The sequence below is a fragment of the Elgaria multicarinata genome, chromosome 1 (assembly GCF_023053635.1).
Source record: "Elgaria multicarinata webbii isolate HBS135686 ecotype San Diego chromosome 1, rElgMul1.1.pri, whole genome shotgun sequence".
NCBI lineage: Eukaryota > Metazoa > Chordata > Lepidosauria > Squamata > Anguidae > Elgaria > Elgaria multicarinata.
In genome coordinates, this window is record NC_086171.1 from 125,329,061 (window position 1) to 125,473,239 (window position 144,179).

Sequence of the window (144,179 nt, forward strand, 5' to 3'; positions counted from 1 at the left end):
GTGAGGGGGCGGTGAGTGAGCGAGCGGGGGGGGCGGCTTCAGAACACGCCTGCCTAGGGCGCAATATAGTCTGGTGCCGGCCCTGGAGAGACCTTATAGTTGCAAAGACACCTATACGTCAAGCTTGGAAAGGAAAACACCGACCACCTCTCATCTGGTAGAGTGAAGATCTTGCTGCTTTGCTACATTTGAAAGTATCTCCTACATCTGTCAATTTCATATAAATGGCTATTTAGATATATGGCCTGCTTATATTAACATATACGTATGTGAAATCTTAAATCTTTCACCCCTCTTTTTCTTTTCCTCCTTCCCCACTTTTTTTTGCTTGTTGTTGTTATTGTTGTGTTTGCATTTTTTTAAGTGTCCTACTTTAAAGAGGACAGAGGGCAGTCTTCTGTTTGAAAGTCTGTCCAATCCAAGCCTGGCTTAAAGACAAAGAAGCTGAAGAAGAGAGAGCAGCAGAGGCCTGGAATTTGCCCATCCACAGTGAGCATCTGGACAGAAGATGGAGCTGGCAAACAGACTATCTCATCAGTCTTCTCTACTACGGTGAGAGGTATTTCAATTTATAGTAATTATTTCCAGGTTTGCATCTGTGCAGGTAAATTCGGACATGCAAATGTTATATAAATGTGTATCTTCCTTTATATCATTTTTTGGGGGGGGGGGGTGCGCCTTTCCTCTGTTTTAGCATTGGGTAAGTGTCCACCCCAGACTGAGATAAAGTAGAGGCTCCCAGGCCGTTTCTGCACCTGCCTTTTTCCCTTTTTATTGCCAGTACAGCTAATCAAAAAACCAACTTGCAATCAGCATTTATTGTACTCCATTTAATCAAAAACTTGCTGGTCTAGTTGTTTTTAGCCCAAAGGTGAAAGAATTTATATCTTGTCCATAATAAAAGATATTATTATTATTATTATTATTATTATTATTATTATTATTATTATTATTATTATTCCAGAAACAAAGAGGCAGGAAAATTAAAGTATGGTACCATTACATTCCTACCCATTTTAATTTACTACATATTTTTTAAACTAGAAATATGAGTAGTTTGATTTTGGTTTTTTGTTCCTCTTGCAAAAAGCTAACATCACAACAGATGTTATTTTGTCTTTCGTTCATGTGTGTGTATACATGTATCTCCTCCCCTCCCTTTCCCTATATATATCAGAATAAAGTGACTCAAGAAACTGTTTAGGTAAGAGGAAACTGAGTGAAATTATTGCAGCTTTCTGAGATCAATATGGTGACTTTAAAAAAATCTATAGATTTTTAAATTGTAGCTACAATCCATATTTGCTTAGGCTTGTTTGATGGCTTTTCTTGTTTAATAAATTGTGCTTTGTTAAAAGTATTTTGTATTTTATCCCCTGAGAGCTGAATTCTCTTGAAAACAGGAACAATCTGGGCTTTCAGAGATGATACATTTTACTTTCTTTATTTTGTTCAGTTTACTTTGAAAGAATACATGAGCTAAAAATTCAGCAATCCTTCAAAATTCATGCTTCTCCAAAGTGTGAAGTGGTGTTCTCAAATTTAAAAAAGGCGTACAAAAATATCAATATTAGGGGAACGTGCGCACAAAAATGCACCTATTAGCAAAACAACTTTCAGAAATGCCTGATATTAGGAAAATTGCTTACAAAAATGTGTTTATTTGGCAAAATTGTATACAAAAAGTATGTATTAGGGAAAATGTGTACAACGATGCATACACATTCTCATGAGAACTTTTGACAAAAATAAAATTTCAGAGTCTGAGATGAACTGAACTTGGTTGGAAAAATGAGAAATTGAGAGAAACCGAAACTGACAGATTTGTCCATCATTAGTCTTTGCTCTGCACAGGTTTGTAGGCTACATGTGAGCACGAAACGAATATTGAGTTCTGATCCAATTGTATATGGTTATTATAGTTATAGTATATTTTTAGAGCACCGTTTCCGTTTCCTGAAGAATAAGGGCATAAAGTAAGAGAGCAAGATTCATGGCAATCCTCTAAACGGTTTGGAACCTCTTTCAGCTCAATGGCTGGACTCAATTTTGGGGAAACTCTCAGGGCCTGCAGGCCAGCGGTGCCAACTATACACAAAAAATACCAGTATATTTTAGCTTAAACCTCTTACTGACCACAACTATGGCCGTAGCTAGACGGGACTTTATGCCGGGGCAATCCCTGGGATCATCCCTGTGCATCCACAGGATGCACAGGGGATCCCGGGATCAGGGAGGGATGATCCCTCCCTTGCCCTGGGATCTTGCCCTCCATTTTAGGCCTGGTTTTCCGCAGAGAACATGGAACATGTGGCCAGGCGTCGTGGTTTATCCCAACTCCTTGCGGTTCCTCACGAGGAGCCGGGACCCGCGCATGGGGCACAGAGCTCCTCAGGAGCACTGCGCCCATCAGGGTGGGGTGGGGGGAGCGGGGAAAATATATTTTTTAAAAAAAGGACTTACCTTTTGAGCACGACCGCTCTGCGCTCCTGTCTGTTTAAAAAACAAAACAAAATGGCGGGCGCAACACCTCTCCCTCTGAGGTTGGCGCACACCGCGTGTGAACAGAGGGGGAGGTCTCACAATAACAATATCGCAGGATCTTCATCCCTCCGTGCTGCTAGACCTGGTAGGTCTAGCTAAGGCCTAAGCCTTAGGAAAGATATTTCATTCCTTTAGAATGGGGGGGGGGATTGTGCAAAAGCCAGGAAACCACCAAATGATCAGCAATAGAGGGAAGGGGGTCAGGCCAGGAGAAACAGGTGTGGGCCATCTGGGCAACCCCGGAGGGCTGAATTTGGCATCTAGGCCTCAGGCTGCCCACCCCTGATCTAAGGACTATTGTTCATTATATTATGGATTAAACTGAAAGCAATAAAACATCGTATTTATTTTTATACAAAAAACATATTCATATTTACATTCTTATAGCTTATCACCCAACCCTAGCAGGGGCCCCTATGCAACACACATTTATGATAAATGTTTTATAATAAAACATTTATAAATCTATCTAAGATAGTATCTATCTTAGTATAAATCTATTTATCTATATCTATCTATCTATTATTTGTTTATTTATGCATGTGTGATATTCTTTATGCCACCCTATAATAAAAAAAGGTTCTCAGGGCAGCTCACACAATAGTATAGGAAATAGAAATGACCATCACAACAACAATAACGTAACATGGACCTCACTGATACATATCCCCCACTTTAAACATATGATAGGAATCCATAATTTCTTAGGGCAGTGTCCAATGATGTCATTCTGCTAATATACATTATTTTGGCAGTGACCTCTAGCACGATGTCAATAGTGTTAGCTTGTGCTGTGGGTTTTTGGAGGAATCCCATCACAAAAGCTATCGCTACTGACATTGTGCTAGAAGTCCCTTATGCTAACGCAATGTAATCAGCATTCATGGAATGACATTGTTGGATACTGCAGCAGGGTGAGAGGGAACAGCACCAATGGAAGTTGAAGAGAAAGGAGAGACAAGCTCTGGTGCTGTGGTTGATATACAAAGAACATTTTATTGTTTCCAAATTTAAAATGCCTCTGCCCTTAGTTTCCAAATGATATAATATCAGTATTCTTCACACTCATATTCAGCTTAGATACAACAGAAGTGCTCGCTCCCTGGACTCTGAAATGAGAACTACAGCTTTGCAGAACGTGAAAGACCTCAGGATGTTTTATTCTTTGCTGGCTTCCATGCCCTGTTTTTGCTTTCAGAGAAATGTCTTCTTGGGCTGCAATCCTATGCTCATTTAGACAGAAAAATGTTCCGCAGTTCCCAGGATTCCTCAGCCACGCATGCTGGGTAGGGAATACTGGGAGTTGTAGGACGTTTTTTCTGTCTAAACATGCATAGGATTGCAGCCTAAACTTTTTTTTAACCACCATTGGCCTAATATCTGTAACTATGTAGATAGACATAATGCTGGACTTCTCTTGCTTTTCAAGGGTTACATGGGAGCACCTGAATGTACGTGACTAGAGTTTCAATGTTTAGGAAAGCACTGCTGGTTGGTTAGTATTTATTTAGCCAAGTGACATTCTGAATTTCTTCATGTGAAATCTGACTTCTTTGGGTCTGTCCTCATTATCTCCCAGGCCTCCTCCTTCTGCACCCAAGGCTGCTAATGGCTTTCCTAAAAATAGCAGGCTGTCCTTTGGAAAGTACCACCCTATCAGCACTGCTTCCGCAAGCAAACAAGCAAAGCTTGAACAACATCAGCAGTATCACATCACTAAGTATTGCATTGCTTTCCAGTCTTAGTGACGTGATTTGTTGTTCCGGGGGAGTGCCAGCAGGCGCCATTTTGTGTGGTTCATGAAAAGCCGACCCGGGAGACGGAGGCAGCCCCAAAGAGCTGCCAGTGTCGCTGGTTGGTGAGGAAGGCGCCAGTGGGGGGAATATATAAATGAACTAAAGATGTGGGATCAAGGTGGGCAACCTTGGCAACAGTGGCCTTCGATTCAACAGCAATGAATGCAGTCATTTCGGCACCAGCAAGATCCAAGCCAAATTGACTGGGGTGCATTAGCTCAAGCATGGATTGCGGAATGAGAAGCATCAGGGCAGCAGAGTGTGGTGGAACAGCAAGGGTTGATGCCAAATGGCCAGGAGATGACTGGAATGGACCCTGGTCCAAACAACCATGGTAACTTCCAGGGCGATCCAAATTTCAACAGAATGTGGCAACCAGAATGGAGCATGCCACACCAGCCCCCTCATCCGCCTCCAGATCAGCCATGGATTCCTCCAGCTCCAGGCCCAATGGATATTGTTCCTCCATCTGAAGACAGTAACAGTCAGGACAGTGGGGAATTTGCCCCTGACAACAGGCATATATTTAACTTTGGGGGACCACGACCTGATAATTTTTCAGTGGGGCCAGTGAACCAGTTTGACTATCAGCATTGCTTTCCAAAACAATCATTTAAAAAGTGACCTTTCAGGCCCTCAATTAAAACAAATGCTTGCAGATCTTCAACAAGTGATCCCAGCCATATACTATTTTTATTTCTTACATTTCTATCACGCCTCTGATTACATTGTTTTTTCCACCGCCAGTGCCACGCATACATACCCATATCTTTATCTGCGCGAGCTAGATTGGGCTGAAAGTTGCCCTCTGTGCTTCATGTCTGAGAAGGGATTTGAACCTGGGTTTTCTCAGTCCTAGTCAAACTCTAACCACTACACACCACTACCTGCCTCACTACCAAATCACCAGTAAATGAGAGCCAGTACAATGACCTATCATCAGTAAGCTGGTGATAGGCTAAAAAGAGGGCCATAAAGACCCACTTCAACAAGCTTGTAGCAATTCCTTTCTCTCTCTCTTTCTCTTGCCAATAAAAATGAAGATATGATACAATTTGCTCCATAGGTGACAGCTGAAGTTCTTTCTGAAGATTCCATCTGTTAGTGCTTCTCATTTAATTGCATTCAATTAATCTAGAATCACCCTGTCTGTGTTTTTAATGTTTACTATTTTTAATGTTGTAAACCGCCCAGAGAGCTTCGGCTGTGGGGCGGAATATAAGTGTAATAAAATAAATAAATAAATAAATAATTTACACTAACTACCCACGTTGTCATTAGAGTTCTCTAATAAGATCCTTTTCTTCCTGCTTATCATATCAAGGGGATCAACAAATTGGAGGAAAATCACCTAATGCATTCCATTAACCATTTTGTGGTTAAGCAACATGATTTAGTGTGTTGTCTGAACGAGGCTTTTGTTGGATACAGGCGACATCGGAGGTGGGCGTGCTTTTTCTCCCACCTTCAGCTGGTTCACTGACCAAGGCAGACCTTGCCACAATCATTCAAGCCCCAGTGACCTCGAGATTAGGCTACTGTAACACACTCTGCATGGGACTGCCCTTGAAAAGTGTCTGGAAACTTCAAGTGTTGCAAAATGCTACAGCCAGACTGCTGACTGGCACAAATGCCTTGAAGACATCCCACCAATTCTGTTCGAGCGACATTGCTTGCCAGTGCGTTTCCAAGCTTAATTCAAGCTTCCGGTTTTAATATTTAAAGCCTTCAATGGTTTGGGACCTGGATACCTTAAGAAACGCCACCTTTTGTATATTCCTCCATTCATGCTCTGGCCAACAACTGAGGCCCTATTACAAATTCCTCAGCCATTAGTGGCCAGGGTGTACTATCAGGACTAGACCCTTTTCAGAAGTGGCACCCACCCTGTGGAATGGCCTTCCAACTGGGATCCACCATGACACTGTATTCCTTCAGGCATACGACTAAAACCTGGCTATTTAAAAAGGTCTTTGAATGTTTTCAGCCTACATGTTTAATGGTTTTATCAGTCTTCACCAAACTGGTGCCCTCCAGATGTTTAGGGTGACCATATGGAAAGGAGTATCTGTATCTTTAATAGTTGCACAGAAAAGGGAATTTCAGCAGGTGCCATTTGTATATACTCAGCCCCTGGTGAAATTCCCTCTTCATCACAACAGTTAAAGCTGCAGGTGCCCTGCCGTCTTTTAAATCTGGTCGCTCTAGTATAGCTCCTGCAGCTTTAACTGTTGTGATGAAGAGGAAATTTCACCAGGTTCTCCATATATACAAATGACACCTGCTGAAATTCCCTTTTCTATGCAACTGTTAAAGATACAGGAGCCCTGTCCTCCTTTCCATGTGGTCAGTTTATCTAATTGCTTGTTAAATATTTGATATTTTATGTCGTTTATATTCAGCGCCTGCTGTAAGCAGCACTGCACTACACAATGGCAAGAAGAGGGGTAGAGAAGATGGCGGCCATATTGAATAGATCAATTTGTACTCATACTGAAACAACAGTGCTGTGAATATTTGCTAGATGGAAAAAGTGATCTACATTTCTGCATCTCCACTAAGTGGCTTTGTTTTTTATCTCCCTTTTCTTTCTTGCTTCATCTCTTCCTCCATGGCAGACTCTTGTCTTTCATCTTGATTTACTGAATGGGCTTGGATAATTCGGGGAACACATACTATCACACCTGCATTCAGCATAGCACTTTGAAGGACTTTGAACATCTATATTGCTGGAAAATAAATAATCTGCAAAGCTCCCTGCTGGTACAACTGTGAAAAATGATAGAAAAGGAGGTTCAAAGCATTCACTGTAAAGCACATTGAAATGAAAAAGAAACTGCAAATAACCACGCAATTTGCAGTTGAAAAATAGTGACATTATCCCCATCCTTTAATAGATATTGCTAAAACGAAGATTTGTAAAAGCTGAAGAGACACAAGCCCAGCTGCTGCCTCTGTATGCCTTATGCATTTCATAATTGCAAATATGCCAGAGAATACATATAAGGGCATCTGTATGGATCTACACCCAGCTGGTATCCCCATATGCCTTGTCACAATTTCGCATTTCAAAGACAACGAATGGAGGAGAGCACCAGAGCTGACCTTTTTTGAACCTCTTAGGAAACAGTAGTTTTCAAACAGTGTTTCTTGGACCTTTTCCAGCATTCTTTGATGAGAAGACCAAGCATAGTGGAGAAAGGTCCTTTGTAATATGTTTGCGCACCATTACTGATTGCCCCTTCTTTATCCAATTCTATTTTATTATCCAATAGTTTCAGGACAGTCTTCAGCAAAGCTATCTGGGCGGCATACAACGAAGATAAAAAAAAGTATAAAATCACAGATAAAGAAGCAACAGAGCAGAGCAACAAGATGAACATTTGGCATAAACATTCAGCAAAACAGATGAAAAACCCACATAGTGAATTGATACTGCCTGGGAAAATGCCCAGGCAAACACAAACGTCTTTGCCTGATGCTCAGTGGCCAGTTTGTGCCAGGCAGGTCACTGAAGTGGAGGGTATTTCATAACTGGGTTCCATGACTGAAAAGTTGGATACCATGAGAAGCCACCTAGATTCAGATGTTGGGATGACAACACAGTGTTCAGGCAGGCTTGTGTGTTAGAAGATGGTTCTTCAGGTACCTTCAAGCAGTCTTAGGGCTTCATAAGGAAGCACCAGCACTTTGAATGAAGTCCTGCAATGTTCAGCCACAGTGTTTGGTGTGTTCGAAGGCACAATCTCAGTTTGCATGGGTCAATGTCAAGGCCAGACAGGCCCTGCAGATGTTCAACATAAACTGAATGTGCACCTCAGAATCCTTTGAAGCACTGAGGGATTCCATGGTGGGCAGGCATGTGTGCCCCAGCAGACAGATACAGAAAAATCTCCCGAAGGGTCGGAAGGCTAAAATACACTTGTGAAACACACACATTAAATAGTTTCAGAGGGTCTTGCTCATCCAGGCCCATTAGAAAATCACATTTTTTAATCTATCTTGAGGGTCTTGTAGGAACTACTATGGCATGAATGCTGTTGTAGACATTTCTCATTGAACCATGATTACTATTCATTATAGTCTAGCCTAAGCCTCCAACCCACAATGACTAACCATAAAGCTGGAGTAGGGGCAGGCAGCCTTTGTGGGCCCACAGACACAATTAGAAATTGCAGAAACTCTCCTGGGCACCACCACATAATGGCTGCCATGGGAGGCGTGGCTAGTCACAAAGGGTAGACACTGTGTAGCCCAAAGGCATTCATAGGAAATGAAGGTGGCAGATGCTTGAGGGGGGGGGCACCTCAATTTGCTTTGCAGTGATCCCAGCTGCTGGTAAGTGTGTGTGTGTGTGTGTGTGTGTGTGGGTGTGGGTGTGTGTGTGTTTGAAAGTGGGACAGGGAGAACACCTTGGTGAACACCAAGCAAGGTGTCCAGGGGCCATGCTGCCTACTCCTTGGCTAGACTAACAATAACATATAATAAAATGTATATAGTAGTATATAATAATAATAGTAGATGAACTTACAAAATCTTTATGAAAATTGGTTAGGTGTTAAGGATAAGGATGCTGTCAAAACTCAAAATTAGGCAGATCATTGGTTGAATCTATTACAATATCTGTATTGAGCTTGAATGGCTATCAAATGAACTTTAGTATTTTTGTTATTCAAACCACGATTGATTATGAGTAGTCTGCATGACTAAAGCATCTAAATTCCACCATTTTTATGCATGTCCTCATCTTAATCAGCTTAACCCTTTACTTTCTGAGGGAAATGTAGATGTTCCATTTGCAATGCTTATGGAATGATGTTATTTAACCCTTTATTGTTTTCGAAACCAATCAGTGTGAAAGTTTGGATTTGAAATCTGAAGGAACAAGCTATGTAGGTGAGTATCCATCCCATTCAATGTTTCATTTTCACTCATGACTGTGGGCTCATCTACACCAAGCAGGATATTCCACTATGAAAGTGGTATAAAAGTGGTATATAAAACGCAAGTGCCACACTACTGATTAATTAGCTGTATTGAAATGCACTACAGGATCTACACTACTGCATTATAGTGGTACTAAAGTGCACTGACAACTCTTGAGGCCCATGACACATCCTAAAGCTTTTAAAACCTGATGTTGTTTGGACTCTATACTGTTAGTTTTACCCTACCCTGTGCCTGTTTGCTTCCTCTTCCCTTCCTTATTGCTTTACTATGATTTTATTAGAATGTAAGCCTATGCGGCAGGGTCTTGCTATTTACTGTTTTACTCTGTACAGCACCATTTACATTGATGGTGCTATATAAATAAATAATAATATAAATAAATAATATAAATAAAAAATATAAATAAATAATAATAATAATCTACACCAAGCAGAATATAACACTATGAAAGTGGTATGAAAGCGGTATATGGTCTGTGTCAATGGACCCCAACAGTTGTCAGTGCACTTCAATACCGCTATGAAGCAGTAGTGTGGCTCCTGCCTTTTATATACCGCTTTCATAGTGGAATATCCTGCTTGGTGTAGATGAATCCTGTGTTTCCTTTTTTTTATCCAGCTAGTCAACTGAGGTCATTTCTCTCTAGTATTGAACTTTTTTTTTCTTGTTTGGTAAGTAAAAGTTTACTTTAGACCTGGATGCTTGTAAGTGGTACTGGGGGGGGGGGGGGGATACTGGAAAGGGAATCCAAAGACAAGGAGGCTGGGAGGGGAGCAGTGAAACCTGAGGCAGTTGGCAAGGAGATCTGGACTTCCACAGATGGAAGTACCTCCCCTGCAGCTACTTGTGCCGAAGTTGCTCATACCAACTCCAGCCCTGCTGTAGGGTAGGGTAAACTGTAAGGAACAACAACAACAACAACAACAACAACAACAACAACAACAGCCATTCGGATAGAAAAACACAACGTAGTGACGCATGGCAGGATTGCATACTACAGTTCCCAAGATGCAGTTTGTTGATGTTGTGCACACACAAATCGTTGGCATGTGCGCAAAATCTTCAAATAATCCGAGGTTGAATGTTAGAATTCTTTACTTGATTAGCAATTTAAGATTTCTGCTGGGGTAAGTTTACCCATCACTAATTACAGGTAAGGTCATAAGAAATATATCTTCCATAAACTAGGAGAATTATACAGCGCCTTATATACCATCCATTCTCTTTCAATTATTATTATTATTATTTATTTATTTATATAGCACCATCAATGTACATGGTGCTGTACAGAGTAAAACAGTAAATAGCGAGACCCTGCCGCATAGGCTTACATTCTAATAAAACCATAATAAAACAATAAGGAGGGGAAGAGAATGCAAACAGGCACAGGGTAGGGTAAACAGGCACTGGGTAGGGTAAAACTAACAGTATAAAGTCAGAACAAAATCAAGTTTTAAAAGCTTTAGGAAAAAGAAAAGTTTTTAGCTGAGCTTTAAAAGCTGCGGTTGAACTTGTAGTTCTCAAATGTTCTCACATTGACACCAATGGGTGGGAAAATCACAATGTTCCTGGGCTGGTGGGGTTTTTTTTAATCCTCTTTAGGGGTGGGGTGAAGGAACCATGGGGCTTTGGATCTCCAATCTGCCCCAGCACTCTGCTTCCCCCCTACTGCTGGCAAAACAGATGGTGGTTCATCTACAGAAGTGGAAATTTCCACTAGTGTACCAGGGACTCCTCTGGGGGTGTTGAATTATGATGACATATACTGAAGTGTAGCAGCACTGGAAAGGCAGACTTTTCACTGCAGGGAAATGACTGAGAGAAGGAATGATTTAATAATTGAGAAAGAAAAGGGTATTAAAATTATGAACAAACAGAATTTGAAGCCACCCCATCCCCATCCCAACACAGAATCTCTGACTTCCTACATGCTTGCTACAGAATATGGATGCTAAGGCCTTAGCTAGACCTGAGGTTTATCCCAGGATTGTCCCGGGTCATCCCTGTTCATGTAAATGACACACAGGATATCCCGGGAGCAGGCAGGGATGATCCCGGGATAAACCTTAGGTCTAGCTAAGGCCATTGAGACAGTTTGTAACTCACAATCCTTCCCACAAACCACAGTAATTGGAAAGCCCCTAGTAAAAGGTGCCCTCTGATTAGAAAGTGGACCCATCATTCACTCAGCCATATTCCCCCACCATCAGCGTTAACATAGAAACAAAATCAAAAGACACTATTTTTGGAGACAGACTGTCAGCACTGCCGAAGCCCAAATTGTGCAGGAAACCTTGTGAGGGGTCCAACTTCAGTTCTGGTTGCTTCATCGCGGAAGCAACAGAAATGTTCTGAAGGGGGCCATTTTGGCTTGGGCTCCGGCCAAATCCAATGTACATCCCTAATATATGGCAGTCCATCGTGAACTGGATAAACCTTCTCTTCCTTGCCATAACAGACTATGGAATTGGTTTCCCAGGATAAATGCCAACATAGACGTGCTTATTCATCACATTTTATATACACACAGCCTGACAACTCACCGAGTCCCTTAATGGTTTCTCTGGAAGAAAAATACTTGTAACAGATGCTTGAAAAAAATTATTTTATTTACTTTAAAAATACAGTACACAGCAGTGTCTTCCCCACCCTGTTACTGCTGATTCACAAAGATAACATGATCAATTTAACCCAAATACTAGGCTCTTATAAATCCTGAGAGACAGACTCAGTTACATGCTGATAAGACAATATGCTGAAAAAGAATAGTCTTTCTTTTAACATAAAAGAGTCTCTTCCTGAACTTATGAATCAGATATAAAATCTGCAGAATTGCTGTACTGCAATGACCAACCAAGGATTTCCCTGAAATCCTCACTGTGAACAATTTTACGTAAAGTGGGTCCTAAACAGCTAGACCACGAAACGTAAACATACCAAGTGCGGTGAGCATATGGGATATGCTATGATTTATCAAACATAATTGCTACTCTAACAAATGGTGCCTATAACACACATTGCACTATCATAGTTAAGAGCACAATTCTTTTATTTTCATGAGCGCTTTGGGAATGTGATCCCCTCTCACCATAAACAATCCACAGGTATCGCATCATCTTTGGGAAATACCCAGGTTTCCGCTGCCTCTGCTCCAAGCAGGGCATGATAGTGCACTACTGGAAGGAAATGTATCGTCCCTAGAGAAGAGATGTCCGCACCCTCAAGACGTCCCTGCGGGAGATTGGGGATTTCAAATGCAAGGTTGTGTGGGCGAAATGCAAAAGTGCGTTCCATCCCTGAAAGAAATATCATGCAGAGCTGCATTTTGAGCCAAGCTCCAAGGTGAGAAGAATTGCATGGCATAGCTCTTGCTGGACTTCCATAACTTTAGACTGCAAGTGGGAGATTATATATATATATATATTTAAAAATACTGCCAGCATGTCAAAGATTGTGTTACAACGCTTCTTTGTGACAAGCAGGTTTGCCAAATGAGGGAGATTTTATTTCTTAACAAGGGAGTACAAATGACCACCCCCACACCCAATGCACATTCTGAAGTACTAAAATCCCTAAAGGCCTGCACCATGCAATTCTGTAGCTTGGATTCTCTGTTGATCAGGGCAGCAATTAGCTGAATGATCTGGTCACACAGCACCACAACCCAGAGTATGGGTTTAGTATGGGCTGTTGATGAATTGTGGGTTATTGAATTGTGGGTTGTTATGTTGTGTGAACCCAGCTATGCTAACAAACCAGTTTGTTAACTATGAACAACCCAGGGTTCACAACCCAACAACAAACCATGGGTTCTCTTTGAGGGTTGCTCATGGTTAAAAAACGATGGCTTATTAGTGTGGCTGGGTTCACACAACACAATAACACATGATTCAACATCAACCCACAATTCAACACCCACCCACAATTCCAACATCAAGCCACACTCAACCCATTCTCTGGGTTGTCATGTTGTGTGAATGACTTCATTGTGTTGAAGATAATAAAAGACCCAAGGGAATAATTGTGGGTGATACAAAACATTGTATTAACTCAATGAAAAAATGGCAAATATACATGAGTCACATAGAATTTGTCGCAGTTTTTTCTCCTTTTGCCAAACAGGGTGAATCATAGACTATATCAGTAAAGCATAGATAGCTCTGCATGGATTGTTCTGTGGAAATCTTTCTTCGCCTTTTACTGTGTACACCTGTTCTATTGCTGTAAAAATGTAATTTTAATAGTAGTGAAGAGCTGGATTGTCTTTTTATGAGGATCAGTTCAGTACGTTTCTTGAAGTAATTAACAGAAAGAGCTGAGAACTGATCCAGTAAACGTTCAGCATTTTAGGTCCCATTGGTTTTAATGGGAGAAAATTAAGCCCATGACTTTCTTATTGAAATAAAGGGGATCTGAAAATGTTAAAGTTCGGCTGGATTGTGCCCAAAGTATGTGATAGAAAGGCCTAGTTCATTCTTACACACTGGGGGGAAATGGTGTCATGTGAATATGAGTCTCCCTTGCTTTAGGCTGCCAAAGTGGATTTGGTCTCAGATTACTGAGTTCTTTTTATATTATTATTATTATTATTATTATTATTATTATTATTATTATTATTATTTTGCTTTGACTGTGAATATGTCTTGGATTTTTATGTTCCCTTGTGGTTTAAAAAACAAGAATATGTACAAAATTGTTCACTAGGCCTCTTTTCCACCTTTTCTTTTGTATCCACTTATTCTTTTGTCACATACTTCTGGCATTTCCCAAAAAAATTCCTGAGATATATAATAAATAACTCAAAGGATAGTACTTTGGTTAAACTTACCATTTTCAAGACCACTTTTCATGAGTCCTTTTAAAAACATATACCAACCACCACCACCTGTAGTATGCCAGGCTAAATAAATTAAAAAGTGGAGCCTTCTGGCATATACAGTGTCAGGCTGTTCTGTGGCCTGGCTTGACTTTGCCTGCTGTGGGTTTTGAAAGGTAAAGTCAGCTTAAGTCCCATTTACAAGAGCAGCTTAAGCAGCTGGGAGCCAAGCCCTGACACTGTGAAAGTTAAAGCCAAGAGCAGAACTAGCTTTGGGAGAAAGGATGTTCGATGAATCCATAAGGAGGATGGCTTTTGGACTAAAAGGTGGGTCTTGACCTGACAAACATCCACATCTAATAGGCCCTCTCAGTAAAACTGGTAATTAAAGCTCCAGAATACCAATCTTTGACTGCTGTATTATAACTTACAACCGCGCCACAACCTGGGTTTAAGGTGGGTGATGGCAGTGGAGCATCCATGTTTTGAAGAGAAAAGGGAAGAGGAGATGGAAGGAAGACAGATTGAGGGAGGAAGAGCACAGGTTAGTGCTGTGCTGAAAACTTTGACCATTCCATTTTCGGCATTTCATGGGGGAGGGGAACAAAAACATGGGTGAAAGAAGCTGGGCGAGAATTTCGGAGAATGTTTCTCCTTGGGGAGAGGGACAGGGTTTTCACATACCTTTTTAAATGTAGCCAGTTATTGAGGGACGTCATCTTTCTTTCTATTTTTTTTTAAGAAGAACAGCTCTGGCATTTTCAGGAGCCCAGGAGTTCTTCCTTAATGCTTATTGGAGAAGGTAAGGTCACATCGTCTCCAATAGGCATTCACTAAGAACTGCTGGGCTCCTCCAAATGCCAAGGGAAGGAGAGTGTTTTTCTAAAAACACACAAAAAACCCACTAAAAAATAGGAAGAAGCCCCCTCAACAATTGGATACACTTAAAAAAGGTATGTGGAAACTCTGTCCCTTCCCCAAGGAGAAAATTCTCCGAATCCCCCCTCCCCCCATGAAAGAGACAGAAAAAACAATGCTTCTTCTGCAGGGAGAGAAAAGCTTCCTGAAAATAGGGGGCCATATTCGGCTTAGCACTAGTCCAGGTTCCAAGAGATTGTAAACCACCTACTATAGAACCTGGTTTCATTAGATTATCAAAAGCCCTACTGAATCCTGACAAACCACACACTGATTTTTATACTGTTAAAGTCAACAGGATTCTATATCCCTGTAGATTATCCATGACTCATTTTTGATCCTATACAGCTGTTCAAGAGCAGAGACTATCACAGCATCCTGTGTGAGGCAAGCTAAGAAGAGCTTTATAGAGCGTTCATCTCTAGTGGTGAAGGAAGAATTTTAGTGACTTGCTGGTTCAGTGCAATGGAGAGGGGCAAAACTCAACAACAAAGGGAAGGGATGTAAAGTCCCCCTACTATAGTCTACGTACTGCTCCCTTTGCAAAAGAGGATAGAAACAAAGGTTTTGGAAATGGGTCTTTGGCTGTGTCCCATTAACCTTCAAGTACTATCAATGAACAGTAGTCAGTTTACTTTTATGCTATGAAAATTACTATGATGGGCCTAAGAAAGAAGCTATTACCCTTCAATAAGAGATGTTAATCACTAAAATAATAGGATATCCCAATGCCTTAATGTTCTCATTTCTAATCCTAACTACAGGGTACACTGAAGACATTCAAGAACTACAAAATCAACTATTCAACCACATGGAATCAGGAAAATATCCAAATAAATAATGTTTTAAAATTATGATACAATACTTATTACAGTATAAATTGGCATTTTTTCTTCAAAAGCAGAAGCACCAGTCTTAAGATATAAATGTGGTATGTGAAATACATCATAATATGAAGTGCAAACAGCATTTTAGTACTGGATGGAATTCTTAAAAAAGAAAAAAGTGTACACGCTGAAATCTGTTTGAATGGGAACAAGTTGTCATGCTGAGTTTTAATAAATTAATGAGAAGTCCAATTTGGTCAGACGTAATGGTATACCATCAGATTCTTTGACATGTCGAAGTAAGAAAAACAAAACAAAACAATAAGTATCCCCAGATAGGGGAAATGGCATATTTATGTGATGTGCTCAGGTTCACTCTTTCCCAGTATTTCCCCCCACCCTTAATCCCTAAATGGTGTGATGCTATTTGTTGGACAATACTCTTAACTTTTGACATTTCAGGCATATTCTTCATAGGCTGTTGTAAATTTTAACGCTGCTAAATCAGCTCATAAAACCAGATAAAGTTTTATTTTATTTTTCTTATATTCAAAATGTTTCAGTTATTATGAGTGATCTGTGAAAAGAGATGACGTCCAATGTAGCGAATAGACATCAGTTTCGACATCATGTGACTTCTGCAAAGGCCGTGATGTGGTTCTATAAGGATTTAAAAAGAAGAAAAGAGAACAGTCAGAAGTCTATAATTGCCAAAATGATGGTATGGGTGGTGGTTGTTTTCTACGTACCCTACCACTTTGGGGACGTTTCCACACTTCTGGAGTTTAAATGCATCATGATGGTGCAGGAAATCTAAAAACGCTTCAAAAAAAGACTCCACACATTTTAGGGTAGAACTCCATTTGCTGAGGTAATGTGAAAGTCAGGGCAAAGGGGACACTTTGAGGCAGAATCAGTGGCGGGAAGGGTACTTATCCCTCCTGTATTCACCAATTTTCCCCTTCAACTGCCTCAACCCTATTTCCTAAGGTTGTTTTCCATCTTCCTTAAATGAGGCAGAAAAGGCACTAGCCAGTTTTGAAAGCTGTCTGATGGGTGGGGGAATTTATTTAAAACCAGCAGGGCAGAATCAACCTGTGTAAAGTAAAGGGTAGTAATTTTTACTCTCCTACCCACCCATACTTTCTTGGTAATATGTTGCTACCCCTGATTTTTTCTTAAAGGGAACATTTTGAGAACCCCATGTTTTCCTTGAAACATTTAGAGCATCATCAGACAAGCATTATATTGCACGCTCGCTACTGCCCACTTACAGATGTTCACGCGTCCTTTAGACCACAACGACGTCCACCTCCCACATGCCTCCCGCTCCTTCTGCTCATTTTTCTGTCACAAAATAGAACCCTTTTAATCCATCTTATTTTTTTTTAAAAAAAAAAACGAAATTTGCCGCCATTTCCTGCTATGTGCAGGAAAAGTGGTGCGATAAAAATGGCCCCTGAATGGACCACATAGTTGTTGCTGCTTCCTCTTTCTCTCCCCATGGAAAGAGCCCATCGCTTTGGTGGGAGAGAAGCAAAAGGTCATAGCGACAGAAGGGAGACGCAAAAATCCACCCATCTGATGACACTCTTAGTTCCACCCTCAACCTTTAGGTTGCAATCCTATCCACAATTACCTCTGAGAAAGTCAGTGAAACCAACGGGACTTACTTCTGAGTAACCTATTGAAGGATTGAACTGTTAATATATTTCCCATTATATAATAATCTAAGGCCACAGCTAGACCTAAGGTTTTCCTGGGATCATCCAGGGTTCACCCCTGCCTGAGCACTGGATCCCCTGTGTGTCACCTAGATGAACAGGTTTGACCCCTGGACGATCCAGGGATAAACTATGGCCTTAGTATCTAGTGTAGGTGTAATTCCATAACCATGTTGCAATAATTAATTCCTAAATTCCAGCAAACAAATAACACAGTCTATGTGTAGATCATGTTGAATTTCACTATTAATACCATTTTAATTCTGTATTTCTTCCTTCATATTTTTTTTTAAGAGAAGATTAATTACTCCCGGAGAGCCATATGGCACAGAATGAAGTAGCAAAATGTTAAATGAAAATGACATTTGTTAGTTGATAGTACATATTAAAAGCACTCTCTTTACCCCCCAACCATTGACACATCTCCTTTATTTGCTTTACTCTTTCCTCTGATTCTTTCAACAGGATGGTTCTACATCTCTGCTGTTTGAGCACATTTGCAAAAGAATGTGTGTGTGTGTATATAAAATTCAATCCATGATCATTTGAAAAATGGCATCTTAAATCTGACTGTAGCTGTCAAATTAGCTGAGGCCCTTAGTCACTGATGGGCACAGTGATGTGTTGTTGTTTTTATAATCCAGTACACAATGGCAACTGTAACATTCAAAATTACCATGCTATTTGGTTTCATAGCAAGAAAAGGCTGGTGGCAAAAAGCATGATCTAGAGGAATATAAGGTATGCTTTCACAAGGTGCTTAAGTCCCATTGCAATGAATACACTAAGGGCACAATCCTATAGACTGCGCCCTTGCTGCTCGGAGGCTGCCAAGATTCCTTTGTCCTGCTTGGTTAAAGCTGGCAGGGCAGGAGGAGTGGTGGAGGCAATCTTTGCCTCCCTGTCCTCCAATCTCATATATTCTCGCTGGATGGCCTGGCATTTTGGAGGGGGAATGAAGGCGGCTGGAGGTGGCTCAGGTTAATTTATATTCTGGCCTCTCTGGTCTCCTCCCCTCCTCAGCCACTGGAACACCCCCTTTCCCTCTATCCAAGGTTGATTTTCCAGCATCGGAGAAGCAGCTGGCATGGTTCTCTCAATGCCAGCTGCGAGGAGGCAGGGGGCAGATTTCTGATTCCCCCTTTTGAGGTGGAAGTCTCTAACCTCAGTTTCCTGAGCCATCTTATGGTCCCTCAGATGCTTGCCCAGGGACCATAAGATTGCTCTCTAAGTTAGTTTTGGGTCATTTATGTCCCATTAATTTCAATTGCTGAATATCCTTGTTGAACGGCTCTTACCATTACTCATGTTCAACAACAATCTTCCGCCACCACCTGTAATTTGTGCAAAATTGCAGCCATAAACAGCACAATTTGTACAAAATTGCAGGTCTAAATGGTCCTTTACGCCTCCAATTTTACCCAAATGGCTGAGATTTGGTGCAAATCCCGATTTCACTCAATATTCCCAGTTGCAATTTTGTGCAAATTGCACACGCACACACACACACAAGATGCAAGCTCTCGCCAGGCACCTGCAGACTGTCTGATGACTTGTCTGACAAGCAAGCCAGAGTTGGGCAGCTGGGGGGAACTTTGGCGAGCAGAGAAGACCAGGGCGAGGGGAGTTCGTCCATCCCTATTTTTAACACAGCCTTTGTCTTTCTTCTGAATTGAGTTGCCACACTGCAACCTGAACACATGTTGGGATGTTGGAGAAATCCACAATGGATTCAAACGAGTTTGGATTTCTATGAATTTGACTTGCAGATTCCACAGCAGACCGGCTTTTTCCGAGTTACGTGGATTCCGTGGACTTGGTTTTCACTTTTGTGGGATGATTTGTGCCAATTTGCATTTGCGCAAGTGTTGCATTAGAATTAATGCAAATTTGCACAATTTGGTCAATGAGCGACTGTTGGAACAAAGGTCCCCTGGCAATCCACGAAACACAGAGGGAATGGATTTAACATAACCTGTACACTGCTGGATGCATATATTTAAGACTTCAGATACTGGAGGAAGGGAACAAGCCGCCTGCCGTTATCAGCTACTGTGGCAAGCAGAACTCCAGGTACCTACAAAGCAGTTGACAAAAGTGGGCAGGCAATAGGATCATGGAAAGAATGGTGGAAAAAGCTCTGGCAGACTTGTCTCCACTGCATCAAGGAAATGTCGAAGGATATGCATCTGTTCTCTGAGCTACAAAGGTGGCAACCCCTAATGGGTAATTTTTTTCTGCTAGAGTTTTCTGCCCATGAAATCTTTAGCAACTCCTTGTGACTCATTCACACAGACACAGCAGACAGCTTGTAACACCATGCAAGGAAACAGCAGGTATTCCTAAAGTCCACAAAGAACATTTCTACCTCTCTGTGCTCACAATTAATTCACATTAGCTTTTGGTTTGGCTTTGTCCAAAGAAATGCATGAATGTGTGTTGTTCTAATAGTCAGAGACAGTTACTGGGAACAACAAAAGAAAACAGCATGCAAAGGAATGATTACTTCCAACCAATGTATCATTGGAGGTGATCCAGTGACACTAGCGGCACATGAAAGCCAAAACTGGGCCACACCAGTAAAAACAGGTAGTGAAAGGGGGGGGGGGAGGAGAAAGTTACCACTGAACCTTAAGTGCAGGCTTCTGGTTTGTAAAAGAAAAGCTTCATTTTTAGCATTTTGCTAAATGTTTATTATTTTTAATATTTTAAATAATATTTTAAGGGGAATCACCACGGTCATATAAAGTTCATTTTGAGAAAAATAAGTAAAGAATCCATATTAAACATTTATAAATTGTTTAAGGTTGAGCTTTTATATTGTATTTTATATTATGGTTTTATACTGTTGTTTTATACTTTGAATGTTTTTAATTTTTGTGAACCGCCCAGAGAGCTCCGGCTATTGGGCGGTATAGAAATGTAATAAATAAATACATAATTGCATAAATTGCATAAAAGTATGAATATGGACTCCTATGTTATATTGTAATTCTCAATTCAGAGCATGATATGTTTCCTCAGCTGCATATTAAACAGGTTAGTGCTGGACTGCAAATCCTTAAAATACGCATCTTCTAAACAAATGATTTTTCTTCCTCATTATATTTATTTCTTTTTCTTCCTCATTATAGAGAAAGTGAACTAAGCACGCAATACAAAAGCAGCTTCACAAAGATGTGTTCTTTAGAATGTCCTTCGCCTGCACTTTAGGTTAACAGGTATGCCTTAAAAACCCACACTTAAAAACACAGCAGTGCGCTTTTTTGCGCACATACGTTCATTGCCTTATATGAAGATGTTCAAACTGGTCCATTCCTGTTATCCAGGAGAAAACCCTAAAGAGGCGTGCTTTAAAGGAGTTTTGCTGTAGCGGCTCTTCTTGACCATGATCAGTACCTCGATTCTGCAACATGTACAATAGTTATATTCACCAAATCATGTTGGGCACATTCTTCCACATCTCATTGTTTCAGCTAACCAGCACGGCAGGTTAAGCACATAACATAAAGGGAGGTTACTTGATTTTTAACTGAAATAAAACCAGTACAGGCAAATAGTGAAATATGTGATGGGAAAAGAGGTCAAGATGCTTGATACGTCTTAAAACTGCACTGGGAGTTTCCCTAGGGTGCAAATATATTGGTGTGGAGTCAAGAACAACTGGAATGTTTTACAGGGAAACTAGGGTGGCCATATGAAAAAGAGGACAGGGCTCCGGTATCTTTAACAGATGTATTGAAAAGGGAATTTCAGCAGGTGTCTTTTGTATGCATGCAGCACCTGGTGAAATTCCTTCTTCATCACAACAGTTAAAGCTGCAAGAGGCCTGCCCTCTTGACCAGATACAAAAGAGGGCAGGTGCCCTGCAGCTTTAACTGTTGTGATGGAGAGGGAATTTCACCAGGTGCTGCATGCATACAAATGACACCTGCTGAAATCCCCTTTTCTGTGCAACTGTTAAAGATACAGGAGTCCTCCTTTTCATATGGCCACCCTAGTTTCCCTGTAAAACATTCCAGTTGTTCTTGACTCCACACCAATATATTTGCAAGAACACACACAAACAAGTATCAAGGATTGGATCCACATCTCAGCTGTGTTGGCAGAAGTGGACCTGCCCACCCTCTTCTTCCCACTGCAGCCCCTCCAAGACCCCTGAAAATACTATGCAGAGAGTCACAAGACCCTGCAGAATGGGGTGAACTGTGGTGTGTTTGGGGAGGAATCCCCCATAATCAGGCAGAGGGACCTTCTGCAAATAGAGCCCTTCCTCTTACATTAGGTCCTTTCTTTTTTGGGAGGCGGATCCTGGATCCATCCCCCTCTCTGTAGAATATGTTCCACCCTTCAATTGTGGCTGGATCCAAATCCAGCTGAGAATCACTCCCTCCACAAGTTAGTAACTTGTACGATAATAAACAAAGTCTGTAAATCCATATAGTGAGTTGGATCTAGGGTTGATCTTCCATTGACGGAAGGGCTCTGCTCACAGAAGATGCCTTCACCTGATTTTGGGGGATCCTCCATTTGCCCCCCACCAGACACACCCCACAGCTCACCCCATTCAGCAGGATTCCCGACCCTCTGTGTAGCATTTTCAGGGAGTTGCTGGAGCTGCCATGGGGAGGACACGTCCACCAGCCCAGTCTAAATCTGGGTCCAACCCACTATATTATACCCACCCGCACGTATGTACATAATACTATAAGCCTATGAACTCATTTTATTTCAGTTATTCCTCAAGTTAACATATATGTTAAGGCATAACATGAAATCACACAGCATGCAAAGATAACCACAGTAAATTGAGATAATAATAAGAACACCGTCATGGGATGCGAGAACAATCCCAGGCCAATCCAAAGACATAAAAATTTGCATCCAAATTTGACTTGAAATCTCAAGTCGTATCTTTTCCAATTCTTTGGGAGTAACAGCACAATTCTATGCACGAAATGAATTCCACAATGTTCAATGGGATTTACAAATGGGCATAGGATGGCAGCCTTAGTTCAACCATCAATGAATAGCTTCATTAGTAATATTTAGCTACAACTCTGGGATTGGCTAGAATACAAACAGTCAGCATTTCTGATGAGAATACTGTATTTCTTCAATTCTAAGACACACTTTTTCCCCATATAAACATCTCTAAAAACGGGGTGTGTCTTAGAATCGCAGGTCCGTTTCTTATTTCTTAGAATCAAAGCTTTTTTCTGTTGGTGGTACTGAAATTAGTGTGTGTCTTACAATCAATGGCATCTTAGAATTGAAGAAATACGGTATGTGGAAACAGATACAGTGGGGCTGTTTGGACGTAACACAGCTTTCAGTGGCAATTTATGGGTTAATTAACTGCAGAATGCTGGGAATTAACCCACCTTTTTCTCCTGTCTAAACGTTCAAAGAATTGCTCTGTTAACATACTGGTGGCAAAGAAAATGCTGGTCTCTCTTCTGTTCCATGGCCCCTCAAAGCAGTAACTATGTTAAATGGTAAATGCTTTCTTAGATATTATGGAGTATTTCCAGATAGACTGCTCCTAGTGCTACAATCAAAAGGCGTTGTGCAGCAATTCCACGTTTTCCTCCTTAATGGATTTTTTATGGAAAGAAAAAAGATGGAAGAACCAGTGGGAAAACACAGGACGGAGACAAGTGGAAGAAGGCATCATCTGGAACCCTCGTAAAATTCCATGAATGATGCAGTCCGATTGCACAAGAAAAGCCTCATCTGAAAGCACTCTCAGAAAAACTCCGACAGTGGTATCGAAAATAGGTGATATATCTTCCAACTGTGAGGCAGCTGCATTGTTCAGAAGTATACTCTGCATGCAGCCATGAGGCATCACTGGGGTTCTTGTCCGTTGGACCTGCAGAGTGGTCTGGCACCCCTCAATGAACCCAAGAGCCCTAAATCCAAGGGCATGTCTAGACCTAGGGAGTGGAGGAGGAGGATCTCAAGATATGGTGATCGCGAGATCCTCCCCCTCAATCCACAAGCGGTGCGTGACGTCTTGGGAGGAAGAGGACGTTGCGCCCGCCATTTTGGTTTTTTATTATTATTATTGAAGATGGGCGCATGAGCACTCCATCAAAAAGGTAAGTGTTTGTTTGTTTTTTAAAAAAGATCCCCCTCCCACCCTCGTTGGGTACGGAGCTCCTGAAGAGCTCCATGCCCCATGCCCGGCTCATCATGTTTACTCAGACGTTTACTTGGGACAGCTACCCACACATCCTGCTGTCTCAGGACGATCCCGAGACCGCAGGAAAAGTCAGGATTAAAGCCATCCCGGTTAAAGCCTCCCTGCCCCCAGGATCCCCTGTGCGTCACTTGGAAGCACAGGGATGATCCCGGGGCGATTCCCAGGATAACCCCTCATCTAGACATGCCCCAAGAGTCCTTTGTCAGTAACTGCAGAGAGTAGTATTAGAGCCAGGACATCACAAAATGCTCCGAGTTAGCAACAAGCCTAGAGACGGCATCTCCACAACAACCTGTGTGCACTGGGGAAGTGGGTGGGGAGAAAGCCTTCAACCACTCAGGCACCTAGAGAATGGCTGGTGCCAGTACCCATATGCTCTAGGCCAACCTATGTTTGACTACAACTCCCATCATTCCTAGCCAGCATATGCTGGCTGGGGATGTTGGAACTGTAGTCCAACAAATCTGAAGGGCACCAGTTGGGGAAGGTTGGCTTAGAGCATATGTATATGTGTCAGGATGGAGGAGTAGGAAGTCACATTTTCGTTTTCCTTCCTGATTTTCTCAGAGAATTTGGGAGACCAGGGCTCCTGTCCCGCATACTGTTTTACATCTCTTCTACATGAAACCCCTGGGTAAGGTTATCCAGAGATTTCAACTGTGGTAGAGAATGCCCAGCTCTATCTCTCATTTTGATTTGATGCTAGGGAGGTAGAGGAATTCTTGAATTGTTTGTCAGCGGTGAAGATCTGTGAAGGGGATAAAAAGCTGAAACTTAATCCTTACAAGCTGGAGGTATGGTTGGTGGATGGACCATCCAACTCTGGGCTGGGTGTTTAACCTGCCTTGGATAGGGTTGCACTACCCCCAAAGGAAAAGGTTCATAGTTTGGAAACGATCCCTGAACTGACAGTTCTGGCTTGGTTCAGACAACACGCTAAACCATGTTGCTTAACCACAAAATGGTTGACGGAATGCATTAACCTTAATGCATTCCATTAACCACTTTGTGGTTAGGCAGCATGGTTTAGCGTGTTGTCTGAACCAGGCCTTTGTTGGATACACAGACGACTCTGGAGGTGGGCGTGCTTTTTCTCCCACCTTCAGCTGGTTCACTCACCAAGGCGGACCTTGCCACAATTATCCAAGCCTCAGTGACCTCGAGATTAGGCTACTGTAACACACTCTGCATGGGACTGCCCTTGAAAAGTGTCTGGAAACTTCAACTGTTGCAAAATGCTACAGCCAGACTGCTGACTGGCACAAATGCCTTGAAGACATCCCACCAATTCTGTTCGAGCGACATTGCTTGCCAGAGTGTTTCCAGGCTTAATTCAAGCTTCCGGTTTTAATATTTAAAGCCTTCAATGGTTTGGGACCTGGATACCTTAAGAAACGCCACCTTTTGTATATTCCTCTGTTCATGCTCTGGCCAACAACTGAGGCCCTATTACAAATTCCTCAGCCATTAGAGCCAAGGTGTGTACTATCAGGATTAGACCCTTTTTGGAAGTGGCACCCACCCTGTGGAATGGCCTTCCAACTGGGATGCACTATGACACTGTATTCCTTCAGGCGTATGACTAAAACCTGGCTATTTAAAAAAGTCTTTGAATGTTTTCAGCCTACATGTTTAATGATATTCTGTTTTACCAGTCTTCACCAAACTGGTGCCCTCCAGATGTTTTGCACTACAAAACCCAGAATTCCTGACCACTGGCCATATTGGCTGATGCTGATGAGAGAAATCTAAAACATCTGGAGTAAAAGACATGGATTCTTAAAGGAAATGAAGGAAAAATAAGTTTGGAAGGTATCATCTCGCTCTGAATGCTGCACTTGCAAATAGTATTTTCAGCTGTCGGAATCTTTTAAGGAGCAGAAAACTAGGCTCAACTATTTATACTGAGTATATTATTATTATTATTATTATTATTATTATTATTATTATTACTCTTACCCGCCTCTCCCTTTGGATCGAGGCGGGGAACAACATTAGAACAGGAATCAATACATCTTAAAAAATCATGATTTAACATTGATCTGGATAGGCCTGCCGGAAAAGGCTAGTCTTTAAAGCTGCCTTAAAATCACACATAGTGTTAATTTTACGAATCTCCTCCGGCAGGCCATTCCACAATCTGGGGGCGACAGAAGAAAAGGTCCTCTGTATACAGGTTCACAGCCAAACGGAAGAGATAACCATGCATAGCAATAACGTTTGACCTTTCCATATTTTGAATATAGCCAAGGATGCAGTTAAGCACAGTCTATTTCTATGTCACAAAGATTTTCAAACCTAATATCAGGAACAGGACAGGGCCTATGGGCAGCTATGTCAAATCAAGACCTTCCCGCTCAGGTTCCTTGAGGTCAGTGTCTCCGCTGGAAGCTGGAGAAACTGAAGCTTGAAATGCAGCAAATGGAAGCAACTGCTCTGTGGACCAGGCAAAAGCAACAGGACAGGCTTCAAACATTTACACCAGGCCTGGCCAGTTCCTGATTTTCCAGTGCTCAAAGGGTGATCTTGCATGACAGGCAAGCAGACAAGAAATGCCAACAGTGATTTAAACCAAGGCATCACTTTGCTTAACTACTGATTCACAGTGTCATTCCTTACCCAGTTGCATATTTCCCTAATGTCTTGAAACTTATCTCCCTGCTGATCTTCTTCAGGATTATTGTGGGGTCCCACTGCACTGGCCATGATCTGGGGGGGGCACTGAACCCCAGTGCTTTTGGCCCAATCCAGTCAGACTCCTTTAGCTCCTTCCACTCCACAGATGTTAGAACTGGGAGGGAAGAGTTCACCTCCTCACCCCTCTGGGTATGTGGTTCCTGTCTCACTCTCAGTGGGGCAGAGGAAGTGATTTCAAAAGGGACTTCAGAGCTGGGCTAGGAGCTCACTGCCTCCCCTTGCAGGCTTGCTGGCTCACAGGGTGTCCTCTCTCCTCCTTCCTCTTTTTTGGCACAATTTTGCATTTCAATTTCATTCATCTTGCACAATTTCCTTGTTTACACAAAACAAACAGAGATCGAAAATGCTTCTGGAAATCAAGGAGAGGCAAATCATGTTCGTGTTCAGAGAATCTGGGTGAATGCAAACATCCTGCAGCCACCATACATCAAACTAACTAGCGTTCCCTTGAGTTTGCACCTAATGGTGAACTCTAGTTTATTATCCATAAGAACAAATTTTATATCTTATAACATATTCTCAGTTACTGTTTTTCCATGTATTTTCTCATTTTTACTGGCATCAACACTAGCAGCATTTTAAAATTTCTTTTATTTCAAAATTTCTAGACAGACCTTCATCCACCAAAAGTAGATCCTAGGACAGTGAACAAAGATAAAATAACATAGCAAAAATAAAACACAATAAGATACCAATCCATAAAATATAGGGGGATAAAACAAGTCATCAACAACTAAAAAAACCCTGTAAACATATCAAAATGCCCAGGCATATATAAAAACACTGGAACGTGGTGCCTAAAAAAATACAACATTGATGTCAGTCGATTTGCCCTCAGAGGGCAACCACAAAAAAGGCCTTCACTTTCATGCCTTCATAACCTCTCCTTACATTTTCGGCAGAAAAAGAGAGTATAAATATGAATATATATGAATAATGCTTTTCTCTTACTGAAGGCACCCCAAGAAGAGCCTCATCCGATGATCGTAATGCAGAGGCAGGTTGGTATGAGAGGGATATTTGGGTATTTATAATTACAGCGACATCAATGTACATAATACTTGTCTTCCTCAACCTGGTCTCCTGCAGATCTTTTGGACTACAACTCTCATCAGCCCCATCCAGCAGGCCAATGGTTAGGAATTCTGGGACTTGTAGGGCAAAACATCTGGAGGGCACCAGGTTTGGGAAGGCTGTTTTACAATGGCACACTAAGCCATGGTGGTTAAGCATTTTGAGCTAAACATTCTGGCTTAGCGTGTCATGCAAATCATGGCTTAGCATGTTGTGTGAACTTGATTTAAATCATTTTCTGCAAAAGGGTTAGCAGCCTAACCATGGCTTGGCATGTTGTCTGAACAGGCCCAACGTAAGCAATAAAATGCAGGATTCTGTCACAAGGCGGTTTCAAGTAACACCCATCAGTACAGAGAGAACAGAAAGAGAGGAATCATGGGAGAGGCAAGGCTAACAAGAGTTTAATACATAATATGGCATTCAATTGTTGGGAATGAAGCCTGAGGGTGGAAAGTGTTTAAGCAAAGCATGGAAAAAGGGGTTCTGCCCAATCCTTACCGACACATTCCACTGCTATTTTTTTTAAAGAAGAATATAGGGGGTGCATACAACCCCCCTCATTCATTCACCTAATGTGTAAGGGGATGGCGGTGCCGCACCTGCTGGTCTGGCACCCCCACTGACATGCTCACTGGTCATGCGCCATTGGCTGCGCATTCTGAGAGTGTGTGAAGCTGCCTTGTGCGCCTAGAGTGCTTCTCTGCAAAGGGGAATCCTGAGCCAGTCAGGACAACCTCTTGCGCAGGGATGCTCTACATGGGTACATCAGTACATACATAAGATGTATGCCCTGATACATACACTTGCTGAACAGGCAGTCAGCTGAGAGTGGGAAGAGCCTGTGCAGCACTAGAAGCCCCTCCTCTGAAACCTCAGTTGTGTAGTCATTATCAGCTGTAACTTGATTTTTCCCTTTGAGTCGTTTCGTCCACGGTACGGCAGGGGTGTCGAAACTCTTTCAGCCTGAGGGCTGAATTCAATTCGGGAGAAACTCTTGGGGGCCGCATTCTAGAGATGAGCAGAACCGAAGGCAAAGCGGGCAGGGGCTGAAGGCAAAAAGGTGAGATCAAAAATACCAGCATAAGGCTCTTAAACCCATTAACTGAGCCTTGGGAGAGGCATTTCAACCTTTAAGAATGGGATGGGGGAAACCACGCAATAACTGAGGAACCACCAAACAACTGGAGATTAGGGGAAAGAGGCCTAGGTCCAGGGGAACACAGGACCATATGGCGAACCCTGGAGGGCCAGGTTTGACCCACGGGCCTAGGGTTCAGCACCCCAAATGTCTGAATTAAGCTTCCAACAAGTATTGTCATCATCTACAATAATGGCCAGGCAAACACAAGCAGAAAGAGGCATTTCCTTGATACTGAAAATGGCAAGGGGTTTGGCTACTTTTGGAAACATTCATTCCATTCCAGGTGGTGCTGGGCTTGATGACTTGCCCATATTCGCACCCCAATACATAGCTTTCTTTCCATCTGAGAAAGACCAGTCTGTATATAAGTCATAACTTCACGATGGATTTACCTATAGGAGTGGGGTACTGATTTTTTTAAAAGGAGTGCCCAGATGAAAGAAATGGAAGGGTTTTTCCCCCTCCTTGCTCCCATGTTCCTGTGCCCTCTAACACTTTTCTCCCCGCTTGGCTCTAATCTGGAAGTGATCTTGGCTCAGAGAACAGTGCCTGAAGTGATGAAGAGCGAGAGGATAAGGCAGGGGAGGGTTCAGCTCCCCTCCCCGACGCCCCTTTGCCAGGGCAGCCAGTATCTTCCTTTAGTTTGACATCTCACAAAGCGCTAAGAGAATGGATTACACTGAAGATACACATTCATCAAACCAAATGCCTGCTCAAGCAAATGAGATGGTGACCTCCTTGTGACAAAGTGTCAGAAAGGCTTATTTAGACATCCTTGCTTGAAAAGGCATGTTGGAGGATTCCAAAAAGAAATCTGTTTATTCTCTGATGGAACTGAATGAAACACACAAAGGCTCTTGCAACTGTCCACACTCAGCTGTGTAATTCCCACAGGTTTTAGTTGGCTCAAGGGTGTTTATCCCTAATGAAAGCAAGTAAACAACACAAAAAAAACTCTGCCTCTGAGCCGCCTCATGCATTGATGTCCAATCCTGCAATGTTTATGCACACAGATGCACATCCTGACACATGTTCCTTTCCTATTGCTGCAAACGGGTGGGGACGTGGCGTCTGCATTTGGGGCACCCACTTGTTTTGTGCATCTGCTTTTAAACTAACTAGGTTTCACCACTCAGTCCAAACTCAAGGTAACTCTAGTTAGTTTGAACTATGGTTTAGTGTGGCGCAGAGCGGTAAAGCAGCAGTTTCTGCAGCTGAAACTCTCCCCACGGCCTGAGTTCGATCCCAGCGGAAGCTGGTTTCAGGCAGCCAGCTCGGGTCGACTCAGCCTTCCATCCTTGCAAGGTCGGTAAAATGAGTACCCAGTTAGCTGGGGGAAAGGTAATCATGGCCGGGGAAGGCAACGGCAAACCACCCCGCTATAAGGCCTGCCAAGAAAACATCAGCGAAAGCTGGCGTCCCTCCAAGAGTCAGTAATGACTCAGTGCTTGCACGAGAGGTTCCCTTCCTTTCTTTCCTTATTAACAAACCAGGTTCATATAGCACGGTTTGATTCTGGCTCACTTGACCAAACAATGGGCTATTTTAAACTAACTTCCCTCAAGTTCAGACCTAACGAAGAATTCTAGGTAGCTTTAAAGTGGAGGCAGATGCCTCTCATTTCTTCCTCGTGACCGTGCCAAAGGAGGAAAAAGAAGTGCGTGAACCCAAGCCTCACTCTCAGTCATGCTCAAACATTTACCATTATGCACAAACAATGGTTTAGCATCATGTGCAAAATTAGCCTCGGGCTTCCAAGGCCACAGTGCATTTTCTTCATGATATTCCACAGTCTTTGAAAACGTCGAAGGGAAGTCCTAGCATTCAAATCCTGGTAGTTTGTGACTAACGATTTAGAAGATTCATGTGCCGTGTCCCAACAATTAAGCAAGGCAGTCATTACATTGCAGGTTCAACAAGAAAACCCTTCATGCCAGGCAGATGTTACCTTTTCTAAAGGACTTTCTACCCGGGGGATGCTGATCATAGGCATTTGAGCCAGATTGTCCATGTGCGAATGTTCATTTTCTGGTTGTCTACCTCTAAAATTATTTACCACACACACAACCTAGAAAGAGACAGGAGAAATAAAATAAGATGAAAGAATTGTATAGATTTCATCCTCAGCTTCTACATTCATGGTACAACATGCTCAGGTATAAATACTAATTAGTACGTCGCAATTCCAAACTGAATGAGAATTCAAAAATATTTCCACCGACACAAGGTTGTAACTGAATGCAGTTCTGCTGGATTTATTTTAAGCATAGGACAGTGTTTACGATGACATGGGTAGGTTGCCTTTCCATACGGTCGCTATCCATGGTACTGAAAACAACCTTTTAAGTGCTTTGGGGGTATTTTCAACCTCATTTTCAACACAAGCCAAAATGCACAAGGTCTGGGGGAAGTTCAGAGTTGAAGAGACTGCAACCCTAACATTTATCCAGCTTCTTAATGTTCCAATAGAACAGGAGTGGGCCCATGAGCCATGTGTGACCCCCCCATAGCCAATTCTGTGACCCCTGCTGTGACCCCTTGCTGCTGTGGCTGCCAAAATTGTGCCAGTGAAACCACAATGCAAACAGAAAGTAGCATCAGCAGCCAAAATCATAGTGATTTTGCAAGGAAACAAGGCATGCGAGGAGTGCATGCCTTGTTTGCAAGTAGTACCACACACTTGGAAGCACAATTCTGCTTGGAAACAAGGTACGCGGTCTCCTGCAAGACAGCTGCAATTTTGGCCAATGCCACCACTGTGGCAGGTCAGTGGTGCTCTCAGAATAGCGCTCCGCAGGCTTGACCCCATCTGGAAATGAGCATTTCTGCTCGTTTTGGCGGTTATTTTTAGAAGTGTGAAAGCCTCATTGCACAAGTGGTCACTACCATGAGCACAACAGAACCAGCGGAGGCAGAACAGTCCTGCTGGATCCTACAAAACTCCCTTAACAGAAGTTTCCCCATTCAGTATGGAACAATTCCACTCCACAAAGTGAATGGGAGATCTCTCATAGGAAGGTGCTCTGTGTGTGCACTGAAGTACATGATGGTTTAGCATAAGTATGTATTTGTATCTATTTATGAGCGGCTGTCGTTCAGCAAAATTTTATGAATTAATGACGTGAGGGACTCTTTCACAGCCAATCCCACATAGGGGTGGGCAAACTCACCTGCACCCACCTTGATGGCCGCCACTGACACATGGGGGGGGAAGTGTGCAATTTCGGTGGGAGGGCGGGTGGCTGGCAAGTGCTCTATGGGCCTCACGGACACTTGAGCAAGGTCGATGTTCATGCCCGGAGTGCCCAGCTGGGTCCATGGGGGCGGACTTGGGGGGGGGGTTCCACCGGATTCCCAGACCCAGTCAGGAGCTTGAGACAACCCTAGTCCCACATGCAACAGAAAGGTTCACATGCAGCTGTACTTACCAAAAACACTGCTATAGATACACCCACTAGAAATCCTGCTATCACGTCCGACCAATGGTTTCGATATTCTGCCACTCTGTTGAGACCAGTAAGAAATGCCATACACATTAAGCTCAAGCAAAGGACTGGTTTCGCCAGCCTCGTTCCCCTGGCTTTTATCGTGTTGGTGATATACATCTAGGGGGAAAAGATCAGGAAAAATTTTTAAAGCAGCATCAGCTTTCATCCAATTCATAAGGAAAGAAAAGCATGATTATTCAGACTGAAACACACAGCACTTGTTTTTCCCTTTTTGGAGAGAGTAATGATTACAAGAATCCAATGTAGAAAGTAGACATTTAAGCCATGGTCAAAGTAGTCCTTTTTTTATTAAGTAGATTTATACCCCACATAGCCTGGAGTCCCAGAGGCTTATAAAATACATCAGAAACATTACAAATCATGCACTTGAAACCAAACAAAATAGCCCAGCTGAATAAGTAGATGCCTGTTGTTCTCTTTGCTTGCCTTCCACCCTCCTGTTCCTTCCTATTGGGAAGTTGATGGTAGATGGTTCTTTAGTGGAGAATGGGAGAGCCCAACCACAGTAGTATCAGATTCCTAGGTGAGAAATTTGTTATATCAAATTTTCCTTTATGTGAATTTAGCAAATTCACACCTCCCAAACTAATATGCAAGCTGAGACCGAGCTGAGTCCTCAAACCTGCACTTCTCTGACCTTGGTGATGCAGCCAGTTGCCGGGGGGCGGGGGGACGGACGAGCATTTAAAGATGTACATATTAGAAGAAAGTGCAAACAAAACTGCACGACAGCAATGGAAAGTACTTGAAAAAATAGGCACATTTAAAAATGTGTATATTAGCAAAAATTAGTACAAAAAGGTATCAATTTCCATGTAGTGGTGGTGGTTGTCTTCTTCTTCTTCTTCTTCTTCTTCTTCTTCTTCTTCTTCTTCTTCTTCTTCTTCTTCTTAGCCACCGGCTTGGATGGCTTTAATGGGGTTTAAACAAATTCATGGACGATAAGGCTATTAATGTCTTCTAGTTCTGATGGCTGTTACACTGCCTCCAGTGTTGGAGGCATTATGCCTCTGTGTACAGTTTGCTGGGCAATAGGAGCAGAGGGTGCTATTACGTTCATGTCCTACTTGTGGGTTTGCCACAGGCAGCTGGTTGGCCATGGGATGGTCAAATGCTTAACTAGATAGAGCCTTGGTTTGATGCAGCATAGCTGTCCTTATGTTCTTTTAAATATCGCAAATTTATGTGGAAATGGGACTGAACAACCGAGAGCTCAAAAATTCAACCATCTCAGCAAGAATAAGACTGACAGATCTGTCCATCCCTAGTTATCCGGAATCCTTTCCACTGTGAAGTTGGTGGTAGATGGCCTTATGGTGGAGAATGGGACAGTTGTTGAGGAAATGAATAGGTGGGCTGTTTTATCTGTGCCCACCCTGTGTTGTGTAAGCCCCTTCTATTATAAATTAAGCCTTCTATAGCAATTTAATCAAAGTTTCAGCAGCTACAATATATTGAGTAACACTTGCTCAACCAACTGAAACATTAGTCAGAGTGTGAGCCTCCCGGAGAGGACAGGAAGAGTAGTGACCACAAGGAACAGAAGTTCCTGGATTGCAATACCCATCAACGTCTTGTTTTTCCTATCCTTAGAACTCTGCACATGCATATCAATCCTTGCCTATCATTGGTTGAAAAGCTTACCTATTACTGTATTATGATTGGTTTATTATATGATGAAGTTCTGCCGTTGTTTCTGAGGATGTTACCCTATAAGTATGTTAGCTTTGCCTGAAACTAGTGGGCAGTCCTTCAGCTCCTCTAAGGGTTGCCACCTTGCAGCACTGCAGGCTTCTCGTAATAAACCTTTTCTAGAATGAGAGAAACTGTGTCTTAGAGTTTTTGGCCGCCACTCAACGAATCCCAATTAGAGGGAACCTGCCTTTTCAGGGTTCCTCCACACAGTCTAGCTAGAACAGGAGCAGACAACTAGTGTAGTCGACTTGCCTCCCTTTGCTCTCCCATTCCTTCCAGGAGGGCAGTTGGTGGAAGATGAGCTGGTAGGGGATCTACCCCACACCAGCTCAAGCTTTCACTAGCCTATAAAATTCTCTCCCCCACCCACCCCTTGCTCTCTCATTTATTTACACAGCCAGAGTGTTGTAAAATGTCTGTCTGAATAAACAAACAAAAGACCCCGACAATAATAATTATACCACCACCTTTAGTTCTAACTAACATTGGCACTTTTCAGCAATATTGGAGAGACAGTTAAAGAGTGCACCTTTACTTCTTGCATTTTCACATACACTAACGAAGGGCAATTAATGTGAATCAGCCTCGTTGTGTGAAGAGAATAGCAGTTGAAATTCCTCTACGGTGAATCAAAAAACATCTTTGCTGTCTACATTTCCAGCACAGCACAGCCCTAGCAAGTAATCTTGTCGCAGGCCATGGCCAACGTCCAACACTGGCACACTTTTAAGTGAAATCGATGAACTGAGTGCACTTTGTTCTGTATTAAACCCTGACTTATGCCTTTCTTCAATGTGCAGTCAAATGTGTTCAATAGATGCGAGGATTAAAATGAAACAGAAAAAGCCTTCAAATTGCATTCCTGATGGCTCTCCACCGCTTCCAGTCCCCAGATGAAAGCTGCGGAGAAACTTCTAGTGACATGCTCAAAATCTGTTCTTGTCGCCTCTGATATATGTTCTTTAGAATGAAGAGGTAATTGCTAGTTTTATCGTAATAACAACCCTACAAGTCAACACTCCAGTTTTACACATGAGGAACTAACACCAAGGCTAGAGGAAGACTCTGGTTTTCTTTGGAGTCTTGAAGGCAGTGTAACAGTCACTTCTGGTAAACATGTTCTGCAGACTTTTGTGGAATTTGAAAAGCTGTAAGACCTGTTTGACCAGACGTAGCAGTGGGACAAAACCAATGCAGGTGTACACCAAGGATTGCAATGTCTCTAGTGTACCACTTTCACTGCTTTTAATCTGTCTCAAATCCAAAAGGCTCTTACTCAAGTCATGTTATTTATTTATTTATTTATTTATTTATTTATTTATTTAAAACATATCTTGGCTGACTTTCAAGGAAGAAGCCATCCCAGCAATAAAACATATAAAACCAATCCAATTTTAAGAGCAATAAAAACAACAACAGCAAACATGTCAGGAGAAGGCCGGAGTAAAATAATAAGGTCTTCTTAAGGCCTTCTAAAAAGCCTGCAGTGATGGAGCATGGTGGGCCCCCGATGGCAACTTATTCCAGAGGTATGGCCCCCCTAAAGAGAAGACCCTAGCCATAGCTAGACAGAGCGATATCCCGGGATCATCCCTGTGAATTCACATGATGCACAGGGCATCCCAGGATCAGGGAGGGATGATCCCTCCCTTGCCCCGGGATCTCACCCTTCCCTTTGAGCCAGGTTTTTCTATAATCCTGGGCTGATCCTGAGACCACGGAACATGTGGCCGGGCATCACCGTTTGTCCTAGCTACTCTATGCCTATTGGGGGTGGGGTGGGGTGGGGTGGGAAATTATTATTTTTAAAAAACAACCTACATTTGAGCACATGAGTGCTCACGCGCATCTTCTGTTTTTTTAAAAAAGAAAATGGTGGCCGTGACGTCCCCTCCTCCGAGGTCGTCGTGCGCCGCATGTAAACGGAGGGGGGATCTCGTGACAAAAATATCGCAAGATCTTCACCCCTCCATTGCGTAATACCAGGTAGGTCTAACTGAGGCCCCTGTCACATGTGGTTGCCCATCTAGCTACTCTCACAGGTGGACAAATGAGAAGAGCCTCTCTTGCTAATCTAAAAGAGCAGGCAAGCTGATTTGGGTGAAGTTGTTCTTCAAGTAATTGATCCTAAACCATTTAAAGCTTTAAAGGTCAAACCAAGCACTTTAAATTGGGCTCAGAAACACGCTGGTAACCAGTGCAGCTGGCGCACTATAGACGTTGCTCCCAGTAACATTCAGGCAGCTGCATTCTCCACCAGTTGCTGAAGTTTCTAAACCATCTGCAAAGGCAGCCCCACATACAGTGCATAACAGCAGTCCAGCCTGGATGACACTAATGCGTGGATAACTGAGGTGAAGTCCGTCATCTCCACATAAGGACACAGCTGGCTTACCAGCCTAAATAGGTAAAATGCACTCTTGGACACCTCAAGCTACCTGGGCTCCCCCAATTAGTGCACAGTCTAGGAGGACTCCCAGACTACTCAGTTAAGTCTTTTAGAGGGAGTACAACAACACCTAAAACTAGTTGTAAACCTCTGTGCAGAGTAGTTAATTTCTCAACCCACATCCCTCTATCTTGTCTGGATTAAGTTTCAGCTTGTTCATTCACCCCAAAACATCCTCCATATCCAACACATACACTAGAATTTGAATCCACATCTCTCAGGTCCATGATTAACGATACTCACAATACGATGCTTGAAACTGCATCTGTATGCTGACTACATCAGGCACCAAGCTGTGTGGTAGGTAAGTGTTTCATCATTTCAATGCCACGCCAACCCCAACCCCAACCCTGTTTTTTCTCAGCGCTGCTCCTAAATAATTTTGGGGGCAGCTTGAGAAGAGATCATGTGATTGGGGCTAGTCCTCATGACAACTTATTCGCAGGGCTGTTTTAAAGTACGGTGTGTGCGCACACACACGCTCGTGCATAATACACACTGGAATCCCTTCTGAATTCCGTTCCTTGCAAAGTATGACATTTAATCGTTTTGATTTACATACATTTCCACAAGAGAGAGGAAAAAAGTAGTAGGAAAATTAGGTTTATCTTGGCAAAATGCTGAAGCCATCGACTGCTTGTGAACTACGTTCTTTTCTGAATGGTAAGCGAACAAAAATAATTCCACCCAAGACAGACAGAATAAATCAACGGTAAAAGAAAAGGACTGCATTCCTAAATCAAACCCTTCCTTCTTTCTCCCCTCATTTGAGAAGCAATGTGATTTTTACTTCACAGCTCTCCTTTTATCTGCACTCCACAAACTGCAGCAGGTTCTCTTTACTTTAGTGTATGTTGCCGTATTAGGGTAGAATTCTGATGAGCTGAAAAGGAGTTCAACTTCTACCTGATTTCCCCTTCTGCCCATTCAGATAACAACAACTTCTCCACTACTTCTGAGATGGATACCCCCAAGGCCTGCATTTAAGTCTGGCTCCACACTTGATGTGGCCATCATGTTGGCCAGGATTCCCTGCAGCAAACTCAAGAAGTGTGAAAATAAGACATTTGTCCTTTGGCCCTGACTGGACCAAGGTATTCTGACACATGTGCTCAGGTGCTTAAGGACTGCTGTTCACACCTTACGCTAAACACACTTGAGGTGTTAAGGCTTGGACTTTACACCCAGTGACTTCTCCAGTTGTAAGTTATTAACAGGCAACTGATACAAGACATAGAAATCACACAGGATTCATGTTCACAGCTGCTGACTACCTGATAGCTAATGAATGTTTTAGCCCTTGGGCAGTGAGATCCTAAGAATGTTTACCACCCAGAGAGCTTCGGCTATTGGGCGGTATAAAAATGAAATAAATAAATAAATAAATATTCACACTAAAACCCCACTGGCTTTCTCCCAGATAAATGTGGATAGGATTGCAGTCTTCAGAATAGAGATAAAGTGTGAAGGTCAAACATGTGTTCCAAAATCCTTAAGGACACACCAATTACTCCATATCTCCCTGATGCATGTCCACTGTGTGTTTATGACCACATATCTGCCCTTTGCACTGGATGTATCTATTCCCTGTATTTGCTCTATACTTTAAAATCCCACTTTTACAAGAGAAAAGCAGCTTTGGGAGTAAGTGATTTGGAACATAGCAGTGATTTGTCTGAGTGCTTAACCATTTCTCTATCTGGTGTATGTGTACTTTTTGTTTTTGCTATTTCTCCCACCCCAGCCTCCCACAGGGTTCTAGAAGCAGGTTTACCCTCACAACTCTGATTTTGCTTTGGTTTTGGTTATACAGGTGTAATGCTAAGTTCCACGCTAAGGAAAGCTCCAGGGGGTGAAGCTAAGCTCACTAACCAGCTCTTCCAAACTAATTCACTCCTTACACAGCCACCACCATACAAAACAGCCTATTCTTAGTTAAACTGGCATTTTAGCTTTAAACCAGGGATGGGCGACTTACTTCCACAGGTTTTAGCCAACAACTCCCATCAGCCCTAGCCACCATAGCCAAAGGTGAGGGAACATGGAAGTCGAAGGCCGAAACATCTAGAGGGCCACAAGTTTCCCACCCCTGCTTTAAAGAAAATCAATTAGCCTCAACCCCTCTCTGGCCCCATTCACAAGACACCTTAAAACATGGCTTTAACCACGCCAGGCTGTGTTCAGAAGACACCTTAAACCATGGCTTTAACTACGATGAATAAAGCAAAAAGCCTTATTCACCATGGTTAAAGCCATGGTTTAAGGTGACCAGGCTCCAGATGATTTGGACTACAACTCCCATAATCTCTGACCATTGGCTAGGGCTGATGAGCACTGTAGTCCAAAAAATCTGGAGGGCACCAGATGGCCTTCCTTTAAAAGAATGTTTAAAGTGCCTTTAAACATTCCTCGTGTTTTACAATATACGTTTTAGTCTCTTCTGCTTCAGAAGTTATAATCCTGGTCTATGGCTTTCTCTCCATGTAACCCAGACCATAGCTAGACGAGGGTTTATCCTGGGGATCACCCCGGGATCATCCCTGTGCATCCACATGACGCACAGGGGATCCTGGGAGCAGGGAGGGATGATCTGTCCCTTTCCCCGGGATCTCGCCCTACCCTTGCAGCCTGGTTTTTCCATGGTCCCGGGCTGATCCCAAGACTGCGCAATGTGTGGCCAGGCGTCAGGGTTTGTCCCGGCTCCTTACGGTTACTCGCGAGGAGCTGAGAACTGCGCAAGGGCCACAGAGCTCCTCAGGAGCTCTGCGCCCATCGAGGGTGGGGAAAGTGGGGAAATTATGATGATTATTCAAGACCTACCTTTGCACGCATGAGCGCTCGTGCACCTCTTCTGTGTGTTTTTTAAAAAAGAAAATGACGGGCGCGACGTCCTCTCCCTCTGAGGTCGTCGTGCGCCGCGTGTAAACAGAGGGGGAGATCTCGCAATAAAAATATCACGAGATCCTCACCCCTCCATCGTGCTAGACCAGGTAGGTCTAGCTGAGGCCCAAGTATTATCTGCTCTGATTGGCAGCATCTCTCCAGAGCCCTAGGTGGACAAGGGTCTTCCCTATTACCTGCTACCTGCTCCTTATAACTGGCGATGTCATGAAACAAACCTGGGATTTTCTGCATACAAAGCATATAAATTGCCAGTCCCTTCCTAAAGGTCCCCATCTCTATAATCACATAGCTATAAGGCTGGAGAGCCCCGGTTTCAAACCAATTAGAAATCAAATTCTGTCCTACAGTTCCATATTCTTGTTAAATCCTGCCCTCCAGTACTGTTGCCATTTTTAATCTTGATCTTTCTGGAACTTGATTCTGATCATGCAGGGCTCCAGAGGTTTCAGTTGCTGGCAGGGAAGAAAACAAAAAAAACCAGCAATGTGATGTTGTGAATTTGTAACGGGAGAATATTTTGCAGTGTGTGTGTGTGTGTGTGTGTTTGCTATTATTTCAAATTCTTGGGACACAGCAAGATACATAACTAGTAAGAAAAAATCCACTTCTGATCTTTACGTTCTCAAGTTCCTACTTAGTAGACTTCTTACTTGTAATTTCTCCATAGCAAAATAGCCATTTGTTCTTATGCCTGCTATGCCAAAATGTGATGTTGCTATTCATATGCTGGTGCGCTGACCTCAAATAAATTGACAGAACCAACTCTATTCTTCCTTAGGCACTATATACAAGTCTAATTATGTCAAAATATCTATTTTTGCTTAGCAGTTCTTTTTCTTCCAGTATCACCTGTTGTGGTAGTGGCTTTCCAGCTTAACCTGCCATCATTATCACCATACATACCATGTCAACTACTTTCACTCTGGCCTGGTTCAACCACTGTACTCATATTCACACAAATGAGGGTGACAAGCTGCAGTCCACCCATTAGAATGCTTTGGAAAATATTCCCAAAAAATCACCACTTGCTTCTTGACCAAGCAGACACAACATGATCATGTAGCTGCTGGTGGTAGCTGGTGCCTATTGGGGTGGAGGGCAGTGCAGCTAATGCTAGGTGAACCAAGGCCTTAGCTAGACCGGGCAATATCCTGGGGCGAACCCCGGAATCGTCCCTGTGCATCCACATGACGCACAGGGGATCCGGGGATGAGGGAGGGATCATCCCTCCCTTGCCCCGGGATCTCACCCTCCCCTTTGGGCCCGCTTTTTCCATGGTTAGCCCAAGACCGTGTGGCCCGTTGCCAAGGTTTGACCTGGCTCCATGCGATTCCTCGCGTTGAGCCGGGAGCCACACACAGGACGCAGTGCTCCTCAGGGTGGGGGGAGTGGAAAAAGCACTTAATTTTTTTAAAAAAATCTTACCTTTAGCGCACAAGTGTTCGTGCGCTCCTCCCCTGAGGTCGTCGCGCCTCACGTGTAAACGGAAGAGGGAGCTCACGTTAATCACAACGCGAGATCTTCCCTCCTCCGTCGCGGACTATGAGGTAAGTCTAGCTAAGGCCCTAAGGATTATCCCAGGCAAATGGAGGGGTGGTCCGTGCCTGCTCCTGGGATCCCCTGTGTGTCATTTGGATGCACAGGGACAATCCCGGGATATAGGCCTGGTCTAGCCATAGCCCAAGGGGGCAGAGTAGGCAGAACCAACTAGATTTAGTCCTTATGGCCCACCAGCAACACATTACACAAAAATGTGAAATTGTGGAATGCAGATTAACTGTAAGATCCTCAGTGCAAAGCAGAGGGATGCAGGGCTTCTCTAATCCATACACAGGTTGGAGGGGGGATCTCTGGCATAGAGAAAATCAGTACTTTGAACCTACATTTCTTTGCTCTGGAACAGGGACCCATTGCACAAAAAAGAGAAACTAAGCAAGTTAACTTACAAATCAAGAGTACAAAGCAAAGGTTCGGGGAGTGGGGAGGTAATCCAAACAGCAACAACATAAAAATCAATCTTTTGAACGCATTTTTGTCTGCTATAGCAGGATCCCATTGCACAGAAAAGTAAGGTATGGAACTTAACCGCAAGATCATGAGATCCAAGCAACAGATTAAGCAGGGAGTGTCTCTGACTCATATTACAACACAAAAGTACTCCTTTGGACCCACATTTTTCAATTTCAGCAGAAACTCCTTTCACGGCCTCCCTGCAAATAGTATTGGGCCACCGCTGGAAAAACCCTTCCTACACATAAACAGGAAAGATTTAACCAATCCACACACGTGGCTTTGCAAAGCAACTTTGGTAGCTATGATGCCAGTCTTCAAAAACTGGAAGTCAAAGAGAACCCCAGCCTGCACCAAGACATACTAGTGCAGGTAGTACATGAGAAGATGGTACAGATGAACTGGGAGAATAGAAATACATTTACAAGAGCGTGGGGGAAATTACTGAGAATACAATCCTATGCAACCATACTTGGAAGTAAGTCCAAGTGAACTCAGTGGGGCTTACTTGTGAGTGGACATGTATAATTGCACTGTCAGAGCTGTAATCTTTGTTTCCTTAGAAACCTTTTCTTTAATTTCATTTTGAGGGAGTTAATTTAAACCCCCTTTTGTGTATTCAAAGGGTTGCTTGAAGCAAAGGGAAGGAAGAGGGCTAATGTAAGCCTATGCGGCAGGGTCTTGCTAGAATGAAAGCCTATGCGGCAGGGTCTTGCTATTTACTGTTTTACTCTGTACAGCACCATGTACATTGATGGTGCTATATAAATAAATAAATAAATAAATAAATAATAATAATAATAATAATAATAATAATAGGAAGGAGGAATATGGAGCTCAAATATTATCTTTGTTTTTGCTGAGTATGTTGTTGAAATTGTTTTATTATAAATAATAAAACAAAAACAAGATTAGAAAAGGTATAATCCATTTTTTAATTTAAAGATTGTTAAATCGGGGAAACAAGGCATTCTGATTTAGCAGATATCAGAAGGGAATGAATCTCTATATGTTATTGTAGGAACTTTGATTATCACGATTATAAATACACGCAATGATTTTTTCCCCTTCATCTAGAGATATTTTATTGCATTATTTTCTTCTAGTCATATTAATATCCTTTTTGTTAAGTTAGCCAAAAAATAATTGGTTGTCATAATAATATGGTAATTTGTAGTAAATGCCACTAGAGGTCAGAAAAATCTTCTTCACCATTAGATACATTAGAAGATTGAAAGATGACAAGTAAACTAATCGGCTGAGGAAACGGCTTGTAGAAATAATAACTAGAAAAATGAATTTGAAGCTCTGGTAAAAATGATAGTTTTATAGCACAGTGGAATGTTTTAAACCAAGGCAATTTAAATCAACAAGAAAAATATAATCAGCTAGAAAAAATAAATTAAAATAAATTAGCCCCCTTCCCTATGTACCTGCCCAGACCCTAAGATCATCTTCAGGGGTCTTTCTCCATAAGTCCTGCAAAGGAAGTGAAGCAGGTGGCTACCAGGAAGAGGGCCTTTCCTGCTGTGGCATCCCGGCTGTGGAACGAACTCCCGTGAGAAGGTCGCCTGGCACCTACATAGCACTTCTTTTGGTGTGCCAGGTGAAGGTCATTTTATTTTCCCAGTATTTTAACATTTTAGCAACCCCGTCTTTTAGCTCTGCTGCTATAAATCTGCATTTTAAATCTGTATAATGAATCTCTGCATTGTTGCTAGATTTTATTCTAGTTGTACTTTCCTATTGCGGTTTTAAGCTTCCATATTTTATATTTTATACTGTACCTTGTGGTTTTAATTTTTGCAAACCACCCAGAGAGCTTCGGCTATTGGGCGGTATAGAAATGAAATGAAATGAATTATAAGTTTAAATCAAGTTTCCCACTGGTACTTTATTATTTCTTTAGTTAGTTAGTTATTAAAACGTCTGCATCCCACCCTATATCATTGGGATCTCAGGGTGGCGTACAGATAAATATACGTAGTAGTTAGACTGTTGGACCAGGACTAGAAGAACCAGGTTCAAAGCCATAGTCAGCCAAGATGATTATTGGCTCACTGGGTGAGTAACTACCTCTCTGCCTAAACTACCTCAGAGTTATTGTGAGGCTAAAAGGGAGGCAGAGAGAGCCATGTATGCTGCCTTAAACTCTTCAAAGGAAAAGGAGGGATATAAATGTAAATAAATAAATGAAACAATGCTGCTTACATCTTGGTTAAACAAACAACTGAAACATGTTTATAACGTCACAACTAAATAGAGCCTTTAATACAAGAGTGTAAAACTACAGGCCCAGAGGCCAAATCCGGCACTCTGGAGTTCTCCAGATTGCCACACATCTTTTATTTATTTATTATTGCATTTATATCCCACCTTTTTTCCTCTTAAGGAACCCAAGGTGGTGTTCCTCTCTATTTTATCCTCACAACAACCCTGTGAGGTAGGTTGGGCTGAGAGTCTGTGACTGGCCCAAAGACACCCAATGGGTTTCCATGGCCAAGTGGGAACTAGAACCCAGATCTTCCGACTCCCAGCCCAACACTTTAGCCACTACACCACACTGGCGCTCCATGGTCACCCCCCAACCAGTGATCATTTGGTGGCTTACCAGCTTTTGTGCAGCTGTTTCCCCCATTCTAAAAGGTTGAAATGCCTCTCCTAAGGCTCAGTTACTGGCAGTAAGAGCTGTAAGGTAAAATAGGCTGGCGTTTTTGGCCCCAGTCCTCTAACTTCGGCCCCTCCCACCATTAGAAGAGTCCCTTGAGAATGTCTCCTATTTAGAATTTTCCCCACAGGCCGAAAGAGATGCCACACCCCTGCTTTAACACCACCTAGGAGGGTATACTTCGTATAATTTATATAACCTCATATTGTATGAATTTTAGAAAACATTACATGGTGTACTGGTTATTTAAAGGAGGAAATATTTTCTCATTATCTGTGTCAGAAGGAAGGGCTGGTAGTTACAGGATAGAACACTGAGATGCCACAAAGGAAATGACCTTGTTTATAAAAAAAAAACCCTAAATATTCATAATTTGAAAACTTAGCAACTGTAAAGCTCATGTAGGATAAATATTTATTTATTATTTTATTTGTTGCATTTATATCCCATCTTTTTCCTCCAAGGAACCCAAGGCAGCGTACATAATCCTCCTCTCCTCCATTTTTATCCTCACAACAACCACCCTGTGAGGTAGGTTGGGCTGAGAGTCTGTGACTGGCCCAAAGTCACCCAGTGGGTTTCCATGGCCAAGTGGGGACTCCCAGTCCAACACTTTAGCCACTATACCACACTGGCATAAAAATAGAATTATACAAGATCTCTGAGACATACTCTGATTAAAATAGGTGTATACAAGATTCACAAAAAACAGGAGGTACAGAGAATGATCGTCTCTGTAATAATATAGAACGACATCTCCTGGAGCTAGTCACTGCCCCACAGTATCAACCAACAGTATAGTATATGACCTATTGTGCCGCATTTATACATCTTGTTGTCAAAAATATTTCCCCCATGTTTCTTTACTTACACAAAAAAGCAGCTTTTATAAATAAATAAATAAAATGTGCTTGACAGAGGGGGAATGACTCTGTTTAAGGGATTAATATTTTTGTATAACATATTTTGTATTCAAATTTCATTTTAACCAAACTGTTCATTTAAAGAGAAACTTAGGGCTCATCTACACCAAGCAGGACATTGCACTATGAAAGTGGTATGAAACCAGTATATAAAAGGCAGGAGCCACTCTACTGCTTTATAGTGGCATTGAAGTGCACTGACAACTGTTGGGGCCCATTGACACATACCATATACTGTTTTCATACCACTTTCATAGTGTTATATCCTGCTTGGTGTAGATGTGTCCTGGGCCCCAAAAGTTGTCAGTGCACTTCAGTACCACTATAAAGCAGTAGTGTAGATCCTGCAGTGCACTTTCATACTGCTATAAAGCAATAGTGTGGCCCCTGCCTTTTACATAACACTTTCATACCACTTTCATAGTGGAATATTCTGCTTAGACTAATAGCCCTTAGACTATTTTAATTTAAAATTAAAATTAAAAGTCTGGTTCATTTTTTTTAAAAAAAAACCTGATCCTTTAAAAAAAATCATCAATTTCTAACCAACATGTTTTATACTTAAGTACACATGTTATTAATGAGTTCATTAAGAACAGCGATTGTCCATACCGCTTATAGTAAACGGCTTTTAAAAATGCAAGATTTTCTCAAGAAGCTTTCTTTCTTCAACCTCTTATGCTGGCCTCTTTGGAGGTTATGCTGAAAGGAGGGGTGCATTGACCGTTGGGCCCCTGCCCACCTCCACAGATCATTTGATGGTTTGGTGGCTTTTGAATGGTTTGTTCACATTCTAAAAGGTTAAAATGGCTCTCCTAAGGCTTAGTTTCCAACAGTAAGAACTTTAAGCTAAAATATGCTGGTACATTTGGTATTTTGGCCCCATTCCCTTTCGCCTTTGGCCCTTTTGCCTTTGGCCATTGAAATGTGGCTCTCAAGAGCATCTCCAAAATGGAATTTGGCCCCTGGGCTAAAAGAGGTTCAACTCACTTCCGTTAATTTGACCACTGAGGCCATATACCATACTTTATTATTCCATTCCCTCTAAAGGAGTGCTGACTAATTTTCATTTTACAGTTGTAACTAATTTTGCAACTGTTAAAATATTTCCTACCAATTTCACATATTCATTTCTTGCAACCCCACAAAGGCTGTCATCCTAACCACACTTAACCGGGAGTAAGTCCAAGGTCTTAGCTAGACGGGGCTTTATCCCGGGGTAAACCCCGCGATTGTCCCTGTGTGTCCACATGATGCACAGGGGATCAACCCTCCCTTGCCCCGGGATAATGGGCACCACTTGTAGCCTGGTTTTTCTCACAGTCTCGGGCCCGAGACCACAAGCATGTGGCCCCTCTAGCAAGCGGTTTTCCCGGCTCCTTGCAATTACTCGCGAGGAGTCGGGAGCTGCGGATGGGGCGCAGTACTCCCCAGGAGTGCTGTGCCCATCGGGGCCAGGGAAGGAGATCGAGGACAGGGGGAAGGAGATCGCGGATGGGGGGGATCGCGGACGGGGATAAGGAGATCACAGACAGGGGGGATTGGGAACATTTTTTAAAAAACAAAAACTTACCTTTGCGCAGGAGCATTCCTGCGCATCCAGCCCCTCCTGAAAACAAAACCAAAAAAATGGTGGGCGCGTGTAGACTAGGGCGAGATCCCATGATATTTGCATCGTGGGATCTCCCCTGGTAAGGCCCGGATTTACCACTAGGTCTAGCAAAGGCCCAACTGAACGCAATGGGGCTTACTTCCAAGTAGACATGCATAGGCTTGTACTACTAAGCAAGATGTATATGGTTGATCAGGATAACAAGTCCAATCTTTCAGTCTTAATGGCTGATTTTTCCTCTTTTTTACAGTCCACTATGTGCAAAGAAATTGTTTTCCCCATATTTCCTATTAGCACTACTAAGATTAAATTTTCCCAGTTTTTGTGGAATCATATGCCAACAGTATAGTATTTTTATAGAAATTTTCTTTTAAATTAACATCAAGGTCCAATACCAAAAAATTATTTCCATTAATCCTCAGACATTTCTGTACAAGACATCTTTTCCCATTTTTCCCTTTTATTGTGAATATTAGCAAAAGATAATAGAAAATACACTGTGAAAACGGGGAAAATACATTAAATTTATAGGATTATCAACAATTTCAATGTGTACCATTCATAAAAAAGGGAGATAGTTATAGAAAGGTTTCAAGAAAAGCAGACCAGATATTTGTGTATTTATCCACTTGTAAGTTGCGTCTACGTACACCTGTTCAATAGCTGATAATGTTATTAAGTTATCAATCCATTGCATTATGGGAGGTGTGGATTTGGCTTTCCAATATGATAGTATAAGTCTTTTGGCTGTCTTTTCCCATTTTAACGTAAAATAATTTCCTTTATCCCTATCAACTGCAAATAATATATGATAAATAAGAGATAACACTCCCTTATTTTTGTTCCCTTGGCTGATCATCTTTTCAAATGTGGATAATTCTTTACCAGCATTTCCATTTTTTACATGTTTACACACCTGAAAATGTTGAAACCAAAAACACTTTACTTGCTAGATCAGCCAAAATTATTAATTTCCCATCCTTTATCATATTATCAAATGTCATAATTTGATTCTACATCACTCTGATGTATTACCAAGTAGCTGGAATTATTATATTTAAAAGATTGGAAGAAAGACATTAAAAGAGTGTTTTAGTGTTGGTTGTTAATTTGACGTATATGTTTTATTGAAGTGACACAAAATACCTTGGCTAGGATCCACAGTACTGAACATGATAGACTCTGCACAGCCGCCACCTTCAACTGGAAAGCCATAACCTTTAAAAATCCATTTCCGAAAGTCAGGTGCCCCACCAGAATGGCAGACCATTAGGCATCAAGAATTGCTGGTACAAGGCATAATCAACCAATGTGTAACTGCACACAGGCAGACACAGAAACATCTCTTTGGATCTTGGCCCTTATATTTGTCCAAGATGTTTTGTGCTTGTAGAGGTGAAATTTCTGGCACTAATTAGCTGAGCTAGTATACATGATGTAACGTTTGTGGACATTTCTAAAACAACAACAACAACAACAACAACAACAACAAAGTCTTTAACTTCTGTGAGGGAAGGGGAAGTTATCAGTGTGGCTGAGATTAAAGCCTCTCACGGGTCATGTAGACAGGAGTAATTTTGCAGGGCGGGCTGAGGACTGAGGTAGGGAAGCTAAGAGACAGTGATCCCAAAAGGTCAGTTGATGAAGGAAGGATACAATGGACTAAGAAAGATAAATCTGAGGGGAGCGGAGGTGAAGGAAAATCAAACTTGAGTATATAAGTAGCAGACACAAGGAATTGAGTCAAAAAGGTGTTGAGAGAAGGGGCTCTGAGGAAATCTGACAGCATTTAAGATTATGTGGGCTATAAGCTATGTCTACTGTCATGACAGAATGACCTAGCAACCCTAAGGGTGCAATAAAAGCCAAGAAGCAGTAGCCAGAGTGATGGGGGGACAGGAATTAGGACAGAAATAAATTTCACATATTGATTTGAACTATGCACCCAATTATTTATCTGCAGGCTTCTAGTCTATATGATATTGTTTGTGTTTGCAGCAATGAAGCCTCAAACACCAATTGGCTGAGCTGATGTGATGGAGTAGAACGTTTCCAAGGAACAGAGTTTGAAAAAAGGAGAAAAGTTAGTTCTTTGGCTGAGATTAACACTTTGCAAGACCATAGGGATAGAACAGAAATAACCAAGCGGGGAAAGGCTGGAAAGAGATCCCAGCAGGTACGAAAGCGAACAGGAAGGGAGCCCAGAAGCTAGGTGGCTACAAGAAGCATGCAGAATAATCAATGAAGTAAGATGCAGAAAGTTGAGGGGGGACTGTGGAGGAAAAGGACAGAGGAAACAAGAAACTTATGGAAGAAGGGGCTCAAGAGAGAGCAGGCTCTGAAGAAGCCCTTCAGGGCATAAAATCCAGAGGGGTGTCATGCCAGTAGTGGGACAGAGAATAGGAGGAGTACAGGAGTGGCTAGCAAGACTGACCAAGAAACACAGTAGATCAAAGCAGTGGGACTGAGGCCTAATCTACGCAGGATATTGCACTATGACAGCAGTATATAAAAGGCAGGAGCCACACTACTGCTTTATAGCGGTATTGAAGGGCACTGACAACTGTTGGGGCCCATTGACACATACCATATACTGCTTTCATACCGCTATATCCGGCTTGGTGTGGCTCCTGCCTTTTATGTACCACTTTCATACCGCTTTCATAGTGCAATATCCTGCTTGGGGTAGATTAGGCCTAAATCAATTTGGGGTAGGGTGACCATATGAAAAGGAGGACAGGGCTCCTGTATCTTTAACAGTTGTATTGAAAAGGAAATTTCAGCAGGTGTCATTTGTATATATGGGGAACCTGGTGAAATTTCCTCTTCATCGCACCAGTTAAAGCTGCAGGTGCCCTGCCCTCTTTTAAATCTGGTCACTCTAGTATAGCTCCTGCAGCTTTAACTGTGGTGATGAAAAGGGAATTTCACCAGGTTCTCCATATATACAATTGACACCTGCTGAAATTCCCTTTTCTATGCAACTATTAAAGATACAGGAGCCCTGTCCTCCTTTTCATATGGTCACCCTAATTTGGGGGGTGCGAGTGGGAGAGTTGAATTTCACAGTTTTCAAACTAAACAGCCAACTCTTTGACTGCAAGCTCTTCATTATGATATTACTCCTGATTTAAATACTTCTCAGTTTCTACTGGACTGATAATGACTTCAAGATACAAGCCAGAAAGAGAAACTTACTTTCTCTTTTCCTTTCTTTTCTTGCAAAGGCTGCCATCCTGTGCACTGTTCAACCATTTAACAGGGCTGGCCCAAGGCATTTTGCTGCCTGAGGCGAGGGACAAAATGGCATCTTCCCACCCACTCCTTTCATGTAGAGTAGGGTGACCATATGAAAAGGAGGACAGGGCTCTTGTATCTTTAACAGTAATGTAGAAAAGGGAATTTCAGCAGGTGTCAGTTGAAGGGGGTGAAATTCCCTCTTCACCACAACAGTTAAAGCTACACTAGCTGTACTAGAGTGACCAGATACAAAAGAGGGCAGGGCTTCTGCAGCTTTAACTGTTGTGATCCAAAGGAAATTTCACCCTCTTCAATCGACACCTGCTGAAATTCCCTTTTCTACGTTACTGTTAAAGATACAGGAGCCCTGTCCTCCTTTTCATATGGTCACCCTAATTTAGAGAAGTTTAGCAGATCGGCAGTTCAATCTTACATCACTACTGGTTGCCACTCCTGCACTGAAGGGCAGCACCGTAGCTTAGGGGGCAAAGGGCATGCTGTATGGAAAACATACAGCCCTATCTTTCAATGCCTTCCCACCTCACACTGCCCCTCCTCCCTCAGCATTTGATGTCTGAGGTAGCCACCTCAGTCTGCTTAATTGTAGGGCCGGCCCTGGGAATTATGCAGCCTATGGGTTAAACTATGCATCTGGTGGAAAAACAGAACTTGGGTCTCCATGGAATATCTACAACATGGCAAGGGAAGATGTGGTTTAAAAGGGAGAAGTGGCAGGCAAGAGAGGGGTGTGCATTGACTGACTCAAAAAGGGCAGTGGGGCTGTGAACACATCCTGGGTTTTAGTCAGAACCAGCAGAACTATCCAGAACTATTTTGGGGATAGGATAGCTCCTTCAGAGTTCTGGCTGGCTCTGACTAAAATCCAGAATGGATTCACAGCCCCACCAAAAATCGAAGTCACTAGACTTTACTGAGAAAGGCGTGGGGACAGGTGAACCAAGGATAGCGGAGCTCACTGAAATTCTCCAAACTTTACTTCAAAGCTTGGTTCAGTTCTCTCCATTCTTTTTTTTTCCCCCTTTTCTTTTTTTGGGGACCTGTTTTTTTCAGTTCATTCGAACAGGAAAGGTGAGTATTCTTCAAAATTGCGCACTTGTTCCCCGTTGATTAAAGTGTGAAAATGCAAACCTTTAAAAATGCACAATTTAAATGCACATTTTTAAAGCTTTGCATTTTTAAACATACACATTTTGCAACAGGGAGGCAAGTTCAGGAATTTGCCAACATGGTCAGAGAACATGTGCTCCTGTTCACATTCAGGGTTGCAAATAGGGCATTTCTGAGCGGTTTGCAAACTGAAATGAAATTCTCACACATTTCTAGCTAGGAATCCCAAATTTGTGTTTGCTGCAGCAGAGAGAAAAATTGCTAAGAAAGAGGGATCAGAGAGAAGCGCTTCTCTTCTCCAAATTGCAACTGCCCAACACTGCATTTTAGATGTTCCGCAGAGATGCAAGGTCTCACATCCAAATCTCTGCTGTGCATCTAGGCCCTAACCATGAGCAAGACTGCAGCCCCCATTTCTTCATGAAGATTTAATATTTCTCAGCTGCTTATACAAAAAGCATTCATTAGAATGCAAATGATGAGTCTGCATGAAACTAACCAAGCCTAATTGTATTTGTTGTTGTTTTACACAGATCATCAGATGTTGCACTTTCATATGTAAAGTACTGTCTGTATCAAGGTAAGTAAACAAATACTAGTAATGAATTATTAACACGGCCACACTTTCTGTCTCAATATTTACCTGCATGCCTGGGCTCAAATGATTCATTATCGATTTAGCCTTTCATTTAATAATGTAATCATAAAATGCATTGAGCTCAATCTTTTACATGTCTGCTATACAAGCAGTACTACTCTAAGTTAAACAATAAAGGACACTGGCTGCATTCGTATGAAATGATAAAAAAGCTTAGTTTAGGGCTATATAAATGACCAGCAGCAAATGTCAGGGTCATATTATTTATTTATTTATTTATTTAGCACCAACAATGTCATATGCCACCCCCCTTCTCTTCTGATTTCAGCTAACCACAATTACACATTTTAGTTCACAGGTCATTCAGAAATGCCCCATTTGCAAACCTGAATGCAAACGCGTTTTCTCCACACATTGCCAAACTTGCCTTCAAGTTTGCAAAATGTTTACTTCAAGAATGTGCAACTTTCTCAAAATGCACAACTTTCTCAAAATACACACGTTTTAAATACCCACATTTTTGTTTATGGGGGAAATATGCCCAATTTTGGAAATCTGCACAAATTTGGGAATTGTTTGCAGAATGGTCAGGTTGATAGCTCTTTGTTTTGCACAATTTCCCGGTTAACACAAAACAAACAGCGATCACAAACATGAGTGCAAATCGAGAGATGAGCAGCGAGCTGATGTTCAGAGAATCTTGGCAATCGCCAACATTGCTCGTTTGCCCAACCCTGGTCTGAACCAAAACACACTGTGGTTAATGTTAACTTCAGTTTAGGCAAACAAGCCAACTTCAAACCATGGAAATGATCCTGGCTTGTTTCTCTAAACCCTAGTTAAAACTATCTGTACTTCTCAGATTTGACATAAGAAGTAACCATAGCGACTTGAAAATGGAAGCAAAAAAATGCTGATCCCCTTGAAGCCTGCTGGAAGAGAGGGCATTGCACATTCACAAGGCTTGTGCACATAGCAGCACACTTTGTACCAATCACACAACACTTAGCCATGGTTAGTACCGCTAACCACATTGCAGAATGTGGTTTGGCAGCCTAACTTGGGATCAAAATACCTGAGAGAGTGCCTTCTCCTTTACCAACCTGCCCAGAGACCGAGGTCATCAGAGAGCATGCTCCCGGTGGCTTGACATGGACCTATGGCCCAACTGGAGTTCACCAGGAGAAGAGCCTTCAGTGTGGTGGCTCCCCTTATTTTGAATTCCCTGCCTAGAAGTCAGGCAGGTGCCAAAACTTTGCTGCTTCCAGCACCTTCCGAAAACAACTCTTTTCCAGGAAGCGTTCCTTAATTGAGTTGCCCCGCTTTTCATTAACATTCTGTTTTGAACTGAATAATTTTAATTTGCTGTTTTAATCTTTTTTACTGCTTTATTGCTCATGTTCACCACTCTGGAATCTATTTTAGATATGGAGCGGTATATAAATATTGTAAAATGAATAAATATGTACAGGTGGCAAAACAGTGTTGTGTAAACAGCAAACATGACTACTGCCTAAATCATGAAGTTGCCTTGAGACATTTCTGGGATGAGGCATTCAGACACTAGCACAATCTTAATTTAAGCTTCCCAGAAACAGAGGTGATCTGTGGTAGATGTCTCCCTCAGAGCAAACAGCACTGAAGGAAAAATCATTTCATCATTGCGTGTTGTATGAGAAAGCCACACATATTTTGGCAGCTACTTGGTTTAACTGGAAACAGCTTTCCACTTTAAAAACACACCACCCAACAACTAACTACATAAAACGTATCTATCTGTCTTAAATGTACAATCCCAATTCCAAGCGATACCCATGATGGCATTTCCTCTAAATGTTTCCTAAGGGGCCTTCTCCATCAGGTTCGCATTGAGACTCCGCCAGCAGCTACTCATCGCCCAGCCACACAGCGAGTAGCTGAAAAGGTATGTATGTGGGGGGGGGGGGGATCTGAAAGGCAGCACCATCTGGAACTGAGTTGTCATCATCGTATTGATTAAACTGCAGCTCAGATTGCCCTGCAGTGTCCCCACATGCGCGAGACAAGGGAGAGGACGTAGAAGGCCTTCACACAACTGGGCTCGCGGGGCAAATGAGCAATTGCTCAACGGGGTTAGCCAATTAGTGCTATGCCGTCTGCTCTTGTCTCGAATCATGGCCGTGGCAATATTTCATAGTCAGAGAAGCAGCTGAGAGGTCAAGGAGCCCCGCTCTTTCGCCAAGGAGTTTAAGCAATAAACAAAACTGGTAGGGAAGAGGAAAGCGAGAGGTGTGGGTGAGCGTGCGGTTTCCCTTTCTTCTTTTATTAAACCACTGTCAGATTGTAGGCAGCAAGTTCAACCTGGACTTCCTTGTCTGCCCCTTACAATGCTCCTATTCTGAAAGGAAGGCTGCGGTAGCTGTGCCTACCACCTTGCTCCTCTTACCAACCCTGTCACCTCCCTTTACACACACACACACACACACACACCTGCCAACTGGTGATAATGAGCAGGACTGTAGAGCGGGCACACACAGCCGACAGAGAAGAAGGTGGACAAAGGGCTCATCTACACCAAGCAAGATATTCCATTATGAAAGCGGTATATAAAAGGCAGGAGCCACACTACTGCTTTAGAAGCATCGAAGTGCACTGCAGGATCTACACTACTGCTTTATAGCGGCACTGAAGTGCACTGACAACTGTTGGGGCCCATGACACATCTACACCAAGCAGAATATTGCACTATGGAAGCGGTATGGAAGCGGTATGAAAGCAGTATATGGTGTCAATGGGCCCCAACCATTGTTAGTGCACTTCAATACTGCTATAAAGCAGTAGTGTGGCTCCTGCCTTTTATATACTGCTTTCATAGGGCGTTACTAGACGAGGCTCTAGCGTGCGTTACCTTCCGCAGTCACGTCGAGGCTTCCAGATGACGTTCACGAGGATCCGCCGTTATCCTGCGGCGAAGCCTCTTTCTCCCGACTTTAAAAAAGTGAGTTCTAGTGCGCCTTTTCCTGCCGTCCCGCGGTAATTTGGAGTACGTGTGGGAGGATGTGAGGTCACTGCGGTCCGCACTGGGCAGGAAAAGGCGTGCTAAGGGGGAGTGGTCAGCGGCTTCGGTCAAGCCGCCTCCGCCATTTGCGCGCAGTCTGCCAGCTGGGGCAGCGCGGCGGAGCGGCTTTTTTTTTTTACTCACCCACTGATAGTTTGCGCAGGAACGGAGGAACGGAAAAGTGGCTAGTGTGCTGCTGGGGTGTGTGGGGGATGGGTGGGGGATGTGCGCCTGTTCTAGTGTTTTTTTTTTTATTTCCCCAGTGACAGTTTGCGCAGGACCGGAGGACCGGAAAAGTGGCTGGTGACTCCTTGCGGTGGGCAGCTACCGTGGCCGCATAATGGCGGTGCTGTACGCTGCCTGTTAGTGTGGGTACCAGGCTGGCAGAGGGCAGAGCTGTTTGTGGGCTGCTGCCATGGCTACGGCCAGATGTGGGTTGGCTCCTTGGGATGGGGCACAGGGCACAGAGGCGGTCATCGCCGCCGACACCTCAGAGGCATGATGGGAGATGTAGGCACAGAGTGCCCATGCAGACGATTGACCTCGGGTCATATTACACCCGCCACGACCCCCATCAGGAAGTGAGCGCATCAATGTTGACCCTCAACAGCACCAGCAGCACTTCAGCTGGCACTGGCACTGCCGCCGCCGCTGCCGCCGGGGCCGGCGGCGGCATCGCTGACGGCTGCGCAAGTTTGCGGTCTTTCGGACGTGCGCAAACCGTGCAGTGAGCGAAAAAAAAAGCCGCGGCAATCAGGCCGGTGTGGCTGCGCAACCGTGCTCGCGGCGGCAGCAGCACAACCGGCGCAAACTTCCGCCACAAATCGAAGGCAGGTGTGGAGCATGAGGCGTCACGGCTGAACGGGAAAAGCCGCTTTCACCGCTCCTCAACGACGGAACACCCGGTAGGTCTAGCAACGCCCATAGTGGAATATCCTGCTTGGTGTAGATGAGCCCAAAGTGTCACTGCAAGAGATGCATGGCTGAATCTCCTCTGACTTCTTGAGCGCTTTTAAAGCAGGGGATGAAGCTTCTTTTCTGTTGAGGGCCGCTTTATCTTGGACACAATCTGTTGGCTCCTGCTGTCGGTGGTGGGAGGGACCAGAGCCAAAAGTGGGTGGGACCACCTCTTTTCTCTCTCTTTCTCAGCTACCCACTTCTCTCTCTCTCCCCGCCCCCTCTCTCTCCCTCTCTTTATCCTTCTCTCCAGCAGGCTGCTGGGAAAGGGGCAAATTACTCTTGCCAGAGGTCTGGTATTAACTGATTAATTTGCAAAGGGCTTTCTCCCCCTTGCCTTCTCTCATCCCCACCACGTTTTCTCCTCCTTGCCAGAAATATGGACTGATTGCTTGCAGAGGGCTTTCTTCCTGTCCCATCACTCCATCAGTTTCAGCTTCCCCCTCCATTTTCCCCCTCTCGGCTGCTCCCACCTGCATGAAATTAGGCCAAGGGCCACATGCGGCCCATCCATTTTAAAGGGACCACTGTTATCTCACAGGTGAGAACTAGTAGCTGTATTTGCAAGCAATGTATCAACAGAACTTGTGGCCCACTGAACCAAATGTATTCCACCAGCACTTCCATGCTGGCCTAGCAGTTCTCAATAAACCTTCTGTTATATTGCCTACCCTAGGCTGCAAAATCAGGGGATCATCAAGCAACTGGCAAGCCAAAACTACATGCCTTGTGGGTTGCATTTGTCTAGATACATGACAAATTGCATAAGCCTAATCCAAGAGAATCTCAGCTTTTTCTTCTGTGAGCTCAAACTTCTGTCTACTAACCTTTGCTTACTTGATACGAGCACTCAGTCAGCCTAAATAGAAATGTACGGTTTCAATAGCTTCAGTGACATAGTCCTACATTGTTAATTTATTATTGTACAGTTTAAGTATTAACCTCAATACCCAAGGACAGAATGGGATTTGAAACAAAAATAGATTCATGTGACAATTTTTTCCCAGTATACCTGAATTGATTCCTCACCACCCCCTGCCTCCAGGTCATACTGTGGAAAGTTTTCCAATAATTCCTTCTACTTTCTGACCACTGCACCCTTGACATTTTTTAAATGCTTGCTAAATGAGAGGTGGCTGGAGTTCAACACATGATCAAACAGCCTTAGATTGGACCTTAGATGGGGGGGGGGGACTATCTTGGTCCTATGCAAATGTATGTTTATCTTAACCACGATTAAGCAGTTGTCTGAATGCCTATATCACTGCAAAACAGGATCGAAAGCATGGCTTGAAGTGAGTCAGCAAATGGTTCTGCTTTCAAAGTGAATAAGTAATTCTTGCTGATTTGTCTCTAATCAAATCTTTCAGAAGGCAGGACTTAACTCAGCAAGCTAAATTGTGGTTTCACCGTATGCTTGGGATCTTAGCCAGGATTAAGGGAACAAACCATGATTAGTGCTAGCCATAGTGAAATGCTATGGTTATACTGGGCCTTCATGTTTCTGCAGCAGAAGAAGAACAGGATCTAGAGTACATAGTATCACATGTACTGTGCTTTAAAAGTGGAAGATATGAGCTATTGATCAAATCCAGATTTTGTTAGTGTGGCAACTCTGGGAAAGAACAGAGTGTTCTGTGCGTGGAAGGGGATAATTCCTTAAGTATTAGGGATACTTTGTGAACCGCCCAGAGAGCTTCGGCTATTGAGTGGTATAAAAAATGTAATAAATAAAATAAAAATAAATATTACAACACTTCCATCTTACCTGAGAAATGCTTGGCCAAAAAAGCAACAGTGGAAAATAACCATAAAGTATTTACAAATAGGCAATATAAATGCTGTTGGCAGAAGGTTGCATATCCAGCACAAGAGAAAGTCAAAGTTACCATAGGAACAGCCACCCACACTAAACGGTGGCAAAAATGGAACCTATTGTTAATAAAACAATATGCTAAAATATTTAAAAGTTAGACGAGACCCTGGAAGCAATTAACAGACAAAACTGCATGAAGGTTACCCCTTTCAATTTTGACAGTACAGTACATACAGAAGCATGTACTGTATGAGGAGGACAACTGGATATTTATTTATATCAAAGCTGGGTGAAAGTCAAGATTGTTTTTTATTAGAACCCCAAGATTCACTTAGTGGAGGTTGGGGCAAAAGACATAACCTAGAATTAAAGAATACTGAGCCCAGGGACTTGTTTTCAGTACGAGAGCTGAATGGAGCTCAGATAAAATTCTACTTCTAGTCATCATTTCAGAAGTATACCTTTGAGGGGGGGGGGGGGGGGAGGGAGAGACTCATTTTCTTGCTATTGTGGAACAATTGCGAGCCAGAAATCCTTGCTGATCTCCTTCGGATCATCCAGAGACCTACGAGTAAATCCTAATCTATGTTACTATGCCACCCATTTTTGAAGAAGCACACTGTGGCTTACCTCAAAACAACTATGAGGTAAATTAGGCCGAGAGGTTGTGGACCAAAGCCTGGAAATTTCATGGCTGAGCAGGGATCTGAGACCAGGGGCTCATCTATACCTGCAGCCCTTTGGGGAGTGGGGAGGGATAATCACAGAGTTCTCCACTTCTAGGATTATCCCTCAGGAGCCACACACCAGTGAGAAGTCCCAGAAGTACTTCAGGGGCAACTTTTTCTTTTTTTTAAAAAAAAAAAAGCAGAAACTTTTGCAGAATTGCACAAGAGATAGCGGAAAAATGGGGGGAAAGCAGTCCCACTATCCCGGGAGAACTGAGTGCTCATCCCTGATTCACCCAGAGATCAGCTGTGCATCACTTGGACGCGCAGGAATGACCTCGTGGCCACCCTGGGATAAATGGCAGGAGTAGACAAGCCCCAGGTCTCTCAAGTCCAAGTTCACTTTGCAGGCTATAAAGTAGTCTGTTCCATTTTGTTCAGTCCCAGACTCCAGCAGTCGGAAGGCATGTCTAGACCAGGGGAGTGAGGGGGGAGGATCTTGAGATATTCTGATCACGAGATCCTCCCCTTTGTCCAAACACGCGTGCAACATCCCGGAAGAAGGAGGGATGCTGCGCCTGCCATTTTCTTTTCTTTTTTTTTTACAGATGGATGAGCGCACGTGTGCTCCAATGAAAAGATATATATGCACCCGCTCCCCCCCCCCCAAATGGGCACGGAGCGTCTCAAGAGCTCCATGCCCTGTGTCCAGTTCTCACCTTCTCGTGTTTACTCATGAGGAGGTGGGACAAAGCCGGGACAGGCACCCACACCTCCCGCGGTCCCAGGACGATCCCGAAACTGCAGGAAGAATCGGGCTAAAAGCCATTCCATTTATCCCAGGGAAATGGAGGGATCATCCCTCCCTGCCTCCGGGATCCCCTGTGGATCATGTGGAGGCACAGGGATGATCCCGGGACGATCCCCGGGGTAAGGACTAGTGTAGACATGCCCTAAAACACTATGCCTACACTGTCTTTATATAGGAGATCAGATGCACCATCCAATTGCCCCAATACATACATGCAAGGTGCTTTAGCTGCCATTGGTTTTCAAGTTCCCCAGTTCACCACACACTGCATTTAGTAGGCTGAAGCAGCCATTTTGGCTAATTGTTGCCCAAGTGATTTTCCTTCCCTACACACATATGACTTTCAAGTCTACCTGCCCAGTTGTCTCACTGTTGCCACCATGGCAGTCTCCCATTACTTGCTCCAAACCTTCATAGCAGGTGTGGGCAGCTTGTGGCCCTCCATAAATTTTGGCCTACAACTACCATCAACTCTACCCAGAATAGCCAATAGTAAAGGATCATGGGAGTTATAGGCCCACCAGATGCTTTGCCCTACCAGGACAGATATTTTTACTGAGAAATGTAGCCTGGTGAAACATGCAGTCCATCAGCCACATATATTGTAGCTTGCTCAATGTTTGATTACACCTATTTCTTTTTTCAGTGGGGGCTGGAGACAGGAAGCCAAACCAAGAAGTTCATTGAGCCACCGCTGGGCCACTTTACATGGCTAGTGGACCATCTTTGGATTAGTCCAATTAGCATTGAGCAGGAGATTGGACTTGATGGCCTTTTAGGCCCCTTCCAACTCTACTACTATGATTCTAAGGTTTTAGATGCTATAGATATTGCTCTTTCACATAGTTGGTGCTTTGAAAAAATACTAGTAATGACATGAAGTTAAAGTGTTACAAATGTATGCTAAGCATGTTAAAGTTGTTCTTCTGTAAGTTTTCAGTCTTAAAAATCAGAGAACATACTATGGGGGAAACCCGAACAGATTTTCCACCCTCTCCCCATCTTAATACTTCCAGTTGGCATACATCTGAGAATCTGTGAAACGGTTTTGGACCACAAAAAATGCATGACAAAGCCTGCTTTGTTAGATCTGTCTCATTTTTAATTCTTATTTGTACTTAATCTCAGGGAAAAGAAAATGTTTCCGCTGCAAGATTCTTCCTTAAATAAGCAGCAGCAAAAAGCTGCTCACTGTGAGGAAAGTGGTTTGACAAGATAAAAGCAGCTGCAGCACAGTTAGATTAGTGGGGCTGTGTTCTGGGGACAAGGCCAGAGAAGAATAAATACAGTTTACTCATGACTACATTGCTTGACACTCTCTTCAGCAAGAAGAATGGATTTCTTTGAAGCTGCGCTGATTGTCCGCATCCTTTTTCCACTGGCTGCATCTACACATAACATTAAGCCATGACTGATGTTAATCATGAATTGTTGTTTTTCCATGAATTGTCTTGCAGATGAGTAAACAAGCCACAGCTTGTTTTCGCTATTTTCTGGTCTGTTTCTCTCTGGTTTACTTTGCCAACCTCCAAAGCGGTTTCATTTTTAGGCCGCTCTTGCTAGGCATCTCTGTTTCAGGGTGGACAGTAGCACAAAAAGCCAGAGATACGGCATGGTTCTGGGCTCAGACATCATGACAAGCCATGTTTAAGCTACTCAGTCTTCATAAGCCAACAATAAACCATGGCTTCTAGTTGTAGCTAGTTAATAAAACATGGTTTGTTTGTGGTGGTGGCCTAGGGCACAACATCTATACCAGAAATGGCCAACTTCTATATCCTTTCGACCAATCTTTTTGGGTGCTGATGGAGATGGGGGAGATAGATCTTGGAAACTACCTGCCTGATGTTGATACCAGGGAAATGTTTAGAATGGGTTATTAAATGGTCACTTTATAAGAAAAAATATCTAGAAAAAACTGCATTGATTACTTGCAGTCCAAATAGGTTTATCAAAAATAAGTCATGCCAAACCAACTCTATCTCCTTTTTTGATAGAGTTGCTAGTTGCTCATGGGAACATCACATAGATATCTTGATTTCATTTGGCAAAGCCTCCCACAATGTCAAGGCTTTAATGACAAGACAGCACAATGTGGATTGGATGATACTACTGTTAGGTGGATCCACAGCTAGTTGAACAACCATCACTGACAAGTGCTCATTCATGGTCCTGCATCAACCTGGAAGGAGGTCTTGAGTGGACTGACACAGAGCTCTGCCCTGGGGCTACACTATTTTTATAAATGACTTCGACAAAGGGGTAGAAGGAATGCTTATCAAATTTATACATAATACTGTACAATCATGACATTTAAAAACCTACACAGAGTACCAGAAAATCTTGGGCATTTGACAGGACTAATGCAGAAGAATGTTATATTCAAGCACCACAGAAGAGGTATCATAAACTTCAACAAAACTTTACTTGGAGCAAGGGTTATTAAAAAAAACTAAGGAGGACAGTGTTTCCATATGAGGGTTTTCTTCTGCAATCACCTTGCCTTATTCACAGAATTGTACGGAGGACTACAGGTATCCCTCCAGTATTTTCCCACTGCTACTTCCATCTTTTTTTTCTTTCCACAAAAATCCATTCAGCAGGAAATGTCAGAATGTTTATTATATGCTAGTGGCATATACAATTATTTACTATGGGGGAGAAAGCATTAAGGAGAGTTTTGTCTTCCTCTCTCTTACTACTAGAACCCAGGGGGTCACCCAATGAAGCTCAATGGTGGCCGTTTCTGGAGAGACAAAGGGAAGTACTTCTTCATACAGTACATAGTCAAGCTGTATGAATTTATTTCCACCAGGTATGGTGATGACCACCAACTTGGGACAGCTTTAAAAGAAGATTAGACACATTTGTGGAGGATAAGGTTATTAATGGCTTCTAATTATGATGGGTATATATTACCTGAAGATGACCTGCTATTTCACTCATGTCCTACATGTGGGCTTCCCATAGGTATCTGGTTGGCCACTGTGGAAACAGAATGCTGGACTAGATAGGCCTTTAGAATGATCCAGCATGGCTCTTCTTATGTTCTTATATAATTATACAATGCCGTTTGAGGAGTAGTGCTAGGAGTCATCCACCTGGAAGAATCCCAAGAGGGAAAAAACAGATGCACAGACACATACGGCACTGTTAAGAATGTCGTATTGGATATTTTCTGGCATCACTAACCTTATCATTAGGGATGTATGATACACTTGTTTCAGTTCTTTTTTTTTAATCAGGATTTACCCAAAATGTACCTTCCAGACCAAACATGAATTCAATCCGAGGTTGACATCTGTACATTTCTTAGCTTGCAATGTGATGTGTGAACCCAAAAATGTGTTTGGCACTATGTGTACGTTTGAGAAAGGTGCATGAAAAATGTGCACACACAAACTTTAATCAATGGGACAAGAATGTGTTCAAACCAATGCATATATTTGAAAAAAAAAATTATTTTGATTTATATTTTTTAAATTTAAAAATAATAAATAAATAACATGCACAAATATATGCACAAATTTTCATGTGAAAAGGAAAAAAATCAATCTGATACAGACCCAAGACGGAACAGACTTCAAGGTAGAATTTGGAAAACTTCAACGAACTTAAGTTTTGCTTTAATGCACATTCAGTAGACTTATCAGGAAAGTGGATCCCATGCTCTAGAATTATTTCCCTCATCTTGGAAACATTGGTATAAACACTTTATGGAAGCAAGCAGTGGAATCTGTAGGAGTGTGATTGGCTATGGGGAGGAGAAATGGGTATGTTGGAACAGCGTTTAGTATTCTAAAGGAGCCTGGTCTACACACTTTACATTTCATATTGATACCAATCACTTTTTATATCAGCTGATGCAATGCAACATTTATATTGCTCGAATTCTGAACTTCACAAGTGTTCTTTGGGGAACTGCACAATTTTTCCTGGAACTGCATGTTTTGTGCCTGATTGCACTGTATTACCAAAAAAAAAAAAAAAAAGGCCCTGATAGCAACAGAGAAAGGCCGAAATATCTGGTAGATCTGGTGACTGAAAGGGCCACCTGATCTACTGAGACAAGTAAACCTTGCTTCTGAGAAATTTTGTGTGTGGTTAATATGAGAGATGAGCTTACTCGCTCAGCTTGTAGGCCAGCCCTAGGCTCTCCTCTCCAGGCAAGTCATAAGAGACTCAGGTACGTTCACCACAGGTTTCTTTATTTCTACAATACATGAAAAAATACTAATTTATGAGGCGCCGCATGGCATAACGTCTTAGCTCCAAAGGCTGCACCAAAGAGAGAGAGGCTCCACCCAGTCCTCCAGGAGGAAACTGAAGCTAAAACTTGCAGGACCTCTTAAAGCTATATTTAATTTACTTACATCAGAAAAACCCTACCCTTCAATAAATTGCCCTGCTATTACAATCAGCTTCGAAATCTCTTGAGTCCCTACTGATGCTTTTTTAAAAAAATCCCAACGCATAAGTAGACGGAACAGCAATACTGGATTACACTGAAGGTTTTATACATTACTCTAACTTCCTCCTCCCCCAACAAAATGGTTCTAACAACACTGCCCTGTGATTTCATACATTGGCTAAAATTACTGAAAGGTGGGAACAGGCTAGATTTTCACAAGGCAAAATGTGCAAAAAGGCTCGAACTAAGATGAAGATAAATATTAAGTTCTCCATTTAGGTGAAAGGAATGAAATGCACAAGTATAGAATGGGAGTCACCTGGCTTGGCAGCGGTTCGTGTGAAAAGGTGTCTTTTGGATAATAAACTGAAGGTAAGCCAGCAGCGTGATACAGCTGTTAAAAATGCTAATGCAATCTTAGGGCAAGGCTAGATGGGGCGATATCCCAGAGATTCCCCCAGGATCATCCCTGTGCGTCCGCATGACACACAGGGTATCCCGGGAGCAGGCAGGGACGATCCCTCCATTTTCCTGGGATAATCCTTAGGTGTAGAAAGGGCCCTTGATTCAGCAGCACAGGTACAAAGCTGTACAGGCTCCCACTTTCTGCAGAAGCAGGAAGAAAATGCTATGGCACTTAGGTAAATTAAGTGATACTCTGGAAGATTTCCCAGTTGCATCACAATGCAAACGGGCCTGCAAGCTAGCTAATCAGCATGGCACAATGCAATCAAAGATTTGTCTTCCCAGCTATCTTATGACATGGACAGGATGTATATCCCTATCGATTATCAAGGCCTACTTGGCATGGTTGTTAGCATTATAACTTTTTCTGCATCAGAACCATCATTACCTAACTGAAATAGTTCAGATTGCCTTGTTCAGATGTATACGGTGAATTCTGAAAGCTGGAAAATTTAGTCTTTGTTACATTGTTAGCTATTATGTTTAATTTCAACTGACTTTAATAGGGCATTAGATGATGCTTTAATTTAATTTCCTGCTGTAAACTGTCAGTGTGGGCAGCCTTTAAATTAAAAATTATGTATATCTCAAAAGAAGACTGACATTGTGCATAGATAATTATGGGTATAATTTTGGATATAGCTCAAGATCAGCCTTCTCCAACTTGGAGCCCTGGTGCAGGGCTTTCACGGTGCTTCTTTCTCCCTGCAAGTAATACTGGAAGAAAACAGCACTGAAAGATGTTGATGTTTATGCATTGGACAAGCTCTCGGATTCTGCCACATTACACGATAGAATCCCATACAAATTGGGATCAGGAGATTATACTTCCCCAAGCATTTGGCCACAATTGGACTACTTCCTATATAAACTGCCCAGAGAGCTTCGGCTATGGGGTGGTATACAAATAATAATAATAATAATAATAATAATAATAATAATAATAATAATAATAATAAATACAACTCCCATAATTCCCATCCATGGTCAAGAATTGTAGTCCAACATATCTGGAAGGTATCAGGTTGGGGAAGACCACTGTTGGGTATAATTACTTATTACGGTTGTAACCAACCTTTCTTCCATGAAGGCAGTGTAGCGCAGGGGTGGGAAGATGTCAGGCTTGCAGGATCTACTTTGGTTTTAACTAGAACCCCGATATCCACCAACCGGACCCTAATGCGCGTTTTGTGTACTAGAACTGAATGGCTCTCAGAGACCTTCCACAGACCCACCCACTCCCGGTTAACCCCCGCCACGAGCTTTCTTAATTGCAACACTAAAATTTAGGGCTGGAGGGTAAGGGAGTGTCATTTTGTTACCTCTACAGTTAAACAAATGGGAGCAAGAAATCCTTGCCAATCTACCGCAAATCATCTAGTGATCCACCAAGAGATAAAGATCTACCTTTCTGCCTAACCCTGTTGTAATGTACGTAGGATTCCCTAGTGGTCAGATCAGACATGCTTAGCAGTGGTAAGGGTCCAGCAGCATGTGCCTTCAAAGCATGCCCTGGGACCTAACACAGATCCACCACCCCCATCCTCTGAAACCATGGGCCTGTTCAGAAGACACCTTAAACGTTTCTGGTTAAGGCTTTTGGTTAAGCAGAAGGGTTTAAGGTGTCTTCTGTGAGGCATTTTGCTAAACCCTGCTCACTCACTAACCACAGTCGGACCATCTGCAGCAGGGTTAGTGGCTCTAAGAGGTGGCTTAAAGTGTTGGGTGTGACAGCATGGCTGACAGTTAGAGCTAACCTCAGAGAACCACAGTGTCGTTAACCACAGAGCCTGAAGTGTCTTCTGAACAGGCCCACTGGTTTTTTTAGCTAATCCAGTAAAGTAGCTGCACAAATGGTGACCCTCTCAAGTCAAATGCAGCCCACTAACAATTGTGGCAACCTGTCAGGTGCTTAACCATTCTCCTGTTGAACCTCAGCCTTCCTCTCAAACTTGGTGGGTGGCCATGATCTTAGCAGTCACTCTCTGGAAGGAAGGCTGGAAGGAAGGGTCCCCAGGTTGCTTGGCCACTGTGTGCCCCTCACATCTCATATGTGATGGTGCAATGAGTTCAGAAAACTAAGAGGAACAATCAATAGTTGTTGCTCAAAACATCGTGGAATGAGCTTGTCTGATTTACTTACGGCCAGATATGTTGCTGCATATACACTCAGAGCTGCTTCTTTGGATGGAAATGTTTTTCTGGCTTTTATGATAAGATCCGGGTTTCCGGAGCAAGCCTCGGCACCACTGATGAACTGCGTGAACTGCTGGCACCCAAGAGCAGTGTAGTTTGGCTTGCAAAGTGCAAGGAAGTGCGGCGCAAGATTCCCAGTTACTACTTGTCCAGCATTTACAAAGATATCCGTTGCAAAAAGTCCAAATGCATAAATGCCTAGAGAAGGGGAAGGAAAGGAAAAGAAAATGTTAATTTTCCGCAGTTTTGACCAAACGCTATGCATAAGAGCAATGGCAATTTCTCCATGCATGTCCTGTACAGCATATTTTCTTGGCCAAGCGAGTGATAATAATGCTAATATAGAATCTTGGAATTGCTGAATAGTTGTGTAGTCCTGGCTAGCACAATGACCAGAGAATGATAAGAAATTTCATTTTCATGCAAAGGCCTCTGATCTCTGTGAGGCAAGAAAAGTTTGAGTAGGTGACACAAGAAATGGAATAGGATTAGAAGAAATATAATTTTTGGTTACCAAACATTTTGGGTTATGGCAGGGTGGACCTCTGCTCCCCAAGAGTACATTTATCAAGGGCAGTTCCTTCAAAGCAGCTACTTTGGTCTCCAGGTATTTGCCCTGGGGGCTGCTTAGGGGGCTACTCTGGGAAAACAAGCTGTGGGACAAAAGCCCACCATTGCAAAAGGTCTTTTTGGAAAGATGGTGCCTTGGTGGGGAGGGGGTTGGGTTGGCTGCAATGCCAAACCTACATCCGTCGGTAAATGTATCCTGTTGAAATCCATAAAACCCAAAATGCTTCACCTCTCTCCTCTCTGTGTAGCTCTGCTATTACTCCTGCTAGCAAAGTAAGATACGGTAAGGGGGGAGAATGTCTTGGGCTGACTGATATGTATTGACAGCGCTAGCAGGAGGGGGTGACATCCTTTTGCACCTTCAGCGTTTCCAATATTTTCTACGAAACTTGAAAAAACAATCCCAGTTTACAATCTTGGCTTGTTTGGCTATAACCCAAGATAAGACAGGAATCCTGGCTTATCAAGAGAGCAGCTCAGCTGCCATTCAAGATAAACTCTCTGATTGCATTCAATGTCATGAGACTCCAGGAGCTGAATGTATGTAGACGTCTAACAGGCAACAACACCTTGCAGCATCTCAAGTCTGCCCAAGCACGGCCAGGATAAAAGAAACACACCTGTTAATATCTATTAGACCAGATCTGACCAGCATTTTTCTTCTCTCCCAGCCTAGCAAGTAAGCTGAAGTGCTGAATATGTCATACTGCTAGACGCAAACTATCACAATTTGTCTCCCACCAATTACACTCCCCTGCATTTCATATTCAACAAAATATCAACACAACTTGCTATTTGTCTCGCAGCATTTATTATCAAAGCTGCATGCATTAGGGCTTTGGGTGTTCATTGTTCATTAAGTAAAGATGTAGTCATCTGATTATTGAAAAGAAAAAGCAGATGCGCTATCGCATGACAAATTCTTCTGTGAATAGTGCTATCAAGTTCCTTAGAATTCTTTTTGGGAACACCAAGCTGCTGCTTCAGTTGAACGTCACTGCCTCCCTTTTAAGATATTCTGAAAAGGGTTTTAAGAACTAACAAATGTTTTCTCAGATGCCTCAAACCTACACTGTAGAGATACTTGTTTTCACTAATGCTATCAATTTTATATTGGGGATTGCTAGGGCTATGTCTTATGGCATCCGTTGTGGTGGTGGTGGTGGTGGTGAGCTCTCTTTTCTTGTTCGTGGCAGTTTTTCTAGATGACCATGATGGGCTTTGCCAAGTCAGGCTATCTTTTACTGATTCAGAAATTTCCTGACTATTGAACATGTTTGAAGTATGACTGCTTTCGGAATGTTGGTGTGAATGTATTTTAGTGGTAGGCCAAATTTCTGAAGGTTTTCTGTATACTTTCTTGATGCGATGCCGGTGACTGATATGACTAATGGAATAATTGTGACCAGCTGCCATAGTTCTTTAACTTCCATAGTCAGTGGTGTATATTTTTCTTGCTTTTCCTCTTGCTTTTCCACAACATTTTTGTCATTAAGTCTTGCTATGTCAATGAGGTAAGTGTGTTTTTCTTTTTTGTCTATAACTGTTATGTTTGGTCGATTGCAAGATATTGTCTTGTCCATATGAATTGTTCTGTCCTGGTATATTTTATCATCTGCTTAGTATATTTTATGATCTGCCCAATATATTTTATGATATCATCATCATCATCATCATCATCATCATCTCTTTCTTGCTCATGGCGGTTTTTCTACATGGACATGATGGGCTTTGCCATGTCATGCTATCTTTTACTGAGTCAGGAATTTCCTGACTATTGAGCACGTTTTAAGTATGACTGCTTTCTCGATGTTGGTGTGGATGTATTTTGGTAGGCTCCATTTCTGAAGATTTTCTGTATAGTTTTTTGATGTAATGCAAGTGACTGATGTGACTAACAGGATAATTGTGACCTTTTCCTGTTGCCATAGTTCTTTAACTTCCATGGCCAGTAGTATATATTTTTCTCTCTTCTCCTCTTCCTTTTCTACATTTTTGTCATTAGGTATTGTGACGTCAATGAGTATGTGTGTTTTTCTTTTTTTGTCTGTTGCTGCTGCTGCTGCTGTTGTTGTTGTTATTATTATTATTATTATTTTGCTCTAGTATGATTATCAGGATAAATAATGAGATGAGTGAAAAGTTATTCCTATAGAAAATATACAATATTTTGGGTAAGGAATGGCACTGGTTTTGCCTTCCATCACTGGCTTTGCCTCTGGGCATCCCAAAGAACTGAATATGTCTGGAAGGAAGGCGGGATGTGTTGTTGCACTTGGGGCTAACAAATAATAATCCAACAGTTAAGTTATGAACCTCTGCATGGCTTGATCCCACAGATCAAGCAATTCTTAAATAATTTCGTGTAAATGTAGCAACAGGGTTTGATCCTGCAAGGATTTGATCCTCAAACGCCTAAGGATGTGTTCAGTACTAGATGTCAGAGAAACTGTAGCAAGGGCGGAAGTAGGCCAAGAAGAGGCCCATCACTAGAATTGTAGTTCTGATAAACTGTGGCATGCAAATAAGAAGTAAACTAGATAATACGTTAAATGTGTAGCATGCCCTTTCTTTTACTTTACTGTAGAGTATTTGCGGGGGGTTCCTAAACAGTTCTTGCATTTCTGAAAATCTGAGGTTCTGCTGAGCATGCTTTTTAGGGACTTTTTACGACTACAGCCCTGTCGGCACTCAACAGCTGAATTCACTATTAACCAAAGTGATGAGAGCGGAGATCATATGGTTTTACAATTATATGGGATCTGCAGGGACACATAATAAATCCAAATGAACGTGAAATTCAGACATCTGAATTACACTGTACAATGCATGGTGGTTTGAGAGTAACACACAATATTCTTACCAAGGAATCTGACAGTCCTGCGCACCAGTGGGTTTATGTAGCAACAGTCACCAGTCAATATTGTTTTTTCTTGGTTTTCAAAATCCCGTGTGGCCATCTGCAAGCAAAACACTGCCGTTTCTCCAACAATGATCTTGAAGGAGGAAAATAAAGAAGAAAGCAGTACATCAGATTTTGGTAATTAGGAAAAAGCCCAATAATATCAAAACATTTAAATCTGTTCTTGAGGGAAATACACCATATGACTCACTTTAGTTTATTTGCATATAAAAGGAATTGACTTTCATTACATTTTGTGGGAGAAACCCAAAAACAGAAACATTATCCTCAAAAAGGGTGTGCACACAGTCCATAAAGAGGCCAGCATCTAGCCCAATGAGATGCTTAGTGTACTGATGTTGAAGAAAAACTAGACTGTAAATTGCCATCTGTCCCCTTATTAAGCTGTTGCAACCCTTGAGAATTACTTAACACTATTTTTCAGGGGTAGTTTGCAGTTAACTGAAGGTAAACCATTTGGCCAAAAGGGAAAATACTCATCATTCTACTTTATGAGGATCGCTTAACAGAAATGTAAGCAATTTACTTCGTAAACAACTTTAATTTGCCAAATCTAGTCATTTTCTACATCCTGCTAAAAACAAAATGGCATCATTCTAGTAGAAAACAGATTGCTTGATATATTTGCCTGAAAGGATTGTGTTTTCTTAAAAGGAAATTTAAAACTACGCCACTGCTACGAAGTGTGCATCTGTGATGTTTTGCTTCCCATTGGAGATTAATCTGGGAGCGAGACACTACAGAAGTATGGGCTACTTCCCAAAGATCACTCAGGAAAAAAGTTGTTACAGGATCAAAGGCACCACCTGTCATTCTCAGCTAGATGGAGTATCCCTGCATAGGCAGAGGCATAGACAGGAGATGACAGCCAAATGGGAAAGCCTCAGTATAAAGCCTTTTGTTTCCCCCAGCTAATTGAAAACCCAAAGCTTTTCTGTGGCTAAACAACGATAAAGCATTAAAGAGATATGCTTCTCTTACATGTACATTCATGAGACTTTAAAGAGCATCAATAGTTGAGAGAGCTCTAGTCTAGGCAACTGAGAACACAAGCGAAGACCAAAGCTCAATTTGGTGTGCGGTTGGATTAAGTTCTCTTGTTGTGTGACCCGAAGGCAGCTATTCTACCATTTCTTGTTTGCTAATATGCAGCATGGATAAATATATATATATTTAAAGAAACAACCTCTGAGACATCTGTTGAACAACTTAAGAACTTTGGTTAAAAGTACCAGTAGCTAAAGAGTTTTACAGCGCATCGACTTAATGGGAATAATGCAACACTGAACATGATTAAAATCGAAGAACATAGCCATAAAACCGAACACTGTGACACGGGTAGGCTATTAACAGGAATAAAATACATGCTAGAATATATTTTAAAAGTGAAAGCTTTAAAAAAAAACCAGCCTACGGAGGTTCATAAAGGAAATTACTCTCAGGACAAAAGGCAGTATATAGGATGTTGTACAATTTTAGTATATTATTGGAAACAGTTACATGTTGCATTTTTTTTATCCAAGGATCATTTATGCATGTGTGTGCTTCACCTCCTCCTTTTACCTTCCAAAATATCTGTACATTGGGCTCTTTAAAAAAAGATTTTAGTCATTCATTCCTGGATTCATATCTTCCTTAATGTACCATTTTTAATCACATGACACAGAACTAATGAAAATCAGTTTCTCTATAAATGTTCTCCCAATCACATCAGCTTACCTGTGAACTTATCCATTTAAATAACAGAACCACATAGAAAGGTGTGTGTGTGTGTGTGATCACAGGGGTCTTTCCCATGGAACTGGAGGCCTCCTGTCGCAGGCCTTTGCTAGACCTACCTGAAAATCCGGGGGAGAGGAGAGGAGACCTTGCGTTGTGAATAACGCGAGATCTCGCCCTCGTTTACACATAAGGCGCAGCGGCCTCAGGAAGAGAGCCATTGCGCCTGCCATTATTATTATTTTACTTTTAAAGGGCCGGCTGCGCACGAGTTACTAATGGTAGGATTTTTTTAAAAAAAAAATGATTTCCCAACTTCCCCCACCCTAGCCCCGATGGGCGCAGCACTCCTGAGGAGCGTTGCGCCCCATGCGTGGCTCCCGGCTCCGTGTGAGTAATCGAGGGGAGCTGGGAAAAGCCACGGAAACGGGCCACACACTCGGGGTCTTGGGCTCAGCCCGAGACCGCGGAAAAAAGTGGGGCCAAAGGGTTGATCCCTGCCTGAGCCCAGGATCCCTTGTGCGTCATCTAGACGCACAGGGACGATCCCGGGTATCACCCCAGGATGCAGCCTGGTCTAGCAAAGGCCCTAGAAAGGTGCATGTGATTCAGGCATTTAAACTGTTCTCCCACACATGTGGGAACCACTTGTTATTAAGTGGCTCCCACACAGTTGGCAGAACATCTACAGGCTACCTGAGAGCCAAAACAGACATTACTGTTAATCTGTATCAATGTCCCTCTTGTTTTTAAACTCTAGAACAGGTGCAGGAGGCCTGATCTGTATTGGGATCCTACCGTGGAGAGTGGGCTTTTAAGATCCAGATCTGGGTCCCTATGCTACTGTGGAGTAAAAATGAAAAAAAATGTAGCTGCTAAAGAAGCAACATTTAATAGGAAAGGTTTTTGTGTGTGTCTAGACTAGTGATTTATTGGCAAGAGTATGCACAACAAATTCCAAGTCAATGCAGATGTTTGTTAATTAGAACCAAGTAACCATGAATTCCTGACTTAGATGCAATGATGTCAAGCAAAAATATAGTAAGACAAATACTGGAAAACCTACCGCTTACTTTTCCAAATCAGAGAATTCATATTTGCTAATTAAGCTGCATTTTCTATTTTTAGAAAAATTAGCTCACTGGCTCTCAGCTTGATATCTCTAATAAACAGGAAAAATAAATAGGACTTCACTTGCTCCTTCGAAAATGCTTCTTGTTATGGCATTCCTGTTTTGCTGGGCTGGGTAAGAGGTAAGGAAGGAATATTTGTGACCCTACAGTGTTGCAAGTTATGAAGTATCATCAGACTAGAATTTGGTATTCTATAACCTAGACCAGAATCCTGTCCATGATGAAACTTCCAGTGACTAAGGGCCTATTGACACAATCCATTGACCTCATGGCCACATTTTTCATAATCAAGAACTTCCCCAAAAAAATCTAACGTAATCTCAAAGCCTTGGGAACAGGAGAGGAGAACCTATGGCCCTCCAGATGTTGTAGATGTCCATCTCTCATCAGTCCTGACCACTGGACATGCTGGCTGGGGATAATGGGAATTGGAGGCCAACAACATCTAGAGAGCGGCACATTCAGGTACAGACTCAATTCACAGTGTGTATAGGCCAGGCTTTTTGGGCCACATTGTTGTGCTGCATAAACTGAAAATGCCCCATGCAAAATTGCAAACTGGGTGCTAGTGGCTGAGCTATCCATCACAGAAGCTTGTCATCTAGTACTCAGTAAGGAACACTTGACAGGCTTCAAAGGAACCCAATACTTTTCCAAAAGTCTGAAAACCACAAGTCTACAAGCGGAACCAACGACAAAACATTGCAGTGTGGAGTGCTCTGGTTCAGCATTCCAGTCAATCAGCCATGTCCTTTTGCAAGGTATTTCATTCCATTCTCCAACCTCACAACCCTCCCGTAACTGTCAGTCAGCATCCTATGGCCACTGAACCTGCTGAGTTCTCACTAGGCTGTTTTTGGACTGTTTTGTCTCCCCTTCACCCCCCCCCCCAAAGATTTTCTGTATTCCTGCAATTCTTGGAGTTCCCCCAAGCCTAGTAATATGTGTGGATGGTGCCATTTTGGCTACCTAAGGAACTACACACTGGGCCTGTTCACACAACACTAAACCATGATTAAGCCACTAACCCTTATGCAGCTAATGGTTAATGAGGGTGCTTAAACCATGGTTATGTAGCCACCATGGTTAAGAATGGTTCACATGACACACTAAGCCATAATGCTTAACCACCGTGGCTTAGTGTGTCACCTGAACAGGGTCACTGAGAATGAGTTTGCCATTAGTATATAGAACAGGATAGTTGTTGTTTTTTCAACAGGCAAGTTGTGACTTCATCTGGATTATGTCTAGATCTAAGTTTGGTTGCACTACTGGCATCGCTACCATTTTCATTTTTGCTGTTCAACATTGTTTTGATCAAAGGAGAAAAAGAGAGTGAAGACTAGCAGAAGAATAAAAATAGATAAAGAGAATCAGTGAAGGAGAAGGGATGGGGGGAGAAAGAAAATGAAGGAGGACATGACACGGGTCAAAACTAAAGGTTGGTCCTAGGTTTGAAAAGGTTGAAGATCACTATCAGCCTTCCCCAATTTGGTACTCTCCAAATATTTTGGACAAGGCCCAGAATTCCTGACCTTTGCCCATGCTAGCTGAGGTTGATGGGAGTTGTAGTCCAAATCACCTGGAGGGTACCATGTTGAGGAAGGCTGCTGTATAAGTATTGATCTTGCCTCTCTTTCACAAACTGGTTTGCATCGTTCACTACACATAGATTGCTGAGAACTACAAGGTTTTCCTTTCAGTCAAAATTGAAGGCATCTAGAGTGTGCTTCTATCCTCTGATCTCTCCCTTTTCCTGAACTGTTCCATGCCTATTTTTGCCTCCCCAAAAATACTGGTTTTTCCTCATTGGACCCAGCAATTGACCCCAGACCATCCTTTGGAAAGAATGGATAGAACCAGGCTTTTCCACTCCTTTGGTAGTGTCTTGATATTGGATTTACTCCTCAATCATTCAGTAAGACTAGATAGTCCTAGATTTGAATTGTATTCCAGCATTAGCTGGCACTTATGATTCTATTATCACTTCTCCCACAGGGGAGGTCAAACACTGTTTGTTGTACTCTTCTTGAATCTTCTTTACTGCTCATTACAAGCTGTCTCACTGCTCTTATTTACTGGCCTTAGAGATTTAATTCAATAGTATTCCACCTACATTGACTAATGTTGAGATTCCCCACCCCTTTCTTCTCAGATTTTTAAACACCAGCTGATACAGGCACCTAATGATCCAAATCTCGGCTTTATTATTTCTCATTGGCCTTCTGGTTTATCATAAAATGAACACTTAGTTTTGATGTTCACATCAAAATATTTTGTTCAGTAATATAACAAGAATGCAGCACTGTGCAATTTGGGGGGTATCAATTGCATCAATCTCTGATACATCTTCATATTCATAATGTTAGCACTAGTTTGATCCAAGTTTATTTTAATTAATAATTAATTAATAAATTTCTATCCCACTTTTCAAAGACTATTTAAAAGGGGCAATAAGATGGGTCAGGTGACTCCCTCCCTACCCTTGCAGAGAGAACCACACCAGTTGCTTCTCCAGGACTGGAAAATCAACCTCTGAGAGGGAGGAAATGGGGGTGTCCCAGTGGTCTGGGACGAGACAAGAAAGGCTAGGATACGATTTATCCTGAGGGTCCTCCAGCCTCCTTGCCTCCCCCTCCAAACTACCCTCAGTACATGGGCTAAAAAGCCTGCCTAGCAAAAAACAACAACAACAACGCAAAGATCAGAGGGCAGGAATACAAAGTTCTCCCCCTCAAAACTCTTTCTGCCGTGCTGAACTCAGACTGGCAGGGCACAGGAATCTCAGAAGCTCCTAAGTTCAGGGGTTTCCATGCAGTGAGGGCGCAAGCCACAGAAGAGTGCCTTGAATGGCTAATAACATTTTAATCAAGAAATGTCTTGAAATTAAAATAAAAAATAAAAATAAATGAAAATAGTGAAAGGACTCTTGGGGCATGGCTAGACGAGGGGGTGGAGGGGGATGATCTCGCAATATGCTGATCACAAGATCCTCCCCCTCAGTCTACATGCAGCGCATGAAGTCCCGGGAGGAAGAGGATGTGGCACCCGCCATTTTGTTTTGTTTTGTTTTAATCGAAAAAGAGCGCAGGAATGCTCATACGAAAAAGTGAGTTTTTTATTATAAAAAAAAGACCCCGCTCCCCCCTCCCACCCCATGGGCACAGAGCTCCTGAAGAGCTCGGTGCCCCATGCACGGTTCCCGGTTCTTTGTGGTTACTCACGAGCAGCCGGGATGAGAACGGGACACCCGGCCACACGTGCCATGGTCTCGGGATGAGCCCAAGACCATGGGAAAAGTCAGGATTAAAGGGTAGGCCAATATCCCGGGGAAAGGGAGGGATCATGTGGACGCACAGGGATCATGTGTGTCATGTGGACGCACAGGGATGATCCCAGGAAGATACCTGGGATATTGGCAGGTCTAGACGTGCCCTTGGTGCAATCCTGACCACGCTTTTTAAGGAGTGTGCCCAAACGAACCCAGTTGGACTTATTTCTAACTAAACAAGCATAGGACTGTGCTGCGTGTCTGCAAACAGCACTAAAATCAAATACCCCAAAAAGCTAGAGAGAATAAAAATATCCTTAACTGTGACCAAATTCACTTAGAATGGGTGCTTGAAAAACTGACAAGGGGAGAGAATTTCAAGGTCAAGATTCCTACCCTAACTTGCAAAGGCCCTCTGCCCCACCACCACCCACCAAACCTTAAGTCTTAATGGTCGGGCAGGGCAAAAAGAGATGTGGTGACACTGGAAGCACCTCACATCACTTAGCACTTGAATTGTGCAATTTCTCATGTTAATGAGCAAATATCTGTGACAGCGTGCCTAGTTATTCATCCTTATTCTATCCAGCAGGATTATTGATATTTAGAACCACTGAATATAGACCAAAAATACTGGATTTTTTTTAAAAAAAAAAAAATTAAATGAAATTACAGGATCAAGGTGAAATATTATGTGGTTTCGAAGCATGAATGATAGTCTCCATAAATATCCAGGAATAGGCCTAATATGGCTTGTACTTGGAGTCATAAATTCTGCAGTCTAAAAGGGACGCCACATCTGACAGGGTTATGATTCAGAATTGCCTCCAATAATTGTCATGTGCACCTGAACAGATGATACATATGGAACATATATAGCTCAATATAACTGTTCTGCTTTATTTCCCATTTAGTACGAAGTTCGTTTTTAGAAATGCAATTTATCTTTCTTTGAAGATGACAAGTAATGGGAAGCATGCCACCCTGCTCAGCAGTCTGGTCTAACGACGGCTCTCTCACTGCTGGGGGGAAATGTACTGCATTTCAAAATTCTTTGGAGACATTTTGTACCTACTATATTTATTACAGGGACGGTTGTTATGTTGTACAGCAGGGGTTGCAATTTTTGTGCCCCCCAAAGGCCAAATGTGATTGGAAGTGAGTCAGGGGCCACACCAGTACATGCACTGTCATGTATGTCCATGTGTACATACACTTACCTCCCATCTCAGCATGGAGGGAAGGAGAGGTTTAAAGCTCACCTCCTTGTCTACTGAGATCATTGCACCTCCCCACCTGCCTAGCAGGCTGACTTGGTTCAAAATTTAATCGGAGAAGGCTGCACGTGGGGATAATTCTCATAAGAACATAAGAGAAGCCATGCTGGATCAGACCAAGGGTCATCTAGACCAGAACTCCATTCACACAGTGGCCAAGCAGCTGTCGATCAAGAACCCACAAGCAGGACATGGGTGCAACAGCACCCTCCCAGCCATGTTCCTGCATTGAGGGGGGGGGTTGGACTCGATGGCCTTATAGGCCCCTTCCAACTCTACTATTCTATGATTCTATGAAACCCTGGCAACTGTAGTATAAAGGCTTACTGCCTCTGGAGGTAGCACATAGCCATCAGGACTAGTAGCCATTGATAACCTTCTCCTCCAGGAGTGCATTCTCTAAGGCATTCTCATGCACTGTCTCCCCAAATTAAATTGTGTTCGCGACAGTCCACCAAACAGCTATTTCCTGGGCTGTTGGGAGGATGACTGTACTGGAGAAGAGGGCATGTAAGAATGACCCTCCTCATGCACATTATTCCCCAGCGCATTTGTGCACCTGACCAAAAAGCGGAGAGTCATCCTCACGCACCCTCTTCCCCATCAAAATCATAGCATCAACAGTGGGATGGTGGAGAGGAATTTGATGGGGGCAATTGGGGCTCCTACAGTGGGCCACACGATAGACCTCCAAGGGCTGCAAGTGGCCCACAGGACGTGGGTTGCCCAAATATTCCCTACATTTGAGACACCTCTTTCATGAAAACAAAACAAAATTATTTTGCTCCAAGTGGCAAATAATTCTTACAGAACCACAGAATTGTGGTTGTTTGTTTAATTCACTGTACCTGTAACAGCAGCCTGTGGTGGGTGGGTGCTGTGTCCCCCCCCCATATTGTTATTAACATCTTGTTTTAAACAACTGCAGCATAAGGTGCTATTACAGCTCAGCGGGTGAGCCAGTGCTTTGCATATATAAGATTCCACATTGAATTCCAGCATCTCCAGTAAAGAATGAGGTACCAGTAATGGGACAGATCTCTACCTAAGACCTGGGAGGCCTTCTGCCAATCAGAGCAGGTGATAGGACCAGTTACAGTCGGTGGCCCCCCGAGTGTGGAATGATCTCCCCGATGAGGCTCGCCTGGTGCCAACACAGTTATCTTTCAGGTGCCAGGTCAAGACTTTTCTCTTCTCCAGCCATTTAATAGCATTTAACAACACTAAGTTTGTTTTTAATGGACCCCAGAACTGTTGTTTTTAAATGGATACTGTTGTTTTTATACTATTGTTTTTGATGGTTTTAAATTTTGTATATTTTTAATGTTTACTGTTTTTAACTTTTGTAAACCGCCCAGAGAGCTTCGGCTATGGGGCGGTATATAAATGTAATACATAAGTAAATATATAAATAAATATAAGGCAGGTTCACATGTTAAGTCAGTGTCTAGCTTACCCCCTTCCCAACTGCCAACGAACTAGAATTGGGGTAAAAAAAAGTATGATATCACGTTACACTTTTTTCATTACTGGCGAAGTCATGGGGAAGTCATGGATCAATGTCCTCCATACATCCCGCATAATGTCTACTCAGGCTTTAACATACAAAAATTATGTAGGAGGAGCTTTCCCATCTACCTACACTAGCTTCACATCTGCAAACCAGGCTGTTCTTAAAGGCCCAGGAATAAGGGAAGTAACACTGTGACCTAGAACCAACTGATACTTAACAGAGTAGTGGGGAAAATAGAACAACAGCTAAGCTCCATTTGGATATATAAAACATTTTTCCATGTAAAGGAAAACCACTGCTTTTTTTGCTGCTGCCATAGCAAATTTGGTGGTGGTGTCAGTAGGGGTCTCAAAAAGACCAATGTTAAATAATTTTAGCTTTACTAATGATTTCCAGCAATTTATCCATGTCAGAACCTAAGCCCACAGACCCATAATTTCCTGGCTTCTCCTAGATCCCCCCCTTTTTAAATGATATGATTTTATTGAGAAATTACATATTTTTTCTTAGAAGATCAACAATCAAATACTTGAGTTCTTCAGGAATCCTCAGATAAACGCAATTCAGTTCTAGTGTCTTGTTAATTTTTAATGTGTCAATTAGCCCTAGAACTTCATTTGTTGTCACCTGTTAGTTCCTGAAATGCCTCTCCTGAAAAATGAGATTTGAGGATGTTTATCTGTCTAATGTCTTCTGCAGACTTTCTTCACTAATCCTTGTACACCCTTTTATCTAATGCTCTAACTGCCTCCATTTAAAGAAGTTGTTATGTTTTATGTTTTTAGCAATATGCTCCCCACAATCTTTTTCTTCTTCTTCTTGCATGATTGCAGTAATTTGTGCTCTTTTTAAGTTCTTACACTACTTAAAAGAAGCCTTCCTGCATTTTATAACTGCCTTGACTGTGCTTGTTAACCATACTGGCATTCCCTTGGATGTTTTTGACCTTCTAAACTGCACCGAATATTGTAGCTGAGATTCTGTGATCGTGGCTTTAAATAACCAAGCATCCTGCAGACTTAGACCTTCTTGACTCTCCCTTTCAAATTACCTTTAACTTATCCCTTTTATTTTGTGCAATTTTCTGGTGAAACTTTACTCTCTTTAAACAGATATTGTTAGTTCTTATCTTCATTACCAGGTTCTACTTAATCTCTATTTTGAGGACCTGAAACATTTAGCCCATCATTCTGAAAGGACAAGTCATCCCAAACCAGATGCTTCCCAGCTTTTCTCAACATTTATCCCCAAAAAACAAGCTTTTGGGATTCCTAAAGGGTTATTGTGACAGAAGAACAGACTAATCTGGAAGTTTTTATTCTCAGCTGAGGATAGGGAAAAAATAAATTTTAAAGACTTCCTGTAGCTCGGAGTTCAATAGTGATTTAATAGGTAAGACACAGAGCTTAACACATATGGGCCAAATTAAACAACCTTGTAATCATGCATAGCTGAACTATGCATAATTTATTTATTTACTCCAGAGTAAGCACGTGGCCCCAATTGAGATCAGGACCACAACACTCCTGGTGTATTTTTATACTCTACCCACCTATTTTCCTCTCAAAATTCCACCCGTGGTTAAAACAACCACCTCTATTGATTCCTATAGATACCTTGAACCTGTTCAGATGACATGCTAAGTTACGGTGGTTAAGTATTTTGAGCTAAACATTACGGCTTAGCATGTCATGTGAACCATGACTTATTAGCGTGTCATGTGAACCATTCCTAACCATTGTGGCTACATAGCCACAGTTTAAACATACCCACTAAACATTTGCTGCAAAAGGGTTAGCAGCCTTAACATGTTGTCTGAATAGGCCTTCTTTTCTTTTCTTTTCTTTTCTCCCTCTCACAGTGGGGTGGATGGAATTTTGGGGAAAATAGGTGAGGGAGAAAGCTTAAACGTTCTTCTTGTGAATCAACATGATCATGATCCAAAGAGGAACCACACACACTTGCAGGAGAATATGGAAAACAATCACACCTAGCTCCACTAGATGTGATTGGCAAAACATTTAGTTTATCCCTCAGTGATTCATGGGAAATAGAGGCATAATGCCTTGTACCATCAGGATGGGGAGTTTCTTTTCATGGAATCATAGAATAGCAGAGATGGAAGGGCCCTATAAGGGCATCGAGTCCAACCCCTGCTCAATGAAAGAATCCACCTCAACTGATCCCTGACAGATGTCCAGCTGCCTCTTGAAGGCCTGTAGTGTGAGAGAGCCCACAACCTCCCTAGATAATTGGTTCCATTGCCATACTGCTCTAACAGTCAGGAAGTTTTTCCTGATGTCCAGCTGGAATCGGGCTTCCTGTAACTTGAGCCCATTATTCTGTGTCCTGCACTCTGGGATGATTGAGAAGAGATCGTGGCCCTCCTCTGTGTGACAACCGTTCAAGTATTTGAAGAGTTCTATCATGTCTCCCCTCAATCTTCTCTTCTTCAAGCTAAACATGCCCAGTTCTTTCAGTCTCTCCTCATAGGGCTTTGATTTCCTGATCATCCTTGTTGCCCTCCTCCAGCTGGTCTGCATCCTTCTTGAAGTGTGGTGCCCAGAACTGGTCGCGTACTCAAGAGGAGGCCTAACCAGTGCCGAAAAGAAGGGAACCAGTACCTCACATGATTTGGAAGCTATACTTCTATTAATGCAGCCCAAAATAGCATTTTCTTTTTTTACAGCCACATCACACTGTTGGCTCATATTAAGCTTGTGATCTACAACAATTCCAAGATACTTCTCACTTGTAGTATTGCTGAGCCAAGTATCCCCCATCTTGTAATTGTGCATTTGGTTTCTTTTTCCTAGGTGTAGAACTTGGCATTTATCCCTATTAAATTTCATTCTGTTGTTTTCAGCCCAGCACTCCAGCCTATCAAGATCACTTTGAAGTTTGTTTCTGTCTTCCAGGGTATTAGCTATCCCATCCAGTTTTGTGACATCTGCAAATTTGATAAGCATCCCCTACACCTCCTTGTCCAAATCATTAATAAAAATGAGGTACCCCACTCGTTACCCCCCCCCAATTTGAGAAGGTACAGTTGATAAGCACTGTTTGAGTCCGATTCTGTAGCCAACTGTGAATCCACCTAATGGCTGTTCTATCTAGTCCACTTTTAGCTAGTTTGTTAATCAGAATATCATGGGGCACTTTGTCAAAAGCTTTGCTGAAGTCAAGATATATTATGTCCACAGCATTCCCACAGTCCACAAATGAGATCAAATTAGTTTGACAGGATTTGTCCTTGACAAATCCATGCTGGCTTCTAGTAATCACTGCATTGTTTTCAAGGTACTTACAGACTGACTTCTTTATAATCTGCTCCAAAATTTTCCCAGGGATGGATGACAGACTGACTGGTCTGTAGTTCCCAGGTTCCTCCTTTTTGCCCTTTTTGAAGATAGGGAGTTAGCTGTCCTCCGGTCGTCTGGCACGTCACCCATCTTCCATGTTTTCACAAAAATAGACAGTGGTTCTGAGAGTTCTTCTACTAGCTCCTTTATTACTCTAGGATGCAGTTTATCAGGCCCTGGAGATTTGAACTCGTTCAAAGAATTTAGGTATTTCTTGACCATTTGTTTATCAATCTCAAACTGCAATCCTGCCCCTTCCGCTTGTACTTCACTTTTGCCAGGGGGGGGTCATAGACCTGCTTTTGGGAGAAGACTGAGCCAAAGTAGAAATTGAGCTTTTCAGCTTTTTCTTTGTCATCTGTTATCAACTTGCCATCCTCATTAAGCAGCTGAACCACCATTTCTTTCCTCTGTCTTTTACTATTCATGTATCTGAAGAAAGCCTTTTTATTGCTTTTAGCATCTCTCGCTAGTCTTAGCTCATTCTCAGCTTTAGCCTTCCTCACACCATTTCGGCACTTCTGAGCTACCTGTCTGTACTCTTCTTTTGTAGCCTGGCCTCCCTTCCTTTCTTATATGTATCCTTCTTTATTTTCAGGTCATCTCTAAGTTTTTGGTGGAGCCACGTTGTTTTCTTCTGTTGTCTTCTATCATTTTTCCTTGTTGGAATTGTTTGTAATTGTGCCTTTAAAATTTCCTTTTAAAAAAATTCCCACCCATCTTGGACTCCTTTTCTCATTAGGGCCACTTGTTATGGGACCTTACTTATCATAGTTCTGAGTTTACTAAAATCAGCTTGCCTAAAAGCCAGAGTACGTGTATTGCTACACTCAGCTTTTGCTTCCTTTAAAATGAAGAAATTATTATTATTATTATTATTATTATTATTATTATTATTATTACAACTCCAAAATCCTTTCAATAAACAATAACCAAAGAAATGGAAGAAGCAGAGCATTATGTACCAAGAACCTGTTTTAAGACATTCAGAAGAGAAATCTGAAGGGTAATACACACTCATACACAGTTGGCCCATTGATTGCTGGCGCTATTAAACATAGGGTGACCACATGAAAAGGAGGACAGGGCTCCTGTATCTTTAACAGTTGTATTGAAAAGGGAATTTCAGCAGGTGTCATTTGTATGCATGCAGCACCTGGTGAAATTCCCTCTTCATCACAACAATTAAAGCTGCAGGTGCCCTGCCCTCTTTAAATCTGGTCACTCTAGTATAGCTCCTGCACCTTTAACTGTGGTGATGAAGAGGGGATTTCACCAGGTTCTCCATATATACAAATGACACCTGCTGAAATTCTCTTTTCTATGCAACTGTTAAAGATACAGGAGCCCTGTCCTCCTTTTCATATGGTCACCTTAATTAAAAACCCGAAGGGGATAGTCATCACAAGCTTTTGGTGTTGCATGGATTCAACGTAGGTAGTTGTATCTTGAAGATTTTCTGCCAGGCTGACCAAAAGGAGCAAGGGAAAAAGTCTGTATATCCTTGGTAATTGTCACCACCTCAGGGAAATCCACTTCACATGCCCACAGCTAGTGATCTAAAGAAAAACCCACATGCATAAGCCATGGCCCTTTGTGATTTTGTAAATGAGAGCCACAATTTTCTGTAAACAAAAATTGGCTTGTGAGGTAAAAGCTCTGACAGGAAGAGCAGTAACAAAATAACTATCAGTAGCAATTTCTAGTTCATTATGCTGAGCCTTCCCTTGAGGCCATTTTTGTTTAATTTCCTTATTCTCATTGCTCCTGCCTTGTTTGAACAGACACAGAACACCCTGCTTAATTCCCTCATAAGCAGTTTTCCCCTATTGGGAAAAATAACCTGCCATTTTGAGGGAAAGGGAAGACAATTTCCTTGTGTGTGAATTCAACTGGTTATGTTGCTGATTAGAATAAATAATGGGATTAGAACTGGAACTGAATGTATAAGAAGAAATTGATATCACACGTAAATTAAACATTGCCTCTTGTTGTTCTGGTCTTAAATTGTTGCCGGTTTTTTGTCTGGATTGCTGGGCAGGATTAGGGTGTGCTTATGCTGCTGCTTAGTTTAAAATGTTACATTTTGTATTAGGCTTTTTAATTGTTTTAGGATCCTGATTGTGAGATTCCTTCAGAGGGCTATTGCTCTGAAAGGTGGCATAAAAATAGTGAAATAAATAAAGTGTTGTTTTCAATCATGTCCATCCACCAACAGAATGGCGTCCATCTCTAAAATGCAGCATAAAGCTATTAAGGAATACACACATTAAGGGTGCAATCTTGTGCATGTTTGGACAGAAAAAAAGTCCTACAACTCCTAGCATTCCCTAGCTAGCGATGTTTTCCTCCCATTTAAACATACATAGGATTGTGCCTTAAAGGAGATATATATTTATCCCATTCTTTCTTCCTTGAAGGGCCACTGACCTTTGAGGGCAGAAACAGTACTTGAAGTTTATCCCTGGCTCTACATCTGTGTCCAGGCGAAGGAAAACCAGAATTATCTACTTCTGTAGAGGGAGTTCATTAATAAATTCCTTGCCACCTCTCTGCTGAGATACATACAGGAATACATTCACTAATCAATTGGCAGAAAAGTACAGAAGGTATGAACGAAGAACCAGCCTCGGGCTGTCCTTTCCTATACCTCTGCTTCCTGTGCAAACAAGCAGCAGTGAAGCACATTAAGATCTTCAGACTACCCATGCGTGAGGATGTAGCCTGAGTTTTATCATATCACCCAATATTCTCTTAGGATGGCATTGCTCCATGCTCCCTCCCCTACTCAAGCCTATAGATCTCTATAAGTTGTGGAACTGAGGATGAAAATCCCATGAAAAGTCAATGGCCCCATTCAGAAGACACCTTAAACCACGAATTTAACCATGGAGAATAAGGCTTTTTGCTTTATTCACCATAGTTAAAGCCATGGTTTAAGGTGTCTTCTGAACGGGGCCAATAAGTTATAAATCTGGCCATTATGTTGCAACTATTAGATGTGCTGTTTTGGAAGCCAAACCATCTATGACAGGGGGAGGCAAACCAGTGCCCTCCAGATGTTTCAGACAACTCACATCAACCTCAGCCAAGATAGCAAATGATTAAGTATCATGGGAATTGTAGTCTAAAACATCTGGAGGGTACCCCTGGCCTATAGTTCACACAATGTATTCTAGACGGCCACTGCAATGCAGAATCGAGCAACAAACAATTTTAAACTGGCTACTTTAGTTGCAATTATTATACCTAGGGTGACCATATGAAAAGGAGGACAGGGCTCCTGTATCTTTAGCAGTTGCATAGAAAAGGGAATTTCAGCAGGTGTCAATTGTATATATGGAGAACCTGATGAAATTCCCTCTTCATCACAACAGTTAAAGGTGCAGGAGCTATACTAGAGTGACCAGATTTAGAAGAGGGCAGGGCACCTGCAGCTTTAACTGTTGTGATGAAGAGGGAATTTCACCAGGTTCCCCATATATACAAATGACACGTGCTGAAATTCCCTTTTCAATACAACTGTTAGATACAGGAGCCCTGTCCTCCTTTTCATATGGTCACTCTAATTATACCAATAGCTATTGCAGAAAAACACAAATACTGTATTTATTAGATTTTAAAAATGGATTGTGAAGAATTCCCATTTTAACATCACAAATTAGAACATCACATTTGCATACATAATCAATGAAAGGATTAAAAAAAATCACTAGTTTGACATTATTGTGAACCGCCCAGAGAGCTTCGGCTATTGGGCGGTATAAAAATGTAATAAATAAATAAATAAATTTCAGTAGAGCCCCTTGAACATCCCATATCTGCCATGAACTCACTAGGTAGCCTTAGTAATGCCATTCTACCTCAGCCTCAGTCCCCCTATCTGCAATATGGGGGATAATAACATTGGCTTATCTTTTAGGGTTGTTGTAAAGATTGCAACTGGATGGTGCATGTGAAGTGTTTTAAAGACTTGAAAGCATTATACAAATGTTAATTCAGTCCTAATAGTAAACTTGGACGGTGAGTGCTAACAGGATTCCAGCCAAAACCGGACCACTGAGAAGCAAGAAGGAAATATCAGCATGCTAAGGGTTGCAGAAGTAGAATTTAAAAACAAAACAAAAAACAAAGGTGAAGGGGATGAAACCAAGCCCAATGAGGAATGTTAACTGTTGTAAACTGTTGTAAACTGTTGTAAACTGCCCAGAGAGCTTCGGCTGTGGGGTGGTATATAAATGTAATAAAATAAATAAATAAATAAACTGTCACTTCGAAAATACAAATAGAAAACTGGATGGGGATGGAATGGCCTTCTGAAAGAGAGCGTGGCTGGCTGGAGTACACCTATTAAGAGGTGAAAATAATACTGCAGCATTTTGTTTCACATACCATATGTTTTACATTGGGCAGTATTTTCTACTGCTGCTGCTCCTCCACTAGTTCTGTTGTGTCATCAAAGTGGACCATTAGCGCAATAGGAACTAGTGGTTCCTGAAATAAGCATGGAAATGCTCATTTCCAGAAGGGAGCAGGTCAGAAGAGCTTCCTTCCATGAACTCTGCTGACCTGACCTGCTCCAGAAACGAGCATTGTCACTCATTTCTGTTTTTTTTCAGGAATCTAGTTCGTTTTGCACAAGCAGTAACATCCAACTTGGGTGACATCTGTTCTAACATTTCCAACCAATGTCTTTAATCATATATCCCATCAGTGTTTCCACTTTTCAGTATTGCTCCATTTTCTTCTACCTCAGCCTTCCCTAATATGGTTACTTTTCAGGTGGTTAAGACTTCAAGACCTATCAGAGTCAGCCAGCATGGCTGAGGGTTAGGAATGCTGGGAATTGTAGTAAAAAATATTCTGGAGGGCACCAAGTTAGGAAAGGCTGTTCTACCTCTAAATCAGGGGTGCCCAACCTTTTTGAACCCATGGGCACATTTGGGAATTTAAGAAACTGCTGTGGGTATTACCACAAAATGGCTCCCCAGGAGGGTGTGGTTAGTCACATAATGGCTGCCATGGAGGCCTGGCTAGTCTAACATGAGTTAAAGAGGGTTTGGGGAGAAAGAAATAATGAGGCTTAGAGAATGGGAGGGAGGAAGAAAAAGCAAAGCAAAGGGGTAGAGGGAACAGAAAAGGCAAGGCTAGAGGGGGAGAAACAGCAAGGTAAAGAGGTGAGGAGGAAATAACAAAGCTAGAGGCTGGTAGGGAGAGGGAAACAGGAAGGCCAATGGGTAGAGAATGAGCAATGCTACAGGCTAAGAGGGGAAGAAACAGTGAGCTAAAGAGATAGGGAGATCGAAATGGCGAGGCTAGAAAGGAAAAGAGGACTGCCCTAATATTTTCCATGTTTTAAAAAACTTTTTTTTTTAAAGGGGGGTAGGGAGTGGAGGGCTTCTTGGGTGCTTTTGGAGGTTATCACGGGCGCCATGGCATGTTGAGAACCCCTGCTCTAAATGGTCACCTCCGTAATATGGTGAGTCATATCCAAACATCTCTGCAAAGCTTTTGCACAACAGGCCTGTAAAACTGCCTTAGCCTCAACATTTATCAAAATAACTCAATTTTAACCTGCCGCAATCAGCCTTCCAAATATGCTTTTCAAACAAGAGATTTTTTTCCCTTCCAAATGATTAACATCCGTCTTATTTTTAGCATGTTCCTACTGAACACATATGTAAGCATTTATGAAATTGATGCCTAAAAAAGTACTGACAAGCAAAAACACTTTATTGAAAATGTTAAAAGATGAATAATAAACTGGTTAATTTTAAACAAGCTCTGCAGATGTCATCCTACACACAAAACAACACTAGGTTTCCACTGTATTACTAGTTTATAGGATGGCATTTGGTATTCACCATCATCTGTATTCATATCATCAGGAAGCTGGTAAGGAACTGTAAGAAACTCTTTCTGTAAATGTCTTGTACAATATTTACTTCAATATACCCCTTGCCTTAATTCAGCTATGTTTTACATGCAGATCACATAATGCATTTCTTGCAGCACAATCCTATGCATGTCTACTCAGAAAGAAGTCTTACTGAGGTTAATGGGGCTTTCTCCCAGGCAATTATATATAGGATTGCAGCCTCAATCAAGTATTAGTGAATTAATACTGGACTGGGATCCAACTAATTGCACATACATTATAGATCATGTAATAGCTGCTTTTGAAATTTCAATACATTTAAGTTATCATCTCCTCCCTCATGTTACCAATGATTTTTCAACAGCAAGTAAACACTCATGGTATAATTGTATTGGGTTCTTTTTAATAACTGTTGGGAATGTTTAAAGATCAATCATGATAGTACAACTTAAAATTGTTTTTGTGACCACTGCTAACAAGAAAATAGATGATGCACACATCAAATTAGCACCCATCATATAGGTGCGTCTGTAAAATACAAACTCTATCTTAATATCACCTCTTGAATTTACCTCTCTGGTGGTATATACTTGACAAATGAAGACAAAATACCTTTAGTGCTACTTGATCATACATATAAACTCCCAGACAAATGTATCAGTAAAGTACAAATGAACAGTGATTCTTTGTTCCTGTTTCCCCTTGTAAATTAGTATTTCAGTCATGAAAGGATTTAATTATATTAAGTCAGCACTTTGCAAAACTTGTTTGTTACCTTCTGAACAATGTAATAGCTTCCTTTAAGAGCACACATCCAACATCCTTCTAATTATAAATAGTCTCTAGGCAAGGCTTTCTCTTTGTATGCATTTTAAGTCCATGGTATAATTTTAAAACTGCTCACACCTTAGGTTCTCTGTTATGTTTCTGTTTAATCAGTGTCAAATATTTTCAATGCAAGAATGGGCTACTCAATTTCATTATAGTTAAAGATGATAAGAAAAGCTCCATTAAGTGGGCAAGGAAAGATTATGAATTAATTCCAAGAGAATACACTAATAAAAAGCTGATTATGACATGGACAAATACTGAAAATATCTGCTATGGGTTTTGGCCTTGCGAACCTCCATGAAATATTCTCATTAAAAATCCTTCTGATTTTCAAAATGTTGAGGGGAAGTTACACAAGGTCAAATTATATTTAAAATTGCATTTTAAAGAAAGTATTAGATAAGATGAGAAATTTCCATATGTTCTGTCACTGATTCCAGAACACCAGCCAGGAGCCTGAAGAATTTGATCTCCATGAATTCTGATGTGAACTGACCTGATCCACCCCTCTCAGACTAAAATACAGATAGGAAAATAATTATCTTTTGGATTTTGCACTTCTCCAAATTTTGCAATGCAGTCCTCAGCTCAAAAAACCTACCAAAAATGCATTTTGCAATTCATATTTCAGGATAAAATACATTAGAAGAGCAATCTTATGGACCCCAGACAGTGTTTGGGGAAGCATAGAATACTGCAGATCCCTCCCTCCCTCTCCACCACCCCTAGACCAGAAACAGCAGTCAGTGGACTCATCTACACCAAAAAGGATATTCCACTATGAAAGCAGAATATAAAAGGCGGGAGCCACACCACTGCTTTATAGCGGTATTGAAGTGCACTGACAACTGTTGGGGCGCATTAGACCATATACTGCTTTCATACTGCTATATACTGTTTGGTGTGGCTCATACCTTTTACATACTGCTTTCATAGTGGAATATCCTTCTTGGTGTAGATGAGCCCTGACTGAGGAGGAGGAGATCCCCATCCAGATTCCTGTTACAGAAATAATTTGGTCTATTGTAATAATTTCATTGTCATAAAAATAATTCAGTCTATCATAACAACATCAATGAAGGGACTTTAAAAACAGTATTTTTGTTATCAATGTAATGTTTGGGAAGTCACTATTGACACTCTATTCTATATTGTTTGATTGAACCGCTTTATAATTGAAGTTACTATTTTGTTTGATTGAACTGCCTTATAATTGTTGTTATTAATAGTTGTGTTTAAATGGATATTGTCTGTTTTTGTTTGTATTTTATGCTTTTTATGGTTTTAAATTTTGTATATTTCTTTTTAATGTTCACTGTTTTTAACTTTTGTAAACCGCCCAGAGAGCTTCGGCTATGGGGTGGGTGGGTGGGTGGGTTATATGAATGTAAATAATAATAATAATAATAATAATAATAATAATAATAATAATAAATTAGTCACTTTTGAAATTTGATATAAATGTGGTTTGATTCAACTGTTATGCAGTTGTGTGCCTAGGGGCACTCCTTACCATTTGTGATTACCAACTGCAGCCTTCGTGTTTATTGGTTCTATTTACTCAACATGACCATGCATCAGCCAAAAGCTCTTGCACAAGGTACAGTTTTATCTAATTAGTCTGCAAGAACTTTCTCCACTACTGTCTTAAGACTGAAAGAAATAACAGACACAGCTAAAGCACTAAACCCAAGAACAAACACTGGATTCTAACTCTGGCTTGTCAGGGAAAAGATAAGCCAGAGTTCTAGACTCTGATGTAATAGTAAATCAGCCAAGGAAGAAGCGTTCCTGGCTTGTTTAGCCGCTCCCACTAGCAAGAGGAGCAAATTAGCACATTAGCTAATTCAGGTTTTTTAAAAAAAAACAACAACTGGGATGCTGTTGTGTGTGAAATGGGTCATTGTCTTATACAGCATTAGTACTGACATTGGTCAGTGGACTCAAACTTGCCATAGGAAAAGCTGGAGATTTTAAAAAGCCTTTCAATGAACAGGCAAAGCCTAGGAAGGAAAAAAAAAAGTCTATAAATTGCATGTCACTGTGAACAGACTGGAACATCCATCAGCTCCCCTTAAACAGGCAAAATTATCATTAAATTCTGCAAAGCTATATGCCAAACAGAACAGATGGAAGCTCATTACTTTTCTTTTCCCTTGGCATTTGCTTGCCCATCATTCCACTTCATAAAAATAATACACACGTGGTACTGCATTTTCAAGGAACACAGCCCTTTATATTTCACCTATAAAAATATATTTGATTGGGAAGATGAAATGGCCCATGGAAAAACTCAACCACTGAATAGAGTTAGAGATTAAAATGAAGACAACATATAGAACAAGAATGCTAGGATCCAAAGAGTTCTGAATTTCCAATGAAAGGTTTTGCCTCACATTTTATTGCAGTTTATGAGATATATATATATATATATATATATATATATATATATATATATATATACACACACACACACACACACACACACACACTGCAATCACTTAATATTCCACCTTTTCATTATATTGCTTACAGAGGCAATCATCCATATTACTTATGAGTAAAAACCTCTGGTATTTAAATATGTATAAATGGGAATTGAGTTCCCAGACATTACTCTTTAATCTTACTTTATTAATTAATACAGTAATCTCTTTTTTAATAGTTGATTAATCTCCTTAATTTATTTATTAAGTCAACATGGTTAGGGCTTGAACTTTAATATGACAGATCATCACTCAAACCACACAGTCTACTGCCCAGCCTGAATTTTATAACAGCTGAAATCCAGATGACTGAGGCAAAAAGAACCTTTGCCACAATATTATTAATAATATTACTATTGCTACCTGAGTAGCTGCTCATTTTCTTTAAACCCTTCCTGCAAAGTGGTTTACCATATTACTTCTGTGGCAATTTCTGGGTTTATTTATTTATTTATTTATTTATTTAATTTCTCTGCCGCCCAATAGCCGGAGCTCTCTAGGCGGTTCACAAAAAATGTTGGACCCTAGATAAGGTGTAAACAGCTTCCAAGGGAGCTGCGTCACCTTCTTTGTTGTCTTCCCTCTTGCCCAGGGAGTTCATAAAACTAACTTAAACTTGACTGGTTACTTCTGGCTGTCTGATGTCATAACGAACCTTTGTTATTCTTTTCATTGGCTCTGCTGCAGTGATATCACAGAATTCAGCTTCTTTCATGGTTCAGGCAATTTGTAACATGTTCTTAAATCGATATGATTTTCAAAGTGGAGGATTCTGAAAGCCAATGTGACACCACTGAGAGCTATGGGTCACACAGCCGGCTGCCTTGGGCACTGGGTGAACCTTTGATACTGTGGTCCAAGTGCCATGGGCTTTTGCTAAATTTAACAGAGCAAATGATATGTTGATGCCAAAGGCTTTAAAACAAAATTTTACCAGTCTTAGAGCCTTCCTGAGCTGCTTATATGATTGTGCCCTCAGCCTATCTTGAGCACTCAGTATAGGCTACAGCATAACTTAACTCTTTCATGTCCACTACCACCCTGTGAGACAATTTAGTCTGTGCCTAGTTTTCTTGTAATGCGATCAACTTGGCGATTCCTCCCACCAATGCTTCATATTCTTGTACTTTCATTTGACTGAAATTTCTGATCTCTCTAACTGTGTACTCATAGCCACCAACATAAATATGAATTCCAACTTTTGCTACTTAGACTACAGAGCAAACTAGGTGTGATGTTAAATGTGCCTTTGAATTTAACATGCAGTTGTTGTTATTGTTGTTGTTGTTGTTGTTAAAAATGCAACACCTGGGGGGGGCTGAGCACCAAAGAGGAATTTCCCCAAAATGGAACTACCAGCTTTCGAGGAAGAATATTCCTCAGGACTTCAGCACGATTAAATTCTCTGTGTGTACTGCAATCCTCCCAGCTGATACAATTTGTAGTTTCAAAAGTATTTAACATTTGTGTAAATTTACACATTTACAGTTCGGCCCTAATGGTACAGCAAACTATTTACAGGAGATCATGGTACAACTAATCTCTATTTCTGAAAACCCACAACTGAAATAGCTGCACTGACAATATGTATAAACAGGTTTGACCAAATATTTAAACAGTATAGCTACAAAGGAGTGCAGAATTTGGCCATATAAGTACTTATTTTTCTTACCAACATGAATTAGTTTAGAACTAACCAATGAGGATATTTATTTTTATTGAATTCTGCTCATCCCCTCCCTAAATATACAGAACATGCAGAGAAAGAGGAGGATCACATTCAAGGTAAATGTAGGTATGGACATAACTGCCAGTTTTGCTTTCTCCTTCATTCTTTTTTTAAAAACTTTTAGTTCTTTCTCTAAATTTTGTGAACGTTGACAAATTCTTATAAAAAATGAATTCAACTAAAAGCCTCACTCATACCAGCCAAATCCCATAAGTACAGCTATTCTGAGTATGGAGATGACCATGCTGCACCTGCCTACCATAGTTGTTAAAGATGAGGAGTCTGTCAAGAAAGAAGAGGTAGCATGTCTACTTCGGCATTAACATGGTTAAATACACAAGGACAGATGACCAGACTTTGAAGAGCTAAGCACTCAAAGCACTGGGCCTTGATGGGCAAGTTTATCAGTTTCAGTTTACCCTACATGTAAATTCTTAGTCTCAACTTCATTTTTATCCCAAAAATAAAGAACTTTACAAAATTTCAGTAAGTTCTGATCAAAACTGGTCTGAAACAAATTCTCACCCATTCCTACTTCTATGCACATTACAACAATACATGTGTAGATTCCTCTGTGCAATTGGGATCCCCATTTGAGAAGAGATCCCCAGTGTATAAAGGGAGGGTATGTAAGTACAAATTTATATGCATGGGAACTCTTTCAAACTTGCAAAAAACCTGTGGACACAATCCAACTCCCCATTCATATGTTCAGCATACACTTAGGCCTTAGCTAGACCTAAGGTTTATCCCAGGGTCATCCCTGCCTGCTCCTGGGATATCCTGTGTGTCATTTACATGAACAGGGATGACCCCGGGACGATCCCGGGATAAACCTTAGGTCTAGCTAAGGCCATAGAGAGGAGGGAAGAATGATTATTTAAAGGGTCTTGTATGCTTTTTATTCATTTCTTAGTATGCCATAACAAATTAATTTTGTAGGCAACTTTAAAAAAAAACATTTATGCTGTTCTGGATATTCCATAAAATTTTGGTAACAGCTGGCTACATGCAGTATTTCACTAAATATATGCAGCTATGGAAAAACACATTAAATCCTTGGAAAATAACAACTATTTCAAATAACACTCCTATGTTTTTGCACTCTCCACACCATAGAAATCTTCTTAAAGTTAATCTGTAACTAAATTATTGTGACATTCAAGTATATAAATTTCTAAAAGTGAGACTCAGATACTACAGAGAATAATACGTAAACTTTAAGATGAACCAAAGCACTTATTAAGGAACCACAACTAAAAAAAAATGGGGAGAGCAACATTCCAGGGGCCATAGGATAGCTCTTATTCTCCCTTCCAAGGTCACAGCTGGCATAGAGAGAACTGTGCCAGCTGCCCTCTGAGATCAGAAAAGAGACTTTGGAGAGGAGGAAAAGGGAGGAAAGGAGACTGGAGAGGCCAGGAATCAATTTATCTTGAGTCTCCTCCAGCCTCTGTCCCTTTCACTCCAAAGTGCCCTTGCTACACAGGCTATAAAGCCCATCTAGCAAAAAATAATAATAATCGAAAACTGGAAGACGGGGAGATAAAGATCTCTTCCTCTACTCCCCCTGCCCTGCTGGCTTCAGGACACAGGAACCGCTGGCGTCTCTAAGGTCAGGGGCTTCCAAGTAGCAAGGATTGTACCCTAAGTTAAATATGGAGGGGAGTGATGATTTTTGTGATGTTTGACTTACGTGCATGAGCTTTCCTGTTCATTTCAGTAGAGAACACCTGCACAAGCAAAAGAATATAGAACTAAGCTTAAAAGAACTACTTGCAAATAACCCAAGTCAGAGGTGGGATCTGAGTCACAAACAACAAACCACTCTTTTGACAATCCATTTCCTGCTGCAATACTCATTTTTACAGAAGGAAAAAAAGACAAGTGTTTTGCTCAAGGCCACAAGAAGAATACAAGCTAGGCGTGGGTTTTCAGCTGCAAACATCAATATCCCTTCCCATTTTCCTACCAAAGAACCTCCCTCCCAAATCGAGCTATAAACATGGATAACCACAGCAACTAGAAGCTGCCCACCCTGATATGCTGTGGAAATTGTCCACTTCAGTTAAGTGCTACAAATCTTTATTACACAAGTCAAGCCTGGCCTGTATAAGATTTGAATGCTACCTCTACATTCCTATATACAACTTTTGAATGAGATAAGATGAACTATTGGTTTACTCAAGGAAATGCACAGAATTTTATTCTGAATTACCAAAGGACAATAGAGTGGTGTGAATCACATCCTATTTAGCACCAGCATAATTCCGACAAACCTCAAAGCAGTGTTATATAGAAAAGGAAAAGAAAGGAATCTTTAGAAGTCTAGTTTTAAGGACTGCAAGGTTACCTGTACATCCAGAAACCAATAGTTTTGTTGTTCCTTTGGACTCCTAACAAAGTTCTAATATTCAACGGTTCATAATGAAATAAACCCTGACTTGTAGACCCATAACATGCACTGACAGATAGATACTCTTTTATATGACTAGTCTCTAAATTCACAGAGACTGAGCCTGTTCAGACATGCCAGCATCCAGCAACAAATCATGGATTAATTAACACACAAAATGCACCCAAACTGCTTCCTTTTTCCATCAACAACCCTCAAATGCTACATTTGAAGATTGTTTCTGTGACATCCAAACAGAGGTACTTGGGGTTGTTCATGGATTAACAACCCCAAGTTAACCCATGGCTTATTCTTGAGTTAACTTGGGGGGGGGGGGGGGTTAACCCACGAACAACCGCAAGTGTGCCTGTTCAGACATCATAGAAACAACACACAAATGCGGCATTTACAGATTGTTAATGGAAAAAGGAAGCAGCTTGTGCGCAGTGCACATACTCCACAATTCATTGGTTAATTAACCCATTATTTGCAACCAGACACCACTGTTATGTCTAAAGAGGATCAATATATTACCTCACCTGGCATTAAAGCAGAGGGAAGGGCTGTAGCTCAGTGGTAGAGCACAAACTTTGCATGCAGAAGGTCACAAATTCAATCCCTAGTATCTCCAACTGGGGCTAGCAGGGGGTGCGGGGAAACCCTGTATGAACCCCTGGAGAGCTGCTGCAAGTCAGAGCAGACAAAACCAAGCTAGATGGAACAACAGTCTGATTCGATATAAGGCAGTTTCCTCCATTCCAGTCTTTTAGGGAAGCAGTAAGTATGGCTTGAGCAGTGGGGCCTGGTAAGCACAAATAAGGAATGAATAGCTTTGTCCTGGGCTATTTCTCCAATATGCTTTGGCTATTTTATTCCATAATGACCATTACTAAAGACTAAGCTACAGAGCTGATTCAGAGATGTGGAGCTTAATTATGCCCAACAATTTTAAATGATGAGTGGATTCTGGAAAAGGAAACTTTGGGACTGGAACTCGTTAACAAGGCTGATAGCATTTCTCACAATTTGGACAAGGAATGTGGATGGGTTAGCTCACTATAAAAGTCTAGCTCACTGCATCCCTCATTTGATTACAATCTGCATACATACATTTAAATGTTCAAGCAAAGAGGGTGCGTTGTCCTATTATCTTTAGTTCCTACTTTATTAACTTTGCCTTCAACTCTTCAGCACCATGTCCTATTGTTCCGAAGGGTTCCCCAACACTTTGGAACAGATTGGGGGTGCAGGGGAGAGGGTGAATTGTCCCAAATCTCCCTATTCTGTTGACAGAAGCCTCCACTGGATCAAAGTGTCTTTCACCCATAGAGGAACATGAATTGGAAACAAGTCTATATATTTTATACGAGAAAAACAAAACAAAAAACCCACAGCCGTATTGTGTGTGGGGGCACAAAATCAATCTATTTAATCAGCCCCCAACCTGCAAAGTATTTAAGATTGTGTTACACAGCAGCCAAATCAGAAACTGCCCACACACAATGACCATCCTCATAAACTTATACGATACGCATGTAACTAAGTGCCTGGCAGAATTCAACATGGCTCTGTCTGTAATATTCAGAATTGGGCAGCGTTTCTATTTACAGTAAGCCTTAAAGTGCTGTAGCACCTTAGAGACTAGCTGGTTTATTGTGGCATAAACTTTCATATGCTGTTGCCTAGAAAAACCCATATTACAATACATCATTTAAGCTAGGATTCAGAGAGCCGTGAGTGGAAGAAAATATATTGGCCGTGCAGTACCACAAGCCTGTACACAAAATGATGTGCACAATTAGCTGTGTGAGAGGTCTCTGCAGGAGAAGGAAATCCTCTGGATGCAACTTGACCTTTTTCACACACGTTTCTTTGTAGAAAGGGGTTGGGGAGATAGTTGGCCAGTTATGCTGAAATTTGTTACTGCATGGTCAGAGTAGTCATCAATGGAACTGTCTAGGGAGGTAATGGTCTCTCCGTTGCTGGAGGTATTCAAGCAGAAGCTAGGCAGCCACTGGGATGCTTTAAACTGGATTAATACAATGAGCTGCAGATGGGACATGACCTACATGGTCCATTATTATTATTATTATTATTATTATTATTATTATTATTATTATCCAGGCTTTTTCCCCAGTGCTGGGACTCATATGGTTTAAGTTAAAGAGGAAGGATGTGTGTACTCTGAGGAGAGGATGGAAGGCAAGTCTTCATATGGGATCGTGCACATCTCCCCAATGAGCAAGACCTCAATTTAAGAGGAGAGGAAGTGTACATTCTTCATGCCTCATGTCTCACTACTTCTTGGGAAGGCATGAAATGACTCAGATTCTCTATGGAGCTAGAACAGTGCAAGTATACTTTAACCGTTTGTGTATTATGACAGCATAATATTTGATCAGCTTCCTATCCACAGAAATCAGATCCATTTACAAATTCCAACATTTCCACAGCAAAAGCACAATCCTACTTCAGCTGAAAACTATTTACATATAAATATTGGTCCTCAAATCCTCAGTCACATAGGATGAGCGGCAAATAAAAACACTTGGTGTTATAAGTCATTTTCACTTTTGATTGCAGATTAAAGACAATGTACCATGGGATTTGGGAATTTATACATCAGTTTAGCTGGATTAATCGTCTCTCTTAACCAGAAATGCAGCATTTTAAGGATAAGGATAGCATTCAGCTGTTGCGAAGGGAAAATCCTTTCTTGTCCATATCCGTTGGTTGTTCAAACCTTGATCTGCACATCACAGGATTAAGTGTGTGAAGCAGATATTTGTACTGTATGATCATGATGGAAACCATAAATTAGTGTTTTTCAAACTTTCAACCATGAGAAAACCCTTTCCATGCCAACAAAGTCTGCTGGGAAACTCCTGTTCATCTGCTGCAGAGCCCCTGCACATGCCAGAGGCTTCTGGGATATATCAAAGAGCTGCACTCAGTTAAAATGGAGTGCTGGCCACCAGGCCAGTTGGACCTTTGTCACTCTGGACAAACTGGCTATGCCCTGACCACAGTTAACACTCTCCTATGGCCACACGTTGCAGGGGAAGTTCAATGGCAGTGGTAAGCTAATTTTTGCCAATCCCTGTTACTCATCTGGCCATTGAGGATTCCCTGATAAACTCCTGAGGAACCCAGGATTTCCTGGGACACAGTTTGAATCCACTGCTGTAAATTAATATTAACTATGAAGTATAAATCAGTCATCTTACAAGTGCAACAGCAGAACAAAAAACCTACTCTCCACGGTTTGGAGACATGCCTATCTTTGGCCATGCATCCACCCCAACACATAAAAGAAATGTGCTAAGAAACCACAGCCAATCAGTGTTCTTTGGTATGTGCAGTATTCTGGCGCATACACAACACTGCTGCATAGTCTGTGAAGCTTTCACTAATATGAGCTAAATCAAATCTTAATCATTTGTTTTGACACCATCGCTTACCAATTTTTTTTTACACAGAATAGTTCATTTCATGTATTTATTTATTCTTTAAATTTATAAATCGCATCCTCCATCTACCAGACACCAGGAGCAATGTACAATAGAAAAAAAGTATCATAAAAATTATCACCACACCAAAAAAAACATTGGAGCAAAACAACAACAACCCCATATCATGCAATAAAATTTGAGAAAGGCATTAAAATTAAAATTGAGGAGTAATATGAAACATTACACAGCATCAAAAACTCAATAGAACAGAAGAGCCTTATGAAGCAGGAAACCACCTAGCAAGGTGGTTGGACTATTGGATGGCAAGAGAGAGAAGGAATATCAAAGTAGTATATAAAGATTACAAAGAAGCAGAATGAAATAACAGAAATCAGAGGGTAGAAGATAGATACTCATGTCTGAACTCACATTTTCAGCCAGGGAGTCTGAGGAGCTGAGGCAAACAGTAATGGCAAAAGATAAAGTTTAAGCCCTTATTGACAAACTGAAAACAAACGAACAAAATCAGCAGGTACAGATATATCCATCCAAGAGTTCTCAAAGAACTCTAATGTGAAAATGCTGATCTTCAAACTAAAATATGTAACATTTCCCTAAGAATGGCCTGTGTAGCAGAGGACTGGTAGGTGGCGAATTTAACTCCAGTTTTTAAAAAGCAATCCAGGCAGGAAACTACAGGCCAGTAATCTTACTGTTTGTTCTGGGTAAATTGATGGAAAGCTTTATTAAAGGTAAAACTATCAGTCATATAGATGGACAGTCACGCTGATGAAGAATTGATATGGCTTCTGCAAAGTTAAGTCCTGTCTCACCAACCTTTTAGAGTTCTTTGAAAGTGCCAACAAGCATGGGGAAAGGGAGGATCTGGTAGACATCATTTACTTGAATTTCCAAAAGACATTTGACAAAGCGGCGCAAGACGGGGCGATATCCCAGGGATTGCTCTGGGATCATCCTTGTGTGTTCACATGATGCACAGGTGATCCCGGGAGCAGAGTAGGATGATCCCTCCCTTGGCTTGGGATATCGCCCTACCTTTTTAGCCTGCTTTTTCTGCAGTCTCGGGATGATCCCGAGACCGTGGGACATGTGGCCAGGCATTGCGGGTTGTCCCAGCTCCTCACAAGTAACCGCAAGGACCCGGGACCCCAGCACAGAGCTCCTCAAGAGCTCTGTGTCCAACGGGGGTGGGGTGGGGTGAACAGGGTTTTTTTAAAACAACAATAACAACAACGTTTTGCATTTGTGCACTTGTGCGCTCCTTCTCCTTTAAGAAACAAAAACAGAATGGCGGGTGCAATGTCCTCTTCCTCCTGGGATGTCGCGTGCCGTGTGTAGACAGAGGGGGAGATCTCGCAATAACCATATCGCGAGTCCTCCCCCCCTCTGTCACGCTAGACCTGGTAAGTCTAGCCATGGCCAAAGTTCCTCACAAAAGTCTTCTGTGCAAACTTAACAGCCATGGGATAAGAGGATCACTAATTGGTTAAAGAACAGAAAACAGAGAGTAGGAATATATGGACAGTTCTCACAACTGAGGGATATAAATGGGGGGTTCCCCAAGGGGACTGTGACTGGTGTTTTATAATGTGTTGATAAAAGATCTGGAGTTAGGGGTGAGCACTTAGTTGGCAACATTTGCTGATGACAACAAAATATTTAGGATGGTATAAACAAAAAGGGATAGCAGTGCTGCAAATAATCTCTCCAACCTGGAGGATGAATATTAAAATGATAAATGTGGTTCTGTATAAGCAAGTGTAAAGTTTTGCACATTGGGGCAGTAAGTCCAATCTTCATATATAGGCTAATGGGGTCTGAGCTGACAGTAACTGACCAGAAGAAGAATCTTGGGCCTAATCTACACCAACAAGGATATTTCACTATGAAAGCGGCATATTAAAGGCAACAGCCACACCAAGCAGGAGATAGCGGTATGAAAGCGGTATATGGTATGTGTCGATGGGCCCCCACAGTTGTCGGCGCACTTCAATACCATTATAAAGTACCTTTAATTTTTGTGAACTGCCCAGAGAGCTCCGGCTATTGGGCGGTATAGAAATGTAATAAATAAATAAATAAATAAATAAAGTAGTAGTATGGTTCCTGCCTTTTATACCGCTATAGTGCAATATCCTGCTTGGTGTAGATTAGGCCTTAGAGTTATGATGGATGGCTTGACAAAAGCTTTGAACCAGTGTGCAAAAAAAGTAAATTGAAACTTGGGGGATCATTAGGAAAAGAATAAAAAATGAAACTGTCAATATCATAACGCCTTTATACAAGTGTATGGTATGACTACACTCAGCCCTAATCTACACCAAGCAGGATATTACACTTGTGGGTCCCCGACTGCTCTTTGGTCTCTACTAGTGGTAGCTAATCATACAAATATCTCTGAAATTTGAAGTTCTCCACCTTTTGACCTGGCTTCGCTCAGCTTAACAAACAGCACATTAGTTTTAGTCCAACTGAAAGATGACCTGGTGCCCTCTGGGTGATATCTGGCCTGCAAGATTATTTTATCTATTTTTGTATTGGGTTAGATTAGAGACTGGAGTAGGCAACCTAAAGCTATCCAGATGTTTTAGATTACAACTCCTATCAGCCCCAGCCAACAAGTTGTAGGCCAAAACATCTGAGGGGCATCAGGTTGCCTGTCCGCTATGGACAGTACTATGTTCAATGCATACTAAGGAAGTCACACACTTCCCCCTTATAGAATCTCTTTCAGCCATGGGCCGAATTCATTTTCAAATAAGCTCCCAGGGACCGCATTTGAGTTATGGGTGGGGCTAAAGGCAGAAGCAGAGGAGCCAAAATACAAAAATAAATAATACCAGCATATCTTACTACTAGTAACTTAGCTTTTCCCACTTTTAGAAAGGCAGGGATGGGACTATGAAAAATCCCAGAAACCACCAAACGATTGGCTGTCAGGAAAAATGGGTAGGGACAGTAGAAGGGGACATGGCCACCTGAAGAATGCTGGAGGGCTGGATTCAGACCCCAGGGCATATTTATCCTGTAAATCTAAGGTTCAACACCACCATTTTAGAAGAACAACCTCTTCCCTCAGCCTGCACACACACCTCTAGGTTCTTAACCCCTTTGGGGCACTACAATAATCACCCTTTCAATAGGACTGCTTAAACTGTTTCTCTGAGTTTAGTTCCATTTGAAATGAATCAGAGTAATAATCATAATTTAAAAAAAGAATTATCTTGATCCACCAGAACGAGTGCATGGATGAACTGACCTGTCTACAGGTGGGTGCTATCAGCCTCAGAGCTTGGTCATCAAACTCTGGCTAAAAAGTATCTGTTATTTGAAACAAGGAAGATGGAAAGAAAACATAGGACAAATAAATGATAACACCTAGTTGTTGCAAGACTGTTCATTCTGGTGGTCCAGGATCATTTTTTAGTGATTCATTTCAAATCGAAGCTCAAAGAAACAGATTAAGCGGTCCTACTGAAGACAACTCTCTGTTATACATTTTGAGGACAACACACTTTAAAAACTTTTAAATATGACCAAGAATACATCTAGAAAAAGTTCCAGTTTTCTTTAGATTTGTATATATTGGGTATATAAAAGTATTTTGGGTGTCATTCAGTTAAAATGTGGTATGGGCCACTTAGATTATACCGTGGACGCTGAATATGCACTTCTGTATAGCCCCTATGTGCTAATAGCCTCATCGTGAAATAATAATAATAATAATAATAATAATAATAATAATAATAATAATATATTTACTTATTTGTTACCCGCCTCTCTCTCTGGATCGAGGTGGGGTTCAACCCAAATGCAAAACACCATAAAATACGTATAATAGATTAAAACATATAAAACTAATACATTATTTAAAAGCATCACATTATTAAAAGGCATCTTAAAATTCAACTGGGTAGGCCTGCTGGAAGAGATCAGTCTTTACGCTTTCTTAAATTCCAGAAGACTCTTAAATTGATAAATCTCTCCCGGCAGGCCATTCCACAGTCTGGGAGCGAATGAAGAAAAGGCCCTCTGGGGAATGGTTGTCAGCCTTGTTTTAGCTGACTGGAGTAAATTCTTCCCAGAGGACCTGAGTGTGCGGGGCGGATTGTACGGAAGAAGGCAATCCCGCAGGTAGCCTGGACCCGAACCTTGTTTAAAGGTAATAACCAACACTTTATACTTTGCCCGGAAACTTTGGCAGCCAGTGCAGTGATTTTAAAGCTGGTGTGCATATGCATCCATAACACCAATATCACTGCTGCTTGACTGAATCGTAAGCTTAAAGGCCGGCAGCAAAGGCTTTAGAAACAGGTTATAAAAAGAGCCTGATTCCCTATCTTCATCATTCATCTACAGAGCCTATTAGCCATAGATAATGATGATTGGCATCCTGATCCTAAACACATTTGTTAAAATAGTAAGGTCCAACTGAAACCTGACATGGCACGAAACAGCACAGTACATTGCATGGAAAATAAAGGCTGATTGACACATTCTTGTACATCACTCAATAATACATCCATCAACTTGTAGCTGAAGGAATGAACTGCCCCATTGAAAAGTACAGTGCGTGAAGTGATGTGAGGAGCTAGGAAAGCTGTGGTGTTTGCTCTGTGATCACTGTTTCACACATGCAAATCATCATCATGCTGAAATCATTGTCCATACATTGCACATTTCCTGTGAAGGATATGGAACAGATGTAGAATTAAATCTGACTGAAATCAACGGGACTAGCAGTGCAAACCCATACATCCATGTCTACTCAGTACGCCCCACTGTGTTCAATAGAATCTACTCCCTGGTAAATGTGTTTAGGATTGCAGCCTTCCATGAAATTTGTTCAGGATCAAAAAAGAAAGAAAGAAAGAAAGAAAGAAAGAAAGAAAGAAAGAAAGAAAGAAAAGAAAGCTGTCAGAAAAAGAGGGGGAAAAACACTGAATCCTTACAGTGAAGAGTAGTATAAAGCCGGCATCAGAATCACATGGTAGCTTTCAGTGTTACTAATTCTATTGATGAATGCAATTAACAAATACCATGTAAAGCTGATTTTGATGGTCTGCAAAAAGGGAGCCTTAGAGAAGCAATCTCCCTGCTGCTCTTCCCAGCTCCCACCCATACAGATTCCTCCCTCTGTTGCTGTGATCGTGTTTTAGAGCAGGAGTGGGGAATCCTTTTTGACCTGACGGCCAAATTGGCTCCAGGCATCCATGTCAAGAGCCACAGCCAAAACTACTGGCATGTAGTCCCCAATATTCTTTTCCAGACCCCATTCTCATACACATTCACACATATACACACACACACAAACTATTTACATATATACATTCACATACACCATTCACACACACACCATTTCCTGAATGGGAAACAAGGGAAGAAAACTGGATCACGTGCTCAAGCCAGCAGCTTAGTCAGGAGTTGCTCTCCTGCTCCCTGTGAGGAGGCGGGGCTTCAGGGAGGGGAAGAGGGCCTCACTGGAGGCTGTCTTGGGCTGGGTGGGGAAGCCTATTGGGCCAAATTCAGCCCATAGGCCTTAGGTTCCCTACACCTAGGCCATGTCTAGACTTCCCGGCGTTCCGGGATGGAGCGGGGAGGATCCTGTGATTGTCTTACGAGATCCTCCTCCTCAGTTCACATGCGGCGCACAACGTCCCAGGAGGAAGAGGACGTTGCACCTGCCATTTTGTGTGGATTGTTTTTTTATCGAAAATGAACACACAAGCGCTCCAGCAATGCAGGTAGGGTTTTTTTAAAAAGAAAAGATCCCTCTCCCCACCTCCCACCCCCGTGCCCAGTTCCTGGCTCCTTGCATTTACTCACGAGTTGCCGGGATGAAACCAGGATGGCTGCCCACACGTCCTGTGGTCTCAGGATGATCCCAAGACTGTGGGAAAAGTCAGGATTAAAGTCATCCCGGTTATTCCAGGGCAAGGGAGGGATCATCCCTCCCTGCCCCCAGGATCTCTTTTGCATCATGCAGATACACAGGGATGATCCCGGGGCGATCCCCGGGATAACCACTCATGTAGACATTCTCCTAGTTTAGAGTTACTTGTGCACCAACACTAATTATAATTAATGTAATTATGGTTCCCTCATCATATGGTGTCATGTGGTTTCACAGCCCATGGTTACAAAGGCACCTAGTCACCACTTACGAAAATGGTGCCTGCATAGTGCTAAACCATGATTAAGCCTGTCAAAGGAAGGCAGGGAAGAATTCACTCCGGAAAAAGACAGAGGAAAGAAGCACACAGCTCAGAGATAGGCATGATTTGAAAGCTATAGATAGTATAGAGCAGGGGTGGGCCTCCAGATATTTGGGCCTCCAATTCTTATGAGCCATAGTCAGCATAGTGAATGATATGGGGTAATGGAAATTGTAGGCCCATACCCAGTTGCCCACCCTTGGTTCATAGGAAGAATATGTTATAGGTCTGATAAGCTCTTGAGCCCCAAAACCACCAGCTCGATAAACTTTAAAGAGGGCACCAAAAGGCAAGTCTAACATTAAACCCAAATTGTGGACCAAAAATCCCCAAGACTAAATATGTTGAGCTCAGTCATTTACAGATATGCTATAAGCCTTGCACTGTTTGCCACTGAGAAGTGTTTCCTCCTTTTCTTTCTTTCCATCTGAATGATGAAAAACTGTTCACAGCAGTAACTAGTAAATCATGTGCCATCAAGGACAGGACAAAGGATGGCAGGGTCAATTTCCAGCTGCTCCAGCTTGGAAAGAAAGACTTGGGATGTGAGAAGTTGACAGATTTCTCAAGTGTTTATGTCTGTGTTACTGTCCTTGAAACAATAGTTTTGAGGCCCCTTAAAAGGCAAAAACATTTATGACAGCCTATGCTTTCGGGGACTCTGGCCTCAGCTAGACCTACAGGGCCTAGCGCGACACAGGGATAAGGATCTGGCAATATTTGTATTGTGAGATCTCCCTCTCTGTTTAGACACGGCGCACAATGACCTCGGAGGGAGAGGACGTTGCGCCCACCATTTTGCTATTATTTTTCCTTAAAGGAGACAAGCGCACGAGCGCTCATGTGCAAAAGGTAAGTATTTTATTTTTTAACAATTTTCCCCACTCACCCCACCCCACCCCTGATGGTAACCGTGAGGAGCCGGGACAAACCGGGACACCCGCACACACGTTTCGCGGTTTCGGGTTCAGCCTGAGACCGTGGAAAAACCGGGCTCAAAGGGTAGGGTGAGATCCCGGGGCAAGGGAAGGATCATCCCTCCCTGCTCCCGGGATACCCTGTGCGTCATGTGGAAGCACAGGGATGATCCCGGGGATCACCCCAGGATATCGCCTCGTCTAGCTATGGCCTCAGATCCATAAAGGTTTAGGCTATAAGAAATTTGTTAGACCTGGATCCAGACATGCCCCTCTGAGAATGGAAGGACTCCTTCTGTTTGCAGAAGGGATTCTGATCCAGCGGAGGATCCCTGACTCCCCATTCTCCCTGCAGCCCCCAGAGCCATTTTCCATGCTGTTCCAGAGGGCCCCAACCCTCCAAAGAGGGCACAGTGGTCTACGGGGGAGAGGAGGAATCAACAAAAATCCAGCAGAACATCCATGAGCTGAACTCCACTCATGTGAACCTGAAGTTTTTAAGGTGCCATGAGACTCACTGTAGTTTTTGCTGCAACAGAGGAACATGGCTTCCCCTCTGGAAACTATCCTTGAAACATGTGCATTTTTGCTGCACAGAGAAATTCGGAGAGACAAACACGTTTTTCAGTAAATGATGTAGGATGGGTAACACGTACCGCAGGCAAAGAGTGGGAAAAGGAATCCACACTTTTCTGACATTTCTCAAAATTCCATATGTTTAAACAGTAATGATCAACAGGACCAAGAACAGAAAATCAGCAAACCAAAGAGAAAGAATTCATAGGATTAACATGAATTCTAAAACCGAAGAACAGAAGACATATTTTCTTTCCTTCCCAATTTAAGGAAAGAATACAATATAAGGGCCAGTGATGCTTAGCAAATTCTTTCTTTTTATACTTGTATCTAAACTATGCTTTAAGATTATTCCAGATATATGGATATGGATACACGAATACCAATGGTTAGGGCAATTGTATGAAATCTTCCCCCTATGTGGACATAGAGGAAAATACAATTAATTTTTTTTAAAAAATACAACTAGGGCTAGATCTACACTATTGCTTTACAGCGGTATTGAAGTGCACTGATAACTGTTGGGGCACAATCCACATTCCACAGACCGCTTTCATAACATCATTTCATGCTTTTTATTCCACATTCATAATGATTTGTCACAAGGTGTAGATCCAGCCTACTTCTTATTATCCTTATGTTGTTGGGTGTTTTATGTTTTTTTTTAAAAAAAACTCATACTGTTGATGTTAATTAAACATATGAGGCTCCAAGTGGATTCAATCCACCCAATCTGACAGTTTTCCCACTACAATTTCACATTTTTCAATCAAAACTTGGTAAATGTCATAAGATGCTGGAATCAGACCTAACTAGTCCAGCATTCTGTTCTTACACCTCCAGCCAGATGCCTGTAGAAAGCCCCAAAGAAGGACATGAGTGCAATATCACCCTCCAACTCATGTTCCCCACCAAATGGCTTTCAGAATCAGGCTACCTCTGAGACTGGAGGTAAAATATAGCCACTATAACTAGTAGCCACTGATAGCTTTATCCTCTATGAATTTGTCTAATGCCTCTTTAAAGCCTCCACCAAATCTCGAGACTGCAAATTCCACAGTTTAGCTATTTGCTGTGTCAAAATTTGACTGTCTGTCCTCAATCTCCCACCATTCAGCATCATGAGATGACCCCGGGTCATTCAATGGATTATGAATTATAATTTAAAGTACTGATGGATATATTTTTTTAAAAAAAAAAAACTTTAAAGTAGTATTATGTTATTATGCTTGTATCTTGTTTGCTGCCATGGGTGGCCTTGTTCCAGAAAGGTGCCTGATATTAAATATATAAATATTGTATTTTATGCGATGTTGACCATTACACACACACACACACACACACACAATCTAAAACGTTAACTTGTTCCTGGTTATATTTATACGGGGATGGGGGAGCAATTCAGTTTCCAAGCAACTCTCTGTCATGTGAAGTTAAAGCCAAATTACACTTTCCTGGGGCCAATATAATAACGTACATGCATGCAGCAAATCAGCGTACATTCACCAACATTACAAGCTGGAAGAGAATTCCCAGGAAACAGAAGAGTTGTTTCCAAATGCTCAAGCAGGCAATTCTAAATGAAGCTGAGCGAAGATTATTCATCATAGTCTAAGGCAACTAATATTGTTAATATTTTTATTGTGCAAAAACTACAGTAGTGGCAAAACCTTACTGCCACTTGGGATATGCATGCCAACACGCATATGACATTCATTTCATTTAATGAGATTAGCATCCCAACCCTGAATACATTACATGGACATCAGTCCTATTACTGAGTTCATGTAAGTGTACTTAGGTCACAATCCTATGCATAATTAGACAGGAAAAAAATCTTGCAATTCTTGGCATACCCCAGCCGACAGCGCTAGCTAGAAGGAAGCTGGGAATTGTAGGACTTTTCTTCTGTCTCAACATGCATAGGTTTATGCCATATATATATATATATATATATATATATATATATATATGCATGCCAGTTAACGCACAAGCCTGCCAGTTAAGTAGATTGTGAACTGGCAACAAATTTAATCAAACAAAATATTCTCCTCAAGAAGTGGTTTTCCCATTATTATTGTTTCAATGGAGGAATCAAATCTCCCTCTATTTCTTTGGGAGGAATGGTTTCTTCTACTGTAATGAATAGGGAACCCCAAATGTGCAAGAGATCTGCATGAGTGCACATGAATTCATGGCATCATGGCAAATGTTCTTCATGCGAATGAAAGGTTTCACAGTGGTTAAAACAAAAACAATAACCTTGGCTCAATTACTCTTTCGTTTTTCATAACACCTGAACTGTGCTGAAGTGGACGTTATGAACACCGATTGATCTACAGGAAAACTTTCCACATGGGGAAACTGTCAAGACAAACAGAATGGTGTATGCTTTATTACGGCACACTACAATCATTTGTTGATTACTTCGATGCGAATAACATAAAACATCACCAGAGGAGTTTTTAAAACTAGCTTCATGTAATTTGTCATAACAGGGCGAGGGTACCTGGTCTGAAGGCACATGATGCAGCAACCTTGCATAAGCTAAGCAGGTGTGGGTCACTCCACTGCCAGAATGGGAAGGCTTGGAGCGCCACTACAGAAAGGTGGCTTATAAATTTAATAAATAAAGAAATAATGACAGCCTTGCAGCTAGCTACTATGAATAGGGTTCCCCCACCTTGCTCTTCAAGATCAGTAGCTGCTAATACACCAGCTGTTAATATATCAGCAGCTGTGAATACAGCTCTCTTTAAGAGTTTAGAACTAGTGAAGACACAAGTGGAACCTGCAACAACAAAATACTCCTGTTTAATGTGCCAGACTTATTTTATTCCATTGCCCCTCCCACCCAGCTCGACCCGCCCACCCCCAAAAATCCAGACAGTATTCTGTGGCCACATCCAGTCTTCTTGGGCTATTTAAAATTCTCCCCACTACCCTTAAGAATTTCTTTTCGTAAGATTTGAGTACATCAGCAAAACCTTTGGGTTCCCCAAACGTGCTGATACCTTGCTGAGACGCAACAGAACTCATGCCTGAACAAGGGAAACGGAGGGAATGATGGAACAGCTATAATCAGATCTTCCATCTCCTTTAATCTCTTTTGATTTCTTTTCAAAGCGCTTTGCGGAGAAGACATGGATTCAGGGCTGCAGCACTGTGGGGAAGGGTGGTTTAACTTTTCTTCCCCGTGGCATTTTTTCAATCTAAATTGCCCCCTCCAAAGCACTATTCATGGCATTAGGGAAAACATACTGGCAAATGCCTGATTTCCCCTAATGGGGCACATAGGGCATGTCTACACCTATGGGTGCAGAGGAAGGGGGAGGATCTTGCGATATGGTGATCACAAGATCCTCCCCTTCAGTCTACACATGGCGTGCAACATCCCGGGAGGATGGAGGATGTCGCGCCCGCCGTTTTGGATTATTTTTTTAAAAGGAAAATGAGCACATAAGCGCTTGAACACAACTGTAAGGGTTTTTTAAAAAAAAAAAAAAAAAAAAACACCCTCACACTCCCCCCACCCCACCCCTGATGGGCACAGAGCTCCGTGCCCCATGCCCAGTTCCCCGCGTTTACTCACGAGGAGCTGGGACAAACTGGGATGGCGGACCACACCATTTTTCATCCCGAGACCGTGGGAAAAACCAGGATAGAAGGGTAGGGCGATATCACGGGGAAAGGGAGGGATCATCCCTCCCTGCTCCCGGGATCCCTTGTGCGTCATGTTGACGCACAGGGACGATCCTGGGGCGATCCCCAGGATATCGCCCCATGTAGCCATGCCCATAGTAGCTTGGGAAACAGAAAATAAACAGGAGAAACAGAGAAAACGTGTCAAGTCTGGCATGGCTGCAACCGCTAGCAGCTTTCCATAGTTTAAAGCAGGATTGAGGAACGTCTGTCCTGTGGGCCATGTGTGGCCGTCCAGACTTCTCAATTGAAGCCTCCAAACTGGATTCGCCCCAGGCCAGCCCCCCATTTCCCCAGGCCTTGCCAGCTTTGTTCCAAGTTATAGATACTATTCATCCCATCCTACTGGCTTGCCCAACTACAAAGCCGATGGGCAGAACTTACGGAAGGAGAATGCCTGGATGCAACTGTCCTTTTCCCCATTGAATATTGAACACCTATCAGAACCTCATGTGTAACTCTGCCCACTTTTGGCTCTGGCCTCTCACACTTTTGGTTTGGATCATGCCCATTGCCAGAATGTGGGCCTTGACAGGCTTCAGCTGAGCTAATGTAGAAAGAAAAAAGTTCCCAGGTCCTTTAAGGTTAAGAGAAGCAGGGAGCCACCCAGCTTGCACTTGCCAAGATGCACATTTTACTTGCCCCAGACAAGTAACAAATCATAAATGTAATATATATATATATATATATATATATATATATATATATATCACAATATTTGACAACAACTGGAAGCTTAAATCATTATTTTGCATCAGATGGGCTGCAAATAGTATATTTTAAAGACATTTGTCCTTTAGGGCGTAATCCTAAGGGATGGCCACTCAATAAACAGAGGGCTCTGAAATGGCCATGCTGGCTGGGCATGATGGGAATTGTCCAACACATCTGGAGGGTACCAGGTTGGGGAAAGCTGGATCAGTATCATAGAATCATAGAATAATAGAGTTGGAAGGGGGCTAGAAGGCCATCGAATCCAACCCCCTGCTCAATGAAAGAATCCACCTTAAAGCATCCCTGACAGATGCTTGTCCAGCTGCCTCTTGAATGCCTATAGTGTGGGAGAGCCCACAACCTCCCTAGGTAACTGGTTCCATTGTCATACTGCTCTAAGAGTCAGAAAGTTTTCCTGATGTCCAGCTGGAATCTGGCTTCCTGTAACTTGAGCCCGTTATTCCATATCCTGCACTCTGAGAGGATTGAGAAGAGATCTTGGCCCTCCTCTGTGTGACAACCGTTCAAGTATTTGAAGAGTACTATCATGTCTCCCCTCAATCTTCTCTTCTCCAGGCTAAACATGCCCAGTTCTTTCAGTCTATCCTCATAGGGTTTTGTTTCCAGACCCCTGATCATCCTGGTTGCCCTCCTCTGAACACACTTCAGCTTGTCTGCATCCTTCTTGAAGTGTGGTGCCCAGTACTGGACGCAATACTCTAGATGAGGCCTAACCAGGGCCAAATAGTGAGGAACCAGTACCTCACGTGATTTGGAAGCTATACTTCTATTAATGCAGCCCAAAATAGCATTTGCCTTTCTTGCAGCCATATCGCACTGTTGGTTGATGTGAATTTCCTAGGCATCCCCCACCCCAAAAAAACCCAGAACTAAAAAAAGGCAATTCAGTCCGAGGGGAATGGGGGAACACAGTGGGAAAGGTTGCGAATAGTACAGAATAGGAAATTCCATTTCTGTCCTAATGTTCACCAAGAAGAAGAAGAAGAAGAAGAAGAAGAAGAAGAAGAAGAAGAAGAAGAAGAAGAAGAAGAAGAGAACACAGCACGAGTATATTTCTTTTCTCTCTTAAATAGATTTCATCAAGACATAATAGAGACACTAAAAATATCTTGACACGGTGATGACCTCTGGATATTAAGCACTTCAATCATTAAAGGACAAAAAAAATCTCAGCTACTTATTCTCCACGGTCTGAATCTTCTGGGTACAATTCAGGGTACAAATTTTCATCCAGAAAAAGCAGCACAAAATGTTTGAACCTCACATGCCTAAGAAACTGCATTATCTCTTACATGCTGGCAGCCTCTCTAACATTGGCTGTGAGTGCTCTCTTGGTGATACTATCCACGTACAAAAGTGCAAGCAAGGAGGAAGCTTAGAGTCATTTGCAGCAGCTACTTGTGGTTTTATTTTCAAATATGCCCTTGCCCATGTTGAGTTTTTTAGGCCAGGACAGGATATTTATTTTATTTATTTATTTAGAAAATGTGTATACTTCTCCATATCTGAAACAGATTCCGGAGAGGTGAACATAAGAATTAAAACAGTAAAAGGTACAAAAATTCAAACACCTTTATTATACTAAAAAACAAAGAATGCCAATAAAAACCTTGGCTGTTGGTCAAGGAATGCTTCCTGGAATAAGACTGTTTTCAGGAGGCACCAGAAAGAACACAGGGTTGCCGCTTGCCTGTCCTCCAGGGGCAGAGAATTCTAAAGAAAAGGGGCCACCACACTAAAGGCTCTTCTCCTGGGGGACTCCAATGTGGAACCACCAGGAGCATGCCCTCTGACTATTGCAGTAACCGGGCAGGTTGGTAAGGGTGAAGGCATTCTCTAGGGTATCCTGGTCCCAAGCTGTTTAGGGCTTTGTACACTAGTACTAAAACCTTAAACCTGGCCCAGGAGCAACTAGGCAGCCAGTGTTGTTCCTTCAGCGAAGGAGTTACATGCTGGAAAGTGGCAGCTCTGTACAACAGCTAAGCTGCAGCATTCTGTACTAGCTCCAGCTTCAGGAGCGGACTTAAGGGCAGCCCCACATAGAGCCCATTGCATATGCATTCACTCTCTCTTTCTCACACCCACACACCAGGTTCAGATGAGGATCTAAATGAGCAATGTTTTAAATTAAGGATGGGAACCTGTGATCCTCCAGATGTTGTTGAATTTCAATTCCTGTCAGCCCCAGCCAGCAGGGCCAACATCAGAGAGATGGGAGTTGTAGTCCAGCAACTTCTGGAAGGCTCCTGGTTCCCCATCTTGGGTTTAGATGAGTGCTCCCCTCCTCCTTTGCATGTGAAAGGAGAAAAGCGAAAGCTTCCACTTTCAGTTTCAGCTAAAGCACAGTTTTCCATTAGGTATGAACTCAAGGAATTCTGGTCTATTCTAACATGAGTTAGAATAAATTCCAGTTCCCCAAGTCTGTTTATAACAGGAAAAGCCGGTTTAGTACTCAAAACTGAGAGAACTGAGAGAAGGCACAAGGGGAGGAAAGGGGAGCAGGGGGAGCACCCAAGCCATAGACATGCGACAACCAGTACCCAATCATCTCAGCCATAGCTTAGATGATCACCTGGACTACGCCGACCCCCAATTTATATTCAGGCTGTTATGCTATTTGAGCAGAAATTAATGCCACACATCAACTTTTCAATTATTTTTCAACCCTTCTTGGGGAAAAAATGTATTGCCTTTCCTCCTACTCTTCACTTCACTTGACTTCACTTGCTCCCAGTCACATCATCACTGGACTTGGCTGAAGGCCTTTCAGGCTTCTCCTCTCCATCCCCCTCTGTGTCATCCAAGCAAGGCCTCAGCCAGTCATTCACCAGGCAGGCAAATTCTGACAGGCTCCCCTGGTCCTTGGATAGGAATGGATCTTTCCTTTCTCCACTGCATCCTGTTTTATACTGTTGTTTTTATATTTTTGATGGTTTTAAACTTTGTATACTTTTTTTTTAATGTTCACTGTTTTGTAACTTTTGTAAACCGCCCAGAGCTTCAGCTATGGGGCGGTATATAAATTTAATAAATAAATAATAAAGGTCCATGTGGATCTCTGTCTTGCCCACACATTCCATTCCCCCTCTATCACCTGCACAGTACACCACTGCAGCTAGCCCATCCTGTTGCTCTTTGCATCTCAGGCTCCTCCCTCACCACAGCTAATTGGCTGATTCTTCCTATATTCTCCTCTTTTCCCTGCTCCATCACCTCACCTTATAGCTGATGAGCCCAGAACCTCCTCTAACAGCCCAGCCGGCTCCCCGCTAAAACAAACAAGGCGAAGCAAATGAGGTCCTGCTGAGAGTTAGCAGCTAGTGCAAAGAGAGAGAGAGAGAGAAAGAGAGAACTAGGGAGAGAGGTGGTGAGCTGCACTTGAGGTGACTGGAAGCTCCCAGTGGCCCTCAAACCTTGCCGTGAAGATCACCACCCTACTGAAGTCCTTTAATTCGATGTCAGTGAAGGGGTGTTGTTCATTCCTTTGGTGAAAAGTGCAGTATGTGGGAACGTAGTTTGGGAGCAAAACCTGCCAACCATCCCTGCCTCCAATATATATTCTATGAAGGGGTGCAATATAGAATCTCAATTCGCACACACCCTGCTGCTCATAATGACAGGCATTTGACTCGCATTTTCTAACAACCTTAGAAAACATGGGCTGCAGGCGTAAAAGTTATATCTACTTGTCTGTTACAGAACTGAGGCTGGTGAGAGGGTACGTGGGGTGGTCATGGGTGGGTTTAGGGGGGGAAATGGTATTCTCCCTCCTCTCCCATGCCCATCAGATTTCATAGGCCTTTAGCTGGTAAATATATAATACTCAGCTGGCACTGAAAGGGAACACAATATGAGAACACACGCCAAATTAGGTAACCCATCGTGTTCTCCAAACTCCTTTGAGCTGCTGATCATATTAATGACGGAAGTTCTTCCAAAGTGATCTCATCGTAGTCCTAATCCCCTTCACCCAGAAATCTGTTTAATATATACTAGGAATAAAGAGTGTAACTTCCGACTTGTAACATGACATTTGCAAGGATTAATAAGGGAAGAAAAGACATTTTAACGGCAATTTTAAAACGATATTGCCAAACAGAAGTGTGTTATTAATATTTTACTTGACCACAAATCGCCTTAAAAATTCGTATCTTGGGAAATAGCCTGCCAACCAACGTGTTTTGGATGTAACAATTTAGTCCTGTGTCATGACTAATTAATAAGTAGGTCTTTTCCCATTTGGTTCCCTTATTTCCTATTGCCTACTCTCCTTGGATACAAGATACCAATATTGGGGGAAATGTCACCATGGCTGGAAAAAAACTGTCGGTACCCCAGGTATCAAAGGGTCAAATGCAGCTACAGAATAAACAACTATGGAATAAACTGGAGAGTTCAGTTATATGGAGTGCAGTTGAAAGGATTCAAGCATCTCTGGCTAAGGCAGGGTTTCACAACTGTGGTGTACTCAGAATCTCCTTTTAAACTTGCACTACTCCTCCCTAGCACCAATCATCTCTTCCACAGGAGAATGTGCAAAAAGCTGTGCATACAGTCATGTGGAATACAGATTAATATCAAAAGAAGAACCATGCTAGATCAGACTAAGCATTTATCTAGTCCAACATTCTGTTCACACAGTGGTCAGCTCTGGGAAGCCCAGAATCTGGACATGAGTGCAATAGCACCCTCCTGCTGATGTTCCCCAGCAACCAGTATACAGAGGAATAGAGCTTCCCATACTGGGGGTAATATATAGCTATCATGACTGCATGAACTTGATGCTGCCTGTAAAGATCTGTAGACTGGAGCAACCAGATGTGTGTACCAACCACAAGATTCGACTTGGACCCCAATGCCCCGATTCCACATGGACTGATTTGGAAACCGTTTGATTTTACACAGTATCTAATACAAGTTGAGATTTGGAAATCTGAAGCTTTGTGCCTCCTATTAACCATCAAGTGAAATCAAATAACAATTTTGTCAGAAGTGGATGACCTTCACAGGCACAGCAGTCCCTTAAGAGGGGATTACACCTGTCAAGTTTCAGGAAAATAGGTACAGCGGGTCTTTGTGCCGCTCACCTTTATATTTTGAATTTTTTTTTGGAAGGGAACTGACAATAACTTTTTTTTATTCCTTTATAGATATATGAAATTTGCATGAATTCCTGCCCCATTGGAGGGGATTGAATCTGACATGTTTCCGATGAATAGATGCAGGGATTCTGTGCAAGAGTAGCCTTTACATTTGGGTGGTATCCAAAAAAATGATGTGCTTGACCCCCTATGTGCCATTCTTCTGAACATGACAGGCAGCACAGAGCTGGGCCTAAATAAGAAGACAGAAAAGTTTCAAAAAAATAAGTGCAGTGGTTTATGTGGAAGGAGAATCCTTAAATTTGGAAGGGGTGAGTGACTTGCTTCCCTTTCTCTTCCCGTTTTTTGGGGGCAATTTCTATGAAAATGGCACATATCACATAGGTATTTCCAGTAGAAAAAAACTGTAAAGTTTGAGAAGGAGACATGCAGAGACCAGGAAATTATGATGACTGGAAAAACAGTTCTTTTTTTTCACAATGTGAAAAATGTTGGCGTTGAAAGTATGGTCATCTCAGGGTCTCACCCTTGCCCTCCCACAAAACACTGTGAGTGGAGAGAACCCCTGATAAAACACCCCCTATGATTAGATGGTGAACCTGTCAGTCACTCAACCACCACTGCCCCCCTCATCAGTATTTAGAGCAGGGATAGGCAACATGGTGCCTACAGGCATCAATGAGACAATAAAAACCCAAGGTGCCTGACCCATCCCATTTTAAAAAAATTATGAATGTATTTTCTTACCAGGAGCTGGGATTGCTGTGAAACAGGGGGGGGGGGTGTTTAGGTGTTGAAAACTCTGGGTTCAATGGAAACGTTTAATAATTTGGGGCTCAGACCCCACCTCTGCCTTGTACACAACCTATTGGATTGGTTTCTTGCCCTTTGCCACATCTCCTATGACAGCCATTTTGTGCCCAGGACAGTTTTCTCAAATTGTCAGATATGTCCACAGGGCAAAAAGATTGCCTGTCTCTGGTTTAAACATGGCAAAGCAAAAGATGTAGTTTGAAAACACACACTCTCCCTTTCTGAAGCCCAAAATGCAAGCAAAGCCTTGCGAAAGGATCCAGCTTCAGTTTTGGTTGCTTTGGAGGGAAGCCCATTTTGCCTCGGAAAGCACCAGAAACGGTTCAAAGGGGCCTGATTCAGATCAGGCTTCAGCCAAATCCAATGCACATCCCTAGTAATAATCCCACGCTGGCGTTCAAAGAGGAATAAAACAGAGTATCTCTCTGCTCTACTCCTAAAGCAAAACATAAACACCCCTTTCTGAACTTCCTGCTTTCCAAATCAAATTGGAATAATGTAGTCATCCCTTCAATTCCGATTGGATCAGTGAAGATCCACTACAGGGAACTTTGGGTTCATTCTGGTGAAGTAGCAAGGAACCACCAACTCAGATCTCATCCTTCCAGGACTTTACACATACATTCCCAAGCCTGCATAAAGGAATAAGAGGGGAGGTTTATTCTTATTTCACAAATAAAATGAAGCCAAGTTAACAAAGTAAAATGAGGAAGATACATCCACACTATGTATTACTTACATAGATCACACTGAGTTCAACAGAATTGCCTACAGAGAAGGTTATGACCCGTCTGATCAAATATATATATTTATGAAAATGGAAATGCACATTTCCATATCTTGACTTGCTGAAGTGTTCCCATAAGGGCCCATACATATCAGGAAATGTATGTTTTCTATATGCAAAGTCTTTCTTTTTTTTGCTGACACTGTCAAAAGGGGTGTCCACCACTTCCCATTATATGCCTGTTACTAATACCATTTCATATATCTGATGAAGTAAGCTGAAGCCGAAACCTACATATAAAAAGTAATGAAACACTCTATGGTAATTTGGGGGCAGTTCTTTTGCTTTTCTTTATATGCACATCTAAAACTCAGAGAAGTGACTTACAATGCGATCGTAAGTATGTTTACTCAAAGGTAAGTCCTTTGGAGTTGAATGGCTCATTTCCAAGTAAGTGTGCATTGGATTGCACCCTTAAGCATCTTTTACTTAAGTTAACAAGTGTCAACAGGAAACATTTTTATGGTCAAATACACTTCCTTCTTTGTGTCATCATGTAATGCCAGCAAAATTTAATTTGCTAAATAAAAAGACTATTACATGGTTTAAAACAATGGGAGGCGAAAGCTAATCTTTCCTACTGAGTGTATGTCTGTGTTTCTTTTTCCAGGTGTGTGTGTGTGTGTGTGCATGTTTATATGGAAAATTATTTTAAGTCTGAAACAAGCAAAACATGTTATCAAACATGGTTTATTTTAAGATTTGCAAAGCTGGGAGAAAACTGTGCCAACCCAGAAGTTTGCTCCATGGTTTCAAATCACTGTGAAGACTCACAGGACTGCAAGTTTCATTAATTTATAACAAAAAAGATTCCTAGCAGAGCTCTATTGATGGAAATTCTTTCTGCATTTTATTTTGCATTCAAAATTTCCTCGGAGAGTATGTTGGCATAATTGCAAATTCTGAAATATTATTTTTCATTTGATTGCCTTAATATTGACTCCTGGGGGAGGGGAGCAGCCAACTGAGTTCAAGGGAAATTCTATGCAGTGTCTTGCATTTGTAAGTATGCGTGCATGTGCATGTGTATTCATGTCTATATATAATTCAGCCCTAATGGTCACACACTCCCTTTCTGTTCATCTGTTCAATATGGTCAGGGATTATTAAATGATGCTAATGCTTTTGTCAGCTGACATTACAACTTGTACATTGAGCTGTTTAAAGGCAGATGTTACATTGCTTTTCTGTTGGTATTCTTTCCCCTGAACTCCAGCACAGCCCAGACTACTCAGCCATATATATTTTCTCTATATATATTTGCAGGAGACCACATAAAAGTAACAGGTTTATACGATTTCACTTGCACACCACATCAAGTGTCGTGGCATCCCCTAAATGTCCTAAAGCAGAAATACAAAACGATGCTTGCTCCATTTTAAAATGCAATGTACTGTCAGCAATGCCCAAGCGTGTCATTTTCACTGGCTGAAAGATTAGCATGTGGCTATTATCAGAAATCCGGCTCCTCCAGAATGCTGCCCACTGATCAGTGACTAACACATGCTTTTGAACATATAAAACGAGACAATCACATCAGGGTTTTGTTTTGAAAGGAAAACAAAATGTCACCACTACACACACAAGATTTCCAGTGGCACGGAGCTTTAAAAATAAATAAAGTTGAGGCTCCTCTCAAGAAACAATCTTTAGAAAAATGGCTCTTTTGAGGCAAGAGGCGGAAGGGCTCTCCCCCCATCCTACACCACATAGTTTAAAGAGCCCAACGGGTGACCCCCAGATGGGATGACCCGGGAACAAATCTATAATCCAGCCCTTAAGGGAAAGGGAGCGATGGATCTGGTCTCAAGATAGGAGGGAAGAAGTCACTGCAAATGGTGGATAATATGCCAGACAACAAGAAAAGGGGGACACACACACACGCCAACCAAAGCATATAAGGATCATCTCTTGCCCCCAGACGGGACCACCAGGGATCATCTTCCCCCTTGCCCGCCTCGACATACCCCCGTAACCCTTTTATTCCTCCGTGGCCAGGCACCGATCTTGTGGCCTCTCTCTCTAACACCTTGTCAACAAGTTGGACAACTTGAAAGGCGAATAGCCTGCCCTGCCGAAAGGCTGCCCCGGGCGGGGGGGGGGGGGGGCGCGTGCAAAAGGGACCAGCCGGAAAGGAAGAGAGGGGAGGGGAGGGGGGCAGGCAAGCCGCCGATCCCGCTTGCAACCCTGCGTGCTTACCACCAAAACGGGCACCCCCGCCGCCAGCGAGTAGAGGAGCACGGGGGGCACCGCGCTGCTCTCCTCCGGGCCCGGGTAAGGCTTGCGATAGGCGCTCTCGTAGCAGAAGAAGCCCTGCACGTTGACCGTGAAGGTGTCGGTGTACTCGAAGTAATACGCCAGCATCACAGTCCCTGCCATGATCACCATCTGGAAGTAAAGCATTCTGGTGAGAAGACGACGAGGAGGAGAGGGCACTGGCGTGTGCTCCGGCGGCGGCGGCGGCGGCAGCCCCCCTCCCCGGCTGCGCGCTCCGCCCGCGCCCGCGCCCCGGCGGCATCCACCGGGGAAGGAGGCGGCGGCTAGTCCCAGGCAACGGCAGCAAGAGAAGGAAGACGAGGAGGAGGAGGAGGAGGAGGAGGAAGAAGGAGAAGAGCGCCCGGGCGCACGACCAAGTCCATGGGAAGGGGAGGAGGCTGCTCAGTCCCTGGCGCCGGGTCGTGCACGTGGAGAGGGAAGGAGGCGGAGGGAGCCACTGCCGTCGGGCAGCGGCCCCCGCGGGGAGAGCAAGCACGCGCCCACCGCAGCCAGCCAGGCAGGCAGGCAGACCCCCTGCGCCGCTTGCGGGGAGGGCCTCGGCCCTAGAGCCCAAGTCTCCGGAGCGGGCAAGGCTTTCGGATCCAGGCGGCGGAGCGCGCAACGGGCGCCCCCGGGAAACGGCGCGGAGCCGCCGGCCTGGCGAGCGAGGAGCAGCTCCCGCGCGACCCTTTTGCTTCAGAGAAGAAAGAAAACTCGCGCCTCCAATTCCGCCCCGTCAGCGTCCCGCATCAAACGTGCGGGGTGTCTTCGCATTTCCATGCAGGGTCCCGCAGATCTCCGATTTGCACATTTCCTTGGCCAAAAAAACCAAAAATCATCAATACATTAAAAAAAAATCCCACAGATTCCTTAGATCGCAGATTTGAGATCCAGCAACGCTTCAAGCCCCACCGCAGGAGGCAATCAGGCGATCGGACGAATCCTTCCCACTCGGGCTCGGCAGCTGCCCGGGACGCGCCCAGCGAGTTGTCGCCTCCGGCTCGCTCAAAGTTCCTTCCTACCCTAGTGGGTCCTTCGGCCCCGCTCGCCTCGATGCCAGGCGCCTGCAAAAGCTCCCGGCCGCCGGGCTCGGCTCTTCTAGCACTTAATCCCTTCGCCTTGATTGGAATCAGTCCCGCAGTGGCGGAGGCAGCGCAAATGCCGTTTCCAAGGCTGCATGAGAGCTGGAAGGGGTGGGGGAGAGAGGTGGGTGGATGTTTGAAATCCGCTTCTTTCTCGCTATCTTCCTCTTCCCCCTTGCTTCCTTCTCCCCTAGTAAGGATTTTTTATTTATTTATTTATTTATTTTTAAAAATGATAATCAGCGGAAGCAGTAACTCCCCCGTGTTCGTCATTCGCAGCATCAGCCTTCCATGTGCATATATATATATCCTCTTCTTCCTCCTCCTCTTCTTCCAACAGCTAGCTGCTTGCAAGCACTGGCATTGCAGCTGGATCTAAGCCTCACCACTAGTATCAGCTCCTCAGAACTATAAGCAACCATTATCAGAATCCAACTGCACTTGGTTTTTAATTAACCCAAAACTGGCGCAAAGGGGAGGCCGTTTTCTCAGGAAATAGGTTATCCACTCCAAAAAGGAAAAGCCACTACTTCAGCCTGGTTATCTACCAGCACAACCAACTCTGGAGCACTGGTTTCTGTTTATCTGTAAGAAAAACAAAACAAAACACCAGAGCATATCCTGAAGGTGCACGATGCCCAGGGCAGGTACCAATTGTGGGCTCTGCTGGAGTCACAGCAGCTGCCCTAGGATGCCAGTTGCTGGCACCAGCCCTCTGAAATGGGCTACAGAAATGCAACAAATCTTATCAGTACCATGAATTCAGTGCCGTTTGTCACATAAATGCACCAGAGAAATAAATGCATGTGCATCCGTTGTACATACAAAGGACACATGAGATTCTCAGTTTCCTATGCAGAAATGACTTGTGGGAAATTTTGTCCAGGGTATAGGACAACAGGTTCAGACAAAATATTTTAATAATACTATTTAGGAACCTGGGAAGCTTCCTTATACTGAGTCAGACCATTGGTCCATCTAGCCTAGTATTGTCGACACTGACTGGCAGCAGCTCTCCAGGGTTTCAGGGAGCATTCTTTCGTCGCCCTACCAGGACAAGCCAGGGATCGTACCTGGGACTGTCTGCATGCAAAGCATGTGCTCTGTCACACTGAGCTATGGAATATTGACTACCATGAAAGTCTTGCCCTGAAGGAACATTAATGCTGGTCTTGTCCCAGAGCAATTATGATTTTACAAACCTTGGAATTACTGTTAACCTGCAAATTGTAGGAACGAATAAATTTGTAGGCCTCACTTTGTCTCTCATTTTCATCCTTGCATACAAAATCATCATCTGAATTTACCCAACTTTTCTCACCGAAAACTCACTTTATCATTTGGAACATATGAAGCCATTATCCAAAGAATGATGAAACTAGTTTCACGAGCCCAAAGAAACTTTGTGTAGTTTTCTAAGACTTAGTAGTCATCCCCCAGCTAAATTTGAAACATGCGATTTTCAAAAGTTGTTTGCGAAATGGCATGGGAACTAACTGTTCAAAGAAATAAAGAAAAGTCAATTCCACTAGACTAAAATAAGAATCCTAGGCCGGATCTACACTACTGCTTTAAAGTGCTTTATAACAGTTTTATAGCACTTTAAAGCAGTTAAAGCACTTTATAACTGTTATAAAGTGCTTTAAAGCAGTAGTGTAGATATGGCCCTAGTCTGTGTCTTAAAAAATAAACACCCAACCCTCCAGAAGTAGCCCAAATATTAGCACTTCTCTACACTTGAGGCTAGTACACCAATTGCACCTGTTCCTGGAGATGTCAGATCTGGTCACAATGACACATGTCTTAGTTACATCTCGTTTGGACTTGAGGTGCACACTGTACATGGGGCTGCCTTTGGAGAGTGTTTGGAAACTTCAGCTTTCTGAGAATGCAACAGAAAGACTACAGATAGAGGAAGCATGTGACTCCCTTCTCAAAAACAGCTTCACTGGGCTGCAGGTTCATTTCCAAGCACAATTCAAAGTGCTGGTTATGATTTACACAGCTCTACAGAATTTGGGGAAACACGACCTGCTTTTAAGCTGGACAACCATCTGTCAGGGTTGCTTTAGGGTGGATTCCTGCATTGAGCAGGTGGTTGGACTCGATGGCCTTGTAGGCCCCTTCCAACTCTGCTATTCTATGATTCTATGATTTGGCCAACCCTGGTTTTTAAAATCTTCGGGAATGGCCCTTCTTTCTATACTACCAACAGCCAAAGCAGATTTGGTGGGAACTCGAAAGAGAGAGCCTTTTCAATTAGGGTTAGCCAAATCTGCCAATTTCTCCTTTTGTCAGCATCTCATTCTTCCAATTTTAAGTTTGTTCTGTGCCGTTTCTGCATCAGTTTCAACTTTAAAAAAAGTCCTCACACAAAAAATTGTATGCATTTTCCTAATATGCTCATTTTTGTATGAATTTTTTACCTAATGCGCCCATTTTTAAAGCAACTTTCCTTAATGTAACATTGCTTTGTACATTTTTTCCACCAAAATACATATTTTTGTGCACACTTCTCCCCAATAAGTGCATGTTGTATGCATTTTTTGCTTCTGAGAAGTGCAAAGCAAAATTCTGAGAAGTATGAATACTGAAGGAGAAGTATGTTTCAATTCATTGGATTCCTCAAGTTTGAAGATCTCCTTTTGGAGCTCTTAGTTGTCTTTTTTGTTCTAACCATCCCAAATAATTTGGTTTCATCAGCAAACTTGCCTACCGCACTGCTCACTCCTAACTCCAAAATCATTTATGAACAGGTTAAAAAGCACCAGTCCTAAAACAGATCCTTGGTTATTATTATTATTATTATTTATTTATATAGCACCATCAATGTACATGGTGCTGTACAGAGTAAAACAGTAAATAGCAAGACTCTGCCACATAGGCTTACAATCTAATAAAATCATAGTAAAACAATAAGGAGGGGAAGAGAATGCAAACAGGCACAGGGTAGGGTAAGCAGGCACAGGGTAGGGTTCATCCCACTGTTTATATCCCTCCACTGCAAGAACAGTCCGTGTATTTCTACTCTCTGCTTTCTGTTCTTTAACTAGTTATTGGTCCATAAGTCGATTTCTCTTCTTTCATAATTGCTAACTTTTCTCAGGAGTCCTTGGTGAGGGACTTTGTCAAAAGCCCTTTAAAAGTCCAAGTAAGCAATATCTACTGGATCACCCCATCCACATACTTGTTAACTTTCTCTTCGAACTCGTGGGCCAGGACTTACTTTGGAGAAGCCATGTTGATTCTCCTTCAGCAAAATTTGTCCTTCTGTATGCATGCTAATTTTATCTTTCTACCAATTTACCCAGAACAGGTTAAGCAAACAGTCGTCTGGTTTCCTGGATACCTCCTGGATCCCTTTTTTAAAAAGTGCAATAACTCAATTCCCAGTCTTCTGGTACAGAGGTCTTAGGCCTTAGCTAGACCAGGCTTTATCCCAGGGCGAACCCCGGGATCATCCCTGTGTGTCCAGATGACACACAGGGGATCCCGGGATCAGGGAGGGATCATCCCTCCCTTGCCCCAGGATACAGCCCTCCCATTTGGACCCGCTTTTTCCACGGTCTCAGGCTGAGCCTGAGACTGCAGTGCGTGTGGCCCGTTTCCGTGGGTTTACCCAGCTTCGCGTGATTACTGCGCCCATCAGGGGTAGGGTGGGAGGGAGCAGGGAAAGTAGTTTAATTTTTTTTAAAAAAAAACACCTTACCTTTGCACACGACCAAAATAAAAAAATGGTGGGTGCAACGCCTCTCTTCCTGAGGTCGTCGCACCTTACGTGTAAACAGAGGAGGGATCTCGTGTTAATCGCAACGCGAGATGTCCCCTCCTCTGTCCAGGACTTTCATGTAGGTCTAGCTAAGGCCTTAGAAGCAATTTCACATGTGAGTTCTTCATGAAGACTCAAATGTATTCCATTTGTTTTCTAACCCATTAGTGGAAGCTTTGGACGTAAGTTCTAGAACATCCCTAGTCACCAGTATTTGCCTGAGGTCTTCAGACTCCCTTCCTGAGAGTGTCAGTTCAGGCACAGGTGTCTGCCCTACAGTAAAGACAGGTGCAAAGAATTCATTCAGCTTCCCTGCAATCCCCCTATCTTCCTTTAGTACTCCTTTGTATCCCAGTGGTCCAGCTGCCTCCCTAGCTGGTTTCCTGCTTCTGATGTATTTAGAGGGTTTTTTTTTATTATTGGTCTTAAATGTATTAGTGATAGGCATCTCAAAATACTTTTTTGTATCCCTTATTGTCTACTTGCATTTCTTTTGTGCAAAGAAATGTTTTGTGTTCCTTCTTGTTCCCCTTGTTTGTGCACGGCTTCCGCTTTCTGAAAGAACCCTTCTTTTCTCTAAAAGCTTCTGTGACACTGCTCATTAGCTATGTTGGTGACCACTTGTACTTAGAGCAGGGGTTGGCAACATGGCACCCATGGGCACTGCATGCCATTGGATAAAGAGACATTATTAGGAAGTGGAGGTGGCTGTAGGCTGATGCTTTCATCTTCAGTGTGACCATTGTGTCCAGGAAAGTTTCTCAAATTGCCGAAAACACCCCCAAAAGTTGTCTACCTCTGACTTACATGTACTTTTCTTGACCTGTGGAAGCTGATTTTGAATAACCCTCAAGCATTCTGGAGAGATTTGAAATTTCCCCTTTCAACTTCCTTTTTACCAAACCCTTCTCCATCTTTTTTTTGAGAAATTTCCTTTTTTGAAGTCAGATGTGACTATGTTAGACTCCCTTGGCAATTTTCTACTTAAATATTAATTAAATTAGCTCTGTGTTCACACTTTTGAATTAGTTCAGCAACACTTATATCTCGCACTCGGTCCTGGGCACTACTTAGGATTAAGTTCAGGGTTGATTCCCCTCTGCGTTGTTCCAAGAATGTCCCAGTTCATGTTGTCACTCCTTGTCTCTTTTAAAGTTTTCTGTTCCTTAAGTAAGAAACCTACCAGCTTTATATTGTTACAAACCAGTCAGGGGGGGGGCAGGGGGGAGACAGCTAAAGATTCATTGATTAGTTGGTATGGAAGAATGAACTGAAACATTTTCCCTATCCAAATCTAATGTTATCAAGAGAAGCAATTTCAGTGGATTAAAACAAAAACCAAAGAGCCCAATTTTGTCTTCTAAAACCAATAGATATTTTATTAAACCATTAATGAATTGGCAGTAAAAGGCAAAGGGTTGGATCTAGGATCTGTCTTCTATGAGAGGAAGGGACCTTCCATGAAGAAAGGGCTCCCCGAGCAGAAAAGGTCCCTCCACCCAGTCTTGGGAGGTCCCTCTCTCACTATACACACTGCAACTCACCCCATTCAGCAGGGTTTCCTGACTTTCTGTGCAGTGTTTTCGGGGGGTTGCCATAGGAAGGAGGGAAATGAAAGGCCACCTCCATCAGTGCAGTTGATCCAGCATAAATCTGGATCCAATCCAAACTATGGGAGCAGAAATTGGTTACAGAATTGCAATAAAAACTCAAAATTGCCCGCCTCTTCGATTTCTAAAAACATCTAGTCAGCCACAATGTTTCTGCATGTCTAGCCCTGTTAGAGAGTACCCAATGCATTTTTTTTTAAAAAAAATGTTTATCTGTTTAAAGATAGAGGGCTTATATTTCCCTCAGGCAATTCAGATAAGCAACGTTGTACTCTGCCATACATAGGCTCAGTAAGCTTGTGTCCTAATGAGCTGAATTTGTCACCGGAGGAATTAATCTTGCATTTTGAAGTATGTAAAGCTTCCATGATGCAACAAATCCATGCTTCCAAGCTTGAGTGGAGCTCACTTCTCAGCCTTCAACCCCAGATTTGGAATATAGAGGACAAACCTAAATATATTCAGGTCACCTAAGTGAACATTCAGTTGCACTTAACCATAGTGCAGAGAAACCAGATGTTGACAAGCAGCTGTTGTGCACCTTGCTTAAGTAAGACAGTGTGCTCAAAAGGCGATCAAGTTTTCATTGGGGGGAAAATGCAAGTAGACAGGTGCAGCAAACATTTCCAAACACATAACTGTCCTCAGATCACTTCGATATTTTTTACAGAGAAAATCATTCTTTCACAACAGGAAGTTTGCAGTCTTGAAGGGGCCTGGGGCGGGGGCACACCTGGTTCACCTCATTATTTGGAGGGAGGGTATGGGGTATTATTTCACTAGAACCCTGACCCAGACATGTTATCTATGAGCAACTAAAAGCAACCCTGTCTGAAGCAATGTGAGAATCTGGATTCCTGCACTGCTTCCCTCATGGTCAGCTCACAACATAGACTGAAAGTGTGTCCTAGAAGGCTACAGGAGGTTTTGGGGTGTAATATGAACAGTGGAAAATCCAGGACAGATAAAAGGAAGTACTTCTTCACACCACCTTACCTAACTTCAAGTTAAAGAGAGAAACATCACTAACAACATACTTGGTAAATGGGGTCCCCCAAACCAGTATTGTATTTGTATAAATTATGATACAATATAGTTGTAGAATTATAAATCTGGTTAAATATACATAACTGCATAACAGTATGGCTTAGAATGGGTATTTTTCTTGTACTCTTGATACATTCTTTCAAGGAGCAGCAAATTCAAGTTCAAATTAAAAAGAAAGGTCTATTTTCAGTTGCAGGGCTATTCATCATCTAAAATCAAGGATGTGGACTTATTTATTTTCCTTTTTAATGGCATTTAGCTGGCAGGCATGTTGTGCTGCTTCTGCAATGCCATTTGTGCAGTTTTTAAAGTGAGACAAGAAGTGGCAGTTCTTAGGATGGTTGAAGCTGATCATGAGTTAATTGAGATCTGAAGTGACACTTAGAAAGTCTGGTAGTGAAAACGATGGCTTTCAAGCAGGCATACCAGCAAAGAGAAGAATAGCCTAATTGCCTGCTGTACCGGTTTAAAGTTTTGAATTACGAGCAAATTGTTTCCCAAGTCATAAAGGCTGGGAACAAAAACTAAGCAGGTCAGGATCCACCAGAGAGTCACCACAAGGCCGTACATGAATTTGTATCAATGCAATGGTCTTCACTCAGAAGTCTTCACTTATAACTGGAAGTGGAGGAACCATCTGCCCACAATGTAAGGGAAGCAATAAGCAAAAAGGGGTGGGTGGGGAGATGGTTGTAGAACAGGAATGGGGAAACTCCAGCCTGTGGGCAACGTGTGGCCCCAGACATTCTCATCTGGCACGCAAACTTCTGCAATTGCCACCGATCAGTGATCAGACATAAGTGAGGAATTTAAAGTCGATTAAATTTACCCTTCATAGAATTGAGTTTGCTGGCATGAGAGCTGTTGTTGCATTAGGGCTTACTCCTGAATAGACATGCCTAGAATTGAGCTGTGTTTTGGCGGGAAAATATCTAAATTGGTAAGAATGAGATGTGTTCTTGGTGCCGCCCCCATAATTTTAACCCCAAGACCCTTTCCAAATTGGAATTCGGCCCTGAGGTTGAAAAAGTTCCGCTACCCCCTATTATAGAAGATAAGAGTGCCAAGGGAAAAGAAGACTATGGTGGTGTCTTCATGGCGCTGAGTTGGCACCGCATTCCCCCCAAACCTGAGCTTTCGCTCCTGCGAGGATGCTCCAGATAATCCCCATGCCAAGGAGCAACTGAGAGGATTATTGCTGTCATCCCCCCCTTCCCTGTCCCTGCCTGAGACTTAGGCGAAGAGGAGGAGGAGGCAGCGGTAGTAGTTTGGGAGGGGAGAAAATGTGTTTTAAGAGGAGGAGGTGGTAGTGGTAGCAGGTCGGGGGGGGAATAATTGAGGAGGAGGTGGAGGAGGGGGAGGCAGCAGTAGCAGCTGTTCAGGGGAAGAAAATACTCTTCTCCCAGGCAAGGCAGTGTGGGGCATTCCCATTCTGCTCATCGCCCTCTGCCCAGGTGGACGGTGACCAATTAGGGATCTCCATCCACCAGGAATGCCCCCAGAGCAGCTGCTGAGTGAGGACAGACTGGCGACAGAGCCGGGCAGCCCTCATTCTGGTTGGAAAAGTCAGGGTAAGTCCCAACACAGCACAGATTTAGAGCCACCGCAGGGCAAAGAAGACGTCAGGACAATGCCTTGGGGAAAGAACAGGATTGGAAGCCTCCTTAGCCATTGACTGAGTCTTGGGCATTACCGTCTTTTAGGGGATGGCTAGCAGTATTCGGAGAAACCCAGCCCCAATTATGGGAGCACTTCCACACCAACATTTGTCTGCTGTTGGTGAGACGACATAGGGGTGAAACCTACAGTGCAGCAGCAGTTAGCGTAAACCTTTCTGCAAATGTTTCCAGCTTCTACCTCTGGTATTTTTGTCACTATAATCCCTGCCTTCCTCTTTTCCCAAGAGCTTAGAAGCCTTGTGTTCCGTCTGAGCTCAGGATAAGAAACAGCAGATAAGAGAAAACAGAAAAGAGGCGAGAATGAGGTAGCAGAGAAACTAAATGGAGGTTAGTATATTGAGTTGCAATCTCAGCCCATCGGCTGTTTAGCACTTGATTAAATGATGAAAGTAATTAATGCTTTCAACGCTCCTGGAGCTACACAGATGAACAAGAAGCAAATAGCAGCCCTGTGTACAACTGCTCAACAGAAAAACATGCTCATTTTTTTGAGCCATAGTGATCCAGGGAGTGGAGATTGTCACACTTTTAATCTTTTAAAAAGAATACAAAAAAACAAAAAGGAATTTAATTGTTTCCTGGGGGAATAGAAGGATTTTGCACACTGCTGCTGGGGTGTAAGAGTGAATACAAATGACCCTTTACCACAAGGCAACTTACTATGCTGTGCATGTAATCAATCATTTGATAAGATAGGGATCTGCATTGTCCCGCTAAGATGTGAGGAGAGCCTTAGAGCTGGATCTTAGGAAAATAGGGAGCCGCCTCTAGACCAATACTGTCAACACTTACTAGCAGTGGTTCTCCATGGTTTCAGGTAGGCATTTCCCCAGCCCTGCCTGGAGAAGCCAAGGACTGAACTTTGGATCTTTTGCATGTGAAGTGGGAGGGCAGGGGGAACTGTGAGCCCACTGATCTTTCCAGCCAGAACGAAAGATTTTCTCCTAGGAGGAGAGCCATAACAGTGGTCAGGAGAAAGGGGTGTGGCCATCTGAGGAACCTCAGAGGGGTGGACAGAGACCCCAGGCAGGCAAGATTCGGTTCATGAGCCTGAGGTTCAACAACCCTGCACTAAATCATCCATCAGAAGTCAGCCATCATTAGATGGCTCTCGATCTTCTGCCCACCCTAACTTTAAGCAGACAGTATTCCACCTGACATAAGACATATAAATTAGAAAATCAGTACAACCGCTATCCATTTTTTATTGCCAAAATGGGTGAATATAATATTGAATCGCATTCAGAAATTGGCACTGGACTTAAGGCTGTAAATTGCATTGCATTTGTCAAAGTCTGGCTCACTTTTTTGCACTGCTGGTTAGATAAAAATTGAATTTTCAGTCAGTATAATTAAGAAGAAATGACCCGGGCTCATTGGCTTTGAATAAACGTATATGTAATTTCACTTGAATAATTTCCCCCCGAGGACATAAGAAATAGCCTGGGGACTGTTAGCATTATCCTGGGCTGATGAGACAGCATGCTGGAAATAAGCTGACATAAGCAGAACTCCTGCCTTATTCAATTGCAAAATGTCCAGCTGTAAAGGTATTTGGACCTATCTTTTGCCTACAGGACCACTCTATGCATTGGTTTTATCTGTAGCTCACAGTGCTGTTTCTATTCAATAGTTTCTTAGGACCAACAGTGTAACAGAGACAGGATAGAACCAGTCAGATTTAATTCAAAGAGGGTGGAAAACATAACTCCTAGATATGACTTTTGTTTGTAATCTCCCTGCCAGGTAGTAAAGATAATGTCACCAGTCCCTTGATTCTCTGAAATCTGATCAAGTGCAGATGTGAGGTAAGATTCACTTCTCCATCTGTTAAAATGGTTGTACGATGGGGTATACTACCACTTGATAAATAAATGGCCACCTTTCATTCATGCACTATTTAAGGAGATTCCAGACAAATTCATGAAACACCCCTGGAACGTTGCTGAATGAAGTTCAACAGATTTAAAGCTACTGTGGCTGTAGCTAGACCTAAGGTTTATCCCAGGATTGTCCTGGGGTCAAACCTGTTCATCTAAGTGCCACACAGGGCATCCAGTGCTCAGGCAGGGATGAACCCTGGATGATCCTGGGATAAACCTTAGGTCTAGCTACGGCCTGTGTTTGCTTAGTAAACATCTCAGAACATAATTTCAAAAGCTAGTGATTCAGTTATTAGTTGAGGCATCTTTACCCTAAAGCATAGCTAAAGAACCTCTAGTCCTCCAAATTTTATTGGACTACAAGACCCATCATCCCTAACTATTGGCTATGCCAGCTGGGGCTGACAGAAGGCTATTAATGGCTACTAGCTCTGATGGTTGTGTGCTATCTCCAGTATTTGAGGCAGTAAGCCTGTGTGCACCAGTTGCTGGGGAACATGGGTGGGAGGGTGCTGTTGCACCATGTCCTGCTTCTTCATCCCTGGCCAATGGCTGGTTGGCCCCTGTGTGAACAGAGTGCTGGACTAGATGGACCCTTGGTCTGATCCAGCAGGGCTCTTCTTAGGTTCTTATCTGGAAGTCCACAGGTTTTCCAGTCTTTCCCTAGGTTAGACAGTTTGTTACTGAGGGAGAAATTACTCCTTTCCCTTCTTGGCCCATTGAGTTAGGTGGCTAAATATTGAGAAAGAATATAAATCTGTTGCTAGCAGCTCCTGAGTAATTTCCATTGGACCCAATGTTCCTTAAGAGGAAGGAGAAGGGCACTATTATTCATTGTGTGTGAGTGTCTGTCTCAGAGCTTCTCTATATGAGCAATTTATTGCATGCTCATGATTGGCCACACATGGAAGTTTGCAGGTCCATTACACGATGACAACATCCAAGACGCCTCCTCTGCTATCCCCAGGGAACCTTGCTTTAAAAAAAGAAAAAAAAAGATAATCTAGTATTATCTGGGATATTGCAGGATCTCTCCACCACTAGGTGGTGCTATCTCATTAAACACAATGGAGCCTTTCTGACAAGGGAAGTTTTCAGTTCAAAATCATGTCACATGTAAAGAAGCATGTCATAATAGTGGGAAGACTGTGGGGATGAAAGCCAAAGCACAGCTGCAGGGTGTGTTTTTTCCTGTGTGTTGAGAAGGTCTCAGTACTTGGAACTCTTGACACCCCCTCCATTTTTTTTCTGGGAGGACAACTTCTTTCAGCTAATTTCTGAAACAGGGCAAACTTGGCCAGTGCTTTGTTCCCAATGTCTGCTTTTTATAATGCAGCTCCTCCTCCTCCTCCTCCTCCTCTGGGCTGGGTCTATAGGTTATCTCTTTAGCCAATGAAAGTTCTGTTTCAGTATGCACCTTCTCTGCTCTAGCAGTTCTCAAGGCTTTGGGAGCTGTGGACATGCTCCTTTTTATCCTCACTGGGTCACATTTCTGGAGACTGCCATGCATTTTGGGTTAGTTCTCTAGTCACCAAGGTTGCTTCAGTTACTATTCAGTTTCCCCTTTGGGCATTTTGTGACGGAAACCTGTTCCCCTCCCATGCATGCACAGAGATATTAGTTTAACCCATTGTTTAATCAACCTGTGTGAGTTTAATCAAGACAAACCTGCCATTCTGTCATGGTTGCAAAATAGAAGAAGAAAAAGATTGCCATTTCAGTTTCAAAATCCCTGAAGCCTTCGAACTAAGGAAGAACTTGTCCCCATGAGTCACCTTTATCTGTAAAGATTTATGTTCTTTCTCACTATTTAGCCCTCTATGGGTATGCATTAATTTTCAATTCCCGGCACCTCTGTAGAACCTTTCAGCCCTTTGCCTGAAAATTGATACCGAGGCTTAACCAATTATGAGAAAAATGAAGAAAAATGTCTGAGTCCAACCTAACCGTAACTAAGGATACTAGTTTCATTATTTCTGGGAAGATGTGCGGACACCATTTTCCATCACTTCACAGAAACCTTTCTAGTGTCTAATGGCATGAGTCCATCTCCCTGTACCAACTTCCCCTACTCTGAATGGAAATCTTTGAACTCTTTCTCTCTCATGCTCTTACAAAAGCAGGCAGGCAACCCAAGGCCCAGAGCTCTTCCCACCTCATTATTAGAGTCCTGGTTGCCTCATCTTCATTTAAAAAACAACAACAAAACCCTAAAAGTTCAGTTCTATGTAAACATTAAATATTTATCTATCCCAACTACAAAAATACCCTCGACAAAATGATAGGGTTACATCCAAGGAATTCAGGAGTCACTTCTTAAACAGCATGGCATCCCTATGATGTTTTCAAACTTCTCATGATTCCTAGGCTAGTCAGATGATGTTCAGAGCTTAAGTTAAGGATATCAGGGCTTCTGGTCCACAACTTATGGCCACCAATTTAAGTGGCTAGAGAGGAATTAGACATGGAGGACAAGGCTATCAATAGCTACTAGACATGATGGCTGTATATGCTACATCCAGTATCAGAGGCATCGTGCCTCTGAATACCAGTTGCCAGGTGAAGAATAGTGGGGCCCTTTCTACACCAGCCGTTTTTCCAGGGATCATCCCTGTGTGTCCAAATGACACACAGGGGATCCGGGGATCAGGGAGGGGTGATTCCTCCATTTCCCCGGGATAACTGAGACCTCAGTTATCCCGGCTTTACATGTGGCCCCAAGACGATCCCGAGGACTGCAGGCGGTGTGGGTGCCCATCCCAGCTTCTTCTCTCTTCCCTGCGAGTAGCAGGAGTCATCAAAGGGAAGGAGCTTGGACGGGGGGAGTCCAGGGCCCTCGGGGGTGGGGAGTGGGGTCGGGGCTTTTTGTTTATTTGTTTTTCTTACTTTTTAATTTTTGCTGGAGCGCAAGTGTGCTCCGGCTCTGGCTCTTTTAAAAAAATGGTGGCCGCAGCAAGCACGATACCCGTGAAGCAAGTAAGTCTGGGATCGCCCCCTCTCTCCTCCTCTACACCCGTAGGTATAGAAAGGGCCTGGGAGATGGCTATTGCCCTCATATCCTGCTTGTGGACTTCCAATAGGCATCTGGGAAACAGAAGCTGGACCAGATGAACATAATGTCCAGATCCAGCAAGGCTCTTCATACATTCTTAAAGGCTAGTTTTGCAACTTAACTCCAGAATTAACACCTACATCAATTCCTTTCTATATACTACCAGGAACACATTATCTGTGTGGTTGTATGTCATACAGTGAGAGCCAGACATCCTGAAGAGTGAGGTTGAATGGGCCTTAAGAAGCATTGCTAATAACAAGGCAGCAGGAGACAACGGTATCCCAGCTGAACTGTTTAAAATATTGCGATGCTGTCAAGGTGATGCATGCCATATGCCAGCAAATTTGGAAAACACAAGAATGGCCATCAGACTGGAAAAAATCAACTTATATCCCCATACCAAAAAAGGGAAACACTAAAGAATGTTCAAACTATTGGACAGTGGAACTTATTTCACATGCCAGTAAGGTAATGCTCAAGATCCTGCAAGGTAGACTCCAGCAATTCATGGAGCGAGAATTGCCGGATGTACAAGCTGGGTTTTGAAAAGGCAGAGGAACTAGAGATCAAATTGCCAATATCCACTGGATAATGGAGAAAGCCAGGGAGTTCCAGAAAAACATCTATTTCTGTTTTATTGACTATTCTAAAGCCTTTGATTGTGTGGATCATAACAAATTGTGACAAGTTCTTGGTGGTATGGGGATACCAAGTCATCTTGTCTGCCTCCTGAGGAATCTGTATAACGACCAAGTAGCAACGGTAAGAACAGACCATGGAACAACGGACTGGTTTAAGATTGGGAAAGGAGTACGGCAGGGTTGTATACTCTCACCTTACCTATTCAACTTGTATGCAGAACACATCATGCGACGTGCTGGGCTTGACAAATCCAAGGTTGGAGTTAAAATCGCAGGAAGAAACATTAAAAATCTCAGATATGCAGATGATACCACTTTGATGGCTGAAAGTGAGGAGGAGCTGAGGAGCCTTATGACGAAGGTGAAAGAAGAAAGTGCAAAAGCTGGGTTGCAGTTAAACCTCAAAAAAAACCAAGATCATGGCAACCAGACTTTGTATTTCTGGGCGCAAAGATTACTGCAGATGCTGACTGCAGCCAGGAAATCAGAAGACGTTTACTTCTGATTCGGAGAGCAATGACAAATCTCAATAAAATAGTCAAGAGCAGAGACACCACACTGACAACAAAGGTCCGCATAGTTAAAGCAATGGTATTCCCCGTAGTAACTTATGGCTGCGAGAGCTGGACCATAAGGAAGGCTGAGCGAAGGAAGATAGATGCTTTTGAACTGTGGTGTTGGAGGAAAATTCTGAGAGTGCCTTGGACTGCAAGAAGATCAAACCAGTCCATACTCCAGGAAATAAAGCCAGACTGCTCACTTGAGGGAATGATACTAAAGGCAGAACTGAAGTACTTTGGCCACATAATGAGAAGACAGGACACCCTGGAGAAGATGCTGATGCTAGGGAAAGCGGAAGGCAAAAGGAAGAGGGGCCGACCAAGGGCAAGATGGATGGATGATATTCTGGAGGTGACGGACTCGACCTTGGGAGAACTAGGGGAGGCGACGGCCGACAGAAATCTCTGGTTTGGGCTGGTCCATGAAGTCACGAAGAGTCGGAAGCGACTGAACGAATAAACAACTATATATATATATATATATATATATATATATATATATGCATGTGCACATTTTCTGCAAATCTGCATCCCCTTTTGTCCTCTTTTTTGGCAACATAAAAGTGACCACTTCAAACTTTGAGCAGTAATAAGATGCACAAAAATATGCATCAGAGTTCCCTGGGGTACTTCCAGACAGAGGGCTCCTAGTGCTAACAATCTAAGGATATTGTGCAGCTCTTCCATTGTTTTCTTCCTAATGGATTTTCTGGAGTAAGAAAAAAAGTGGAAGATGACATCATCTGGACATCATTGCATCATCACCCTGCATGATGCGAGGAGATGATGCAATAAAACCTCACCTAGAACCACCCCTTGAGATTCTGCACACTTTTTCTGTTTGCTATAATAACTGTGCTTTTTGCAGCTCATCCATTTTGCTCAAAGCAGAGTACATTTTCAATATTCATTTCTGCTGAGCAAGTTTAAACTTTTCGATCATTTTAAGTTTGACATTTCTCATCAACCGTGGACCTTGAAACCTGCCCCTTCCTTTTCACTATTCATTGCAAACTGCTTTAGAAGAAAACAGAAGACATTTAAGACAGATTAGACCCAATACATTTAAAGCAGCATTTGTAAGAAAAGAGAACTCTTCTTATAGGACGGTCTATACATTCTGAAAACCAAAATATAGAAATAAAAATGGCAACTATGCTAAAGGCGGTCAGATTGGGCGTATTTCTAATGGTGCATTAAAAAGGTAAATAAGGCGGACAAAGACAAAACACCATCAATTTTGTATTCTAAGCTTTTTAGGAATGCTACATGGTACATAACTGCATTTCTTAGAACTATTTCCTTGGCTACAGCATATACATTTGCACAAAAGGCTTATGCTTATTTTTGGTGACTATGCAGTGCAATCTGATTTATCGCTACCCTTCAGATTAATCACTGAGCATGTTTCTTATCTTAATTCAACAAACAGCTCAGACTTTTTGATTTAGGCTGCTTGATGGTACTAGAATTTTCCCAGTTAATTGCAAAACTACCCTGTCTGTTGGTTTAGCAGACTTATGTCTACAATGACATCACAAAGAAGTCCCAAAAGTCCAAATAATGCATTGCCTGCCTATTGATATTCATGCTGAACCAAACTTTTTTTGAGCAATTTTTTCTAAGAAGAACTGTGGGATTGGGGAGAAAACTGGAAGAAACATTCAAAAATTCAGGGGGTGAAAAGAAATTCTCAAAAATGGGGGAGGGCTATCAGAGGCTTATGCAGAAAGAAGCAATGGCATTGCCTCCCCCACTTCTTTCTTAAACAGGATCCTTGGAGAGGTGTATTAGATCCTTGCCCTTCCTGGCTCATAAAAGCAGCCAGAGGGGGACTGGCTGAGTGGGTAAGTGGAGTGGTCAGTGCCTCCCTTTGCCAAGGCAGGGTGCCAGCCCACTTGAAGGAGGCAATGGTAAGACCCACATTGAAAAAGGCCTTCTTGAATCCCACTGTATTGGATAATTACTGGCCAGTCTCCAATATTCCATTTCTGGGCAAAGTATTGGTGTGCATGGTGGTCTTCCAACTCCAGGGATTCCTGGCTGAGACGAATGATCTAGTTCCATTTCAGTCTGGCTTCAGACCTCGTTATGGAACAGAAACAGCTTTGGTCACCTTGGTGGATGACCTATACCAGAAACTGGACAGGGGGAATGTGTCCTTGTTGGTTCTGCTGGACCTCTCAGCAGCGTTCAATACCATCAACCATGATATCCTTCTTGGCCGCCTTGCTGAGATGGGACTTGGAGGCACTGTTTTATAGTGGCTTCATTCCTTCCTGGAGGGTCAGACCCAGAAGGTGGTTGGACTGTGGAGTTTTTCAGGGTTCAGTTTTGTCCCCCATGCTATTTAACATGTACATAAAACTGTTGGGAGAAGTTTCTGGAGTTTTGGGGTTCAGTGCCATCAGTAAGCTGATGATACCCAACTGTACTTCTCCTTTCTGCCCAATTCCAAGGAAGCTGTGGCACTGAAGCTGTTTCAGTACTACACTGTTGTCTGTCAGCAGTAATGGACTGGATGAGGGCAAACAAATTGAAACTTAATCCAGACAAGACAGAGGTGCTCATGGTCAGACGAAAGGCAGATCAGGGAATAGGGATTCAGCTTGTGCTGGATGGGGTTACACTCTCCCTGAAGTCACAAGTTCACAGCTTGGGTGTACTCCTGGATTCAGCCCTGAGCCTAGATGCCTAGAGATATCTGACCTGGCCATGGTGACACATGCGTTAATTACATCCCATTTGGATTACTTTAACATGTTCTACATGGGGCTGTCTTTGAAGAGTGTTCGGAAACTTCAGCTGGTTCAAAGAGCTGCAGCCAGATTGTTGACCACAGCTGATTACAGGAGCATACAACTCCCCTGTTACAACAGCTCCACTGGCTTCCCATCAGTTTCTGGGCCATCAGCTCAGCTTCCCATCAGCTCCACTGGCTTCCCATCAGTTTCTGGGCCCAATTCAAAGTATAGGTAAGCCCTATATGGCTCAGGTCCAGATTATCTGAAAGACCATATTCTCCCATATGATCTGCGATCTTCACGGAAGGCATTTCTCTCGGTCTCACCATCACCTCAGGCACCCCTGATGGGTATGCAGGAGAGGGCCTTCTCAATGACTACTCCAAGGCTCTGGAACTACCTTTCCAGAGAAGCTAGACTGGCTCCCTCCTTGTTACACTTTTGGAGGCAAGCAAAAACTTTTTTGTTCGGCGGGCCTTTGGGAATACTCTGGACCTGAATTGGATTTTTTAAATTGTGATTTGCTTTCTATTTTTTAAAAAAATGTTTTTACTATTACAAGGGTTTAATTCTATTTTAACTTTTGCATATTTATATTTATATGTTTTAACTGTATAAGTTTTAATCTTATAAATCTTGTGGATTCATATTCATGCATTTGTCATAAACACAGAGTTCGTTCTCTGGCCACTTTCTAGGGATTAAAATAAAATACAGTGGTATCTATTTAACATAGCACAAGTGGAAGTCCACAAAAAACTATGGAGAATGGTAGAGGTACAAGGGATGGAGCTGCCTCTGTCCATATTGAAGTTGCTTGCATAAGCCCAAAGCCTTTCAACATTTGGAGGAAAGGAAGAAGGAAGTGTTCCACTAGGAACTACAAAGCTTCCTTCCCAAGAAACACCAGGGCTGCTCACGTCATTGGCCAGCCTCTCTCTCTCCTGGCTTCTTCTTACCATTTGAAAAAACAAACAAAATAATTGAGGAATATTGGTTAGGGTGATTCAGCCTTGGGAGACCCGGTTTCAAATCCTCACTCAGCTGTGAATCTTATTGGATCACCTCAGGTAGCTGCTTTCTATTTTTATGGGGAGAACCCTTGTTCAGTGGTAGCCCACATGCTTTGGGTGCAGAATGTCCTGCGTTCAATCACTGGCCAATCCAGTTACCTTGGAGAACTAGGGCAGACAATCCTGGACCAGATGCACAAGTCATCTGACCTGTTATAAAGCAGATTGAGAGGGCCAGTCCAAGATGTTTTGCCATGTAAGGTGTGAGATGGTGCCCTCCCATCCCATTCCCTGTACAACAGGTGAGAGAACTGGCTCATGAATTTTGCTGCAACACTGGTGATAGGTCATTGCCCTCCATCTGAGGCAGCAGGTTAGTTTAGGACAGGGGTGTGGAACCTCAGGCCCGGCGGCCAAATATGTCCCACCTGGGGTCCCAATTTAGCCCTTTTGCTCCCCAGATGGCCACACCCTCCCCTGACACCCACTTTTTTTCCAACCCATAATCATTTAGTGGTTTCCGGGCTTCTCACAGGTTTTTCCCATCTAAAAGGTTAAGATGCCTCTCCTAAAGCTTAGGTTCGGGCAGTAAGAGCTTTAAGCTAAAAATATGCTAGTATGTTTGGTATTTTTGCCACACCCCTTTTGCCTTTGGCCCCACCCACCCACCACTGGCACTTGGCCTCCAAAGAACTTCTCTGAAATGAAATTTGGCCTAAGAGTCAAAGAGGTCCAACTCTCTTGGTTTAGGGAGTGCAGGGCAGGCCATGTGGCATACACAACACTGCTCCATCACCATGGTGTTGCCCCCAGCCCACAAAATTTGCCAGTCAAGGAGGGCACCTCACTCTGCCTACTGGTAGAGCCTGCCTTACAGATTGAACGGATTCAGTCTTCCTCACTGCTCCTTCCCGGTAAGCTGCAACTATTGACATTTTGCCCTGTTTCCTCTACCCTTGTCTTAGAGTTCTCCTGGTTTATTTTACCCTCACGTCAAATCTGAACAAGGTGAGGTCAGAGCTGCAGTTGCTGTCAGGCTTGCTGTGGAACCCTGGTAGATTTTGTGAGGGCACATTTTGCCCTTCCTTCTTTTACTACACACAGTGATAGGGTGACCATATGAAAAGGAGGACAGGGCTCCTGTATCTTTTACAGTTGTATTGAGAAGGAAATTTCAGCAAGTGTCATTTGTATATATGGAGGACCTGGTGAAATTTCCTCTTCATCACAACAGTTAAAGTTGCAGGTGCCCTGCCCTCTTTTAAATCTGGTCACGGTACAGCTGCAGTATTATTATTATTATTATTATTATTATTATTATTATTATTATTATTAATTTATTTATTTATATAGCACCATCAATGTACATGGTGCTGTACAGAGTAAAACAGTATAGCTCCTGCAGCTTTAACTGTTGTGATGAAGAGGGAATTTCACAAGGTGTAGCATGCATACAAATGTAAACCTCCCAGAGAGCTTCAGCTGTGGGGTGGTATATAAATGTAATAAATAAATAAATGACACCTGCTGAAATTCCCTTTTCTATGCAACTGTTAAAGATACAGGAGCCCTGTCCTTCTTTTCATATGGTCACCCTACATAGTGAACAGTTTCATTTAAGAACTGAGTCAAGTCCGCATGCCTCCCTGGCAAATGACTTCGCATCGCATCCACATGAAACCAACTGGTTCTTTTAGTACATAGATTGTCGTTAACACAAGGGGCGTCTTTGTCAGCAGAAAGAAGCATTTCAGTTTGTTTCCAATTGATTTTGCAGTTAATATATATTGCCCAAATCAATCAACGCTTCAGAAAGGAAGAGAGAGAGATTCCATTTTGCTCTTCTAATGAGTCATTGTCACACTCTAGAACAACTAAGGAACAGAACCAAGGATAGACCAATTCAGATAGCAGACTTGATTCTTAATGGCTGCTGTCACCAAGTTCAGCAAGCAGGTTCAGGCCACACCACAGTGATTGAGCCCCTTCCCAGCCAACCCCCTCCTCATATACCTTTATATAGTTGCCACTCACTCTTGGCAGCAGCCATTCCATCAACAAAAGGAGAGATGGGAAACAGAGCCATCAGACATAAGGAAATCCCAGCACCATGTCATTCCCAGGGCCTTGCTAGACCTACCTGAAAATCGATGCTTCAGGCACAGCGAGGCCACGCTACAATTAGCGCAGGCCGTCACGCCTATCTACATGTCAGATGTGACGAAACCCCGTCTTGTCCGCCATTTTTTTGTTAAAGGGGCCACGTGCACAGGAGCACACCACCGGAAAAGTAAGGGTTTTTTTTTAAAAAAAAAAAATAGGGTCCCCCCGTCCCTGTCCTCTGATTCCCCGCCCCCACGACCTCCCCTGGCCTCCGATCCCCTCCTGTCCCCACCTTCTGTGTCCTGCTGCCACCACCGATGTCCCCAGCTGCTCTGTCCCGCTGCCGTCACCGCTGCCACTGTCCCCAGCTGGTGTTTCCTGTTGTCGCTGTCGCCATGTCCTGCAGGCCGGACATGGCGACAACAGGAAACGCCGGCTGGGGACAGTGGCAGCAGCAGCGGGGCAGAGCAGCTGGGGACAGTGGCGACGGCGGCAGGACACAGGAGGTGGGGACAGGGGGGGATCGGAGGCCAGGGGAGGTCATGGGGGGAATCGGGGGAGAGGCGGGAGCGCTGCAGCCCATCCGCCACTTTTCCTGGCTACTCGTGCGTAAGTGTGGTAGCCGGGAAAAGCAGCAGAACGGTCCACACACCTGTGGTACCACGGGAAGAACCACGGGAAGAATGTAGCTACAAGCGGTTCTGATTAGTGCGGTGCCAGGGTGGCTGGAGCCCTGGCTAAGGCTGGGATCCCCTGTGCATCATTTGGACGCACAGGGACGATCATGGGCCTCGCACCGCGCTAACCCCTGGTCTAGCAAGGCCCTCAGTCTCCGTCATTGTTCTGACAAGGATTTCCCCTTCCTAAAAGACAAATTCCTGGTAGTTTTTGCAGGATCTGTTTTCTTTGAAAGCATGAGAACTAGAGAAGGACTCTTAATAGCTTTAGAATATCTTTAAAAGGGGATTAGGCAAATTCATGGTGGATGAAGCTCCCAATGGCTATTAGTTCTGATGGCTATATCAGAGGCCTGTGTACACCAGTTGCTGGGGAACATGGGCAGGAGGGTGTTGTTACACTCATGTCCTACTTGTAAGGCAACTGGTTGGTCGCTGTGTGAACAGAATGCTGGAACCCTTGGTCTGATTCAGCAAGGTTCTTGTTGTGTTCTTAATACTTAAGGAATGTAAAGGTTGAGAAGATGCTTCAAGGGTGTTACAGGAGCCAGCTAGTTCCTAAGCAGCATCAGCTTTTCCTGATCAGAGGAGAATCAAAAGAGGTTCTCCCCCAAACATCCTTAACTACTGAATCAGACCAATGCTGATCATATCAACTCCTGTCCATCACATTGTTTCCCAAGCGCCTTTGAGGCAGCTGGCCATTAGAGCGGCCACTTACGCAAAAAAGAGAAAATGCATGACCCAAAAAGAGGACATGTGTATAAAATTTGCATGTACTAATTTATACATATTGATGCAAATTAAGTAATACAATACATCTCACCACAGTGGAGAAGTTTGAGAATAGGTGACCTGTGTGTCTTCTCAATCTGTTGTCCAGGTGCTAACAGGTGATGGGCAACATCAAGGCTGCAGCTCTACCTTCTTCTGGGTCTATAAACCAGACTTGGACTGGGCAGCCCTTCAAATAGAGGGCACATTCAAAAGAGGACTATCTAGGGCCGTCCCTCTCATGAGGCAGAGTGAATCCCCTCCTCAGGTGGTGGATCAGGAAGAGCAGTGGATCATGCCCTCCCTCACTTGCAGGGCTGCCATACCAGCCCCACTCCCCCAATGCTCTGGAGAACTCACCTGGCAGATCACTTGCTTTGAATAGGCAGTCCCCAGGGCCCCATCACAATGCTTTGAGGAAGGACCCTTCAGATGGCTCTTTGGAGACTCCACCCACCTGATCTCTCATTTGGAGGGGGTACAGCCCAGGCATGGGCAATAATGGGGAGCACGGGTGGAGCAGCTGTGAGGGGAGTGGCAGCACGCATCCTGCCTCAGGTGCTGGGACATTTTGCTCCACCACCGGGACTATCCTCTGACTGCCTTTCAAATAGAGGACTGTCCGCTCTAGAGCAGAACACATGGCCACTCTACTGGCTATCCAAGCAGCGTGAGGTGATCTTATTGTAGCCAGTAGTCCCCTCAACTACCATGCTCCACCATGCTCAATGCGGTTTACAGAAGCCAGATGGTGGGACGCCCAGGGATGATGGCAGCTTCTTCTCTTTCTCCCTTCTGAAAATAAGAGCCATCTTTCACTACTGACTTTGTCAGTAGAAAACTTTTAAAATATGTATTAAGTCATTCTTTTAATTGGCGCTTCCCCTCTCTTCCCTCCGCCTCTCAGCCTTCATTGCTCTATCCTCAGTAAACAATCAGGGCTGATATCTTCCTCTGAAATATTTATTGTCAGATTATATGTGCTTCAGAGCTTAATGTTTTAGTTTGTTGCCAATGAATAATTTGCTGTCACTCTTAAAATAAAACACACACACACACACACACACAGAAATAGATATAGCTTCACATTGTCTAAGAATGTCTTGCTCTGTCCAACAATGACTAACAAGAATAGCTGCTGCCATATATAACTTTTAAAACGTAAACCACATTAAAATGAATGTGAAGTCAGAAGTGACTCATCCGGAAGATTTTCCCCTTCCTTAAAGTCATCCAGCCATAAGTTCAAATGACACAGCCCACTAGGCAGCATGGAGAATTAGTGCAACATCAGCACGTAGCTGTATGGAAAGGCCTGGGGTCCCGACAAATGCTGGAGAGAGAGCCACAAAGAAGAAATACATAATTTATCAAAATAGATTCCTCACTGAGTTCTCCTTTACAAAACGTATACAGAAAATGATGACTGCAATAAATGCAATTAATAATAATAATAATAATAATAATAATAATAATAATAATAATGCACCCCATTGGATACAATCTAAGACATTGTTATACCATAACATAATGTTGTATAATAACAAAATAAGCAGGGTGGAGCCATTGACATATACTATTTGGCATGATGTCTACAAAGGGGCACCTCTACACACACAGTTCTACATTTGCTCCCTGCGATCAATACCACTGAGGCACTGACCATGCAGGGTTCCAGAGCACATAGACCTGCATACATCCAGGCACCGCTTTGCATACATTGCACCGAACATCCATACATCAAGTAGCAGGCCAGGTAGTGCATGCAACACTGAGGCAGGGTAGGCAGTATTGTCCCTTTCCCCCTTTTCCACACAGAATAAAGTATGGAGAAGCTCTACATTGGAGATTACTTTGGTATCCATTAGGTATGTATGACAAATTTGTTTCAGTTCATTTTCGATCAGGAGTTACCCAATTCACATCTTCTGGACCGAACACAGACTCAGGCACAATCTGCAGTTAAAGTGCGTACATCGCCTGAAATCTGATTTTCAGAACAAACAAAATGTGTTCAGCAGCATGTGCATACTTTAAAAATGTGCATTAAAAAGAGGCACTTTTGAAAAATGTGCACAAATACA

The 144,179-nt window shown here is 42.6% G+C and overlaps 1 protein-coding gene and 1 pseudogene across 1 annotated transcript; one reads left to right on the forward strand and one right to left on the reverse strand.

Moving 5' to 3' along the window:
- Nucleotides 1-4,357: 4,357 nt before the first annotated feature.
- Nucleotides 4,358-4,964, forward strand: LOC134402948 (arginine/serine-rich protein PNISR-like; annotated as a pseudogene).
- Nucleotides 4,965-16,478: 11,514 nt separating this feature from the next.
- On the reverse strand, nucleotides 16,479-119,632 carry PLPPR5 (phospholipid phosphatase related 5). Its single transcript, XM_063133079.1, has 6 exons — nucleotides 119,402-119,632; nucleotides 69,229-69,361; nucleotides 65,743-65,993; nucleotides 32,127-32,303; nucleotides 30,647-30,766; nucleotides 16,479-16,511 (listed from the first exon to the last, which is right to left on the reverse strand). Exons 1-6 carry the CDS (start codon nucleotides 119,603-119,605, stop codon nucleotides 16,479-16,481), a joined length of 918 nt encoding a protein of 305 aa, XP_062989149.1. The 5' UTR covers nucleotides 119,606-119,632.
- Nucleotides 119,633-144,179: the final 24,547 nt, after the last annotated feature.

Excerpts from the sequence above, each read along its gene's own strand:
- PLPPR5 (XM_063133079.1), bottom strand. The coding sequence starts at position 119,605 with ATGCTTTACTTCCAGATGGTGATCATGGCAGGGACTGTGATGCTGGCG. Across the intron at positions 30,767-32,126 it reads TATCTATAGCAGTGTTTTTG|GTTGTGTGTGTGGTAAATAA; the intron begins GTAAGTACAGCT and ends GTCTCTTTCTAG. Across the intron at positions 16,512-30,646 it reads TAGAAAGTCCTTTAGAAAAG|AACCACATCACGGCCTTTGC; the intron begins GTAACATCTGCC and ends AAATCCTTATAG.